Consider the following 144,179-nt stretch of genomic DNA (forward strand, 5'->3'; position numbering starts at 1 on the left):
GGAAGTCTGAGTGCAATTTCCTTTCTATGAGTGGAAATTGCACTCAAGGCTCTGGGAAAAGAAAAAAAAAAGAAAATCCCTTTATTTAATTCAGACAATCTATCATCCTTCAAAGCTGCTGCAGCTTGTGAATTTCTTAAACACAGTGTTAACTGACCCTAGCCCATTAGCTTGTTGAAGCTGCTATTATTCATTAGATGATAAAGGAGAACAAAAGTAATCAAATTACACTCAGTATACACAGCTAAAAAAGACATGAGTGACCCTGATGTTTGCTGATTTCTATCATCACATACTGTCTCTCGGCTGAGCGCCTAGACAGAAGGCAACACAAGAACATAGACTGTTTCACTCTTACTGCAAAAAGCCAGAACCTCTATGCAGTTCCCAAGCAGAGATGCATTACTTCACATTTCTGTTTGTTTGAATTCCAGGGTAGATGAAGACTCCTGAGTGGGATTCTGGGATTGTGTTTTGACTAGGATGTTCTCATTCATCTGTAGTGGAAGTGTGAGGCATTGAATGTACAAACCAGAGAGGGCTACATTAGTGAAAATTTCACCCAGGCAAATCAATCAGTGCTGAATATTCTCTGAGCCTACCTCACAGCCTTATGTGGAACAAAGCTGCAGTAAACTAATTCTAAGCTTTACTGTATGGGATCAACACATTTCTCTGCATGTGAAGAGAGGAGGAGTTGCTATATACCAAATATGATGACCATGATGCTAAACATAAATGGTTAATAATATAACATGTACATCATTCATATGAAAACACTATCCCAGTGCCCATATGCTGATTCTGATTAATAACAGACAGTTGATTTACAGACAAACTGATATAGCCACTGGAACCACAGAGATTTTTTTTGTTCCAGACAGAAAACCCCATTGACCTTCTTTACACCAAGGAAACAACACTGATTAAGGTACTTGTCTCTCTTCACATCCTTTGTCCTTTACAGCATATGGCAAACCCCGGAGTTCAAGGACACCACAGTTTCACACATAATGGGAGATTCATCACTGACACCAACATCAATCTCTCTCCCCCTAGAGCGGCAATGGGACCTCCACTTCACCACCACCCACTCTCGCTTCTCAGACTACTGTCTGCCTGTGAAAATGTGCTATACAGCCTGAAAGGAAATACGCAGCAATCATTAACTCCATAGAGCCCTTGTCATCTCAGATTAAATATTTCCTCACTTAACATTTGTTACCATCACTGCTTCCACTGGGGCTACTGTAGATCTATATCTGCATTATTATCAGGCAAAAAACACACAAAAATGCAACTTCTTTGGAAAAAAGCATTGTGTGTCGGGCTGGCTGTTTGTGTCTGAGATTAAATGGCTGGTGTGTCGGGCTGGTGTTTGTGTCTGAGATTAAATGGCCAGTATAGACAGCAGTGAGTCTACTGTTTTACAGAGACAACCAGATTTAGTGACAGAACTATCAAAAAGGACAAGCTTTAGATTTTTTTTTTTGGTACACCATATGAATCAATACTTCATAAGGGACAGTCGTGGGCTGGAGGTTAGGGATCTGGCCCTGTGACCGGAAGGTTGCCGGTTAGATCCCCAGGGCTGACAGTCCAAGACTGAGGTGTCCTTGAGCAAGACACCTAACCCCCAACTGCTCCCCGGGCGCCGTGGATAGGGCTGCCCACCACTCTGGGCAAGTGTGCTCACTGCCCCCTAGTGTGTGTGTATGGTGTTTCACTTCACGGATGGGAGGTGGAATTTCCCCAGTTGTGGGATCAAAAAAGTATCACGTACACATGATCATTTTTAAAAACATTTAGTAGGTTATGTGTATCAAGGAATCTTTTTTTTTATTTTTACCCTATTTTCTCCCCAATTGTAGTCCTTTCCAATTCCACCCGCTACTTAGGACTCCCCCAATCACACGATGCTGGGAGGGTGGGGCTAGCACAGGCTTCGTCTGAGACCTGCGAAACCGACCACCGCTTCTTTTCAAACTGCCGTTATGTCAGGAAAGCGCCAACCGCCAACAGACGCCTCTGCTGACTAGCATCGAGCTGAGTGATGGGAGGAAAAGGGGGGCCATCCCACCCACCTGGAGAGAGCGAGGCCAATTGTGCTGTCCTGGACTCCCGGCTATGGACGGCTGTAGCATCACCAGGGATTGAACTCACAGTCTCCTGATGATAGGGCCAACGCCTAGACCGTTGGGCCACTCGGGAGCCTTACAAGTATACAAGGCATCTTGTAATAGCAACAGTAACTTTCCACTAGTATTACTACACCAATGACTGCAACCCCACCACCCAACGCCATTGCATCTCTGTGGCATCAGTACAGTCTCACTACTGGTTGGTTGGGAAAATTAGTCATTAAATAATGCACGAGAACTGGTATTCTCGGATAAGCTCAGCATTCAGCTCATTGCTTTTTGTTCAGTGTTTTTGTTCTGAGACAACATGATAAAGTAATTTTAAATGCTGGAAGTTGCTTTGCCATGTCTTTTCACTTGCTGTGTCTCTGAAGGATATCATGCAGCAGATCCATATTTTTGTTACTTGTGTTGATATTTTTACCAATAGATGACCTGCTGCATTAACTTATTCAAAACTGAGGAATGCACAATGGTTTCAGCCTTGCTGCAGTAAGTTTAATGAAACTTTACATGTTGCAATTTAGCTCCAATATTCCCAGTGGTTATCTGTGCTCTGCTTGCAGATTTCAACTAGGTGAATATTGTCACCTGATCTTAATTTGATTGGCTAGTTAAATTCTTTAGTTTCATACACCTATATGTATATATATATATATATATATATATATATATATATATATATATATATAAATTGCATCACTGGTTGTTAGTAACCCTACTGTATGATAAATGTGCTCGGGGCACCTAAGCTATATCTAAGATAAACTAAATAAAGATAAAGACTTCTTCCACTTTTTGGCATGGCCTTCTCTCCACTCAGCGCTGACCCTCCCCCTAACCAATTAAGTCCAAATATCATCCCTAAACAGCAGAGCACAGAGCCGAGCATAATCTCGTCCATTTCTCCGACACCACCACAGCCTTGCATGTCAATGATGTCATCTACAATGGTGGTCCCTTTTGTGTTGAGATTAGAGGCTGTGGGATCTGCTGCTGATATAAATCTAATGTTGACTTAGATAGAAGACTTTCTTAAGCAGAAAGCTGTTCCACATAAGCATTTTGATGCTGTGTGCCTCAGGCTGGGTCCCTGAGAACACTTCCTTCCTGGAGGAACCTAATCAACATATTTGTTTGTTTGCCTCCAGTCATAACTACAAGCTGTGAGGGAAGAGCAAAACAATAGAGATGAGTCTCCAGCCATCCTGTCCAGTGTTCCATGAATTAGCCTGTTTGCAGTTCCAGGGATGTTAAAACAAGCGTTTTTGGAGGTGATCAAATAGTGGAGAAAATCAGTCCCTTTAGTCACTGTAAAATACATGAAAACTTTGATTTTACCATGTACAGTAGGGCTTGTTTAAATTCAGCTTGTAAAACAGACCCTCAGATGACTATGACATTCTGTTAAACAGAGTCGTCCAGACTTTTTCTTATCTTAATCAAACAAATTACAGCGCCAACAGCAACTCCCTTTATGTTTCCGTTATTTGTCGTAGGACTGTGTCCCACATCCAGGATGTTTGAAGAAGGAGAGACACACTTGGGTAAATACAGGCCTATCAGTATTCCATTTATTTGAAAGATCATGTGCACTGACGGTCCATCTGTTTATTAGAATAATACATTAAATGTAACATCAACAATAGGCTTGTGAGTGATGAGGCGTATGAGGACAGTTAGTAGGAGAGTGGGATGTGTAATGCTTGTTATTGCTCCCCCAGTCTCTATCTCTCTCCCTCTCACTCTCTCTCTGTCTCCTCTGTGTTCTTTCTGCTCTCTCCTTGTCTCCTTCACACCCTGTCTGTGGCCATCTGGGCCCTGGCAATGTCTGCTCACTCAAGGTGAAAGTAAACTACAGCCTGTTCTGTCAGAAACCACGTACCACCAAGACTGCTGCCTGCAATAGCATCACATTTGTTTTACAATGTCATTGTGGATATGGCGCACATAAGATTACGCATTTAGGCACTTAGGTGACCAAATGCAATGTGACATTTATGCAAAGCGCAAATTCTGCAAATTCATTCAAAATCACTGTAGGAATATAGGCAGCCTGTGTTGAGTAATTATCATCTGCAGGTACGGCTATGTAATGTCACGATATGCCTACAGATATTAGCCCTTGAGATATTGACCACACACAGACCGAAGTATACACACTCACACACATACAGGCACACACGCATACACACACACACTGCCTGAGACAGCCGTCCTGCAGAGGTGTTAATAGGCTGAGGGTGTTTTCTCTCAGGTGGCTGAGGAGAAAATAGGTTTTGGTCTTGGGGCCTGGTTGGTTCTTTAATTCTCCACCCTTAATGCTTGTTTAGTTTTGCTGTTCTGTGAATACTGGGGAAAACACACATGCTTAAACTTGTCGCCAGACAAAATTTGACAGATGAAAATTCAGCGAGCCTTGGCTTGAAGGGACCTTCGCTGGACTTAATCAGCATGCTTTGTTTTGCTTATATCTGATACTGTTTATACCACCCTTGCAGAAAAAACACATGACGTGATTTTTCATTTTAAATATATATATCTTTTGACATTACACATAGAATTTTCACAGCTTTTTCCACAAGTGGACTTTTTTACAGGTGATGTAATTCACATTTTTTCATACATCTTTTATTTTTGTACATACTGTCCAAAAGTTTCATTTGTTTAATTTCTAGTCAAAACGGACATTAAGTACAAGTTATTCATTTTCCAGTGTGATCAAAAAAGCAAACGTATATAATATATATTTAACAGTAAAATTACACAGAAAACAGCTCAATATAATATTAAATTAGAATCAGGTCAGTATTTAGTGTGACCAGGCTTTGCCTTTATAACAATTCCATTCTTCACGGGAGACGTGGTTTTTTTCTTATTCTTTTTTTTTTTAATGAAATCTGCAGGCATAAGTTCAGTCTTAGAAGTTGGTTGTATTTTCTGCCTCTCATCATCCAAATAATCTTAGTTTCAAATTTAGACTCATCAGTCCATAAATCCTCACTCCAGAACTGAGATGTCCAGTTTTGATCTTTTAGTGCCATTTTCTTCTTTGTGTCCATTTCCTTTTCTTAGTAACAGCTTCTTGACAGCTACACATCACGTTGAGTTGTCTTCTTACAGTGGAAGGAGGGACAGAAACACTTATGGATTTTTTTCAGATCTGAAGCAAGAGTGGAATTAAATTTTCTTCTCTCTCTCAAAGATGAAAGCTTTAAGTACTGTTTATCTGGCAGTGATTGCTTTGGTGGTCTATTATTTAGGATTTCCAGTTTCTGTACAGATTTTAATGAAAACTATTGTTTCCACTTATTTTCCACTTATTTTATGATCTTATACATAATCTCTTCAGAATTATCTCCTTTTCATTTTATATGCACATATGAGGTAGTGAAGATGAGTTTGTCTGAATGTCAGGGACTCTTTGGGAACTGCTTTGCTGGGAGGTCACACCTGTAACTGACTGGCTTTAAGACCAGAAGGATGGAAGAGAGTTCAAGTGGCAATAGTGCGGCACAAAAATAAGGGATGGACAAATTAAATACTGACAGATTTAATGTTATATTTAATGCTGGAGGTTAAATGTGTTTTATGATTCCTGTTACAGTAAAATGAATAACTTGTACTTAATGTCTGTTTTGACTGGAAATAAAATAAATGGTGGTCTCTGACACAGCACTATATACAATTGTCTTTCAACATATTAAATTATTTTCACATATATACTTTTATGCTGTTACATTAAAATGAACTTTACATAAAACTTACTGCCACAATAGTGACAGAGGAAACTAGTCACATAGGAAACTTTTTCTGTAAGAGTAGCTAAACTTTCTCAATTTCTACCTGAGACGAGTAGAGGAGACAGCTGTGTCTATGAAGGAAATTGAATGTTACAAAAAACTCAGAGCTCAGACAACCATCTCCACTGAGAGTGTACATTGCAGTACATTCCAAATACAGCGTTTCTCTGTGGAGAGAAACTATAGGCATGGATGTGTAGAGGGGCTGACAGGTTGCCTTCTGAGAGGAGCACGTCTACATTTAACCTTTGTTCTATATTGTGAATGCTGTCTCTGTCCAGGCATTTCAGAGAGTGACCTCTGTTTTTCACTCCTCATCGGGCCAAATACTGTCTTTTAGATACCAGATTGGTGCTTAGTTCTAAGTGTAAAACTGTGCTGTAGAAGCGAGAGTGGAGGTCAGTGTTAATGCAGTGTCAGTGTAATAATCCATGTGGCCTGCACTCAGTGCCCTCCTGTGTTGTATAACCCTTCTTGCTCAGTAGCGTTACACATGCAATTAGGTTGTTTGTTTTACATGTATTTATGGGTCCTGGAGGTCTGACAGACACAGGGTAGCCCTCGCTCCCCATTGAGGACCATCTGCCGCACAGCCAATTAATATTCAATAGGCCTTCTGCTAGAGCTTGCTTTGCCTTTACTTTCTTTACTGATGAGAAGGTGCAGGCTCAGAGTCTCATAGTGCAGGAGAGTTAGTCTGATATTGCAAACCCTCTATCAGTTCTACAGTATAAAGACTGCTGAGGAGAACATCTTCTGTCCAGCATGATTTGTACTAACATTAGGCTGATTTTCAGGCTCGATTTTCATCTAGTCCTCTTTAGGAGTGCATGTGGGGCTAGAGCTGTTATGTAATCTTTGGCCATTAACAGCAAAGAGGAACACAAACACAAGCATGTACTGGCCACTGTCGCACACTGATCTGAAGGTATTATACATGATAACTATTTATAAATAGCATGCAATATGAATATGCATTTTAGTTCAGCCCAAACGGTAAGTGATTAATAAGTGATTGACAACAGGTTATGTGGACTTAATATGATTACGTGAATCACTGGGTTAAAATGCACCAATATTAATAAAATAACCAACTGACCTCTGATCTATAGCACTGAACTATTAGGTCAAAGATAGAAAAAAGTAAAGAAAGACAGAAAACGAAACACTAAGCAATAACAAATGCTGGAACTCCTAAGGCAACAAGGTCTTTCTCAGAATATCTTTCTTATTAAATTAAACAGCACATTGCTTCAAAATTCAATACTATGTGGACAGTGAGATAAAAAATAAGAGACTTTTCTCCTTGAGATGGAAAAAAAGGCAAGTAAAAATGAACACCAGCCTCTGAGCTCCTTCTCGCTTGACTAACCTTGAATGAAACCTCAGATGAGAAGAGAAGCTATTTTCACTTACCTCCCCAACGAAAATGCCAATCTAACAGGCCTGTGATCTTCTCCACTCCGTTAGGCTGTTTTCACCTGCCACTGTTTTCAAGTGGAATTCACACAATAAAATACTGCCTAATTAGTATTTTCCTGTTACATTCCCACCTATGGCATACTGCAGTGCATGGGAAGCTACAGCCTTGGCTGGTGTCACATCCAGCATAGTGTCACTGCATTTAGCTACAACCCCAATTCCAATGAAGTTGGGACGTTGTGTAAAACATAAATAGAAACAGAATATGATGATTTGCAAATTCTTTTCAACCTATATTCAACTGAATACACTACAAAGACAAGATATTTAATGTTTAAACGGATGAACTTTATTGTTTTTTGCAAATATTCACTCATTTTGAATTTGATGCCTGCAACACGTTCCAAAGAAGTTGGGACAGGGGCAACAAAAGACTGGGAAAGTTGAGGAATGCTCAAAAAACACCTGTTTGGAACATTCCACAGGTGAACAGGTTAATTGGAAACAGGTGAGTGTCATGATTGTGTATAAAGGGAGCATCACTGAAAGACTCAGTCTTTCACAAGCAAGGACGGGGCGAGGTTCACCACTTTGTGAACAACTGCGTGAGCAAATAGTCCAACAGTTTAAGAACGATGTTTCTCAACGTGCAATTGCAAGGAATTTAGGGATTTCATCATCTACAGTCCGTAATATCAACAAAAGATTCAGAGAATCTGGAGAAATCTCTGCAAGTAAGCGGCAAGGCAGAAAACCAACACTGAATGCCTGTGACCTTCGATCCATCAGACGGCACTGCATTAAAAACCGACATCATTCTGTAACGGATATTCCCACATGGGCTCAGGAACACTTCAGAAAACCATTGTCAGTGAACACAGTTCGTCGCTCCATCTACAAGTGCAAGTTAAAACTCTGCCATGCAAAGCGAAAGTCAGATATCAACAACACCCAGAAACGCTGCCGACTTCTCTGGGCCCGAGCTCATCTGAGATGGACTGACGCAAAGTGTCCTGTGGTCTGACGAGTCCACATTTCAAATTGTTTTTGGAAATCATGGACGTTGTGTCCTCCGGGCCAAAGAGGAAAAGGACTGTCCGGATTGTTATCAGTGCAAAGTTCAAAAGCCAGCATCTCTGATGGTGTGGGGGTGTGTTAGTGCCCATGTCCTGGGTAACTTGCACATCTGTGAAGGCGCCATTAATGCTGAAAGGTACATACAGGTGACTTTGTAGTAAAAGAGTGTGGGTGCTAGACTGACCTGCCTGCAGTCCAGACCTGTCTCCCATTGAAAATGTGTAGGGCGACACCAGACAACGGAGACCCCGGATTGTTGAGCAACTGAAGTTGTACATCAAGCAAGAATGGGAAAGAATTCCACCTACAAAGCTTCAACAATTAGTGTCCTCAGTTCCCAAACACTTATTGAGTGTTGTTAAAAGGAAAGGTGATGTAACACAGTGGTAAACATGCCCATGTCCCAACTTATTTGGAATGTGTTGCAGGCATCAAATTCTTGTAAGTCGCTCTGGATAAGAGCGTCTGCTAAATGCTGTAAATGTAAATGTAAATGTAAATTCAAAATGAGTGAATATTTGGAAAAAACAATAAAGTTTATCCGGTTGAACATTACATATCTTTAAATGTCTTTGTAGTGTATTCAGTTGAATATAGGCTGAAAAGAAAGTTTGGCTTTCTTTTCTCTGATCTGTCCATGTTGTGCTGAGTAAATACAAAAACACTTGTCATGTCCAAAATGTTCCCCTAATCACAATACCCTACATCTGAAAATCTGGATAACTATATGAAACACTATTACAGGAAAGAGAATTTGTGATAGTAGTACAATCATTTCTGATACTAGGCTACATCATATGAGTTTGTTCATCACTGTATGACAGGAGATTCTGATGTATAAACACTATAAACATCCTTCCACCAGTTCATGATAACTGCTAAGTCTGACTGCACATATGAGAAGAGCTTACTGACATCTGTAACAAGTCTATAGAGAGGTCTGTGGAGACACTGACATTGTAGCTGTGCTCAGTAATCCTCAGAGAAGTTGCATGTGAATCTTCAAACCAAACGTATCCGCTTAGGGTATGTCGGTTGTATACTATTTATTGTGGAGCACTGTGAGATTGTTTGAGCACACTGGATCTTCAATACACTAGCTGCATTCCATTTTACAGGGTCCCTCATCAGTACTGTTATGTTCCCTACACACATGAGAAGAAGCGGTTGGTTAAGAGAAATGCATTCAGAACATCCTACAGCATCACAATCAAACATGCATCTTCAAGAGACCTGCAATGACTGAAGGGTAAACTTTCCTCAGCTTCCTGCAAAGTTGTAAACCCGCTGTTCACTACCCTATGTGCAGTCTGAAGATCCCTTCCAACAGAACTTTTTCCACTGCCTGCAGTTTGGAATCACCCTTGTAATGTCTGAATACAATTTGCAGGGAACTATAAAGGTGATTGGAATGCACCTTATGTTTTTGAACAGCACTACCAAAGGACGGAACCCCAAAATAGTGCGGAATATATTGAATAGGGCACAGTTTCAGACACAGCTACCATTTTCCTTATGCTTCGTTAGTTCAACTACTGAATTAAGGGTTACACTGATGCTAGTTTGTTTGCATTTATTAACATAACAGAACAAATAACATACTGAACTCTTTAGCTGTATTAGACTGAGCTTCTCACCAGTGATCCATTCAGAGAATTTGGCAATGGCCAGTGTGAAAGGTGTCAGCATAAAATCAGTTCTATCTGTCACTGTATAAAAGTGGCTTCCCTCATTGTTGGAGGTATTGTGCGAGTTCATTCAGGGGTAAGTGCTTAGTATTGTGTTGTGTAGTCATTTACAATAAAGTGTGACTGACATGATCATTTTCCTATTCACATACGTTCTTATTCAAAATGTAGTTTGATAGACAAACAAAAAATCTATGAAATTTTTTCTTGTAAGTTCATGTCATTTTCATGTTTACTTAATACAACAACTGCATTGAAAATCACGTGATAAACACAGAAGGAGAAGAGTTATAATTCTTTGTAGGTCTGAAAATGGCTCTTTATATGTATGCTGTATGCTATTGTATTCTCTGTTGCATCCATTAGTAGGATTATTACTACATAATCTCTGTGGTGGTGTCACAATTGGCTCCTCCATGTACTTTTTGTTTACTTTTGATCTTTCATGTGTATTTGTTTTGGTTCAGTCCAGCCCCCTTGTTGTCTGACTCCACCCCTGATTGTTACCACCTGTTTCCCACCTGCCCTTCATCTTGCCTCTGATATATAAGCCCTGTGTTTGCCCTGGTCTGTGTTGGTCTTTGTTTGTTGGATGTATGTATTGTATTCTCGTGTTCGCGTTGGCTCTATGATCCTGGACTGTCTCGACCCTGATTTTGGATTTGCCCACAATAAGAGTAGCTTACCTCACCATGTGCAGCCGCCTCATCGCTCCACGTTACAGGTGGAAAAAAAAAGTTGTAAATAGTTCTTTAAAGAACTAAAGTGCCAAAAAAGGCTGCTCTACTGGAGTCATAGAACCTTTTTTGGTGCTATATGTAATGCTTTTATTGTTTCATGTCAACTTCACAAACAACTCTTGTGCTAAATCTCCAACAGACATAAGCAAAAGAAAAACACACCTGTGCCTGACTGATAATGCCTAGAAATCACTCATTTTAAAATTTGTATCTGATCTCTACTTTAAAAATAAAAAGGTTTAGGCAGTTTGTCCTAGCTGAGTCCACCCCATCAGCGTAGACAAAGTGAAGCATAAATATCCCTGCTGGCAGCTGTTGTTGGTATCTGCTGTGGAGCAGTAGGCTATCTGATCTTTGTGTGAGATCAGTGACTCGAGTCTGTTCCACAGAAAAGAGCTGTCAGGGCTGCTTTTGTGTGAAATGGAGAGATGTTGCGAAAGCGATGATGTACACTGTGTATTTCCCACAGCCCAGTGCCTCAGTGTACTGCCTATTAACAGCCCTACTCCCTGATCTATCGCATCGTTTGTGCTGAGTCTCAGAAGACCCCTCCTCGTGGGCGTGACCTCTGACCTGTGCAGTGTCGGCCTCCCTCTGTCTGCTGCTGCATCCACGGCGTCTTGGAAAACCATCAGATGACAGATTTACTGGCCTGAGCATTAGCTCAACTCTGCAGAGGGTACAGTCTCATAGGGTTACACCCTCAGCCCGTTCACCTCCTCCTTAGATCCTGAGTAATTTACTGTAAGGGCACCTCAGTGAGCACAGCGCAGAATATATTGTTATTGTTCAAGGAGATATGAATCGGACAGCTGTCCAGGGCTAATTCATTGCTGCGAAGACACCCTAATGACTGTGTTTGATGATATATGACAAAGACAGATTGAAGTCCTGTTTTAAATACATCTGAGGAACTTGATTTTCTCTCCTGCTCCACGCAGGAGAGATCTGTGAAAGCCATTTTGCGGTACCTCTCAGATCGTGCTTCTCAGCCTGTCTTTGAAGATTATTAGAAGTGACAAAAAAAAAAAAAAAAAACATAATGCACGAAGTACAGAGCAATCATCAACAGTGAAACATACAGGAAATACATCTCTAGAAGGATTAAAACCTTTTCCTGTGAATCGTTTGACAGGTGTGATGTTAACATGATACGATCCGGTTTTAGCAATATGAGACAAAGCCTACATCACAATAGATGCCTAGGGTATTAACATACATTTTAAATGTTGTATGTCTTATTTTAGTAGTTCTTTTCCTCTTCATGATACACAACACACACTTGGGTTTGCTTCACTGGCACACATTTTTGGTTTCATTCAGCCAAATATCTTATCACAGTAGAGAATGCTTCTAAGTGAAGTTTAAGAATAATCATCCATTATGTCTTTAATACTTCTCTCTGGGCTAAGCCGTAAATAAAATGCATTGTGCCGAGGCTTGGATTTCAGAATTGACAGTTCCAATTAAAATTCATAGGAGTTGGATTTGCCAATCCAGTCTTTGAGGGAACAATGGGAAATTAATGTTTAATCCTATTAAGATAAGGCTGAGATTTTGGCCTGGTCTCTATCTGCCTCTCAACAGAGAGCCTGTCATAAATTGAATCTCCTCTGTGACAACCGCAGTCTCTGACTTCCCTCAAGTCATTATCAAACCAATGACCACACCACGCATGCAACAATGTTATGATAGACCACTTATCGGATTTCCAAAAGAAAATCATGTGTGAACTGAATCACTTCGACTAACACCAGTGATGGCATTAAAGAGTTTTGTCTGACAGTGATAAGTGAAAACAGAAATATGTTTACCTGACATGCCATCAATATTACAAGAAAACTGCATGTTAGATTTCAGCAGTTCTTCCATTTCCAGGAAGGTTAGGGTAAGTTGGGTTTCCCAGTGGCTGAGCAGGCAGGGACTTTTGGCCTTTTGTCCCACAACTGCCTTCCAATGTGAGAAACCATTAACACATGCAGGAAACATCTCATAGTGTTTTGCATTACTTCAGTGTGTTAAAATAATCAGTTTTACATTCACAAAACCTCAAAATGTGATATATTAAATCAGCAGCTGCTTAGTTTGCAAGCAAGTGCTCTTTTCTCATGAAGGTCTAAGACAAGATCTAACAATTCAATGGCAGTGCTGGAAAAAAAAAATTTTGGCAAAAAATACACATCTACCAATGATATGTCTCAGTGTTTGTGTGGAACGTTTGTGTGCTGTCACGACAATTAATGCAGTAGAAACACATCAGCAGAATCCTGAGGTAGCTTTTAACTTCCTTAGCTCCACATCTTTTTCTCATTGTTCTCATTGTTCAACATTCAACTCAATCAAATAGCTCGGCGCTGCTCCAATCTCTGCTCCTCCAAGCCTCCATCACAATCTGCTCCATGAAACACTGGTGCAATTATGACTGTTCTATAATAAAATACAAAATTACACAATTTATCTTCCTTTATTTTCCTTTATTTTATACTCTTAAACAGAGGCATGTGTGGATTGTAGATGTTAAAAATCAAGAATCTTCTCTGAGAATAAGTACTTGTTTTTACCAAGAGGTACCATGTTTTGCCATGAAATGACAGTGAAGACTTGGGAGCTGGAATGCTACCTTACTCGTCTTTGTTCAATAAACAGAAGTTTAGTCTTAGAAGTTTCAATAAAGTTTTCCTAGTATTGAGGCAGATTGTGTTGGACTGCCCTTTTTATTAGTTAAGAGAATTATTTACATAGGCCAACATACTATCATATCTATGCCAGAAGTGGCCCAGATCTGTTTTAGGACACAAGGCTGAATAAGCATGTTTTAATGTGTGCCACTTTTGGTTTACATGCAGTTTTGCCAGTGCAGACAGTGGGCCAGCAGTGCCATATGTTTGCTAGAAGTGGCCAACATCTGCATGGACTGTTATACTGCTCACATGGGCCACTTAATATATTGATAAATGAAGTAAGAACCAAGTTTTGTTTAAATTCAGGGATTGACAATGCATATTCTTAACAACTCGGCCAAAATATAGCAGGTTAAATAGGTTAAAACATAGAAAATAAGCTTAAAGTCATCCTCCATTAACATTCAGTGTTAGCCTTTGGATGAGTTGCTTTAAAATGCAATATAAAAAGTATAGATGTTCAAATGTTTGTGTTTTTGGTTAGATTAAGTAGTGTTAAACTCAGTGTGGGGAAAATAAATGTGTGGCACTATTAAGCTAACACAACACGGGAAATCACAGGTGCTTGTTGAAATTAACTTTATTGTTGCAGTTGTAATTTGGTCAACAGAAACTTCTTAAAAGGAGATGGTTTCTGTGCTGAGCACTTCTAAATCATATTTTCATTATTATATGACAAAAAACAAAAAGTTGAAATAAATGCAATATACAGTTATAGGTAACTGAACATTCATGTCCTCTTCCCTTAGAGAAGACACATGAATTTCATGTATGAAGAAACATATGAAAAATTGTGATTACATGTGCTGTTTCATGTCACATGATCACACATTATTCTCATGTGTTTACTTGTAACCACTTGTGGTTTTTGCACACTTCACATGTGAAATACATAACCTTTTTTGTAAGGATTAATTAGTCCATGGTTTCTTGGCAGTAATAGTAGAATCTAAATAAACTACACTTCTTGGGGTAAGAGCTGTTTATTGCATTTAGTGTCATTATGACCTACATTATTTTTTGAAAATGTGTGTATTTGATTACATTTCACATTGTTGCCATTTTATAAAAGCAATGAGCTGCTTGAGACAGCACATCACAGTAATGCACAGTCTCTCATGGCTGCTTTAATCAAACAATGTAAAGCCAGCCGTGTGTTTATACAGAGAGCGGTAGGACTCTTATCATCATCTGGTGGTTTCAGTGCTCCACTGCACCAGCCCAGGAACCAGCTGTGCTCCATTACAACAGCAGTAGCCTAGATAACATTCTTTAATGCTCTGTTTTACGGAAAGTAAAACATATGTAATGCAAGTCAAACATACACTGCGAAGAATATTATCCAATGCTATGTGCACTGCATTCCTTGATGTTTTCTATTTCTCTTGAGGGCAGAGGAAGAAGGAGAGAAGCTCAAAGCTTTTCTACATAGTGCCTTTTTCTTTACATTTCTGTTTACCCCAGTATAAATTTAAGGTCAAATTTGTGTGGCCTTTCTCGCCTGTCACACTTTGTCACTGGATAAATCTGCACCTTAAGTCAACCAGGAAAAGAAACTGACCTCGCTCTGTAGAATACATTAACAACTTGAGCAACTCGGCTAAATGCCACCGGGGCCAAAATCCACCATGGCTTGGCGTGACTTATTGAAATGTAGTCCAGCATGAAATACCACCCACAATGTGTTTCCCTCCATGCAGGACAGCTTCTGTTATTCTTGACTGAGAGCACTATATGACCACACTCCCGCATCGTGAAGAGGAATGCACAATCAAGGATGGTCGCTAATGGGAGCCTTTTAGCACGCAGGCCACGTCTCGTCTTGTGTGTTTGCCTCTTTTGCGTGTAAGCTCATTTAGTGTGTTGTTTACCCAGTCCTGGTCAGGCTATGCCAGGGCTCAGTCACAGAGCCTCTGAGGGGGGGAAAGTGGATTGTGAGCTAATGCCATGGGGGAAACGATCTGGATCTTGGTGTCGACCTGAATAGATTGAGGAATCCATCAGAGCAAATGGAGCCCGGGCTCCTTGGCCCTTGATGTGGGCGAATCTCAGCAGAACCCGGTTGACCTCCACCAGGGCAGTCCTTTCTGTTCATTCACAACATGGGCCTCTGTTGGCCATCAGTGCTGGGCCGACTCGCCACCACCAGTTGACTTCTACCCAATTAAACCAATTTGTGTCAGAGAACCATGGTGATCTGTCAGCATTCGGAATCAAAGCAGTGGGAGAGAACATCAGCTTGAGGAGAGTGCCCTGGAGCGTGTGAATGCCTAGGGAAAAGCAAGGCTTCCTGCTGCTGAATGTTCAAATTTGTCCAAAGAGCTGAAGTTTATATGGCATTTACAGTACAGGCATTATGCAACATGCCACCACAGTCCTGAATTTCATTAAGAAAATCTACTTTTATGTCTGAAAACACGACAAATTGTAAAATAATTATGAGTCATAAAATTAAGGAAGTTCGGTTCAGCATGTGTTTTTCATTCACTGTTTGCTTTCTTTATATCGGAGATGAATAAGACAGTGTGCAGGAAAAGGCATCAGCAAACACAACATAGGATTAATTCCTTTTTGTGTCATGTTCTTCAAGCCCCTCCTTTTTTCATATGATTTTCTCTCAAGGAAAGTCCTCTCACTTATCCAATCCCTGTCTGCCACGAACAGTACTGTACAAAAGGCTGAGATGACTCTTCATTTAATTTAATTTTATTTAATGTCCAGGCCATTAAGTGCAAGTCATTTATTTTAAGGAGATATTTCTGAGGAGATTAGATATTAGATATCCTCTTTTCATTTCAAGGAAAGGGAAAGAGAAGGGAAAATAAGTGAAAAAACAGGACTTTGCTAAATTGGAGTTCAAAACAAATAGTAAATAATGCAGAATTAGAAAATGCAACCAACTTCTAAGACTAAACTTTGGAGGTATGGAAAAATATCCCTGTAGATTTCTATGAAAAAATAGAATGGAAAGGAATGGAATAAAATGGACATATAAAATACTGACAAATGTGATACTACATTTAGTTGTTGAGGTTTCTGGACGCTTAAAATGAATAACTTGTATTATATGAGTATTTTGAACAGAAATGAAATAAATAAAGGATAGTCTCTGACTTCTGCCCAGTACTGAATGTCTATATGACATTAACCCCAACATGAATCCTTTCTCCAGTCATGGACTCCCTCTGAGCTGTGCGCAGTTGTCTCCTGTTTCTTAAAGCTAGCAGGCACAGGGACAAACAGCCAGGGCCCCAGCTAAGCTCTTTATTCTTAACCAGTTTGCCAGTGGAAAACATCAATAAAGAATGGTGCATAATCCCAGTTGTTTATATCTTAAGGGAAACAATCGTTTACAGTGCTACAGCATCACTTTGTCATGATGATAAAGCGCTCAGGTGCTGTGTAAATGCTGGGCTGTACAATGGCCTCTGCTGACTGATGAGAAAACCCGCAACTGTATTTTAAAAGGCCTGGGCTGATTCTGGGCTGCTAATGGAGGGAATACTTAGTCATCTGAATGGAGTAGAGGAGCAAATGGAATGGTAAAGGTGTGGAAGTCCTGTTCAGGTGGAGGCACTGTGAGTGGATATCAGTGGCGCATAGTGGGGAGATATATCAAACTGCCAGGTGATAAAGGGAGCGCAGCTAAGTAATTTTTCATAGTGACCCGTTGCTTAGAATTAAGAAACGGGGTAGATTATGGTGAAAAATGAATTGGTTTTGGTTGAGCTTTATCTGGAAAGAGGTCTTCAGGTTTGGCCTGGAATTTTATGAAAAATCTTACAGAGGAACATAGTGAAAGCTGGTTTTAGCATTTGGAGAGTGAATTCTTTATACTGTTAATGAATTAATAGATACTGTATTAGCTAAAGATATATTTGTTGGGTTCTCCCTTTCCCTTTGAGCATAAATACATTATACAACTGTATTATTTTACAGGTAAACCAACAAAAAATAGGTAAAAACAATTATGAAATAAAGAAAAAAGAAAGAAAGAATGTATTTGTTTATGATGTTATATACAATTCATATAATAACCAGCAGAAACAGTCCAATGTTGGTGCTGTTCTTGAGCAGAGCCATGAGTCACAATCAATGTGCAGTATTCTTAAAATGATGGCAACTGCATCTAAACAGAACATAGTGTGTCTAACAAAGAACTACTTTGAATTCAGCCATGTGTGCACAATTCATAGTGGGCATAAAGACCAATATAATAAAAGCCAAAATTTCGTAATTTAGTGCACTATATAAGGAGCAATGAGCCATTTGAGATTCAGCCTTAGAAATTTCTTAGGATCTTATAGATGTTTAATATTGCCCATGAATGGACTGATGTTATCAAGAAACTTGATCCATTACACGCCTTATATGAAATGACCATTGGAGTTACATGCTTTTGCCAAAAAACAAACTTTTGTGTTTTGTTTAATGTGGTAAAATGCCTGGATTTTGCTGAGTAATTATTCCTTAATCAAAATAACCCAACTGCGATAAGATATATATTATACCGGATACACAATAAAAAAAAAGGTTTATAAAAATGTATTAAAAATGAATTCAATTAAAATGAAAATATATGTTTATGTAAATAAACTCTTCATGTTAAGATGACACCATCAAATTCTGAGATATCATAAAGGCAAGTATTCTGTATGTCTCATGCTCACTTGTGGATTATAGTGTGCTATAACCACATGGCTGGAATCCAAATCCACAAGAAGAAACCGAGCAAATGCAGTACAACGGACAAGACCTTTCAACTTCAATTCAGATGAAAGAAGAAGGACAGATTCATTTCTAAACACGAATCTGAGAATGAAACACTGCACAATTTCTTTTTCTGTGTTCCATGCAGCATGACAGTCCAGTCAGACAATGTGGTAATATTTAATTCAAATTTGTAGAAACGCAGATATTTATTTTATGTGATATGTCAAGAAAATCAAAGCATGACATGTACTGAGAGCTGAGAGCTGAGTGAGATGTACACACAGGATCTTGTGACCGTTACTGGCAGCCCTTCTGAAAGTCCTGCTCCTGGCTTAATTATGCTGCATTGCTCAACTGTATCGCTGCTGAGGAAAATCCACTGCTGTTATTAACTAAATGATAGTTAATACTGGGTGTCTTATGAGGAACAGATTGCAGACCAGCAGTACAGACCTATGAAGATGTTTCCACAAGAAAAAAAAACAAGTCTCTCTCTCTCTCTCTTTATCCTTGTCAACCTTCTTTTGTTTGGGCTCTGCTGGGTTTTGTTTATGAAAGCGTTCTTCTGCTGTTCGTCCAGAACAATGGCCAGCCGCTCAGCTTATCAGAAACACCTGTCCTGGTTGAGGCCGCTGAATGAGTGCTCTGTTCAGTCTCTCCACTCACTCAGTCTCAGGTGCAGATCCTCCACCGCATTCTCCATTGTTCTGCCTGACACCAGGGTCAGGCCAGCACGAGCAGCATCTGGCTAAGGTTTTGTTTCCTAAGTGAGGAAGCTCCCATGATATGAATATGTAACATCAAAGCATCCTTGCATCCATAAGTAACATAAATCATATATACCCTTCTGATCTATATCTATAGGCAGAGGAAGCCATCCACCTGATGAGCATTCAGTTGAAACGTATTTGTCTACATGGAGCTTCATTTGAACAAACATGCTGAAAAGAACCTGCATGTAGACAAAGATTAATGAATGTTTGCCTTCATTTATGGAGAGTCTGAAACAGTCCAAACCACATAGTTTTATTATTATTTCCAAAATTGGCCAAAGTTGGCCAAATGAGTAATGTTTGCACAAATGTTTACCCTACCTTTGGCTGCCCTTGTTCAATTTTAAAAATCTTAAAAAAAAAAAAACTTTTCATCTACATGGAACCTAAAATGATAAAATGGTGTATTTTTATTTTGATATTTCTGCTTCATTATGCTATTATAATCTCTAGATCGGGCTGTCCAAAGTGAGACCTGTGAGGACGTTTGATTTGGCTCACCAGAAAGTTACCTTAACTCCACCTCAACATATGCATAAGTATATGAAAAAGTTCAAACACTCCTGTTAGGTTTATTAATTTTCTGAGTTAAAATACTAACAAACTAAAATTTGAGTTTTTTAATGAAAATTTTAGTGCACAATTCTATTTTAATGAATTTAACACATAATATATAAAAAATGTCCCATAACTTTTGCACAGGCCACATTTGTTTTCCCAATATGTCAAATTCAGCAAATAATCAGTAAATGTACATTAAAATATGAACCAAGTTGTCTTTGTGGGAAAACTTCACTTAAAAAAAAAACATGAATTGGGGTGCCCAAACTTTTGAATATGACTGTATATTCTTCTTTTTGTCCTGTATCTCCTGTTTCTGGGGGATTTATGATGAATCTTTTGAACAGGCACTCCAAGAGTACTCTCTCTTTCTGGCCATCATGTCAAATACATAGAAAATATATATCTAACTCATTAAAATCTTAGAAGTTTTAAATTCCAATTTTTATTTTTAAATTGTATATTTGAACTATTTTTGGTAAAAAATGTAGTGTAATGTTATAAAATAAACTTTTTAAAACATGATTTAAAACTTTTCTGCCATTTGAGGCTCCCTTGTCTGGATTCTATATACATTTGTAGATCTTCAAACCTGTAAAAACTTATCACAAAAAAAGAAACAGAAAAAACTTTGATTAACATGACTAATTAGTGTCACCAAAAAAACCCAAAAAAAAAACAAAAACAACTTTAACCATAAAATGCCCTCACTAAAAAATACATACATAAATAAATACATACAAAAAATAATTCTGTGAGCGGTATGTGATTACAAAAAGAATATCCAAGGAGATATACCGTACATACTGCTTAAAATTAGGGTTCACCAAATAATTCATTCATTTACTTGGCTATCTTTTCTTTTTCCAAAGTGACTTACCCACTCTGGAATCAATCTTTCAGCTGAAAGCAAAAGTTCCGAAGGTAAAATTTTGTCTACATCAGAATCAGGCCTGTCCAAATTGAAAAGACATCTGCGACTTCATGGCATAGAAAAGGAAGGAAAACATCTGTATGCTGAACTGTGCCAGAATTACATCTACATTGTCTTGCATTTACTGGCAGTCCAGCAATTAAACTGTATCCTTATGTCCAAGAGTGATTAGGGAATCAAATGCTAATGATTTTTACATGGATATGGTGCAAGTAATAAGTTGACAACCCCCCCACTCCCCCCCCCCCCCCCCCCCCTTATAAAGACTCTTCATTCATCAGCATTTTTTAAAAGGGAGATCTATCAGGAGTGGTACAGTGAACTAGATAAAGGCTGCTGAGCACAAAAACAGCCTTGTTTATTTCTGTTCATCTGATCAACCACTCTTTGGAATAAATGGGCAGCTCCAGCATGCAGGTGCAGAAGTGCTGGCTTTTTGGAGTGAATGGATGTGCTGCCCTCTCAGGTGCCACCTCTCTCTCTCATCTCACTGTGTGTGAGAGAGCAGAAATACATAGGAGCTCAGGCTGGAGACTAATCAGTCACACAACACCTCTGAGAAAGACTTACATCTTCTGGCCTTCAGAATGACACAGTAGACCCGGGTGGTCTTTAGATGTGAGGATGCTGGAGCTGTGTTTTGCTGGTAATAGCTTAAAGTGGGAAGTTAATGTATACTGCAGGATTCCTGCCGGAGAAATCAGAAACCTCTGTCGAAGTCACACTAAGCTGCAGGCTCATATTCCAAACGTAAACTTACATCGAGGGTGAATTGGCTGGGAATTTCCTGTGTCTTCCAAACTGAAAAACAGCACAACGACAAAGCGGCACGCTTGACCTTTATAAGATTAAGTACATAAACTCCAAACGCTGTTCTGAAAGGTAACATTGTTTGAAACATGGAGGGACAATCTGCGTATTTGATCGAGGCCTAAAACGTCCCGAGTCATAAAAGGTGCGCTTAAAACCCTGCAAACAAAATGGATTCCATACATGGAGTAGAAAGCTCAAGGCAATTCTCTCAAAGAGTGTGTCCAGTTTAACGATTGGTTACACTCTAAACTGAATTGACAAACAGAGGATATGATTACAGCGTCAATACCTGCTGTACAGACCATTTGACTTGTTTACATCTTGCGTGAGCGAAGCCTTAAAACAGTGGTTGCATTCCAGGCCTGTTTCACTGAAGCTCTAGCATTTTAAGAGGGCTCAGATGTGCTTTTGAGCAAAATTCGAGGCCCACACACTGAACCAATAATGCATTACAAATTAAAACCACTGCCAGATCAGATTGGATAGGCCTAACATTAAATTGGGATGGTTTAGGATTGCCTTTGTCTAAATATAAAGTCACGTTTGATGAAGTATGCAGTCCATGACTGATAGGAAGCTTAGGTTAGATTAGGCTGTGCGGCTGAAGCGTAATATTAAAAGATCTAGAAATATGTAAACTATAAATACTAACATGGCTCTGCAAACCATGATCCTATTTCAGTAATTCACAATGAGTGGCTCCATGTTATAGAAAAGCTTGTTTGGCAGGATGTTTACCAACATGTTTAAGCAATCATGGGCAGGCTTTGAATATGAGCACAGCAAAACACTGTTTTAGGCTTTCTGTGCTGTTCACTTCACTGAAAGGTGCAATCATCTGTGTATAACCAATGATGTAAAGATTGAGCCAATAATAACCAATAGCCACTCATTTCTTCATTTCTTGGAGATTTTAGATCTGTCTTCTACAATCTGTATCACCTTGTTTTAAAAACCAATCTACATTAATAGTGGTGCCAAAATGCATGCTTTGAACCATTTATGGTTCTTTAAAGAACCTTTCAATAGATAGTTTTTCAGAGAACCATTTGGCTATGTTCTGTAGCCTGTACTACCTTTTTTTAAATACCAATCTACACTAATAATGGTGGCAAAATGGATGGAAGGAAGAAAAGCAGCATGGCTCCCCTCCAACTGAAAGTAAGAATGGAGTCAAGGATATTTTAGCTGAGTGGACCAAGCTAACTCTTATGTCAACATTTTCCATAGGCTGAAGTGTTAGTGGACCATCACATAATTAGTACTGTAATAGCCATACCTCCTTTCAAAGGAAAATAGGCAGCATGCTCTGTTTGTTTGAAAGGATCTGCCAAAATAATCCCTAGATCATCCATGAGAACGAAATCTCTCACTTTAGATAAGTGTCTCTGTCGTGACTCATACAAACAGAATCTAAATGTTGCTGCTGTTTCTCCAGGCAAAAAGAAACAAACAATTTGTCTCTATTTCATTCACTGACCTCTTTGTTAGGTCCTACACTGTCATCACCATCATTGTTCATGTGCATTTTAACAGGTTAAACTACACAGGGGAGACGATGGACAGCACCAATTGTATTAGCACTGACTCAAAGTTTATCTGGGTCTATTACTAATGTTGTGAGATCTTACAGTGTTTGAGGACTCCTGAAAAATAGGTTAAAAGGAGCAATAAAATAACCTTATCCGGATCTGTCCATGATGGATCAGCATTGTTTTCTTTGCTTATGACATTAAAAGGAAACAGAGAGTCTTTATCGTTTCCCATTTGGAAATGAGCTGCGTCCTGTTTGAATGACACAACATGCTTGTAAAAGGCCTCCAGTCCATGCACACTGTCCCTATAAAGTTCCCTGTGATCTAAGCACTTCTAACAGTGTTTGACAATCACCGGCACTTGTAAGGAAGTCACTGCCAGAATGGAAAGAGCCAGTAATTGTAAATGTCAGGCAGAATTAAGAGGGGAATAAATAGCTTTACCTTGGTGCAGCAGATCAACAAAGCAAGAAGAGGGGAAAAACACCCACTCTTCCCACCGGGAGGCCTTTGTGCAGCACTGCAGTCTGAATGAGAAGACCCTGTTGTGACAGCTCCTAATTAGGGAAACATGTTCCATTTAATGAACAATAGCGCGATGAGTGATTGATGATTTGTGAATCAGTGTGTTATCAACATAAAATCTCTTGAACCCATTAACAAATGATTGTTGTTTCCCATTAATTGTAAAATTGTAAAAGTTGTTAAAAGTCTTTACTTTTTATTAATGGGTAAATGTTTTTTCCTACAGGGCTAGTTCATTCTGATCTTGGGCTAACTGTTAATGATGATGCTCCACTGGTATTTGTGTTTTACCCTTGAGTTAAAATGAATTGTTTATATATTATAACTTTGCTTTTATTATTTTGTTTTGGATCACTGCTTTAGATTTTTTTTAAAAAAGTATAAAAAGTTTCTAAATCTCTACAACTAACAGATTTCACCTATGAAAACTGGAGAGTTAAATGTACCCAGAATGTCAAACTGAGCTGAAGATGATTCCAGTGAAAGCTATAAAATATTGAGAATGAAGTTAAAATAAAAATACCATTCAGAATGCTGCATATTTGAAACACTGAAACATTATTATTCAATATCTTTTCTGTGTTTCCAAAAATCTTGAAATATAAAGAATTAAAAAAAAATTGTTAATACTTTCTAATAACTTTAACAAACAGCAAAGTAAAAGTTTTTAATTTAATAGTTCATTTATGATAGTTAACAGTTATGATTATATAATATAATATAAGTGCCACCACTCGAATTGTTAACCCCATATATATATATATATATATATATATATATATATATATATATATATATATATATATATGTGTGTGTGTGTGTGTTTAGAAAAGTATAACTTCTTAAAAATTATTAACTAAACAATAAGGAAAAGTTTACAGGTCACAGATATAGCAGATAGTAAATATGCTATTATAATTTATTTAATATAAATTATATAATTTAGAAAATATGATTAGCATATAAATACAATATTATTAACAAACTATATTTTATGATTAGGTTTCTGCAACTGAAAATAATTATTGCTTATTTGTATGCCATTAAATAAATGGAAGAGTACAACACGTGAAATAGTAACATTTATTAATGTATTAAATATGTTGTTGATTTTCTTAGCAAAAGTATGTTAGCACATGCTTTAGAGAGAAAACACTTAAATAGGGCATATTTCTGCAAATTGTAGTGGACAATTTCTATTTATTGGCTGAATTTACCATATATGGGGAAAATGAAATGTGATATACATAAATGCACTTTAACCTTTCCACAGGCCACAATTTTCTTTTTTTTCCCAGTATGTTGAATTCAGTACATAAACAGCCATGTTGACTTATTTTCCACTTAGAAAATCACCAAAATATGTCATTTGACTGGGGTGCCCAAACATTTGCATACAACTGTTTATGCAGCTATTACACAATAATTAAAAGTCATTAACAAACTATAACTGTGTTACTGAATAAAATAACAGCCTTTTTAAATATGACAAGTGATTCCAAAGTTTAAATGTTAATATAAGACTATGACACAGATGTCACTGGTTAGAATATGTTTGTTTGGGAAGAGCAAAGGAATTTGATTTGAAATCAGCCCAGAAGTGAGATTAGGGAAGTATAATTCCCAAGGAATTAGTGTTTTTGAGGTTGCGACTGGGTTCCATGGTGGAGGGGCGGAAAGGATTGGTCATGTCTGAACAGTATGGAAACATTCAGCACATAGAGGGAGGGGCAGGCCCAGCTAATGAGAGGAACTAAATTAGTACAAAAAAAACAACTGCATTCTTACAATTTTAAGATTTGTGGATTTGGAAGCCATCAAGATTGCAAAAGCAATAAAAAGCAAAAGCAGGCGTGTAGCCGAGGCTGCTAGAAGGGCTGTGTCTGTGGGCCTGAGGTCAGAGCAGTTGAAGCCTCATGTTGTTTTATAAGTGAGTTATGGCAGATTCCTTCTGCTTCCTCTCAGGCTGGTTAAAGATTGGGCTCTTGTGGGCTCCCCTCCCAGCACGCTGCTTCCAGGCGGCTCTGTGGCTTCTTTGTCTGCTGACCGGTGGAGCCCACAGGGAGCCCATCCACCCCATCCCCCTGGTGTCCAGATGTTGCCCTGTCTCTGCTTTGTCCCCTACATACCAGCTTGATCTATTCCAACAGTACCTACACTTCACTGTATCACTTAAAAAAAAAAACATTTCATCCTGCTTGTAAATGGAATATTATAAAAATGAAGTGTATACAATTCTTTACAAACCAAAAAGGGAAGAACTGAGAATAAAGGTCTACATATAAATCGTGTGAGCCATAAGATAATTGATAACATGCCTGTTAACTGCATGTCTGATAACATAGTGTCACTGATTTGTCAAAGAAAAAGCAAGAACTGAAGAACTGTGCTTCAGGGCATCTCACCCTGGGTCAGTGAGGAGGATCTGAGAGATCATAATAGCAACTGTAGTCAAAAACGAGAACACAGCAGGTGCCCAGTGCGTACCATAAAAGTCACAGGCAGAGTTGATGGCTGTTAGAAGTCTGTAAATCTTCAATATGGTTAATTTAAGGGCTTTTGATCTGTGACAGTGCTGCATGAAATATATGTCCAATATGAGATCAGAGAGGGTGCGTTCAGTATGAGGAGCCACCTTCAATGCACAGTAAAGCCAGCCTCTGTTGATTCCTTAGCTCTAAGGCCTGGCTGGAGTGAAGTGTCATAATCAGGAGCCTATGCCAAGAGACAAGACCAAGCTGTGAGTGTGGAGTCCATGCCGCTATATGATGAGTAGCCCTTCCAAATCACTGAGACTTCATCAGAGTGAAGAGGGAGGCACTGCAGACATACCCACACACCCAGCTGTTGTGTCCTGTTCTGGTTAGGTCTATGACTCAGAGAAATCCAGAACTGCAGTTAAGACAAACCCAACAACTGAATATTTGTCACACTTAAACAAACTTCCAATAAAGTATTGTCGTGATTCAGCTTTGGCTTTGATCACAATGAGTTACTGTCAGCAAGAGCATGACCAAACAGCGATGACGTAATGCACCCTACTACAGCCCTCCGAGCGCAGAATGTCTGGTTTCAGGCATGGAAATGGAAAACGACTGTTCTTTATCCATAGCAAATGTTTGGAAACTTGTTTGGAAACTAGTCATTGTACTTGAGTGGTTTCTACTTTTCCCACTTCACATGGCACAACATAATCTCCACATTAGCTGGCAACAACATCTCACAGGTACAAAACAGGACAGCATGAAATAAGTCCCAACTCAACATTTTAACACACTTTTCTTCTTCTTCTTCTTCTTCTTCTTCTTCTTCTTCTTCTTCTTCTTCTTCTTCTTCTTCTTTCGGCTGCTCCCTTTAGGGGTCGCCACAGCGGATCATCTGCCTCCATCTTGCCCTATCCACTGCCTCCTCTACTTTTACACCAACCATCTCAATGTCCACCTTCACTACATCCATAAACCTTCTCTGAGGTCTACCTCTTCTCCTTCTGCCTGGCAGCTCCATCTCCAACATTCTTTGCCCAATATATCCACTATTCCTCCTCAACACATGTCCAAACCATTTCAACCTGGCCTGTCTGGCTTTATCTCCAAACTGCTCCACCTTCACTGTCCCTCTGATCTGCTCATTTCTAACTTTGTCCATCCTTGTCACTCCCAATGAAAATCTCAGCATCTTCATGCCACCTCCAGCTCAGCCTCCTGCCTTTTAGACAGAGCCACAGTCTCCAAACCATACATCATAGCAGGACGCACTACTGTCCTGTAAACCTTCCCTTTCACTCTTGCTGCTATCCTTCTGTCACACATCAGCCCTGACACCCGTCTCCACCCACTCCATCCTGCCTGCACCCTTGCCTTGCCCACAGAATTTTTGAGAAGAATAGTTCAAACCAACATGGTAGATTGTCACACAAGATGACTGAATCAAGATTGTCTGTCTGTCTGTCTGTCTGTCTGTCTGTCTGTCTGTCTGTCTATCTATCTATCTATCTATCTATCTATCTATCTATCTATCTATCTATCTATCTATCTATCTATCTATCTATCTATCTATCATACTGTGCAAAAGTCACTTAAAAAATCTATAAATGTGTTTTTGCCTGTAAAAATATAAACTATCCCTGTCCAAAGAAAAATGTATCTCCATTTTTCCTTTTCTACATTATTTGAGCATGGCAGCTGCCCTTTACATTGTGTGAAAGGTTCATGATAAATGGATCAATACAAAATTTCTAAATTAGCTTGGAATAAAACCTCTGTACATTTCCTTACTTTGAAGAGCACTTTTGCCTTCTCCTTTAAAGTTACCATTTACCATACAGGCGATAACTGTTTTTGCTTTCAATTACTTTTAATTACTTTTTCAAAAAAGTTGTTGATATATTGTGAGCTAGTGCAGTTCCAGATTTCTCCTCAACTCCCCAGCTATCACACTGTTAAATTCCCTCAACAGCACACATGAATTAACATAATGAAGTATTGATTCGGCAAACCAGGCACTAGTTGATAACTACAAATAATATTGCGCTGCCACAAGGAGAGGTTTGAAAATAGTTAAACACATTGACCTACATAAAATCACTCCTCATTGTATTAATATTCTTTATACTATATTATTTACTGTAAAATTTGTTTTCTTGTCAGTTTTCAATACACATACGTGCTTACTTACCAAATAAACAGCTTTTGAATTCGAATTATTTTAAGTGCCTAAAACTTTTACACAGTAATGTATACAGATAGTCAGTCAGTCAGACAGAGAGACAGAGTAAAAGTCATTACCTGTCATTTATTTCATTTCCAGTCAAAGCAGTTATTGTGAATTATTTTTCAGCATCAAGCAGAAAAAGCCAAAACATATTTAATAGAAAAGTACACAACGGCCTTAACAACTAAATATAATTTCTTTCAGTATTTAGTGTGTTCATGCTTTGCCTTCATTGCCGCTTCCATTCTTTTCAGGAGACTTAGGCCTGTTTTTCAAAGAAATCTGCAGGAATATTTTTCCATACTTTTATGTCTAATCATTTTCTCAGTAAGAGCTTTTTGACAGCTACACATCATTTCAGACTCACAGTGCTGACTTGTCTTCTTGTCTTCTCACAGCGGAAGGGTGGACAGAAACAACCATGGATTTTTTCAGATCTGAGTCAAGAGCGGAGCTTGATTTTCTCCTCTCTCTCAAAGATGAAAGTTTTAAGAACTGTTTATCTGATGGGGACAGTTTTAGTGATATACCAGGTCTTGTCTTGGTCGTGTCTCAGAGTCTCATTTTTTCTACAGCTTCATCAAAAACTCACTTATTTTCTCTTCCTTATTCAAGTGGATTATGTCATATTTAATATCCTTAGAATTATCTCCTGAAAAAATAATAACTTGTATTTAATGGCTTTTGACTGTAAATTGAATAAATAAATGACTTAATGAATGATCTCTGACTTTGTTTGACAGCAAAAAGGTATCTGTAGACATTCTGAAAGTTTCATTCTCATCCTAAAGATGGAATATTAAATATTATGAAAGCCCTACAAAAGTGCAGCGTTAATTCTTCACAAATTCCTGCTATGAACTTCAGTGTCTTGAGACTTGTATGAAACAGAGATGGAGAGAAAAGATTGACTCTTTCTTCATCCGTGGAGGGAAAAACATCATAGTGGGGTATTTGTGATGATAATTTTCCTCTCTTGCATCCGACAGATCATTTGTTACAGAGACAGGAACAGAGGAGGTGTTTAATCCTGGGACCTGTTTCGCACTTGAAGTGACATTGAGTTTTCCCTTGGTTCGCACGAGATTGACGAGCCAGTTCAACCAGAGTTACTACAGAGACTCTGGCCTTTGCATACTCCTCAACTATAATCCATCCTGGGCTGCATGCATACACACCCACACACAAATTCAGTGTGTATGACAAACACTGCGACCGTGCTGGTTCAGTCTTTTGGGCCGTTCAGTCATACCTGTCATCAGTAGGAAGATTAAAATGCTTATTTTCACCTCTGTCACTGATCTCATTCATATACAGTGTATTAACTTTGAAAACGTTGCTGATTATTATGGTTGAACAACAGTCACAAATGGTACACAGGCTCTAGCAATAAACACTCTGACTCTTGTGCCTCTGCATCTCTAGGCACAAAAGCAGAGCCAAATAACAGCACTGAAATGATTAACACATGCCATCTCCAGCTTTATCGCCAACCCCTGACCCCTTCGAGGAAGTGGCTTGTGTGGATGTCATGCTCAGAGCTGAGGCTGCCAGATGAGGGCGGCTTATGGCTTTGCAAGGTGTTTGTCCTGCTTTGTGCTGCAGCTGCAAACAGCTGGAGACTTTTTAAAAGCCTGAAGAGAAGACCTGGTGTGTCTCTGTGTGTTTTCTGAAGGATACGCTGGAGTCTTTTTTGTCATCTGGGCATCTATTTGAGTGGTGTTTTAACACCGATTTTTAGAGCTGAACTTCAGATTTAGCCTCGGATTCACTTCTAGTACCTTAACCTCACTAAACTCAGTTTGCAATGTAACAGTAAAATGAAATTCTAGTTTTTGATGAAACAACATACCATCTGTATTGTCGAGCATGAAGGAATGAAGTAATGTGGTGTTATTATATTTGGGAACAAAACCTTTGGGGTATATCTTCATCTCATCCAGCAGTGGAGCTACCATAGTATAAAGTTTAGATCTGGCTGTTGTTTGATCCCTTCTTTCCTCTTTCATTTCATTGACATGCAACTTCATTCTCCAATTTATTTTTTGTGAATTCAGTGCACCAAAAGGATTTTTTTATACTGGTCCAGTGGCCATGGTTGGGGAAAAGGGGGTGGGGGGAGAAGCTCCCTTAAGAAAGTGCCCACTGTTAAGCATGTACTGGATAATGATGCATAAACCTACAGACAGTCACTTATAAACTAGAACAGCAGCCAGTTGTAGTTTTACAGCACAAAAAAGAAAAAAACAATCTTGTAAAGGGACATCCTGACCCCCTACCTGGCAAACCTTCCATCAATTTGTTAATCACACAGTAAAACAGTAAAATATTATATTTTAAAAGAAATTTTAGAACTCTTGATCAGTTCATAATGATTATACTTCATGTTGTTGTGACAAAAGACAAATAACAGTAAAATAAAAGCATTTGAAATATCAATATTGTTTATTGATTAGTTATTCTGATCATATTCATTGAATTGTTACATTATGTAAATTAAATAATGTACTATTATTATTATTATTATTACTCCAACAATAATAACTATTTAAACAATGCATATACTTAACATCTAATTGTTGAGCATACAGCAGATAAAACAAATCATGTGTGCATGTAAGTTACATTCACAGCTAATTTGTCTTGCTTCAAAACACAAACACCATCTTCAGCAAGACCGCTAAAACTCTTGCCTGACACTTGCTAATGTTCACTACAGCTAGCATGTTATGCTAATCTTAGTTGGTCAGTGAATCTCCAGCCAATAACTGTCATTATGATGAAAATCCACTTAATTAATATATAATGGACAATATGCCAAAGTTTTTTTTCCTTGTCTGGGGGGTGGGGGGTGGTGGTGCTTGGGCATCAGAAGGTCTGATTTTACATTTTAAGTTTGAAAGCAAACTTAAATTCACCTCTGTGTACACACAATATACTTGGTTTTCAGAGGTGAAAAAATGTTTGCTTTCAAACCTAAAATGTAAAATATATATATATATATATATACACCAAATTTGAAAATGACTGTTGTCCTTTACATTGTGTGTAAATTTCATGAAGAATGGACCAAAATAAGCGGCTTGGAAAGACGTCTGGTTCCATTGACTTACATTGAAAGTATATATATGAGGGGCCTGGGGGCCTTCTTCTTTACAAAATTACCCCGACAACCCTATTTTACCATTCTGTACTTCTTGGAATGCAGAAAGATTTAATGCACTCATTCACTCTTCACTTCCGATCTTGCACTTAATATTTGAGAAATGTGTTTTAAAAAAGTAAGATTTTGAACTGTATTTATTTATTTAACCGTATTTAGATCTAGCTGTTTGAGCTTCTTGTTTTTAAGGTATGCTTGCAGAGTTTCTGTTCACTTTGTATTGGTCTGGCTTTCACTGTTTGCATGTTTTTGATAAGAATGTCTATCAAACGCACAGATGCAAGTGGCTCATTCCATGTCAACTCATACAGGGCCTGTCCAGTTACAGAACAGATTTCCATGAAATGATTCAAGCAAAAATTTAAATTGAACTCATGCAACCATGCATACATTTATTTCTATTGACCATTCTATTCATATTTTCATATTTATGAAAATGAATAATTCCTTCAAATCTTTTCCCAAAGAAAAACAGTTATGTTTGGTTAATATATAAAAATACACTACAGATGTGTCATGATTCCTTTATATATATAAGTATTATATATATATAAGTATAAGTACTTATAAGTATATAAGTATTTGATTAACAATCAATATAATAACTAATAGTAATTATGTAAACAGAAAACATGAGATTTAAAAAATAATATTTATGCTCCAAAAAGGCTGAAACTGTTTTTGAGAAGAAATGCATTTAATGTATTTATGTAAATGTAGTAAAATATCATAGTAATTTAATTTCTTGTTAGTGGGACTAAAAGAAATCTATTATGCACAGAATCTCCTGGAGAGACACCTAAAATACATCATCTTGTTGGAGAAAATACCTTTAAAACTATCAGTGACACCAGCAGAACCTGACAGTAGCCAGCAGATGCAGCGTATTGCAGGAAAGCACATTCCCGCTGTGTTTGATGTGAAGTGGAGGCTAGTATTCATTTTGGAAAGCTCAGATGATGATGATGTTATTGGGATTATTTTAGGATCATCATGGACACAACATTTATTTTGATGGGCAGCAAAACAGGGAACTTTACTGAGAGCCGTTTGCCATTTGTTTATTTGTGCTTCTGTGTCTAATAAGCAAGTTTTATAAATGATCAGACTATGAAATAGTTATAGCACACCTCCAATAAATGAACCTTTTCTTGATGTAACTAGTTTCAAAATACTGTTATTGTCCTGGTATTTATACCAAATCACTATGTCAGCTCAGTTCAGCCATTCTGCAATTAAGCTCAATATTTGTGCAGTGATCTTGGAACCTGAGGGAACACATTTCAAAACAAAAATGACGTTTTTCATGGTTGTATGAAGTGGACTGAAGAACTGAAGTGCTTGAATTTTTTCACATGAATCTATGGCATGACTGGACAGAGCATATAGTTGATTTGCTGTGTAATGACCCAAATGTAAATGTAGTTTGTAACACAGTGTTTGTCTGACCAACAACAGTTTTATCACTACTGTCATACTTCACAGTTTATGCACAGGAGCTTCCCAGTAGGAGCCTCACGGTGCAGTTGCATGTCTTGGGGGCCACATACAAGGCAGCTCACCTCACAATGTGGCAAATGAAATTGGTGTAGCTCTCTCTGCCTTGCAACATCATCATACAGTACACTCCTGTGGCCTTGTTATGTGGGAGTGATATGGAGGGGAAGCCTGTGTACCTGTCGCCTTGCTTTACATCTCACTTCACAGAAGCTTTGTGGGAGCAGTGGGGGGCATTACATCACATGAAGAACAAATTGAGGAGCATCCCACACACTGTCTTTATTTCTACTCGACTGGGGGGGCGATGGCCTGATCTCCTCCACTCTTCCTGGACTTGTGAACTTCCCACACATCTGCCCCTGCACATCTGCTCGCTCTCGTGCTCTTTGGGTAGAGCAGCTTTCCCATCACTCTTTTCTCAGACAGCCAGGTTTGATGGCTCTGGAAACCTTAAAGATCAGTTGCATTAAAATCACACAATAACTCTTGCTTCTAACTATGTATGGGAGGATATGAAATGTTTTACTGAAAAGGGCTGTAACGTGACCTTTATCCACCATCTGTTATGCATGGAGGACGCAAAAGCACTGGAAAAATGGAGAACACATGTATGATGCAAAATTCTGTGAAACATAAACAATGCTAAAGGCTCCTTGCTTACAAGTAAGCGTATCATTCAAATGTAGAATGTCCAGCTGTGATTTGACCATTACAGGGATTTCTGACCGAGCTTACAACACAAATTACAAATTTGCATCTCAGACCGAGTTGGATTCACTGTCTATGTGATTTTCCAACTTGGCAGCAGAGCAATTGGGATATTCTACAGTAACTCAGCTACAGTCTGCTAGTCACCAAGCTGCAAAAGCTATTTCTGTGCAAGTTAAATAATCTCATATGCACTTTAAAGCACTGACCTTAACTGAATTAATTAAATCTCATAACAGGTGAGTTTTTGGAGTGTTACGTTCTAGATTTGTATCAAACTAAATTTCTATTTATTCATACACAAGATATTTGAAGATGAGGCTAAAAATCAAACAAATTTTTAAATTATTTTAGCCCTACATTTTCTCAAAACAGACTAACTGTATTTCTGTCTATATGCCAACTTACATAAGAAAATAATCTCTCATTATAACATTTAAAGAGTCATGTGCAATAGTTTGATAAAACAGGTTAAATAACATTGTGTTGATTTTCTAACTGAAAATGTTAACATATCCTCTACAGAGAACACACCGCTATGCATTTTAATGCTAAATTACTAATAATATCCTAATTTAATGCTCAATTACTAACAATTATTAGTAACTTAAAATGTGGCTGGTGCAAAGATTTTTATATTGTATTGTTTATTTTTAAACTAATAAATAAGTAGAATAGATAAATAAAATACGTAGAAATTGTGAACTTAATTTTTGAATATGACCAATGTGCTATGGATCATTCTGTGTTTTATAATAATCCAAGAGTTACACAAGAGAAATTTGACTAAAAAACACATCAAGTGGAAGACACTGGACTAAATGAACCTTTATAATGATTCAGAAGGCCTGTATCTGTTTTTGAGAGGTAATACAGTCATATGCAAAAATCTGAAAAGTTGGTCAAATGACAAATTAGGTGATTTTCTAAGTCAAAATAAATGATTAAATCCTGATGTTTTCTGCAAATTATAGCGCAGAACTGGTATTCATTTGTTAAGTATTTATTTAATGAGTATATTGAAAAAAATTAAAATATATAAAATGAGCTTTTTTTTTGCAAAGCCCACAACTTTATTTTATTTTTTAAATATGTTCAGCAGATAAATAGTAAATAATTGCATTAAATGTGTTCTCTGTAGAAGAAACATTTTCACATAGAAAATCAGCAAAATGTAATTTGATCAGGAGTGCCCAAACTTTTGTCCTGTTTCTCCTGTTGCTGAGTCTCTTGAAGAGGCAACCAACAACTACTCTATCTTGCTGACCGTCATATCACAGACACAGAAAATATACATCTAACTCATTAAAATCTTGTGAGTTTGCCTTTGAACATATGGCTTTTTTCCATAGAGTAGTCTAATTGGCTTCCCCCTGTGAAATTACAGACCATATAGATATAACAGATGCTTGACTCTGTAGGAGTTTTCACTTAGGCAAAAACACTGCGATATAACCCAGTTCCTTCTGTCCCTTTCAGACCATATTCTGAAAGAAGACTTTATTCAAGAACATCAACATCAGCACAACTGTAGTCCCACTTTGCCCTGAGGTCATGCCTCTGAGTCCCCTCACCTGGTAGAGGAAGCGACAGCGTTAGTCTGATCATGTTTTGCTCAGACAAGACTGAGTTTATCTATTATGTCTTGTCCTGAGGGATCACGTATGGATGTTCTTCACATGACGTTCAGCATTGAGAAGGAGAACACATGCTCTTTACAGTAGGTGAGCACCTGCTGATGCAACTCACTGCACAGGTCACGGGCCTGTACAGTAGTGTATACTGCACACAGAGGGAGACTTAAATAAAGCCACTGAGACGCAATCTTCTCGGCATTCCTTCTTTAGAAAATATTTTCAGACAGTTTATTATAAAAATATAAATGTTTCCACTACAAATCATTTTACATTAGTAGACAAGGCCATCTACATTTTCACACACACCCAGACCCACACACACACACACCGGTCTAAAGAAAGAGTACAGGAGGAGGAGGGGGAGGGGCAGTATTGCTCTTTAGAAGTTTCTTAAAGTAAAATACAAAACACTGATAATGTCATCACGTAACCATGTCATAACTTACTGTATGCTACAAACAAAAAACATTCAAATTGGCACGGTATACTGTTATCAAATAAATAGGTCATTACCATTGCTTTTTTTAATGTAAAAAACAAATATGATACAAAATAACATAAAATATAATACAAAGGAGTTTTTGCTCTTTTAAAGTTTGCACACATTTTTCTTTCATTCTTTTATACATACAAACATTTGTACAAAGGGATGGCCGGGTAATCAATAGTACCGCTAGGTTCACCATTGCTATTATTACAGGTCCTGTTTACATATGTACATGCTAATAGCTGAGAGAGCAGCAACATTTACAGGCAGATTGAGGAGGAACAGTGGAAGAGCTAACAAAGTTCCTTCATAAAGTGTTGAATTTCAGAGAAAGTCACTCTCTGCATGGGCAACTTTTTCAGTCTTTCATGATCTGCATAAGCCTTATCAAGATGCACTAATAAAAGGTTCAAATGCCAATGATGGTTATCTGAATATAATGACTACACATCTCCTACCCCGTCAGAGCATTTCTATTTCTGTTTGCAGCCAAAAACAAATCAATGAACAATGGCACAGAGACTTAGCCTGAAGTAGTCGGTTGCATGGTATTCACTTCTCTCTTTTGCTTCTCAACGACTGAACAAGGGCTATGCATCCTGAGCTTTTGCAATAATGATATAGTACTTGACATTGTCCTTAAAGCACTTCCCCTCACAGATCTCACTACCATTTGAAGATTTTTTTCTCAAAATAGACTCACTGCTGTAAATTATAGGATATGTTCTTCACCAAAGTCCTTCATTTTACCTGTCACATCTAACGCTTCCCATCCTCCTCTACAGTCAGAATGTTTTTCTGAATTACTCTCTCGCTGATCTAACTGGACATATGCAGGTGCTACCAACATGTCTGACCATGTTCCAAAATTAGTAAAGTAAAATATTATTCCACAATATGCTTTTAAAGTGATTTCTGAATGTTCAGAAATCGAGGACATACATTTTACAGTTGCATTGATTTTTCAAGTTGCTGATAAATTCACATGTTCACTTTTGGTTAATATATTTCCAGGGGTTCTCTCAACAGCACAAGAAAGCGTCTGCTTTACTTTTAAAGTGACATAAACATCTCATCAATGGAGCAAGTTCACAGTATACACGTTGACTCCGGATGTTTCAAGCGTGACTGTTTGAGATGCCCGTTCTCTTACAGATTAATAGTTAATCAAATACGCCGCCCGTTGTGTCTGATCCTCAGAAGCATTAGCAAATTGCTGGAACATCATTCTTGGCTTGTCTGGCAGTCTTGCTTTTATGGGCAACTGTAGTGTAGTTTACTGGAATCCGTTTCCCAATTTCTCTTGTTCTCTAGTGAAATCTGGAAATTAAAGGGGGCTCTCATGTATTGGCAGGCTGTTTGTCTCCTGCTAGCCCAGACACACCCAATCCAACATGACCACAGATAGACCAATGATTCGTGAGGATGGAAGAGGCCTTGAGCTTGAGTTCATTTCTCTCCGAAAGGGCAGCCTTCCAACAACGAGAGCTACTGCTATTGCAATGTTTTTTTGTTTTTTTTTTACTAAAGGCATCTCACCTCTCTCCTGTCATACATTAAGAGCTTTCAGTTGTATCCGCTTGGCCTGGCTCCTGACGGCTCCATCTTGCTCTTCACACACATACTCATGGCATGTGGAGATCTGACAGGAGCCTGGACTCCAACCCATAGCACAGGTTCAGCAGGCCCCGGAGCCACACCCACTCTCATCCTTCTTTTCTACATAAGGCAACACATCAATAGCGTGGGAGGCAACACTCTCTGCCTGAGCACCATTAATAAGCGCTGGAAAGACTCTTCTCTTCTGCTATGCACTGATTTCTTTTCACTTGTAGTTTCTACTTTTCTCTAATACAGAATTCCTGTCTGTTAAAGCCAAAAGCAGCAACAGTCACATCTGTGTACATATCTCTTTCTTTCTTGTCCCTCCCTTTTTATTCCTTTATTTATCTATGTTTTGTTTTTTTGTTTTTTTGTTTTTTACACAGGAACTGGGCCATTCTTCGTGTGCGTTTCAAGTGCTTTGATGCTGCTCACAATCTTCTTCTGAGGTCCGACAATTGTTACACCAACTTTCTTGAAGTCCCTGGGAGACGAAGGAGAGGGAGAGAAAGTGTATGAGTGCTGCAGTAGTCACTGAATGACATATGATGACAGTAATGACAAGCCCTTAGCACTGCTCCGCCTCCACCCTGGTCCACTAAACCTCCCCTGTCAATCACAGAGGATGGAGTATCCCAGAAGGATACAGTACTGCCACTGCCGACCAGTCAGCTGAGCAGTAGTCATGTCCATGGACAACATGGACAACAAAATTCTGCATTCATGGATTCTTGGGTTGATAAAACATGTGAGTTACTGCTCCATAGATTCAGAAGCACAACATAAGACACAGAGTTCCTCTTCCATGATTTAAGGGGAGCAGCACCTAATAGATTGACCAGACAGTTTTTTAATTGTCTTAATTTAATTAGTTCCATGCAGCAAGTGATGCAAGCTTGAATTATTTACAGCCACATTTCAGAATCTATAACCATATGTTGTACGTTACTCACCCCATGCACATAAACTAATGTTAGACTCACTGTGTCATTGTGTTTTCTTGATAAACACTTTAAAGCAATGCAGCATAATCAAAATTAGTACAGTCTTGCAAAAACATATGCTTCAATTTCATGTGGAATGGTGCAAAGAATGTCACATTTTGAGGCCTTGTGAAATTGCACATTATCAAAGCATATTAGTACAAGCGGATCTAGGTTAGAACTGTTCATATATGCTCAGTTAGACAGATCTTTTAGCACGTGCAGTCAGCATGTTGTAGGGCCTTTAAAATAAACGTCAATGCAAGCAGAGAGTCAGCACACAGTGAACCATGATCGAAACCCACCATCCAGTCTTTAAGGCCTAAAGGGTCGTAATTCCCATGGACGGCTCCCACTCAGGACAAGTGGCTGCAGGCCTGACCTCAGCCAGGCAGATTCTACGGACAAAGCAAACCTTTAGAGTGACCGCCACACTGACTGGCCTGGATGCATTTGATGCTCTTCACAAGCAGCTGCACATATATCACTTATAACAGCATCTAGTAGAAACAATCTAGAAAAAAGTTCTTCAAGTAAAACACTGGAAAACTGTGAACAATGAACAAAGTCAGTGCCATATTGTGCAAGACTACCACCAATAACACCGAGTCGTACTGCAAGGGAAAACGCTATCTATAGTTCAAATTAGGATGATAAGCTACACTGTTTCTAGATTGCAAAAAGCTGAAACAACAGTGACTGCAGTTACTCATTATTCATGCTAAACACCAATTTCTCAGTTAAAGGACATCTTAATTAGTTGTTTGGACAGAAAACAGCACAGAGGGTGCAGTGACACGCGCAAACATTCATTAATCTGTTCCTACAGTAGACAGAGGTGATACTTTACAATAAGGACAAAGTACAATAATGTCAAAAGATTATGGTAATTACTTAGTAAAAGTGCGGTCCACAATTAATCAGACAATAACAGAGTTGTTAGTTTGGCCCTGTATTGCAGCACATGGGATTTGAAAAGAAGCAATGACTATCAGTGTAGGAATTACAGCCCTTTTTATAAAGGATAACATTTGCATACATCCATATTTGGTGAGTGATGTCATCAATATTGCCCCTTTCCTATAACAGGATGCTATAACAGGATGCTTAGCTGTTTCTTGCTGATGTATGATTATTTCATAAAAAGGGAGCTAACAAAAGGTCCAACAAAAGAGTTGACTCTATATGTGGCTTCTGGAGCGTGTTACTGCTGTCTCTCAACATGAAGACCTAAGAAGCATCAATGCCAAAAGGCAGGCCATCATGAGGTTGAAGAATCAAAATAAACCAATCACAGACATTCAAACATTAGGTTTGTCAAAATCAGCTGTTTTATACATTGTTAAGAAGCAAAAAAACACATTGGTGAGTTTAACAATAGCAAACAATTTGGTAGACCACAGCAGTGGATGACTGAACGCTTTCAATCATGAAGCAAAACTACTGAACAGATAAAGAACATTCTCCAGGTTGTAGGCATAGATGTGTCAAGGACTAACATAAACAGAAAAATGCATGAGCATAAACTCACAGCATTCAGAGCATGATGCAAACCACTGGTAAGCCACAAGGCTTACCTGCCAAGAAAGGCCACAGAAAGGTTATAGCTTACTAAAAAGTATATGGAAAAAGCCCGCAGAGTTCTGAGAAGCTTCTGGACAGATGAGTTGAAGAATAAGCTAAACCAGAGTGATAAAAAAATATATAAAGAAAAAAACAATAGCTCATGATATCACTAAATGGTACAGGTACAAATACCTTCAAAATTTTTCAGCTATTCTGTAAATAAGGTCATTTCAAATCCAAAGTGCTGGTCAAAAGATAAAAAAATACACATGTATACACACACACACACACACACACACACACACACACACACACACACACAAATATATATATGTAGCTACATACTACTGTAGCTACATGCTACTGTCCAGTTACATATGGAGTACATAGTACTGCAAACATGCATGTTTTAATTTACAGTTCTTTTAATTTAGTTATTTGAATTTCTTAAAATGTATTAATTGAATAAACCTATCAGAGACTAATGATTCAACAGAACAGCAGTCAAATTTTACAACCAGTCTTTCTGAACAACTATGGTGTAAGTGCACTACACTGATTTTCTTCTAGGCCAAACTCAGTGTGACAGGAGTCTGATTTATTGAAGATTTTTTTCACTTCATTCCCCAATTTGTCAAAAAAATCTCTGTTACTGTGAGAAGTCTGAAATAGTGACCTCAAAACTAGCCAACACTTACACACATACACCCATGAATGAAACAACAGTTATATTCCAGATAAACTGTTTGTACTGTAATAGCCTGTTGAAGGAAAGGTTTGGTATTTTTGACATAAACATGAACTGTTTTGTTCCCACAACAATGGCATGCTGCTCATCAACCCTGACAGTTCATTTGTTGAATAAGGCTTTTGAATAAGGTTTTTCCACAACAACTTTCCTTCCCAGGACCTAGGAAGGTTACTATGGAGGTAAATGGTACATATGCACAGTAAGTATCCATACTGACAGGGTGTCAGTTTAAAAGAATTCTCTGTCTTTTTGAGGAGTACTTGGAGGGACAACAAGCATTTAAAAAGATATGAGGAAGTATTGGTAAAACCCCTCAAAACAGTATATGTAAGAACAGTATTGTGCCAATAATTGTGAGTAGTGTGTCAAAATCCTACTCAATTAAGAGTGGAGGTACAGAGCCAAAAAAGGTGCTTGAGCGAATTAAAAATGGGTACATTTTCATTTAAAAGAAAAGACGTTTTGCTTGTGTGTGATGTGACACATTACCACAGTTTATTTTACACTGTGAATGTAATAAGGAATAAAAACAATAATAAAGTTCATGGCAACCCAACTGATTGGCATGATGACATTTTCTCATGGAGATATACTTTGTACTTTTACCTAGAAAGATTTAAACAATTAGATTAAACAATGAAAAAAATAATAATGTACAGTACAGTAACTAAGTAGTTACTTAAGTATTTCCCACCCCTGTATGTAAACAATCTAAAGACATAAAACAAATGAGAGATTTACATTTTTAAAATACATTTTTAGCCTGGTGTATATATACCAATATACACATACATACTTGCATAATATTAACCTGCCTATACACAGACTTCTGGTGAACAAATGAAATGACAATAACACCAGAGAACTCCTGTTTGACATAGTAAAATGCACCTACATGAAATTTGTTCTGTGTGCCCTACAGTATTGTTTACGTCTATATAAACAGAGAACAGTACTATCTCAGTCTGCTACTGTCATGGCTGGATGCAGCTTGACAGTTTCTGAACAAATGTAAACTTATATTCAGAGCATATTTCAGATAATTAACAATTTGATATTGCTAGTCTTTCACAGAAACAAGAAGTGACTGAAGTGTAAATTATATTTCATGCATTTGCTTTCTCACAGTGGTAGTTTGTGACAAAAAAAAAGTTTTGCTTTGGTAGCGTTTAAAGAGGTTATTTAAAGGGAAGAGCAGCATAAACAATAAAAGAAATTTCTGCAGGGTTAGCCACTGTAAACCTTCTCATGACACGTGCTGTAGAAAATCAATCTCAGTCAGAGTTGACAGCATGCCATTAACTCTGAAAAACTCCCAAAGCAGCCATGTACAAACCACATCCTCAAAAATTCCAGAGTTCTTCAATTTCCAGGGTTTATAAAATATACTTTTGGTCTGCAATATAATGACCCTAGATTATGAGTGGAGGCTGCCAGAGGTGACTAATGAACAGTACTGTTTAGATATTTTGTTACACAACACTAAGTAAAGTGCTACACAGAAGTCAATCAGACGTTAATCCAGCCTTTTAGTAATTTCAAAGATCAGTCTCTGTTTTCTCTCAGATATCTCTCCTACTGAGTAGCTCAGTCCACTTGCCATATAAGGTTAAGCCATGAGGAGACAACCTGCATCTTAAGCTACTCAATCTGGGTCATGGGTAAGGGAGAGCATTTCTCTTGCTATTTGCATGCAATTATTTACCCAGACATCTGAACCAAACACACACATAAAACCCTCTCAGGGCTGGCATTCCGCTGTTTAGCTGCTTGATCCAGAGGGTACCGTGCAGTACAACAAAACCACCACTCCAGAACCTCGGCTTTGATCATGTTGATTATGAATGTCACGTTATTTACACTGTCAAATACCTTATCAATTGAGTGGAAAAAGTGTCCCTGCAGATGTTACGCAGGCTAGGAGAAGATTGCTGGCCAGATACTAAGCACCCTTTCCCACAGACCTAGATCAAGCAGCGCAGAGTTTATTATTCAGAAATTGAGAGCTAAACTGAGAGATCTGGCTGATGGAACTCAACACTTGCTCACAAGTAGAGCTGATTTTTTGCTTAAAGGTGCTTCTCCAGATATGTTAAACTGCAAACAGAAGTACGTGTAACTAAAGCACAGTCATCACTGATTAATATAAAAAAATAGTAACCATGCTTAAAAGATTAGCCAAAGCCGGGCTCAGTATTTAATGGAAGCAGATTTGTAAATAGGTTCCTTATTGTGTTGAGTGTTTTTGGGTGGTCACAGCATTCAGTGTACACATAAAAAGAGACCACTCTTGCATTTCTTGTCTGACTTGCTTTAAGATTGCTGAAAGTTTACCTTTATGTGACAGTCTTGTGAAACAGGCAAACAGTCTCTGAGTCTGGTCTGTCACTGAAAACAACTGCTGCTGCAGTTGCTGGAGCTACAAAACATCTCTAACGTCTGCTTTTTAACCCTCTTCCACTCAAGTCATAACAAAAGCACTGTAGCTGTAGATGCCAAATACATAATTATTTGTTTAGCCATCCAAACACTACAGTGTTTTTCTTTAACACTGAATCAATTTCACAATGTTTATCTATGGACAGTGTATACCGCATGAGAAGGTGGACTTACTCTGCAGAGGTTTTGGGCAGTGTGTCACATGAGCTATAGCTGACCCCGCTGAAGGCCTCCTTACAGGGCAATGTCCTCACGCTCTCCAGCCAGTCTCCCATAGTGCTGAACGACGCCACATCTGTGCTGTTCCGGTCCACGAGTAAGTTGACCGGCCTAAAAGAGACAGACAACAAGTTCTCTTACTGGTTCTCCAAATCTTGAATAATGCAGATCAAGTAAGTCAGCACACATGCTCCTAACCTATCCACTGTAGCATAGACCACCAGATAATACATTTCATCATAGCGCTCCAGTAGACGCTGCACTAGTTTACTCTGAGGTCAGGTTACCATCCTGAAGAAGATGTCAAAGGGTCTGCAATTCACATCAGGCCTGAACAACGTGACTATTGAGCAAACAACCTCATAAAAGTGCATGCAGCACAGAGCAAACACATGGGGCCAAAAAATCTAACTGCTATACTGGCTTAATGGGTCTCCATAAGGAAATACCTGTGGAGAAGAGCGGCTGTTCTCCTCCATCCATGTTATGGAAAACATTCCCTGGTGAAATCCAATACATATTGGAATGTTTATTTTAATGTATAGCCAACTCTGTTTCTCTGCTTGTTTCCAATGTTTAGGTGTAGATCTGAAGTACATTTATGAGAAAAACGTTGAATAGGTCAATAAATTAATGTGATCCTATAGACACGATAAATGACAGCACACAAAAAGTACCCAACCTACAGAGCCCCTTTGGTGACATCCTGTATGAATAAAAATAATGCTTAGTAAAGTTGTGGCCACAACTTAATCATCTCATTCCCACGCCTTACTAAGTCGTGACCAGGCATTATTTTTATTTATACAGGATGTCACCCACGGGGCTCCGTACCTAACTACACGTACAACTATGAAACATTTAATGGTTTATTGGCATGTTAATGATTTCTTTTATAACCAAATTACATTTAAATATGTTGTAAATTCTGCAATCTTATGCCTCAGTTGAGAAATATTCCAGCTAAATGAAACATTTCATCCAAACAGATTTGCCTGCTCATTCTGGCTATAAATATTAAATCTGCTCAGATCTTTTATTGAATGAAAAGTTATAATAGATTGCAGCACCGTTCATCCCCAAACACTGCTGTCAATATTCAATTATTCAGTGTTCTAGTGACTTTTGTCTAAGTGTGTGTGACCAACAACATTATGAGCTTTTTATTAAATTAAATTTTTTGGTCTGTGAAAATATGTCAATGCAAAATGTAGTTTTCTCAGACAAAGCTCTGTATTAGACGAGTTCAAATCAGGTCTCAGTGGCTCCAAAGGAACAATGATGGGTGCGCTCACAATTCAGCCAATGTTATAAATACCAAGGTTGATGCCGAGCTAAGGAAAAACAGCATCTGCAATGTACAGCCCAGGGACAAGAACACCTGATCAAATCCAGGGGAATAGAGTGTAGGAAATGAGATTATAGTCCCTCTGGAGATGGCTAATAATAGCAACACAAATAAACAAATTATAATACCAGGAAGTACACCCTCCAGTCACATGTTTCAATGGCAAATTTCAGACAATTATTTGATGGCAGAAAAGTCTATGCAGTGCCGGCTGATCACAGAGGTCAAATATACCAAGACTGTCAAAGGAAATAGATGTTCAAGCAAACAAAGCAGAGGATGGAGATCATACGTCAAAGACCGTCCCTAGAAAATAAGTGGCATTCAATCTAAGACTTCCCCTAAAGCAGAACTCTGAAGCCTTAAATGAATAGCTGAGGAAGAGATGTGTAGCTAATTTGTATTGCAGTGTGCAGTTTGGAGATCTCTGCAGGATTTTTCAAGTAACATCTCCACTGTTTTAAAGTGAGCTGCTTAAAGCAGAGTCTTATGGTAGACATCAGGTTATCAAAAGACAACAGCACACAGAGCTTGTAGGCTCACTAGCAGAGGATTTGTGTGCTGAACAGATGATCTCATTTTTTTTTATCTCCGTAGGCTAAAACTGGAACAGAACAAGTTTCCAAACCATGATCCACTGAGGGCATTGATCTGAACGCATCACTCCAAGCTATGCCCTTAATCTACAGAGAATACAAGTAAACTATGGATGACCTCAGTCTTTTTGTTTTTTGTTTTGATGCAGAGGTTTATTTTCAGACTTGCGCTAAATTCTCCCCAAAACACATAAGGCACTGAGGGAAGGTTGAACATGAAAAGAAACATCTTTGTTGTTGGGAATGTAAGTGATAGCCTAAACCCCTGTGTCTCAAAAACTGCTGGCTCCTCCACTCAGAGAGTTCTCTCTGCACGACTGCAGCTCACACGTGGGAGAGGAAGAGGGGTAAACACTCGCCCCTCTGTGTGTTCTCTTGCTTTCTCTCTCTCCCCACTGGTGTAGTGACCTCTAAATAACTGAGGCTGCATAGTATCTTGTTTTTAAAGCTCTCAGGGGAGAGCATAGGGGAGGGGAGGACTTTGCCCCTCTTCTTGATGGGAGAGACATCTGGGCAGTTTCATCATGGACATGAATACACCACTGGCTGTAAAGGGGAGCAGGGTGCCTGCGCCATCTTTAAGCTGGGGAGTGCCCACATTTCATCTCCTGCCGTTTGTACAGCACTGGGTATCACTCTCGTCCCTCCAGCTGAGGGTCAGCCTACAGGGCCTGGGGTCTGGAGCTAGAGCTACCTGCACTGCTGCTCTGTTAGCACATACAGCATGTAGATAAATGAGGTGCATGGGACCAGGCGCAGCTGCAGCTGTAGTCCAGCAATGTCGGCACCTCAGAGCGTGTCTCGCTCATAGAGCAATAAATCACCTGGACCTGCTGCTCTCTGGCCAGCCGTGTTAAAAGCCAATCAGAAAAATTACAGGCAAACTCCCTGGGAACTATTTGCACTTTCTTAAGAAATCATTAGTCACTGTTATGCACTTAGACATCTTCATAATAAAATAGCTCACTGTTACGTTGCATACAACAATACCACATAGGAAATGTTGGCTATCCACTGATCTCAGCCCTGCAGTATTACACCAGATAAATAAAAATGGCCATAAACAGACAGGAAGTATAAACACGAATGTCATCATTGCTTGAGGACAAGTATGATTCAAACAGAATAATTCAAACAACAATATAGATTGCATCCTGGAGACTGAAGGCACAGGAAGCCAGTGCCTGTTTATTGCCCACTCTCTGTCTGTCTGAAGAAAATTACTGCAAACTAGCTCCAAAAGCAAACAGGTCTCGTCCAGGAAAAATAATCTCCAGAAAATACTGATGTTGTATGTACAAAAGATAGTGTGGCACAATGACCAGTGACCAGATGGAAAAGATGGAAATGTGTATATGAATCAGAAGTATGTATGTAAGTCGGGACCGTATCCTTCAGTTAAGGTTCATGTGAAAGCTCTGCACTGATGAGCAGGATGTGACACAGAGCAGAACAAGAGTGGGTGGTGGTTTGTAAAGAGAACAATGTTCAGTGGTGAGCTGTTCCCTCTGGATGCAGTGGGTGGATGAACCATCCATTACCTGGAGGCGGTGTTGGCTGTGATCTTCAGACTGCTAGGGTTACGGATAAGCTTGTCCAGGATGCTGACAATCTGCTCAAACTTGGGGCGGTTGTTTCGGTCCTTTTGCCAGCAGTCCAGCATTAGCTGGTACAGGGCTGCAGGGCAGTCCATGGGTGGGGGAAGACGGTAGCCTTCGTCCACTGCCTTGATCACCTGATGCACAGAAGAGACATTGTAAAGGTCACTACAAAGCTGAGGTCTAGATTTCAAATGCCAAGTTTATGATGTAGCGAAGTGCAATTTTATTGAACTATTTTGTCAATTTCCTGTCTTAGCCTTTTTTCTAGCTCTTGGGGACAAAGTTCTCCCTGGCTTGCAGGCAAACTGAGCGAAGCTGGATGAAAGCAAAGCAGATTTGCTTTCTTCTTAGCGACGATATGAAATCTCTTGAGAGCACCAGAACTAGCAATGTCTAGCAATGTTGTCCTTTCTTTTGAACCATTGATCATCAAAGCTGCAGTAATTGAGTCAAAATAAACTCATGTGGCCCCATTTCTGCAGAGTGAAGTCATTAAGCTATAACAGTGAGGTCACTGCTTTGAGTAAGGGCAGCAATACAGCCACAGACTACAGAGAATAAACAGTTTCATAAGTGATAAGTGATTCCTTAAATTTAATACCAGAACCTTTAAGCTCTGACTGTTCATCAGCAAGACCACTTTGTTTGGCTTAATATGCTCTCCCTCCTCTCTGTCTCTGCATGCCTGAAAGCATTCAGGTGACAATCTCTGTTGAGCCAACCGTCAGTAACAGGTTTCGTTTTGCCACCTGTCCCCTCAACGCCTCGCTTCCTCTCCCAGCAGGAAGTTCATTAGTTTGCCAAGCTGACACTGCTCTACTCACATCCTGATTGGACATCTCCCAATAAGGCCTCTCTCCATAGGACATGACCTCCCAAAGTACAATGCCATAGCTCCACACGTCGCTAGCTGAGGTGAATTTGCGGTAGGCAATGGCCTCTGGTGCCGTCCACCTAATTGGGATCTTGCCACCCTGGGGAAGACAAGTGCAAGAACAGGCTCTCGTTAGCTCTTGAATTCTTTCATGTTTTGAGTGGCTTTGAATGAAGAACATGCAAAATATCATGTGGTTAAATGAATTTAAGGTTAGCATAATATACAGACATGCTAATACTGTGCAAAAGCCAGGAATACTCATTGCAAATTACAGTGCTAAATCTGGGTAATCTGCATGTAGTCACACATTCCAAACAGGCCACATGTAGTGTGTCACAGCATTCACTGAGGCAGGGAGGAATGTCAAAGTGTTATGCATGTAATGAATAAAATTATGGTGTTGATGTAATCTCTGCAGAGGTAGCATTAGCATTTGTTAGCGTTTATACAGGACCAAGCTGCGGAGTATCAGAGCCTGTGCAAGTGTGGCTGAGACACAAGACTGGAGCTGCGCAGATCGTGGTGCAGGCTCTTAACTCTGGCTGGGCTTCTTTCATCTGCAGAGTGGCCTCCCTGAGGAGCTGCGCTGTATTTACCCAGCTCAGCCTGAGCTCACAGGCAGGCTGCTGAAGTTACTCTGGGCTCAGCCCTCATGGCTACAGTGAGGGTGGAAAGAAAGAGTGCCGGGGGGAGCCAAAGCCAACCGGCTATCCAGCCAAATCACACAACTCCTGCTCTGCTTTCTCCAAACACACAGACCTCAAAAAAATAAACCCACTTGCATGCAGGTTTCCCCAGTGAGTGAACATAAACTGTCCCAGCTCTCTAAGAACCAAAATTACCAGTAATAAATGTACAATTTGACATGCCCACCATCTACTGTCCTCTGGGTTTAATAGAGGGAGAAGGTGGAAGTAGCCACCATCCTCATAGATTTGGAGCTGTTGTAGCCAAGCAATAAGACAACACATCAGGGAAGAGAATGCTGGGGCTCTCACCATTACTCTAAAACCATATATTTTAAGTGGAAGCTGGAATGCTGATAGCTATAAGCAAATGGTGGGGAACATCTTTGGTTTCCTCTGAGTAAAAATGCAATGAACTCCCTCTCCTCAACATATGCTGTATATCAGCAAGGTGTGGGGTAAATCCTGTGCTCTAAATTAGGCAGTCAAGCAATGGATGTATGTTCACCTTATCGGCCTCAGAATTTATTTATATGGTGGCTATCTGGTCTGCAGCAGTGAGGCTTCTTATGCGTACGAGAGTGACATATATGGTCATTAATTTGCGGAGTTATTCACAGAGAGGCTGGCTGAGGGGAGATAGTGAGGTGAAAGCTACTTCAGTCTCATAGCAACTAACCCCTAGAAAAGGGCTAGGAGAGCAGTTGGATTTAGCTGTTTTTATGATCATCTATTCACTTGTAAACAAACAACCCTAGACTGCTATGTTAAGGGACTGGCTTGTTGCTGTGCTGAGCTTGCTGTAAATCTTTAATGAATGACAGGTTTAGGAATTTTTCAGTTTTTCAGTTGGAGCATGTGTTGATGTAAGCTATCACTCACTCTTGTTGTGTAGGCAGCCTCGGGGTCATCCTCAAGCACTCTGGACAGTCCAAAGTCAGAGACTTTGCACACCAGGTTGCTGTTGACCAAGATGTTGCGGGCAGCCAGGTCTCTGTGCACGTAGCCCATGTCTGAGAGGTATTTCATACCTGATGCTATACCACGCAGCATGCCCACCAGCTGAATCACCGTGAACTGAGCATCATGTTTCTGACAGAGAGAGAGCGAGAGCAAGAGAGAAAGACAGATTTGTTTTCAAGGAAAGGAGAGCGTGAGACACAGCAAGAGAGTGAGGGGAAAATATAGAGTGAGTGAGGGAGGGAGGGAGAGATGGAGGGTGAGAGAGAGAAAGAAACAGGGAAACAATCAAACAAGGTGTTTCATATCTATGTACTATAAAGCTACTCTAGGAAAAATATTGGAAAACTGATGAGTTCATACATCAAAACATGTCTGAGCATTCCAACGACATTGTACAGAGCTTATTGTGGCTGACGTCTCAGTTGCCCGAACAGGCAGAGAGCTGAGAAAACTCACCACAGAGCGGAAAAAACTGGAATCAGATATGATCCATTCAAGAGCTGCTAGCAAGTTGTTACAATTTGAAAATACAAAAAAGACACGTACACAAAAACAGATCAACGGCTGCATATCTGAACTGTTTTCTTTCCTTTTTTCTGAGGCTCACTGGCAGCCTGCTGCTGTTTACATTGGCATGTGTGAAAAGGGCTTTTATATGCGGAGAGGTGTGCTCAGGACTCGGAGAGGAAGCTCTTCAGGAGGAGAGGAGAGACAGACCGGATGAGTGAGATAGCATTGATTTGTCAGCAAGCTCGGGAGAAAGAGCCTTCCTTACTAAAAACAGGCGGGCTGTACTCTCAACAGACGGCCGGTGTGAGAGCTGCTCCTTTTCTCTTCCGTCTCTTTCTGTTTCTACTTCTCTGCTGCCTTCTGTATTTATCCCTCTCTTTCTTTGCGAATAAGAGAAAGCAGGGAGCTATGTTTATGTACTGCATACAAAATAAGTTTAGATGAAAATAAATCCTAGACCACCTGGAACTGACTGGAGCTCGGAGAGGTTCAAAGGCTTGCTAATAATAGTGACATGAGCAGTGGCGAGGAAACGCATTCAGGGGAGGATGACAGTTTTCTTTGATAGAGTGCAGGCCACGCTGAAATGCGCAGGAAATTGCTCCAGAACACTGCAACTGTTCTCTCTTTTTTTGGAAGTGAGATGCTGTGCAGGCGCATATGGAATATAGTTCAGATCGGCCCTGCTAAATCCAGCCTGTCTCTGATCATGATGTTTTAATGCTATGCTAATTTCAATCATACAGAGCCTGTATTTAACTGCAATTGCAGTGCGTAACTCCAGTGCTCTCCCTTCCCTTGTCCAGATGCAGAAGTTTTTCATCACAACTCTGCTGTACTCTGCGAAATGGACAAGATGAAGTATACAGTAAATCCTAATTTGTTTTACTGCTGCACTACGTGTGATGTACTCTGAGTATGAGTAGGAAAAAAGTCGCAACATGTGCATTAAATTTAAATGTGATCATCTTGTTCTACAAATAGCAGATTGTCTGGCATGGCCCTGGTGGTGGTAAATGGTTGAAAACTGACAGAAAGGCTGGTAAATTCATATGTCAGGTGTAGCATTGCCAAGGCCGGATTGCGGCAGCCAAAGGTTAAGCTGACCCATTTAATGAGCTCATTAGTGCGTTTATCAGCACTTTTCAGATGGGCTGTCCCCCTGCATGGCACACGTGCTACACGGCCTGTTGTTTGCTTGTTTGTTTTCGCAGTGCTTATGTAGCCATAATGAGAAGTCATTTGAAGGACAGAGCATGCCCAGTCTGTTTAACTGGCATGGCTGGGCAGGCAGGCAGAAGGCCAGTCCCCCCACACTGTTACAGCCTGTACATTTGCAAATCTGTGCCCTCTGTTTCTTTTCTCTAATAGGAGCCTTTGCTTTCTGTGAGTGAATCAGGCCAGTGCACAGATAAGCTTGAGTAAACCAGTGACACCTAAAAGCTTCTGAAACACAGGTAACGTCAGGATCTTTTTTAAAGAAGACAGACTCTTTTTCTATGGAAAAAAGATACAAATTAAGACACACTGATTATTTTACATAGTAACTGTCTCCAAATCACTTCTCTAAACAGCAAATAGATACAGAGGCAAAGCATCAGACAGCAATTTGTGACTATTTGTGCAAGTGAAAGTGAGACGTTTTAAGCAACAGAGAGAATTTGGAGCTAGCTGTGATGAGCAGGTACACTGCAGGGATGTGGGGAAGAAGTGGAGGGGAGAGAGAGAGAGAGTGTGTAGGAGAGGGAGACGGGTATTTAAATCAGTTTAAGATGAGACCTCTGTGCCGTTCCTGTGATCATACATAATGGAGGCTCATTAACTGCTCTCAGCATGTCATACTTACTCGCAGGAAGCTGTCCAAAGATCCATTCTCCATGTACTCTGTCACTATCATCACTGGCTTACCTGGGGAGAAAGAGAGCATTAGATAGCAATGATTTGAGAAAACCAAGGCATTTTCTGAAGCTTTTGTGGTGTGTTGACTGGAGCTGGAGCTGAGCAGTGTTTGCTAATTTGAACACTAATGAGCCATTTTGTGACATTTGAAGAAAAAATGACATACAGTTGGATAAGTTGATTGTGACTTATTTCAAGATACATGCCATAGTCATTATGCTGTAACTTTTCAAAGGTATTTCTATAATGACAATGTTTTAGTTGAGATGAGATTTAGTGCTTTCAATGTGGCTGCAGATGGGTATTATAAAAAAAGGTCCAGGTTTAACAACAAGTTTTTTACAGGTTGGAGGAGTGAATGCGTCAGATTGGAACTGCAAACTGGGCCAGCCCTGGAGCTTTCAACATGTTTGAGCCCCCATGACAATAGCAGGGTTCGCAGTACTTGGGCGCACTTCACATGACACCTCTGACACAGTGGGGTCAGTCGTCGTAACCGTGACTTACTGTGGCCCTGGTTTCAAGAGCACTTCCTGCAGGATGAAAAGAGCCTTTGGCTGAATTTAGAGGGCCCTCAAGGTCAGCTGTCACTGTCTGACAGCTTTATTCCCTCTCTCCACTGGTCATAAATTACTGCTTTTATCATCTGCACCTTATTTCAGTGCCTGTTGAAGGTTCACATACAAAAAACGAGCCTTTGACCCATTAAACTTCGCCTAGGAGATTATCTTATCACCATCATACTAGATTTAAAAGAAAACATTTATAACACCAGCGCTGTATATCGTTGCAGTCCTAATAAACCCAAATCTCCAAAATGGCAACTTTACAGGAAAAGGCAAAAACCTTCTTCTCTTTTAATGTGAATGTAGCAAGATCTTATTTAATCAAAGCTACACTATGTACATTTTGGAAATTTGGAGACCTCACTGATGGAAATGTGCAATTGCAGATGAGCCTGATGTTTATGAGTGAGTACAGATGTGTCTTCTGAGCATGTAAGTGAATGATCTACTATGCGATCATATCTTAATTAGCATAATGTTGATTTTGCATTTGAGGCCTAAACATTGAATCAGAGCTTCTTTTAGGCCTGTGTATGTGAAGTTAAAATGTAAAGATGTATGAACTCCAGTAAAAACTCCAACAAAATCTGACCAGATGTCTCTGACTTTTTAAATGATTATTTCAGGCCTTACAGAGTGACTTGCAGCAGTGCACACACACAATATTTGAGTGTTTTCTTGTCTCTTGGCTCAGTAATACTACTTCTTTCAATTTTAACAAAAAAAGCTTACATATTTCAGCTTCAAGTAATTTTTGTACCATTTCTGAAAGTCTTTTCATCATGATATGTTCACACAATATACAGAGCAGCTGCTATGTTCAAAGAAAAATTTAAATAGAAAAAAAAACACAGATACATGGTTTTGATATGACCGAGACGATTTCCACATTCAACATAATAAATGGTGGTGCCATCACTGCGGGATGCCGGGCACTTTCTGACCACATATGCACACATTCAGAACAGACCAAACACACCCAGACATTCAAAATGGAATCCAGATTACAAGGAGGTTATTTTTGATATCAGAAACATTCGTCCCCTCTGGGAAACAAAAAGACACAACTGAAGTGTGAAGGTCAGTTCTATCTTTTTGCTGCTCGCAGCGGTACCTTGAGACAAAAAACAATGGCTGGCTTTGATCCAACATGTTAAGCAAATGGGCATAATGCAGTAACTGCAGTAAGAGACTGAGCTACTGAAAGACAAAAGGTGATTAAAGTCAGAAATTGGCAGTTTTTGTCCCAGCATGAAAAGATTCAAAACTCCCTTATAATGCACAAAATGTTGAGAATTTGAAGTTACAAAACATAAAATATATGGAAATTAGTTGGCAAAACAGCCTGTTTTTCATTAGTTTTTGCCAAAAAATCAACAAATTTACATACTATATCCAGCCTACCACAGTTTAGCTCTGCTCACTTACAATGAGGTTATAAGGAGTGTTTCAGTTTGGACTGTTTTTTAATTGAATGACACAGGCACAACTGGCACAATATAAGGCACCTAATTATAACACAGGTCATTTACATTTATCAGTTTTAAAGGCACAGTAACAAAAGCAGCCTGTTTATTTCTAAGGGAGGATGGAGAATGGTAATGTGAAAATGAATTATGACTGTTTTGATACTTAAAGCCACACAAACATCTTAAGCAGATTTCAGGGAAAACACAAGAAAAATGCAGGAATTGCCCAGAACAGAACTCAATATGCTTGGCTGACAGATGGTCTTATTTCCTCTCTTACTTCCAAACATGTGCATGTAGCAATGTGAACGGCACACATCTGGCCACAGAAGACCTGAGCAGGAGCTGACAGCACAGCACAGTGATAAACGGTGTTTATAAAATACACACAATCACCACGAGCAAAGTGGACCAACACGGTCTGCTTAATGAAAGATGTTGAGTCATACGCAGCTTGCTATCTCAGTGGGAGCTGTTTAGACCCCATGGTTTACTCCACAGAGCAGACGATCAGTCCAACCTGTTACATGTCAAGATAGGTCTGCCCACCTCTTTCTCCAAACACGAGGGCCTTTTTTACTGCAAACAGTCAGAGACACTATTAAACATAAAACATCTTCCATTTCACTGAACTGTGATGGAGAGGTCCTTTTATTTAATCTGACAGCTCTTGTGGTTTCTGATGATAATAATAATAATAACTCTCTTGCTGTAAATGTTTGATTCTGAAACCCAGCTCATAATCAGTATTGCAGCCTCGGTGTCCCTGTGAAGCACCAATTGCAGCTCCACAAATATTTTGCCAAATGCAGGGCCAAAAGCAGCAGGTTAAATGGGGTGTGAAAGTCTCTGGATTATTAAGAATTAACAGGGCCGAGTTAATAAATCACATCACGTCACAGGCTACAGGAGACGCATGCCAGCCTCTCCTACACACACTGCCAAAACCCGGCACACCAGAGCTGCTTTCAATCACACACATGTGCTGAATGTACAGCCCGTCCCACTCTCTCCCTCCCTCTCTCTCATACATACACACACAGACAGACACTCAGTCTCAACATCAGTAACAACTGACAGTCATTTACAGTGAGCTTTCTTATTATTTACAAACCTAATAAGTGTAGACTATTGTAAGATTTATTAGACAAACATAATCCTCATTTTATGAGGAATTATATACTTGAAAGGAAATTTTTGCATTCCTTTCTGGGCAGCGTTCAAGGCAAAATGAATCAAAAAACTTGGCCAAGAGTTTGAAGAGATTTTTTTTTCTGTTGGACTTCGCCATGCAAGTAGTCTAATCTGGAAAATCTGAATTTTATGACAACTACTATGCAATACTGTAAGTAACAACAATAAAATAAAAAAAAAAACAATGACTGGTTTTAATCTATTATGTTCATATTTAAATATGCATGCTATAACTGCAGTGAGAGAGTGTGCTAATGAAAGACAAGAAGAGATTAAAGGAGAAATTGGCATTTTGCCCCAGTATTCAAGTCAAGTTTTCTGAGGAGTTATAGATGTAAAATGAACTTTTTTTTCTTTTTCATTCCTTTCTGAGAACTGTGTGAAATAACACGAATAAAAAAAGAGGTTGAAGTTTTTTTCCTCCCTTATTAGACTTTGCCATGTAATTAGCAATAATTCTTTTCGAGATTCACTTCAAAACACAAAATGTGGCCTGTGCAAAAGTGATGGCACATTTTCTATTTTATTTAAAAATTTATTTACAGTCTCTTTTTTTCCCTAACATGTTTAACAACAGAAATTGTGCACTAACATAAAAAATACCATATTTTGTTCTTTGTAGTGGATGTGCTAATTTCACCAAGAAATTTTTGCATACAAATGTACACACACACACACACACACACACACACACACACACACACACACACACACACACACACAAAAGTTGCATGATCATTACTGCAATGGTTAATAAATGTTTGTTATAAAATGGATTATGACTGTCTAATTTTTTAAGTCATTTGGACTTTGCTTATTGCAGTAGTTTTATTATCTTGAGTGTAAGCTATTTTTTGACTGCCTCCATTCCTACCTGATGTGCAAAATGCTGGATTCAGTTATTACTTCAGTTAAAAGTGGGCAGGGCTATTTAACAAGCAGAAGCGAAGTCAAGGGTACAATGAAGTTTAATTGAAGCCCAGAGTTCAAAGCAATTATTTCTATATTCCACCTGACCACAATACTCACTCCATTAGAAGAAAAAGCCTAATCTGAAAAACTATCCCATTAAAGGGCCTCCTGAGAGGGATTGTGGTGTGGATTAGAGACAGAGGCTTTGATCATGCCAAATAATGGAGATTGATCTGCCGAGATTTACGACACCAGGTGAATTCTGTCTCTTTGGAAACTGGCCCAAGATTACAAGAAACAGGTCAATAAAACAGTGGCTTTCCCAAGGAGGGAATTTGCCAACTTCATGACATTTACTAATCTATAACTGGAAACAGCTAATATTTAATACAAGACACTTGCACTTAATGTGCAGCTCGAAACCAAAACTCAAAAAGTTAAAGATGATAAATGATTCCTACACGTGGATTAAACACACCATTCTGCACCAGAGAGTCATTATAAGTTATCCTTCCAGGCTTAGTGAAAGTAAAACATTCATCTCACTCCCTTTAGAATAAGAATGAAGAATGGCATGAGGAAAAATTATAATAGTTTAAACATGCACAGTGTAGCTGAAATGTATGGAAACACACTCACTGCGAGTGACCACGCCTTCAAGTCTGATAATGTTGGGGTGGTCAAATTGTCCCATGATGCTGGCCTCACTCAGGAAGTCCCGCCTCTGTTTCTCTGTGTATCCGGCTTTGAGTGTCTTAATTGCCACACAGATCTCTTTCTTAGAGGGCAGTTTCAGACGGCCACTGCACACCTCCCCAAATTCACCTGCAAACATGCAATTGTGGAAAAAAATTGTCTTAAAATTATTTTTCATTTCGATAAATATTTATATCATAAGTGAACCACAATTCATCTATCTCTGTTAACTTGGAGATTGGGGTATTTTTGAAAGCACTGCGGGACAGAAAAAGGCATTAGCATCTTACTGTTCATGTACAATGATGAAGAAATTATGTATTCCAGTGTCTTTAATTTGATTTCTGAGGCATACTGCTATGCAGATGGGATTTTCATAAGCTGCAAGGCCACTTCAAAGCCCTCTGTAGGAAGCCAGATACCTCTAAAGAGCCCTGGATAGACTTTAGGGTAAAGATGATGTCATTACACAGCCATCCAGTCAAGAATCCTGTTCTGCTTACGTAATTTAATGCACAATTATTTCCCATGCAGGTTTGGAGAAAAGGGTGAAGTCCTGGGGTGATATCTGGAAAAACCTAACTGGAAAATTTACAAGCTGTCTAAACAGCCGCCCCAATAGACTTGGCCTGTGTACAGACAATACCAACCATCCTGAAGTTTTAGCTTTGCCTAATCCTCTGCAGAAGTCAGGCTGATAAGCGATGCAGATAAATCAAGTTCCACCATCTTCCATTCACAACAGCTACAGTAAACGTTTAAAGATTATTTTATTACTAGTAACCTGCAAATAAATCTTTTTTACTTTCAAATTGTTACATTTTTACATTTACATGTACAGTATAGCATCAAAAACTGTTACGAGGTAGAGAGCACTTATCTGTAAGTCATAAAGCCTGATGTTTGTGTAATGGCTTTACAGCGGCATCTTAAGAGCAAACCTATAGAGCATTGTCCCATTGTTTGCCAGGTTCTCTTGCATTGGTCTGTGCAGCTATAAATCATGAGGCATTATCTTGATGTGCGCTCTACTGTTTAAGACATCAGGAACGTGGAGTGCCTGGGAGAGAACGAGCTACAGGGGGTGAAAAATAATATCCCAGCTGGAGGTATGCTCCGCTTACCCATACTCCCCTGCTTCGGCAGCAGGCACTCTATTAAAGGCAGTGAGGCAGTGAGGATGAGCACTGGGAGCGATGCTCTCCCCATCTCACCACTCACAATCAGAAGCACACACTTCCAGCTGAGGTGCTAAATGATTCTCATTTACATCGCCTGCCACATCTGTTACAAATGCATCCTGTCCTCTTGCAGGTAACAGTGTATTATAGCTCCAGAGATTGAGGGATGACTCTGCATACCTGCACCCACTACTTTGTCGATGGCGATGCAGGATGCATCAAGTTCTTTAGCGAATTCGTGCACCGCCTGACTTGGGTCTTCATAAGTGTGTGGATCCACATAGGACCTGATACCAGGCAGCCGCACTGAAATGAGAAATTGTTTATTATCGAAGCTGTTATAAAGATAACTGGGGAGCTAGGTTTTTATCGCTGGTTACATTGTCTAATAGAATATGTAGATTTTCTGTACCAACTGATATTTAAAACTTAATTACAAACACTCATTCTGAAATTGGAATGCAAATAAAAACAGAAAAAATCAGCTATTTATAAACCATTTCTACCAGTATTTAAATGAAAACAGGACAAGATATTTTAATGTTTTACATGACCAGCTTCTTTGTTATTTGTAAATATATATGCTCATTCTGAAAGTGATTCCAGCAGCACATTCCTTAAAATTTTGAACACTGGCAAGCTAAAACTAGAAATAATGTGCAATGTTAAAACACAGAATCTTGACTTCTTTTGGATAGAATGATACGTGGAAACGTGTCTTATGGTAACTGAAGACCTGTATATCAGAATGTTAGAAAAAAAAAATCTGCTTTCAAAACTGGATCATTTGCATCTTCAACCCCTAAATAAATATTAAGTGTTGTTAAAGGAGAGATGATGTAACATGGTAGTAAACATACTCCTGTTACAATTTTTTTGGAATGTGATGCTGGCAAAATTTTGTATTTAATTTAATTTAAAGCACATATTTACATATCATGTTTTTGTATATGTTCTCAATTTTAATTTAATTTTCATGTTTAAATGTAATGTAGGACTAATCAATGCTTATTGTTTTCATTAGTATTTTGCATATTTTTCCAATGGTTAGTACATGGTGATTAACCATAATGTAAGAAAAAAATCACTCAAGTTAAAGTTTCAGAAAAAGTTGAATCCTAGAACTTTATAGACATGTATCTTAACAGTGTCCATTGCCAAAAATTAGAGTCTCTTTTCGTCTGGATGTTTGGATTTGCTGTACCCGCAAAACCTGCCAATCAGAATGTTGAATAGTAATAATTAATGTCAAAGACATTTGTGTGAGCCTTTTGCTACTCTACATTATGTTGGGGCAACATGTAATGACTTGAGTAGACAAACAGTCAGAGCCAGGCAGACTGACTGGTTTTGCTTTGCTATGAGGCAGAACAGTATTTTGGAGTCTTATAATAAGCCAGAGATTTATGCACTCTTTCACAGTGCAGTCTGCCAAGATCAGCCCTCCGCATGATTTGACAACTCTAGCTACTCACAGTGCCCGTTACGCTAAGTAAAGCGAGGCAAGAAAAATAATACAGCTTCTGCCAAGCGAATCATCCAGAAACTATAGTATATATATACGTGCACATCTTCATCCAAAAGATCCGAGGGTGTAGGGTGTGTGTGTGTGTGTGGGGGGGGGGGGGGGGGGGGGGGGGGGGGGGGGGGGGGGGGGGGGGGGTTGGGGGGAGGGTCGAGGGACACATATAATGAGGAAGTGACAGCTTCAAGATGGCCACACTTAAGCCCTGTGAAGTTGTTGTCTGAGTGACAGACAGACCTGCCAATCACAATGTAGAGAACCACTGTGAGGAGGATGATGGCCACAGCAGAGGAGATAGCAATCAGCACCACCTGACTGTTCTCGCTGGAGATTGAAAAGGCTGAAAGAGAGAGAACGAGATGAATTAGATTGGATCAGATTCACTGAACAATTAAAATGTATCTACTAAAATGTTCTTTGACCATTTTTAAAAGCACAGTTTTAAAAAAAGAACAAGACTTTCTTCACAGGGAACAAATATGCATGTGTGCTCACATTATGAACTCAGTGTAGTATGAAAGTTTTTTCTTCATTGCTGATCAGTGCCAGGTTAAGTAACACTCAATTTAAATACTAAATCTAGGGCAACAAGTAGAACACATTTGCTCAGAACACATTTGTCACCACCCTTTATCCCTCTATTCATCCATTTCTGACAAATACCATCAATTTTATATAATTATCACATCATATTTACTCCAAGAAACCTTATTTTGGTTGAAATGACTTTTGACAAACCACTAGACTTGAAACTAAAGAGAAGGAAAGATCTGGCGACTGAGAATCCAGGAACCCAATTTAGAGCTTTTTTCCTGCTCAGATTAACAGATGAATAATGGGAGCCATCATCTCAGGAGGACTACGCCATCATTTTACATTTCACATTTGCTATGCATATGGAGGTCTACAGAGGCATGACCAGCTCAGTAACCTGCGGAGAAGAAAGCGATTGCCGCCTGCACTGTATCATTCCATTCCATGACTGTGCATTGATTTCCATAAATGTTTCATTAGGAAGAAGGGCATGGGGAAAAAATGGTTCTGCTCTGAAAACAGATATATACAGTATATCGAATGTACACGCTACTCTATGTGCTTAATGCTATAATCATGACGGGACCTTCCTGCCATCATTGTGACACGGCCTGAGAGGCAGCCAAGATTTATAGTGTGACTGAATATACATAAACTGGTTTGTGTATTTAAATACAATGATCTACAGGGCTATTTAGGTCAGGATTAGTTTTTTATGAGGAGGCAGAATGCCGTTTATCACAGGACGTCTCTAATGTTTAGGAACCAATTCAAACAGCACAAGAAATCTTGGTGGGAAAACACCTATTTTGCTAAATTAAGTGAATTAAGTGAAAGCGTTATCTTTAGCTTGGAAATGAACAGACACAGTTAACAACCACTGTCTAAAATCAAATTTTTTCCTGTAAATTTTCATATTTAATGTTCAGACTCATAAACTTAAAGTAGGACAGTACAAACTGACTTGATTTTATTCACAGAAATTACTTCTTTCAGTGCCTCAATACTTAAACTCTACTTCCACAGGGACATGATAGTGTTTTTATATCGCTCACAAGGGATTAATATAACCTGGGTAAAATAATCTATTGTATGTTTTATAGAAGATAAAAGGTGGTGGAATTTTTACTAGCATAGGAGCGTGTAGTTGAAAGAAAAAAAAAGACATAGTATTTGGATGGAACTAAAATCACTGAGGAACGCAATATTACTCCATATTTAAAATTAATCCTGTCCAAACAGTAGTTAAGACAGTTACAAACACAGCACTAGATAAAAGGCAATTTTGAGAAAAGCAACTGCATTCAACACAAAGAACATAAAAATGTGACATGCTGTCAGTACGCGTGTTGGAAACGTACAAAGGCATCATTTACTGTATACAGACAGAGCCCATGCATCACTTCAAACATCAACACCTTGAAAAAAGGATCAAAGTATTTCTGCATGACTAAGAATCTTCAATTCTAACAATTACTATAGACTACTACAGGATACTACACATAAATTATGGATAAGATTACAAGAACTTTATACAGAGAGAAAAGATTATACATTTTTACAGCACTTTTTGTTTAGTGTATGATTTTTTTTAAGGGTGAGAAAAAAGGAAAATAACCATAATGTTAGATTTTGCATATCTTCATAAATTTTAAAGGTCGTCTTATAAACCTTTAAAGTGTCATCTCTTTTTGAGTGAAGTGAGCAGATATGCAAACAGATATGCAAACACCACAATGTTCAAAGAACTAGAATTTCAATTAAAAAAATGTTTTCTTGATAAATGATCAAAATGAGTTCAGTATGCTAGTTATGTGTAGTTTTAAAGTTTAAAAAACATCAGTAGGAAACTAGGAAGTCTTTTAAAAATGAAGAAATTGTAGATGGCCAGAATGAAGAACAAAGGTGTGATCCTAAAATGACTGAGAAAGCGGTACAACATCAAGAAAGAGGTTACAATAAAATTTATCTTCAAGATAACTTGACCAAAATGATCATAAACAGATAACAGGTAATGATGCACTCAGCCCACAATTTAGTTTAATTCATGATCCTGGATCCATAAATCGGTAATCTCACAGTAATTTGACAGACAATTATAATGTCATTGCACAACCTACTAAGGGCAATACAGCTGGTTGGCAGGAGTACTGATGGAGTGAGGCGCTGTTTGGTGCTAAACTGCTGCAAATGTTAGTGTTTAAACAATCCAGCTGCATTAGACATCATAATTAGCATGATTAATAGAACGTCCATTTACCTCTGAAATGCAGCTTCTCAGTTTTACATTGCAATATCACGTCACAATTATTACCTATAATAATTACAGTATATAATAACAATTCTTGCAATATTGAACAAAACTGCATTTGGTGGCTAGTTTTTAGTATTAAACTCTGATCCATAGCAAGCTCAGCATGCCTGTGCCTTTTGTTGCATAGCCCATAAAGTTACTTTCAAGGCCCGCACACCAATCAAAAAAGGATAAAATAGTATTAAAAGAGCTCTTTAACAGGGAGAAACAAACTCAAAATATTTTAACCCTTTTAATTAGTATGTGTCTTTTTCTAAACTAAATCTAATATTTAAAATCTAATATTTATATAACAAGAGCTTCCAATGGGAGCGTAACACGTAATCCCCACTGTAAGGAAAAATAAAGTATGTGTAATGCATCTTCAATAAGAAAAAAAAATGTCCTAACTTTGTACCTGTGAATTCTGACTGATTCATAAACAGAGTCATATTCATGGTAAATATTAACACTGCGCTGAGAGAAGGAGCTGTTTAGCGCTTACAATCTGGGCTGGTCTCAAACTCGAACTTGCGGCTGCTGCTGCCGTAGCCTGCTGCAGTACGTGCTCTAATCTGCAGCAGGTAGCTGGTGTCAGGTTTCAGTCCATTCAGAGTGACATTGGTGCCCTTGGATCTCAGGATGGTGTAGCTGGTCTCTTGTTCCTGCTTCAGAAAACAGGAGAGAGAGCAGAAGAGAGCAAAACAGAGAGATGTTAACATCACAGAGATACCTATGCAGACACTTGAGATGAGCAAATTTAGTCCTAATGAGAGCAGAGCACCTGTCCAAAGAGTACTTGTATGGGTGGTGGGGGCCACTCAGCATCACACTGGGTCAGTCCCCCTGGGTTGCAAAAAAATGTGTTCTCATAATCAGGCACGTCCCAGACTGCTGGGGACAGTGCCAACTCAGCTTGATTAATTGCCACCTTTATTTTTTATGGCTTTTCTAAAGATCTCTGCAGTACAATGATCCTCTCTACTGTGCTTAAAAAAAAAAAAAAAAACTACAGCGGATTTATGGGGCGTCTTTGCTTTCAACCCATTGTTTCCAGATGTGTCTCTGATGGGGTAAAGAGGAGAGCAGCAAAATGAACAGGGTGTGAGCATTAAGCCATTGACTGTAGGGATTTCAGCAAAGAAGGATTTCCTGCTAACAACAGCATCACTCAAACTTCATCCTAGTTGTGCTCATCGTCTATCAGCCTTAGGTTGAGGAAGTGTCAGACTTGGATTCAATCGAAAAGTCCTTTGCATCTTGTGACATCTCTGACATTCTAAAACTACCGCACTCAGCCATACTATTGTAATTATATGACCCCATGCTGGAGTAATTAGCAGCAAATAAGATTTCTGAAAATCCTTTTGAAGATTTTGCAAGCACTATTGAGTTTCACATCCAGACAAAACATACTAACTGATAAGTGCTGATACACCATAACTGGCAAGTGTTACCAGATGAGAAAAACTGTCTACAATTACATGCAGTGATTTGATTTTGCATATAATAATATAACAAATAACAAATAATACATATCAACTAAAGAAATCATCAATGTACTGAAATGAATATACATTCTTAACAAGTGGCATAGTATAAATATGTATATTTCTTTTGTTCAAATGCATCTATACAGTAGCAAAACTGACTAAAAAGGATTACTTTGGAACTTGCACTGCAGGAATTCTCATACAAAAGCATGCACATGCAGTATTACTTAGGCCGCAGACTAAACCAAACATCATGACCCAGGATTTGTCTAGATCCCCACTCCTTCCTCTTAACAAAGAGAAGAGGCCATTTCAAACCACCCGACTTTACACTAAAAACAGTGCAGAAAAAGCTCTCCAAACCAGCAAATGGACTGCATCAGGTTTTATGGTTCAACGAACACTTTAAAATAAATTCACTCTTGATGTCTGGCAAGACGAAACCAATACCCTCCATCGTATTGTATGTGTCTTCGTTTAAGTCATAAATCTTTTCACAGGTTGTCAGTGTTCACTGCTCACGACACCATGCGATCCCCTGGAAATCACACACAGGTGTGTCTAAACTTTTTTCCCCTGTTAGAAGTATTCTTACCATATGTCTCAGTTCTACATCAGCCACCTTCAGACTCTGGGCTTTGACAAGGCATGGGATTGTTACTTTTCGACATGTATGCTATTGGTGGAATTTAATATGCTTGTCATGTTCAGCTCTGACAATCTAAATACTGCAATCTGGGGTTACTGCTTTAGTCTCCACTAAAAAAGAATTTGAGTAAATATAAAGTGCATTTCAACAAGCATTCCTTCCATTTAAGCTTTAGGAGAAATAAACATTCCCAAATTAGAGAAAATGTCATTGTTTCTTTTACTGTTCTAGATTAATCTGATAAAACAGAAAAATAATCACAAACATGTATTCCCACCATCCCTGCTTTCATTAAGAGCGCTAAAAAGGCTTTGCTCCTATTTGGTCTAATTGTGCAGGGATTTTAATGGAAAAGATTCTATGTTTAGAGAAACACAAACTGCAAGTCATCTGACATTAAAAACATTTCATGGCATTTTACATATGATATATACAAAAAGAGCAATTCAGTCCCTCCCTGTCTAGAAGTGACATATAGAGATTTGTCTTCCACGAAGCAGCTAGGCCATCCTTTTTTTTCTTTTTCTCTCTTTTTTTAAGCCTTCCTTTAAGGGAGCATTGCGTGACAGTTCTTCACAGGAGCTGCATTATTTCAGAGATCATGCATGTTTAATGACTTTTAGAAAGTCATTTAGCACCGTTTGTTTGATTTTATGGTATACAATGGTATATATGGTATACAGTGTGAACATTATGTTGTTTTGAAGTAGAACTGTTGATGCCATTCCTTCTTCCAAAAGGCACTTAGTGAATCAGGAGGTCTTTTATGAGGTTAATGTTTTGGAGTCTTGGTGTTCCTGTGGTCAGCATGAGTCAGTGTATCCTGTGAACAGATTTGGGGGCCTCCTTTCTCTCTCAGTGGGTGTGTTTGTGTATTTTCTTGTGGGAGTGGGGGGCACTCTGTTATCCTCTGCCAGCCTGGATCAAGGGGCACTATAGGTCATACAAGGAGTATCACTGGCTTTTCCACATGGCAGACCTGGTTGTGTAGGATTTGGGAAACTCCAGCCATGCGTGCTGAAGCAATGTCTGACAAGGACGTATAATTAACAGGAATCAATGGGGAGTAGATTTGATTGTGAAAAGAGGACCCTGTGCCATCCAGGGTCAAAAGAGACACGGCAGATGTCAGAGGCCCCAGAGCGTACCTGTGCCAGGCAGTGAACCTAGCCCAAGAGAAGCAGCCATTGCTTGCAAATAAGGAGATTATGGCCAACCTACAGCATTTCACAGGCTGAAATTTGGAGCCTGACTGATCACACTGAAAGACGTTTTACAAAAGCCTTCTGTAGCAAGGACAGGGGTCAAACACTTTGTTGCCTTTCCTTTCTGCCAACAAATTGAACAGTGGGATTAGTATATTTGAAATCAAAATTGCTGTAGCCACTCAAGATGCCAGCTACAAAAATGTATACAGCTTTCTGGACCATTTTTGTAGCTACTCAACAGAAAAAAGGTGTGTAAAATTCCACAACCTAAATGATAAAATATATCAGTCTTTGTAATGGTGCATCTTTCTGAATAAAATTGTTTCTGCTGGGCAATTTTACTGTCAAATGCTACAAATGTTGTTCATTCAATTATTTTCTCATAATTCCAGTGAACATTTGTTGAATATATAAGCACAGAGTACCCTGGATATATGCAGGTCAATACTGTTAAACCATAACCAGTCTGCATAGACTATGCAGGTCAAAACCAACAGTTGATAAATAAGTGTTTGTAAAAATGACAGTTTGGAGATGATAAAGCCTCTCTGCAGGTCTGCAATTTCATATTACATTTTATATGTGTGTGAATGTGTGTGGTCATTCACTCAAACCATTCACCCACCAGACTATGGAATGTTTGTTTCTGTGGAGAGAATTCTGGCCGATTGCCATCAGAGACTAGGGTTTTCTTTCACACCCTCAGATCCCCTGCCAGCATGGGAGAGGAGACTCCCACAATGTCCGAGCCCACTCAAGTGCCAAACCCGGAGCCTAGCTCATTTTAGCCAGCCCGGCTTGAGGGAGACATTACCCACTTCATGTAGGGGTAAAAGACACCACAGTGCCTGACAGCATGAAAGGGCTCCACTGAAAACACTAAGCAATAGAAGCTCTCATGTCAGCCCAAAAGAGCAGTGCTGGTGTGGGGCAACAATGCTCACCCTGCTAATCAACATATTAAGTGAATCAGGCCTGAATCCCTGTATGCTTCATTAATCATATGGCAGCTGTAAGAGACCTGGAGAGGGGCTGCCTGAACTAGGTCACTCAGGAGAGCAGGTCTTATGATTAAATATTTTTTAAAGATAAGCAGGCCTGGGCTTTCAGCACACTGGCTTAATAGGCAGGTGGTGTTTAGATCACTATTTTTCACTCTAAAAAATAAAAGTCTCTGAATTATGTGGAGGTTCTTCCAACTTTAAAAAACATTCTTCATACTCACATGTCTCACTTGCAAAATGTTACTTTAAAGAACCATCTATGGAAAGGTTCTTTAAGGAACCAAAAGCAGTTATTCAGTGGCTAAATAATCCCTTTGGCACACTTATTTTTTGAGTTTGCTCCTGACACAGAAGGATGATTTAGCCCAAATCATGAATTGATTTGACTCTTCCACTGTGTGGTGAAAAGACCCTCAAATAAGCTGATCAACCAGTAAGAGAGAAATTTAAAATCTGTTCCAGTCAAAACAGCCACAGCTGACAGAATCATACATAATGTTATTAAACTAAGCCTCTGTCTTTTAGAAGCTTTGAACTAATGACCTAAAACATGCCCCCAGTCATGTCTATCTGCAATTTCGATTAAGCTCACTAATAAAGCCATAGCGAGGGATGAAGACCCAGTTTAAATGTTAATAGTGTTGAATGTCCTGAGCAAGTACATCTTTAACTGCCCCCACCTTCTCATAGTACTTGACCTCATAGTCCAGGATGATACCATTGGGTCTTTCTGGCTCCAGCCAGGATAGTGAGATGCTGTTTCGGGATGTTCTGTCCTTCCTGATGACCGTGACCGGGGATGGAGCTGCAGAGAGAGACAAAATGAAAAGGGAGAGAGAGAGGGGGAGAGTGGGCGAGAGAGCGAAAAAGAGGATTAGCTTCTTCCACTCTGCCTGTGACTGCATTACATGCACATAGAGCTGAAGTTCACAGGAAGTTCAACGGACATTTTGATTCAACTATTTGCATCCTGTGAATTAGTTCCTGTTGACCTAATTACGTTTGTTCTCCACTGGGGGCCTGTATCAAAGTTGGGAAAACTGAGGATATAAAGGCACAATGATGCGGTCGTCTATAATTTGTTTTATCAGTCAATAGCTAAGATGGCTTTGTCACACAAAAAAAGGCTACTGCCTGTGCAAGTGCAGACTGCAAGCAAAAAGACTCCATCTTTAAGGGCAACGTGCTTCAAACATCAGTCTCTCATACGTCTCTCGGCTCTGGCATTTCACATGTTCTCAATCTGTGATCATAATTCAAGTCAGAGTTCTGCGCCTCCCTCCTCCTGCCTGGCGTGCTTTCTTTTTTCAATTTTACAGCTCTATAATTGCAAGGCAGCATGGAGGCCATGAAGGCATCTGACTGGCCCGTGTTTTAATTTTATTAGACCACAGGAAAAAACATGTTGTTCTTTGAAATGTTCGAGCTTTTCTTGATTGTGATTATACCGTTTTGAATGTCTCTTACCCCCTTGGAAACTTTAGGCCTGTTAATGAATCCAGATGGAAACAGTCTGTTCCTGGTTGCACTCCTACACAGCATTCTGATAAGGTATTATTGAAGTTTTATAGTGACCACAGTTTATAGTAGGTAAGATTTATGGTGTATAGACTATGGGCTACTTGACACTGTATATCCTTCTCAGCTTTCTGCTTTATGCGCATGACACACACACAAGCATAAAGCACCACATACAGTCCAGTCCAGGAATGAATGTGCAACATTCCGCTAAAAATGTGCAAAAAAGGTAAGCCTATGGAAGCAATTGAAAGAATATTCGGTTACAAAATTACAGAGAGGAGGCTACCTCACCAACTTTCAACTAGAAGCCACAACCTGTTGTGGATTAAAACCAGATTACAAATCACTGGCATTTACAGGTGTGGCTAACAGTATTGCTCCACTTCTTTGTTGCGAGAGAGCTCCAGATATAAACAATTTTAAATGATCTTGATGAAATGCAGGCAAAGCAATGACAATCTGCAGATCACTTGTTCACCAAAAGTCCTTGAGAATTGGCCTGAGGGAAACAGACTCTCACTACGGATGCATCTGAAACTTCTTGCATGGACCCTCCCTTTCTTTCCCTAGCTCCTCTTATACTGGATAACCCCCCCCCCCCCCCCCCCCCCCACACACACACACACCCCCAAAGCGATAGGGAGAGGATCTGGCAGCCAGACAAATATTTTATTTGCAAAAATCCTCATCTTTCCACCTAATGGTCTAGTTAACCTTATCTTCCCATTCTGCAACATCCAGCGAGACTAAATAAATGTAAGAAGGACATCACACTCAGTTCTAACTCTCCTATTGTTATCAGCTTTGTTGAAAATCTACATCCTGTCCTGGCAGAAACAAGCAGGAGTCCGTGGTTTGTCTGACGACACCCTGTCAAAATGGCGGAACACAAACATTTTAAAGCTGTTGCGAGCAAGATGAGAGCACTGTCCTAACATACAGGGCAGCTTGTGTGTGTTGTCTCCCTGGGGCTGTGCTGCACATGCTAGCTGTGTTTAGAGTGGGCTGTGCTGACATCCTTTTGAGCTCCTCGTAAATGCACTCTCTGACAGCGACTGCAGCTGTGGGGCGAGAGAGCCGGGTTTGCTGTTCACACATCTATCTCCTACTTCCATTTGCATTTTATAGGATGATAAAGGTAGCTAGATTACTTGTCCAAGGTTGAAAGAGTGGAGCTGTGGTGAAAAGGGGTTGTGATCTTAATTGTTTCGGGCTCTCTGAAAGAGCCCAAAGATGAAATGGAATACTCATTTAGATCCACTGTTTACGTTGCGAGAAGAGAAGCCAAAAGAAAAGAGACTTTTAGCCAAGCACTGTCTCTGCACTCCACAGCAATTGCAACTGCAATGGAATGAAATGGAAAACAGCTTTATAGTGTGACAGATATAGTGTGTGCACACACATAGTAAGAGCGGGCAGGCACCCAAGTTGGTATGTGTGTAGAGAAACAAATATGTGATTCAAAATAACTGCATAGATGTTGTACCATGCTTCCTTGGACGTTCACAGAATATCTGCCAAACAGCAAAAACAACCTCACATCTCCAAAATGATCATTTTACAGGAGAAGAAAATAACCTACTTTACTTTTAATGTAAGTCAAGGGAACGACATATATATATATATATATATATATATATATATATATATATATATATATATATATATATATATATATATATATAATTATAAATATATATTTATATAAATATTTCTATAAATATATATATATATATATAATTGTGATAAATTTATCCAATAGAAATGCTCCAAATTTGCTATATATATATATATAATATATGATTATATGATTATATTTTTACCTACTCCTCCTGTAAACTTTTTTTTGGAGATAAATGTTTTTGCACAGCGATGATCACTTACTCTTGGACAAACTGACTGAGTCGCTATTAAATATTTAGGAACTTCACTAATTTAGGGCAAATTAGGATAATCAAAAAAATTAAGGGAGAAGTATATTTTCTGTCTATCCTGTTGAAGTCATCAAACATTTTTCAAACCATCGGTGTTTGGCAATCACTTCTTTAATAGATCACAGCTGTGACAACACAAAGAAAGCTCAAACCACACAAAAGTATAACCAGAATAAACTGAATCTTGAGGCCAGATGTATATTACAAAATCCAAAAGAGCAATACTTAATCATGCATGGTGCAATGCTTGTTCAGAAACTTCCAATTTATGTGGAAAATAAAGCTACACTAAACCAATAATAAGTATTCAGTTTTTTTTTCATTTCATAATTGTGAAACCACATGCTGCAAACCTTTCTCTTATTATTTTTAAAAACACATCAGTATCTATGGAACAGGAGCAGATACTGCATAGATAAAAGCACATCTCCAGCCTCTGCTCCATAACAGTAAGGATTTTATGAGTTTTAGAGCAAAGTTAACTGCTCCCTTTGGTAAGAAGTGTGCAAAACTATCAATCCTTAGCCTTTGATCTACAGTAGTCCTCTGCCTACTATTTTATGACACCAAACTCCGGAGCCTATAAGCTCAGCTCTAAAGCTTGTGCTAAATCACCCACCAGGTCCTGCACCTATAACTTTAAAGACAGAGCAGAACTGACAGAAGAGACAGAAGCCTGGGCCCCACAAGGCCTGAGAACACAACCGCTCATCTTCCCAGAGGAAACTCTAGTGGAATGGAAGGCAGATGGTGCTCCATTCGGCCTGTATAGTAACCTGAGGAGTCATGACCTTCAGTCTGCCAGACTGGACTCTAGCACCTGCAGACAGATATATGCCCAGACAGCTCTGATAGCACATGACTCATCAGAAGGGGAGGATCAAAAATAGGCTTGCTGAGATATTAAATGGCTCTTTTCTTCTCTCCAAATGGAATTTTGAGCTTTGTTGCACATCGTTGGCAAGAAATTGAATTGTCTTCATGAATATGTTGCTACCAATCCTGCAGAGATATGGAGACATGACACTGATGCTCAGTGAAGAATATTGCAGGGTTTCTTGTGTGGGGACATGCTTTTAAAAAAGTGTTCCTATCACTATTTGTTAGCACTATGGTACAGGGTTATTTATTAAGCAGTAGGTTCTGATTCACTGGCTTTTCTGGAAGAGCTAAAGTAGTAAAGACAGGCTCACCTGCTTGGTTGGTTGTTATAGTCACAGCAGCATATTGGCGCAGTGCAGGGGCCAGAGAGGAAACTCCATTCTGTGCCTCAATCTCAAATGTGTAGTTGGTGTGTGCCAGCAGGTCTGCCACAGTCACAGTAGTGTTGGTAAGGCCCATAGCATGGGGCAGGAAGCGCACAGCCCCTCTGCATGGTGCACACTGTTTGGAGCCAGTTAAACACCGCTTACACACTACGTTAAACATAATGTCCTTTCTGCCGCCCGTGTCTGCTGGCCAGCTCCAGTCCAGGATCACCGACGTCTCATTAATGACCGAGATCACGTTCCGGGGGGCAGAGGGAGGACCTGATAAGAAAAGGAAGTGACAAAAACACATGGACTTACAGATTTATAGCTGTCCTGAGTTTATGAGTTTTTCATCAGGATATGCAATTTTGTAGTAGGAACCTTTGCCTTCATGCTATATTACGGATATGGAATTCAGAAGTATCTTTTTTCTTTTAAAACCCTTGGCAGGAGTTAATAAAGCTTCATTATTACTTTAGATTTGGTAAGAATCTCTCTCTTTGGACTGCTAGGTTAGCTTTAAAGAATGTTGCCATAAAAAGGAAGTGGGAATAAGGTGCATCCACCAGGCTTTCACTTGATTGCAAAAGCAGGCTGAGCATTCAAATGAGTGACATGAGTCTTTCCCTATGGTGACAAGGATAATTTGGAGTTTATTCTCCAAATATTTCTAATGAGCAATTTTTATGTTCCCATCATTGAATTCTAGACATTTGGGTGCCTGGAGAAAAAAGTACCTGTGCTAAGGGTCAAGAGGGGATTGTTTGATTTGATGTGAAGAATTTACACCTACAGCCTGGAGCACTGCTGGATCTTCTTACTTTTGACTCTCCCTAAGAAGTCAAACTCAGAATAAGGAGATGATTTAATGATGCATTAAAAAAACAGCACATAACGCAAAGGAGTGGAATGACTCAATCCGTATCTACATTCTTAGTCGCTTTTGCCTTGATTTTGACACAGCACTAAATCAGCACTTAAGATGGGTCAAATACAGGATGTACCACACTAACTACTTAATAATTACTTGCATCATTAAATATGAGCTTCCTTTGCAGTTTTCTTAGGAAATAAAACAAAACACATGACTCAACATATTTTTAAATAAAGCCGATTTATATTTTACATTGCAGCAGTGTGAATACATTTGAGCATTCCTCTGCAGATGAACAGGAATAATAAAACGTGAAGTCATTTTCAATTTCGGAAGGACAAGCAAGACACAAATGGGATTCAGTCCACAGAAGCAAGGCCATAAACCATCCTGTCTTCTTGCAAGTGAGGGGGAAAAATGTGGAAATGTGTTGAGGGTTAACATCTTTGCCAGAGCACAGCATCCTTTGATCCAGACTTATAATAGAAATCACAGTGTGCCAGTTAACGTTAACAGACTGGCTGGCCTGCCAGCAGGAGGATGTGAGGTGTGTTGGAGTAAGCCATCCATTACACACACACAGCCCTTCTGACAAGCAGCTCAGCTTGCTGCTCATGGATGTGTGAATACAGCGTTCAGGACCACAACAGCCTAAAATTACCACTGCCACCTCAAAGCCGGAACCACAACACAGTTTGGACCCACGACTTTGAGAGTGTGACATATGAGTCCTGTTTGCATCCTGTTATTGATAAATGTTCCAGATACGTAACATATTCATTCCAGTCTACTCTAGACATTTTTCTCACATAGAAGATTTATGCTATTGAATATACAAGCTTTATGGGGTCATAAAAAGGAGACAGGCAGAAATAAACAGGTCTATTTATACATACTAAAAGCAGGCATAAATAAGTGTGCCTTTGAAACGTCTGACAAGTGAGTGAACGCAGGACAGTGCTTTACATAATCCAACATAAACATGTAAATATTCGTCAGTTAATTTATGAAATAACCTAAACTTGTGCTGTGTACATCATGAACTGTGGACCCAAATTATACAAAACAGTTCAAACACAAATGGAAAGTTAAAATGAAAAGAATTTTGGATGACCTTCAGAATTAAAACAGATAAAATCATAGAAAGCTTTGCTTTAATTGCAGCACGACTCTCAAAGCCAAGCTAAAAGCTAATCTGTTCTAGCCAGAGTAGCATCCATGCATCTTGGGAGATTCTATCTAGATAAATGTGTCAGCTTGAGGGCTATGACAGCATGACGCATTGAAATTAAACTCACATATCAGGCTATTCCAGTGTTTTCACCATATTCCTTCAACCTTTCTCCTAAGCAGTATAAAAGACACGACACTGCTTATCAAAGACTGAAACAGGAACTGGCTGTAAGAGCTTGGGTGGAAACAATGACAGAACAGCTTTTGACAGAGCAAATAAATGTGACACATAAGTGAATAGCATGACCTAATATTCTGACCACTTTGGATGTCACGTAAGACACACTTTATTAAACTTAGCCTCAGAATTCAACATGCGCAGTGGTTTTACGTGATCTGAATCAGCACTGATAGCGAGACCATGATTTATGGATAATGTGTTTTGGAATGCTTGGCAGTGGTTGTGTGCATCTGTGTACCATCTGCATCCCTGTCTATAAAAGAGAATGGGTTAGCTCACTACATGGTGCAGCCCAAGGAGATCCACTGGGTTATAATGGTTAAAAAATAAACAAACAAAGCCGATTCTCACAGGGGCTGCTTGGACTGAGTTGTGGGGGATCAGAAGCTTTGTTAGATTGAGCCAACACAAATTCATCAATCCCAGAACAAACATCATAAACCACAGCACTTAAGAGACTAGCTTTAGGACTGCTGTGCAGCATGCTTACACTGATGTGAACAGTTTAACAGTCTACACAAGACATGAGATTCTGAACGACATTGATGATTTTGCTATGATTTAGCAAAGGCCTCACCTCACAGGAAAGGCAGGCTGAGGAAAAGTTTCTGTATTTGTCTTAACCTGACGGGACCTGAGTGCTCACGTCTGGTTCGGTTGGGTTCACAGTCACAACAATTTTTATCCTGCATTTTGTTTTTCTTCTTACCTTAGCTTTTACTACTACAGTATAATTTCATTCTTTAATATAGCACACTGGATTCAACCACTCAACACCCATGTCCACAAAGCCTACACTCATGAGAAAATGAGACATAAACAGCAAATTAATTTAGGAATGCTTGGCAAAAATGAATTTTATGTTACATGTTCTATGTACAGAAATATAACCTTTAAGATTAAATAGATGAAGGTAAACATTTAACTATATTAGTGCCACAGTGTGTGAACAGCGCAGTATGTAAAGACAAAAAAAGCATTATATTTGTTGAATAAACTAAAAAAATAAAAAAATGTTGAATAAAGAATTTAAATTTCATTTTGCACAGCTTATTATTTTATTCTAACATTGCTTTATATTGTTTACTATTTATTTATCTCAGTTGTTATTGTCATGACCTTGTAAGTGTGCTATCCTGCACTTCTGCACTCTGAGTGATGGTTGGGCTGGTTTGGATCAATATTGAGAAGAAGTCTTATACTTGTGTTAGCTTTGTATTCAAAATATGGTGATGTGGTTCAAGTCAGTTTGAGTTTGGATAAAAAACTGTCAGGCTTGTGTCGGGTTTGGACTTGAAACTTAAAGTCCAATAGGGCTCAACCAAAAAATTCTCTGGCTTGAAACTCTATACTTTTTTCATTACCACACAGCATGAGAACAGTTTGTTCAGACTAAAAATGTTTGGCATGTTGTTCAAAAGCATTGCTTGGTGAATTAATTTGTTAAAGTGTGATTTAGATGTAATTCTGGAAAGCTGATTTTATAGCCTATTATTTTATAATGTTTTATATTTTATTTATGCATGATCTGATGACAGCTTTTATTGTCACTACAGAGTAACCAGCGCTATCCTGTCAGGCTTTATCTGATATGTTGGGTATTGTTTCGGTCAGCCTCGGAAAGAAGTTTGTTGTACTATGGTCAGAATCAAATTTTTGTCAGGTTCTGAAAATGTGATGCTGTGTGGTGTGTCGGGCTGGGACAGAAAATAATTTCCTGCCTGATGAAAGCTCTGGGCTGCGGCTGCAGCTGCGTGATAAAGGTACAGTGAAGAATACGTACGGGTGCAGGCCATCGAAACGGGGTCTCCTTCTGATCGGAAGTAGTTCTTCTCACAGCTGCAGTGCACGGCGCCCTCCTGGTGTGTGTAGCTGTGCGGGGGACACTTGGAACACTTCACATTCCCAGAGGAGGCCTTATAGAAGCCAGGACGGCAGGCTGTGGAGACAAACAGAAGCGGAAGACAAATTAGGATGCTGGGAGCCTTTAGCCAACAGAGCCATCCATTACCCCATTACCACGCTGCCACCTTTAATGGACTGAATCATTTCACATGACCATATGCATCAGCGGACACACTGCAAAGACTTTTAATCATCTTAACCCACCAATACACCCAAAATACAGAGATTGTCTGTGTGTGAATGTCCAAGTTGGACGTGTGAGAAGAATTGTGAAGTGGGAGTTTACTCCTTTTAGATGGAGGGGGTGGGGGAAGTGGGTGCCAAGCCGAAGCTCAGCGATAAAACACATTTAAAAATGAGTCGCTACTCTCTCCCTTTAGCGACATGTCCAGGGGATGTTGCATGAATTATGCAAATATACCTCTTAAAATGGAAAAAAGCTCTCTTTAAATATCTCTGGTATTAAATTGTACTCAGCAGCTCATCCGCTCCTATTCATGAGAATCCCATTCCATTACCCATAATGAAGGGGGAAAAAATCACGACGAGCCAGCTAATTACAGGGGCTCACACAAATCTGTATTCCACTACTCTCTTTTTCACAGGTTCAATACTTGTCACTTGATACAGCTGGTGACTCAAAGCTTTCAAGTCAGCAAAAAAAAGAATTTTCTATAACCAATTCAATTGTGCTTCAACGTCAGACATGCGTGGGCTTTAAGCTCCTCTCTGCCTTTTACTCCACTAGAGCAATGGTAGCAGATTCTAGCTGTCTGAGAATGCAGTATTAGAGACCATCTGAACAAATAACGTGCAGCCCTCCTGAGCCTGCCTGACTGTCACCAGCAGAGGTGTGATGGTTATTACACGCTGTCCCGCACTCACAGCTCTTCACTTGCCACCTACTATTGGGCATCTGAAGTGCTGTTGTCTCTTCGGAGCGGCCATGCTGTGTTCTGTGTGAGCAGGGCAGAGGAGCAGGAGGCCGAGTGTGAGATTTGAGAAATCAGGTTTACATTAACCCACTGCTCCTTAGAGGCTCCCCCAGCCACCGTAGAAAACCAGCCTGACAAAAAATCAGCACCGCCTATTAGCCTGAGTTATGGGAAATCGAATGTGACGCAGGGTTTCCTCTGCAAATTGGCAAATGCACAGTCCCAAATGAGATAAACATGCAGCGCAGCATAGCCAGAAGACACCTCACTGCAGGACTGTGGGTTTCTTAAAACAGCAAACAGAAACACGATTGTGAATTTATTTAGTGCTTATCCTTGCCTGTTTACCGAGAGTCGTCTCATGAGGTGTTCATTATTTTAGTATCCTTGAGTATTTACATATGAAACGAAAATGAAACGAAATACACTGATCTAGAAGCAAATAAATAACAAAGAGTACTAAACAAAGAGCCATTTAGTGTACACTTGAGGAACTGGTCATTAGGGTTGGCTAAACATTTCTGACACTAGGAATGTCAAGGTCCAATCTGGAGGACTGGGATCTGAGAAGATCTTGTGATATTTTTATAAAATTATAGAATTTCATACAATTTTCTAATAAAATTGGAAATATCTTTGAGACCTGTCATGAGTACTTTGAATGTCTAAATGAATATATACAGGGTATAAAAAGTATTGAGATAGGACACTTTAAAATTGTTGTTTAACATTAGTAGCGCAAAACATATCAGTTCAGAGTGTATATCACTCGCACAGATCACAAATGAAGTCATTTTACTGCAGCTTTTAAAATGGTAGCCAATATGATCAGATCATTCAACTAACCTGGAACATAAAACACACTTTAAATTGACTTTAGCAGTACCAGCACATTAAAAACAAACAAATAAATAAATAAAAAGAGAATGAATCATACATTTTTGTGCCCTATGCTTATTCAATTATTAACTGTAAGACTTTATTTGGTAACTACAATGAAACAAAATACTGAAGGTAGTTTTGAGGGTGAACATAAGGGTAGACCCACACACAGACCATTGTTAAGTCAATGAATTAATAATTAAGACAATCAATTTATAAATAGCATGTGAAATTAATTTGGTAGTGCTGCTTCTTCAACAGAAAGCTGTTATGTGAGATGTTTGATTTGCTGGATATACAGTTTAGATATAATATTTATTTAGTTAAACTACAGAATTGAGCTTTAAGTCAGCTCAATAAATCATGTGGCTTAGTCTGGTTGCAGGTTAATTTCTCAAGTGCAGCAGACATGCTAATGGGAAGCTCTTCATTATAGCTTAATGATAGTTTTGCTGATCTTGACATTAACAGTGGCCTGTGTGAAGATTTTAATGGCACCTAGAGCAGCAGCCTCAGTCTCATGCCAAGATGTATTCATTCTCCAGATATTTGTAGCATTTCAAAGGTTGAAAAAGGTATTAGCAAACATTAGCTAGCTAGCACAGTGACATTTTCATAAAAGGCAACTGTAAAGTTAACCACTTTCTCTTGATTACTAAGAATAATTGACAGATGATAACCAACCCTACTGGTCATGGAAAGTTCTTCGCCTCAATCATGCCTGTGCTTGTTCTGGACAGCTTTTTAATGAAAGTCTGAGACGCAGTCGTTCCTGGTGACATCTCCCTCTCATCTCTCACAGCCTTTATATTTACTGTATGATAGGCTATGAATGACATTAACCAGCGGCCTGCCTCTACTTCCTCTACATCTCACATACAGCTCAGCTGTTCCGGGGGTTCTTGTCTAAGTGTATGGTGTGTGTGATGATATATAAGCGAGTGTGTCTCTAACAGGTCATGTCAGGCAGGAAGTGCCTCACCTCTCCTGGCAATGTGTACATGCGTTATTGAGTATGCTTCTGTGTGTGTGTGTGTGTGTGTGTGTGTGTGTGTGTGTGTGTGTGTGAGTGTGTGTGTGAGAGAGAGAGAGAGAGAGAGAGAGAGAGAGAGAGAGAGAGAGAGAGAGAGAGAGAGAGAGAGACTGGGTGCCGTTATTGATTGCACGTGTGCCGTGAGGAGACACTGGAGCTGACTCTCAGACTAACAGGCAGGGGGAGGGAGCAAGGTGGCTGTGCAGAGCCACAGAGGTGATTTCTCATCCAGGCCTTTCTCAGCACACTCTACACAGACACTCAGTCTTCATACGGACCCGCAGACACTCCCAGGAGCCGTGCTTAATCAGGATATGACAGATGATCTTATTATTTTGTCAATCTTCTCTTTGTTTTTTTTTCCCAAAATGTTTGATGGTGGTGCGCTGAAGGACCACCAGGACTCTGAGGAGTGAACAATACAGTGCACAGTATTTTGTAAAACATACTGTACAGACTGTGTTACAGATTATATTGCCAGTTTCTTGTGTGTGGTCACGTTTACACATAGTAGGCTATGCACTGACTGTCAAAGGTTTGGGACATACTTTTTTTATTATTATTAATCAACTCTTATTTTCTTTATAAGGACCAATATCTTAATTTTTTCTGTGTAGCATATACAATTATTTTTATATGAGCATTTCCCAACGCCTCTTTATCCCTTACAATTAAACAGGCTGTTTTTGTTACTGGGAATTAAAATATTGGTATATGTAAATGAGCTCTGTTCTGATTGGCTGCTCAGTATTGTGCCTCATTCAAAAGGCAATCCAGGCTGAAATGCTCCTTATGACCTGTGGCATGAATAAGTGGAGCTAAATTGCTGTAGAGTGAACACACAGTTATATATAAATGATGTTTTTTGTGACATCACAAAAACATTTAATTCAAAACAAGGCATTTTTGCAGCTTAGTTCAAATTAATTGCATGGACATATTGCACACACTACAATAAAAACTCTTATTTCAAAAAAGCTACAAAAATGTGATTTTCCATTTATATGGAACTTTTAACACATGTGAAGTCAAAAGCTGGGCCTAATCAGTTTATTTTAAGAGAAAAAAAATACATGACACTGTGTTACTCCCTTAGAAAGAATGCAATACCTGACATATTTTACACTTATCCCTGTATTATGATGTCAGAACTTCAAGTGTTTTCAGTTATTTAAACCATTTTTAGGCCAAATATTTTCAGTACTCTTTTTAGAACAGTTTAGAAAACTGTCAATGTATTACTTATGCATCTATGTATAAATTAATAAATCAAAAAGTAACAGTGAAAGTCTTTGATCTAAATTTTACTTAGACAATTGCAAGAGACAGGGAGGTGTCTCCAAACTTTTGACAGTCCCTGCACACTTTGGCTGTATGTCGGCCCATATTGATTGTTTTTCGACTGAGTGGCCAAGTAAGATTTTCATTACACTGCATGTGTACCTGTATAGGTTTCATAGATCGAATAAACCTAAAAACCATGGAATAAAAGCAGAGATGCTCCACTGATATCAGCAACTGCTGATGTGACAGAGACAACCTCCAGCAGACTCCAACCACTCAACAGCTCCAACTCAATCAATACGAGTATGGTACGGACATGGCAGAAGGTGCTGGCTGGTTTAGTTTACTGTAACGTTCTTTCAGTAGCTCGCAATGAGTGAGAGGCTGCAGGGAACAAATGCATTCATTCAGCAGCTCCTGTTCAGACTAATTGCCTGTGAAACTGAATCCCACTGTCTGTCTCAGAAGAGGGCCTGCTGTAGACACTCTTCCTCTGGGGACTAGAGAACAAAGGCCAGGTCACAATCCCACTCCAAGTGCTGCTTGCAAAGTGCACATGTCTGCCATATAATACGCAAGGTCCATTCAAAAAAGACTTTTTCCTGCAAAAAGGTTTCAGGTCTACAAGGCACAAAATGAGAAATTGCCATTAGTTTGACAAATCAATATGTCCCAGTCATAAAGTACCTTAATCTATATTTGAAGTATCTACTGATTGTCTGTACAGATTTTTTTTTGTCTTTGGAAAGACAAAAGCACATAAATTAAAGTACTGCTTATTTCTGCAATGTAAAACTGGTTTTTAGAGGTTATTTATAAAAAGTAGCTCAAAGTGAAGGTCGTTGCTACACTCTGCGCTGTACCCGACTGTGCTATACTGTAATGGGAAAAGCCTCAAACCCAATTAAAGCACACAAATGGGTTTCATCTCCTGTCTTAATCACATCACAACCAGCACTGACACCTCCAGAGCTCTCTGCTCGCATGCCCTTTGACCCTGATCAATGCCCGCCTGCCGCTGCCGCCGAGAATGTAGATTTAGTCTTTTGAGCACATTTGACTTGCACATCAAATTTGCTCTGCGCCTTTGCGCTTCGACATTTTTTGAACTGAGTTCCACTGGGAGTTTTGGACTAAATCACAAAGTTCCATGGTTCTTGAGAAAATGAGTAGACAGTCTTGTAAACATGCCAATAAGCCAAGAGAGACTCTGAATGGTAAACAAACTAAGAAGTATACACACAAACAACCACACAAACAGAGAAAAACACTCGCTAGGACTCGCAATCACAGTCACGAACTCGTGTGCACCTACGGACAGACACATAAATCATACATCCAAATGTTTGGCCTTGCATTCATGTGAGCTATCTCGCACTCAGAGGTCCATTTGTAACCGCGGGCACTTAGGAGAGCCCAGCTGTAGCACAGAGAGAGAGAGAGCTGAAATGTGATCAGAGCGCCTCAGTGAGCCTCTGTTTGTCCTGGAGCCTGTACAATGGCGCTCTCAGAGGAGAATGAGGCTACCTCACCCTGAATCAATACGCTCTGTCTTGTAAACAACTCCAATGACACCCCTACACCACCAGAACACCCCCAACCCACTTTTTTGGGGATGGAAAACCTATAAGCACCAAGACTGAAAATCTAAAAAGACTAAGAATGCCTAAATCATATTGTCCATTATACGCCTGTTTGGATTCATTCTTGCTAAATTTTTTTTAAAACTCTGACAGAGTCTAATAATACTCCTAACATGACCTGACACTAATAGTAGTGCAAAGAAATCAAACACTCAAGTGTGTTCAAGAGCAAGACTGGAGTTCTCCATCAGCTCGCTCTCTCTCTCATGGTGAAAGGAGAGGTCAGCAAGGTTTCGCTCCACTGCAGCCCTGCCAGCAGTAAACAGAGCGAGTAGTCCAGAGTGTTCACTAAACAAATGATTTCCTGGTTCCAGAGACTGGCTCTCTACTCTTCTGTTCCACAAGGTCAGAGGGACTTTCACCCCTCCTCTCCTCTCTCGTCCTCTCTTCTCCTCTCCCTCCACCTCTCCCTCCCCAGCGCTGAGTAAAATTAGATTTGATCAGGCGTCCTGCAGGAGAGCCATTCCTCAGTGTTAAGAACAGCAGGCAGAGCCATGAATGGCCAACTCCACAGCAGTCCATGCGCCGTAGATGAATATTAGCATTGTAAAGTGCGCTGTGCTTCAGGAACTGTTTACAGCTCTGAACATGTGTTTCCTCCCCACATTTCTCCTACATGCTACAATGCCACTACTGTGCCCACACCTTCCTGAGCCGCTCATCAGACGCCTTTCTCATTCAAATCAGGCCCCGGATCGGATTGCTTAATTACGCCATCCGGAACGCACGGTGCCAATTTTCCCAAAGTGAAGCTGCAAATGTGAAGAGGCTCTTTGAGGCCCTTTTGAAATGAATGAGCCTCCACTCCAGTGCCATTACCTTGTAGTTACCAGCACAAACACCAATCTGGGGCCTGAAGAGGCTGATATGAATTAGCGGTGCAGAAAGCGCCTGCTCGGCAGCTCCCTCATTCATCGGCTGGCACGCTAACACAGTGCATGTGTAATATGTTTTTGGGTGTTTAGTTCTGATTAGTTTTGGCTGTGGTGAATGCACTGCAGCAAGGGCAACAATAAACATTCTGATCCCATCAGTGGGACGCAAAGCGCTCGTGCTGGCTCCAAATGGTTGCTATTGGAGCTAAATCTCTGCTCTATGATATCTTACAAATGCCACCAATTACTAATGAAGAGCTAAGCTGCCATTTTGCTAAGAACATGTAACAGTGATGCTGTTTTAATACAATTATCACACATCAAAAGGGCTATATTCCTTGAAGTATTTGCCTTTGAAGATCTTTATAATTAATTAGAGGCCTCTGTGGTCTGTCCCACTACATAAATCTGCCAAAGTGAGTCGTAATATTGTGCCTGTGCAGTAATTAAAATGCAGTAATGACATAAATGCTGGGACGTTATAACAGGTCAGTCAGACACATGGCCTTAGACAATGTAAAAGGCATATTTCATCATTAGAGACTCAGCAAGAGAAGATTCCAAAGCAGTGCTGACATATGTAGATCAGGAGGAAAGCTCTGTCACTTTTTCACCTCATTAAAAGCAAGATTCCCTTCAATTCAAGAGTACACTCAGGTCACAGTGGACAACAGCATTCCTAAGCTATGCAAATGCTTTGCTTCGCTAATGGGGATATCCTCTCTCTCTCTCTTTTTCTTTCTCTCTCCTACTCTACTTCTCCTTCTCTGTTGTGACATCTCTGTTAGGCAGCAATTCTCATTTACACACTGTCTCAGCAGCCACTGGCCATGCCGCAGGACAGACACACACATGCAGACGGACACACACTGATGCACACAGACACACTGGCAGCTCTAGGCAACTTCAGCATGCCCCTAAATGTGATGCAATGATTGCAGCTACATTTAAATAAAACCAACAAGTGCTGCAGTTTGTTAGATGCAGGTTTGTTAGATGCTTAAACTCATACACATCAGCCTCCTGTGTGGCCGCAGGTGACGGGTGGGTGCAGATTCTGGTGCTGGGTGGGGGGTCTGCTCAGTTTTACAGTGTTGCAGCTATGCAGTATATCCACTAGAGAAATGGCCTGGTAGGCTTAAAGTGCACAAAGTGCTTGAATGTTTGGTAATGGGCCAGCACAGCACACAGTTACCAAGGCTTAGCTTGCCTTTCGGTGCCATTGTCAGCAGTTAAGGTCAAGAGTGTGTGCTCTGTGTGTCCAGAGCTTAGCCGTGTGCTCACAGCTGGCTGTGTGTGTATGGACTATAAACTAGCTGGGGGAGCAGCTGGGGGCTTGGCTGGCAACTGTGCTTGGCAACACATATGTGCATTCTGGGACCATCCAAACAGCACCCATACCCAAAGAATCACACAGACACACACGCGCACACACACACGGCAATGGACATACACAAATATGTATTGGTAAACTGATATATTTCTGACAGACAATAAAACTGAATTCTTATTATCAGTCCAATAATAGAATTACAGATGATAATTGCAACCTTTAATGTAGTGTCCTAGAAATTTTAGCTCCTGTACACTGTAATGCACTTACATGAATAGCATAATAGATGCATTCGCATTCAGAGTCTTGTTTTCTCTTAAGGTTTCTTCCTCTAGCTCTCAGAGACTTTTCCTTTGCCACCATCACTCCCGGCTTGATTACTAGAGGCCTAGACCCAGATATCTATAGAGCTGCTTTATGGCCATGGTGTTGTAAAAGACACTATGAAAATAAATGTTAAACTGAATTACATTAAAATGAATCAACAGTTGATCCTATCCTACACTCATGCACTATGTATATAGGTTGTAATGTGAAAACAATCACAGGATGACCACAACAAGGTGTTAATTACCTATTGTTATTGTTATCAGCCTGGAAATTACACATCGTTCCTTCAGTAACTGTGACAAAAGAGCTAAAAAGGGATGCTGCATCTCTTTTCTGCATCGTTTTCCCCCAAGCTGCCGGATGTGACTGGGTCAATCAGTAATTTTAGGACACCATTTCACTGAAATCCCCCTGACATGTCTCAATAAGCCACCATGATGCCTACAGCAAATTGAGCAGATGGGGGGAGGAGAGGGGGGTTAAAGAAAGACAGAATGTAGCTTTGAAACAACTAAGCCTATTAGCATAATTTTCAAAGCCTCTTGGAATGTGATTCCCCCTGCCTGGGCCGGTTCTTCTCCTTGGCTCTATTGTACAGCATGTACAGCTCTCAGACAGAAGGGAGCACAATAGGAGCCCTGCATTGGCCACCACCAAATCCCCTATTGTGGCAGGTTTATAGCCGCCCCTTTCTGTGCCGAGCAGGTCCCTCCATTCCTCCAGAGGTGCTGGACCACACGGAATTCGCTGCCACTGATAAATCTCTCCTGCAGACAAAGGGAGAGTGGGGTCAGCCAAGGGTTCAGGGATTGTGCTGGTCACTTTTAATGTACGCCGACTGTCAGCCATGGCAATGACTGATAACAGAGGTATTATTTTCACAGAGGAGCGGTACCCAAACACCAGCCATAAAACTTTCCATTCGAATCCAAATGACCTGCTTCTAGCTATTGTGGTGCTTCCATACCGAGTCCAACCACGATAACCAGGCCCGGCACAGTCGTGTGGGGGAGGGATCTATCAGCCTGTGAATTAATGTCTATCGCTCTATTGTGTCCCAATGTGAGAACAATGGCTGCCAACAGCAATGGGAGGTGCTCCATATGTCCATTACCACAATGATGATGGGACATAAAAATTCAGCCAGCGAATTTTCTATCTGCTCCGTCTCGATTATCCATCCTCCAGATCTCTCTCCAGGGTGACACAAAAGGAAAAAGAAGGGATGATGAAAAACGGCTGAAAATGCAAAAGGGCAGAAGTAATTATTCAAATTCCTTATGCCTCACTCAGCTCCACGCATTGTATAACTGGATATATGCATGTGAGATGAGTGTCTGTGTACACATGTACGTATGTGTGTGCATCTGTGTGTGTGTGTGTGTGAGGGCAGCCGAGGAAGGAACACCATGAACAAAGGCTTGCCTGAATGACAGTGATAGTGAGTTGCAAGTGTCCTCCTTTCAGGAGTGCTGAAATAGGTCATCTAGAACACTCCACAGCAACAACACTGAGCCCTTACTGAGGATGGCCCACTTCCCCCTATCACCAGCACCTCTCCTGCCATCTATTCACACTTCACAATAATATCATCACTGCTGTGCACGCACACACACACACACACACACACACACACACACACACACACACACTCATATCATCACTGCCAGATCAAAACCTCCTTACTTAAATTTTTTACAGTATTTGAAAACAACAGTGACCAGTGAAGAATGCATAAATAAAAACAGACCAAAAAAGGTAGAGATGTCAACTGATTAAAACAATCAATTTGGTGTAGTTAATCGTAATTAGGTGCGTTGGTCTTATTTGCTGAAATTTGTCCCAAAGGAGATTTTTTTCCATTCAGACATAGTGCATTTGGTCGTAACTATATACGTGGACAAAAAGAAGCTTCATTAGAATGCATTTATTTATTAATTTATTTATTATTTTCATCATGTGAACCTGATGAACTTAAACATGAAAATCACCTGAAGGCAGGGCGAACATGAAAAAGGTGAATGCAGTTTTCAAATTCCATCACTGACCTCTACTGAGGGAAACAGTGGCTGCATGTTCCAAGCCCTACGTGACTGTAGTGCTCACACTCTCATACTGCTATATTACATCTTGTATCAAATGGAAAGTTTAACCTTACTGTTGCTTTTGTTAGTTTGCTGCTTTGATTTATCCATAGTTCTCCCATGAGCAATGTCCTCCAGTTAGCAATGTCCTCCAATGCTAACACTACTGATTTTGCCAGCATCAGCGATATATTTTGCTCATTAGATCTGACGTCCTTCAGTGATAATCAACATCACCATTGCAGCAGCTGGAAATAAATAACTGTGGTTTTATCAGGAAAGTCATCAATGCAACTTGCCATTTGAAAGGTGTATTTAAATGACAGGTCTATAGTTTCACAAGCACAGCAACAGCATGCAGACAGCTGGGCTTCAGGCTGGAACTATGGATTTGAAATGAAAATGAAACGAAAATATTTTTCATTTTTGCTTTTTCACACCATCACTTCAGGGTCTTCTGAGAAAATTAGATGCAAAGCTATTTATCTGGGCAGAAAACATTTATTTGTTCAAAAAAATTCTAACACTCAAACATACAAATGAACCAGCTTAACCAATTCCACGGCTCTCCTTGCTTAGCAATCCTGTATTATATCAAATCAGTTGCTGCTGATGGAATTTAATAAATCCATGCAAAGGCTGGAGCACACCAAGAAGTCAGGAAGCAAACTTGTCTTCTTCTAACTATTCTGTTAAAGAAGATATTCAAAAGCACATTTTGCAAGGAAATATAACTACATACTTTATTTTTTTATTTTTATTTTTTAAAAAGATTTATGGTATATTACAGTAAAAGTCATTAAGTCCTTGTATTGTATACACAAATAATATATGCACAAGTAATATATACAAAAATACACTGATGAAATAAGCAAAAAATATAGTTTTATTTATTGGCAAACACACACATTGGAAAGATAAAGAGGTTTATATCTTTATCTACAATTTTCCTTGGCTGCCTAGGACTTTTGCACAGCACTTTACACATATACTCATTCAAATACAACAGCAAACAGGTGCATGCAAACACATAGTGGCTGATGCTTGTGTATGCTACATTTTTCCCTGTTAATAATGAATGCTATTTAGACCTGATGGGGTATAAATAAAATCACACATTTTGACTTTGATTAATCCATGCTCTTATGGTGAGCGATGTGAAATGAAATTTCCATGACTTATTTACACAGCTGAATCCCTACTCGGGTAATGTGTGCTCAGTAACTTTATCAAGGGAACTAAACTAATGTTCCACAAGGGGATACAAAGCAGCGCTGAAGAACCTGCAGAATTTCTAGAATCTAATTTTCAAACCACGACTTTTCATTGCAACCATATGGCACGTCCCAGCGGTTAACCTGCCCCTGCCTTCTCACCTGAAGCGGTTCCGCTTCAGACCAGCAGGTATTCAAATCTAATCTCACACTACAGATGTGAGAGAAACGAATGATAACGTTCTACCAGCTTCTTGATTTATTCACAAAAAGGACCAGTCACAAATGTATGTAGGTGGAAGAAGCCCTGAGTCTGATGCGGTATTTGAGGAAACACTGAGGTCTTTTACATGCCACGTATTTATTGTACACACGCTGATATTGTGTGCATGTGGCTCTGACAGTTCATAGCTGGGCCCTAATGAAGATGTAAACATGTAAGCCTGGAGAGAAGAATGCAAGGCTTTTGCTTGCTTGCGTATAAAATATCCCAGGAAAAGATCAGCTTGGTCAGCAATCGGCTGCTCAGAGTAGGGTCAGGGAGTGGGAATGACGCCCTCATCGTTACAGAGGCAACTAAGACGGGGCTGCTATTTAGATTCCTTAGGCAGGTGCCTTTGCGCTAGCTTGGGCAGAGGGGGGCTGCAAATCAATCTCTAACGTCAGGCCACTCGGCAGGGTGTCCACACATTTGTTGAGGCTGGCCCAGCCGGCCGGCCCCCATTCGTCTCTGTGCAGGGAAGAGGGGGCCACTCCAGGGGCCGTGCCGGGCAGGCAGAGTACAGAGGAGCACAGTGCTATAAATCAGAGGCCCTGAGCATGGAGCTGCAGCATAGGGCTGTCAGGAGCAAGGAAGACACGCCACCGCAGGTGATCCCCAGACACCAAGGCAGGACAGCAGTGCACTTCAACAGTCTCTTCTTACCTAGCCACTGACAGCTGCCTTGCTCATCCCTCCTCCTCTCTCACACACAAATATCCATACACATCAATTATAAACTCATACACGCACTCACACATACACGCCTTGCTCCTGTTTGTTAACATTGCCTTACATAAAATGCCCTCCTGTGGAGTTTCTGAGCTTCAAATATTTTCTGATGACACAGCAGTGAGGCTGAATTTATGAGACAAAGAATAAAACTTTTATGAAAAACACAAGCGCCGCACAGTAAGGCTACGTCCTCAGGATATGGCCCGGATGAAATGAGAACAGAGCTGGCTTTTTACTTCCTTCTCTTTTAGATGAAAACTCTGGCTCTTAAATTCAGCTGTGTACCATGAGAGCTTCTAGAATATAACAAAGCTCCTCTGGGTCCTCCTTAGATATCCTGAGTAAAGGAAGAGAGGGAATGCCTGAGGAGGGCTGACATTTTACACAAAAGCCTCTCGTCGCTCCTGTCCTCTTACAAGGAATGTGGCAATTATCAGAGCGTTTGCAACAGTCAAGGGGGCAATTACCTCAGGGGAAGGTCAGCAGCAGCGTTCCACTCCAGTGGCTCACCACGGGATCGATTGCTCACCTGGGCCACTGATCCACATGGCCTCACCTGAAGCTGTCCTCTCTGACACATCAGCACCCCTAATATGCACCTACTGTACTGCTGAACCTCTACCACAGCCTTACAGGCCTGTAATGATATGTCTAGCTTGGGGACCTTATAACGCAACATAATTTCAGATTTGGATAGATTTTGTCACTGGGTGAACAATACCCAAAATTCAACTTAAACATAAACAGAATGTGACAATACAGAGTTTAACGTTTTGGAGGAGCATTTTCACACAATCCCCTCTAACTTCCAATACATCAACATCACTTTCTCACAAATTGCGCTTTTGTTTCTAATTGGCCACAATTTCAATTGAATTTCACTAAAAGCACTATGGATGTTAAGGGATGAACATTTCCTATCATGATTTCCGTGACCAAAATGATCACAATGGTCAGTCTTCTTGTGGTATTGTTACATTACACTTAAATGTGGTAACACTTTATAATACCTTTGTTTAATAAACCAATAAGCTGTGAACAAATAATTAGTTAATCAGCATTTGAAAATAGAAATGTTGATAAATAACAGTTCATGTGCATTCATATTTAGAAACACCACAGTGGGTACCCTTCTCACTAATAATTAATGCATTTTACAACATCAGTACATGTTTACAAATCATCACAGTGAATTTCTTACTTTTCTAATAGTGACATAAGCTTTACATTTTGTCCAGTATATATTTATGATGACAAAATATCTGGTAACACTTTATTTGGAGTGGTCCTTTGTAGATGATTAATAAACTCTTTTTTTTATCAGATTATCAATAACACATCATTAACATATCAGTGAAACAGCAGTAGTGAAGCATCTGAATACACTGAAGTAAACATCTTGTAGATGTTCTGTTGATATATATATATGAAAAGGCCAAAAGAGTTTATATCTTAACTCCTAATTCTCAAATTTAGAAACTATTGATTGCCTTGTCAACTGTTTTATGGTTATTTCATGATCTTCTGTTAACCCCACTTGATCTCTGCTCATACTTCAACCCTTCTATCATGCAGTTAGTACTGGAGATCCGTGAGAATACCTCACAAGCTACACGCTGAATTACTGTAACTGACTTGCTCATCTCCCAGATTTAATCTCAGAGATGAAGCCTGCTTTGACTCAAATTCTTTTGTACCCTATTCTTTCTCTCTGTGGCTGTGTCCTCAAGGCTGCAGGCTCTTACAGAAGTGCTCATGCAGCAGAACTTATCTTCACACGCACACACCACAGAATCAGCGGCAGTAAGTTTGCAGACCTTGGCAGAGCTTTGCGTCGGGCGCAAAATAATGACCAATTCCATATTCTAATCGTTGCTCTGGCCTGCGTGCCTGCGCCTGCGCTTACTGTGCCCCTGAGCAGAACAAACTCATTAAAGCTCACCTTGCACATTGCCTCACGGAAATCATTGAAATTCCAGCTCAATAATACCTCCCAACCACTTTAACGAATGCACAAACTGTGTTTCAGATTTAACCAGCACACACATCACCTGCGCATATCACACCAACACAAAAGTGATCAATAAGCACCTCTGTCTGTCTGCCCAACATCATTTCACAATCGGAGAAGAAGGCATGTAGCCTGTGTATAAGAGTTTCCACTGTACCCCAAAAAGAGCAGAGATTCCATAGAAAGTGATTCCTAATGGCGACTTATCGGTGGATCAGCCTTTGTCCCTGGCCAACAGAGGCTCACTATTAGTTACACTGATGGATCTCTTAAGACATCAGAGGGGAGATTAGAGCACTCTTGACTGTGAAAAACAATCCCTGCAGTGGGCCTCTCTTCCCCAGCCTGATCGATGCACACTCCAACAGGGCTTGTCAGGACTGGGCCGCTTTGATTGGCTGGCACTGAGGAACAGACAGTAGACAAGTTGACAGCGGCCCTCTCCCTTACTCCCCCCATTGATCTTATGAAGGCCCCACTCTTACACACACTGACTGCCCCGCGCAAATGTGTGGCCGCCACGGCACGGCAAGCTCACAGCATGACACGTACATGTCAACACATGCTCACGTACTCTAGTACACACACATTCTCACTTTCAACCAAGCGGTAAAAATCACACACAAAAAGCACACATGTTCTTACAGTCACATGCAGGTCGGAGAGTTTTGCAGTAAAAAAAAAAAAAGAAAAATTTAAAAGAACAGCTTTTTGTGGGGAAGGAATGCTTATGAAGGTGACTGGATACAGCGCTCAGAGGCTGCTATCTATGCAGAAAGAAATCCGTATATGAAATTCATTTACACAGATGGCTTTAAAACAGCACCATTCTAAGGGTTCGCTGAGTAAAATATTGCTGCACTTATGTGGCAATCCGTAATATCTCATTAATCACAGACACCCGCCCTCTCCTCTGTGACAAAGACTGGGCACACACTCAGGAATGAACTATCAGGGGCCTCTCTAATCGAGGTTGGGCTCCATTAAAGCCAGCTTTGTTTGTGCTGAACTAAAACCAACCACTAGAGAAGCTGACAGAACTCACTCAGATCAGAACTGCACAGCTGCCCATGACTGCTTTTCTTCAGCTGACTGACTGACAGCTGAGGAAAACCTTTATGAACCACCACATATTCAGTGAGACGGGTACAGTTCTCTTCTATGTAAAGATGTAAGGTGAACTGATTTACTTAAACATAGATATCTCGTTAACATGCTGCCAAAAAAAAAAATTACAACAAAATGTAGCTGGCGTTGTAAAATTCAATAAAAAAAACTAAATGGAAAACTGTCTCCTAAAAGTATTTAGACACCTTAACCATTGATAATCTTTAACAATATTCTTTAAGTTAAGGAAATGTCAACGTCTGGGGTTGATTTTTTGACAGTGCTGTTGGTGGGCTTGTGTCCACTGATGGGATAATAAGATCATGAAGTGTACAAACGCATTTCGGATGTAATCATAAGAAACTGCACGTATGACAACAATCTGAAACACATCCGCCACCTTTTTAAAGAATACACAGCAAGAAGAAAATAACAGTCTGTGAATAAATGTTTAAAATACATGCACTTTACCAAACCAGTCTCACACACGCACACACACACACACACACACACACACAAACACACTCTGAAAGCACAAATCAGTGCATGTTCTATCACACATAGATTATTTTTCCTGTTGCTAGACAAGCTGATAAATCTTGGTGTCAATGTGGTGTGGAACACTATTAAATATTAGTGCACAAACTAAACACAAGTCAGTTTTATTTAATAGCTTTGTAGTTCCTAAGCTTTGGAGGAAAGTCCTGAAATACATAACTTAGGAAAGAGGGGGATATTCATAGGAATAATTCTTGAAAATATATGTAAGGCATCGTCCCAAAATCTGCCTATGAATAGCATGACATTCACTAATGCATTGATGTAGGGTTCCGAATGCTATCTATACACTTAAATAACACATTTCTCCCACACTTGAGCTGTTGGTCATTCATCATCCTGTGCAGGGAGGATCAGGACGGAGGGGGAATCTGCTAAACGTTCTAGGTGGAACCTGTAACATTGCTGCTCTTTCCTCTGCCTGACAGGACATGACATGCCGCTGATAGGAGGGATTGGTGGAGAGTTAAGGCTGAGGACAATGCGATTACAGTGGGGTTTCCAGCAGATGAATGTGCTGAATGTGGTGAGGAAATCACAGGGCTACAGGAATGTCCCCCTACTGGGTGCACACATGGTATTTCACTCTGCTCCTCCATAGCCCCTCTGGAGCTGCAGACTGGACAATGAACCCAGCGAAGCCCATGACCGCTCTTATTGGTGCAGGATCGCAAAGCCGTGTCAGGGAGCACTGGGCCTTGTAACTCCGCCTGGTGAACCAGTGTGCCATGCAGGTATTTGGCTTCCACATGTTCCCCTCAATGAGAAAACAATGTAGTCTCACATCAGTCTTTTTTTTACTAAATGATGCTCATGCTGCATGTGAATAATGAACATGTATTTAAACAGGTTTTACAGCACCATAAATAGAGCCTAGAGTAGATTCAGTGACCCAGTGCGTCAAATGCCGTGAGAGCAGGCGATGATGATAAATGCCATCTATTTATTACCATGGATCTCACTTAGTAAAAATGTTGGCTTTGGATGAACTCCCCTCTGCTCTGCTGATGTATTTCTGGACCTGCTCTGGTATTGATTTATCCTAAATACTGGCTAAACAGCAGCAATCATAATTAGCCCAATTAAAATGATGAGTAATAAGGGTGCCAATTCTTCATACACCTGGAGACAATTTTCTGATGCTTCATACAATATAGTGCAATAATTACCATTGATCCTCGGCATGCAATTCCCATTTGCACATTGTTCTTTAAACTGCATCTGTAATTCATGCTGAACAAACAATTGTACAGGATTAGTACTCCTTCAGAATCTGAGGTTGTGAGTAGACAGTCTATATCTCTCTGAATTACGTTATAGATTCATTGTTAAACACTTAGCCCACACCCACACTTACTATCACTTCCACAGACGATCATGTCATAATCAGAACATTATCATATTTTAATTTCTTAATTATCAAAAAATGGTGTACATTTAAAGCACATTTCAAACAAAGTAAAGCTTTCCAAGAGCAATCAGAGGGTCTGAAACTGCATGTTTAATGTATGATTTGGTGATTAACACTTTTTTTTTTACCCACAATCATATGCAACATGATCCGATATCTCTGTTCAACAGACATTTGCATGGTAATGACATGCAAATGACACTGAGAAGCAACCTTTCCCTACCTATTTAAATGTTAATCAATCTATTAATTGGTTTGTCCTCATTAAGCATGGCAAGTTGTCAATGCCAAGCTCCACAGTTATAACTATCACTCGATTACTCTTCATACAATTGTAGAACTTTCTGTGCAATTTTGCAGCTATACATAGAGTAAAAAATGTTCTCACTATTTTCAATGCTGTGTTACCTTGATTCCCAATCACTCAACTGCGTGCAGTGCCATCCAAAAGTGAAGCACACAGGCTCACATAATTAGTGACAAAAACATCCATACACTGAGTAATTAAACGTGTCCATTACTTGGTTCACCAACATTTATATCCGTAATGTGGGCTGGTTTCAGCTGTGTAAACGGAGAGAGTCTTTTTTTAGGGGGAAATTAAGTGCATCTGATGTCACTGCTTTACAGCTGTGCTCTGGGAGCAAGTCTTTTCTTTGGCATTCTAATCTCTGAACATAACAATAAATGTGCACGGTATTTAAGCATTAATTGTGTGTAGCAAAGTCTCAGAGAGTGGCCCTTGGCAGAGGACTGACATTCCTGTGGCACGCTCCGAGAATGAGGAGAGGGTGATGATGGACAAATAATTACACGTTTGAGCTCGTCAATTCTATCTAGCACATTTTTCAGGACTACACGCAGACCTATCTTGTCAATCAAAACAGAAAAAACACATGATGACCCAAATTCCTCTGCAATAAGGATCAATTACCTTCCTTTAATAAAGCTGGCTTTGTGTAAGTATAGGGTGCACAGGCAGCGTACAGTCCACTTGCACCTAATACTTAACCAAAACAGCAGCAGGAATCCAAGAATCGTAGACGTAGAGCAGCCTCTCTACAAACCCAATTACTGGATTCTCTGCGGATTCAGCTCCAATCTGTTTGACAAATACTTCAATAGTGGATTGGTAGTGCAAAAAAATGCAGAGAAATTAATCAGAAAAACAGAGTAAAAAAATTTTCTCCACTCAATTTCACATGATGAGTATATTAATCTCAGGGATAGTCCGCTGGCATTTCAAGTCCCTATGGTCCTCTGCCCTGGCCATATGTGTTTAAAGACACATCTCTCACACGGTGGCTTCCTGAAAGGTCACTGCTCATCTCAAAGGCATCCCACAACCTTTAAAGGTCTCCTCTTTTGTCCCCTCTTTAAGTGGCAGACACATCAAAGAGCTCCTGTTTGGAGCTTCTTGCCACAGCTAGATTACAAGTTCTGATCTGCTGGCTGAATTAAAGCACAATGATGCCTCGGGGTCTGGGCTTCACAGCACTGCCTGATAGCATCGCCACAGAACATCTTCCACCAGAAAAAAAGCTTGCTCTGTTGAGTCTCGGCTCAGTTTCAGGGCTCCTGGCTTTCATCATTCTAAGCCCCAGAGTGCAGCGTTTTCCGGGTAGCCATTGTAGCCTCCATGCACTGCTGCCCTGGAAGATCCACTGTTATGCTTGGCATTCAAGGTGGAGAGCCTGCTAAAAGGTTGGAGAGCTGTGCAAGTGCACTGGAGCCTGAAATGCTTTAATAAGCTGAAGGTGCAGAAATTGCGGTCTCTCTGGAGCGAAGCATGAACTCACAAAGCTGATCTACACTACAATGTAAAAGAATGGTACGGATCTTTTTGATCTCTCTGCCCGCAGCAGCAAGTTCTTGGCTTTGTCTGGTTTCGCCTCCCCTGAGTTCAACACCTGTTGCTTGTTACCTGTAATTAGTCTATCCATACAAATACTTCCTGGATTCTGCTGTGTATTTGTAAAGTGTTGCAATTACTGCTGTTTGCAATTCTAAGCCATCCAAACTCTGTATTTCCTCCCGATTATGTGTCATCATGTTGTGTCTCACTTTTAGAACTTTTACAGAGCCTGTACAAATTAGTTCTGAATACAGCCTGAAAAAACTCCATCCAGGTCTGTCCTGACCAGACCAAAGGCACCAGGTTTTTAATCCAAACCAGACTGTTTCCCAACAAATGTGTACCCAACCTAAACTCGACCACCACAAACTGGTGACCAAATGATTCCTAATGATAATGGCTTAATTACTATAGTGACAATGTTAAGCTACACAGCAACAATGACATTCATGAAATCATCAGTAAACAAAACAAAAAATTTACATCGTATTTATCAGCTGTCCAAAACATTTAATTACAAAAGAAAGAGGGTGCACACCCTATATATTTATTACTGGATTTAATCTTTTTCCTATTTGTGTAGTTTTATGAACCATTACCATTTTTCAACCTCTCTTCATCCCTTAGATATAAACAGCCTGTTTATGTAACTGTTCTTTTAACTTCTAAAGCTAAACTTCTTGAGTAGGTGAATGTATGTAATTGTGACATCACAAAACAAATGGGCTGCTTTCCTTATAATGCTTGTATGAACTGGGGTGGGAACTGTAAAAGCTTATATATATATATTTTTTTATATTAACAAAGTAAGACATTTTTTAAAGATTTCCCAAGATATCGCCCCTTTAAGTCAATCCCTCCAAAAATGTTAGGCTATCTAACACTTTGTTCTCATACTGGCCGCCGTTGTACCTAACTAAATCATGATTAAAGTAATAGAAGTAAGAGATAAAATAATTTACACTCTTAAATATTAAGATGCCAAAAAAGCTTAATTGGAGCAATACAATAGAAAAACACATTTGGTTTCCCATAGAATCTTTAAATAGATGGTTCTTTCAAAAAACACTTTTGTAAATGAGTTGTGCATATGTGAAGAGCCTAAAGAACCTCTGCATAATGTAAAGGTACTACGCAAAGGTTTCTCGTAGAACCATGGGGAGCCAAAATCCTTTATTTTAAAGAACATGGGAGGAAATTCTACAGCAGGGCTGAACGCAAGCTAAAACCCATTAGTAGTGGGAGATGAGCTTAGAGAAGCCCGAAGATGAAATTGGAACCTGACCTAAGCCCACCAAATATTTGAGAAATGATGTCCAAAACCAAAACGAATAACTGGGTCCTGTTGGGTTCGGATAAATATTTCAAGCTCTGCAGTCGCTCTCTCACTCCAGCTGAAAGGGACAGAGCAGAAAGGCTTTCTGGGCCTGATCTCCTGCATTCCTTGTGACAGAGGAGTTTTTCCTCTGCTGACTGCTGTGGCTGTCCTAAAAGATCCGAAAGAGACAGATATTTGACATGTCATGAAACTGACCATTCTGTCCTTAACCTGGACAGGATACTGTGATTAGACCCATTCACTGTGCATCCTGCATATGACCTCTCACTCAGTTCAAAATGTTGAAATGAGCAACTGTGCATGTCACTGAAATCTTATTCAGTGTTAACAGCTTAACAATGGATGTTATTGTTTATATCTAAATAAACAAGAACTAAGGAATTTCCTGAATGTCACACAGCTGTGTGTGGAAAATGACTCAGCCAAATACTGAACACGTTATTCAGTTTGTATGCGTTATTCAGTGACATTAACCTGTAATTTCATGTAAAATGTAACCTACAAACTGTAGACTTGAATTTGCAAGAAAGAATTTTCTTTGAATTTTAGATAACATATTTATCATCAAAGCTAGAATACTGTGTGACATTGGACAACAGTGTTATTATCTGATCTAGATCATTAAGTTTTGCTCATTATAATAATAAAAGCCTTATCTGCAGTGCTGTGCAAAACTCAGAGACCCTTAATTTAGTTCATTTCCAGTCAAAACATTCACAGAATATGTTGTTTTCAGTGTTAAGAAAAAAGCAGAAAATATACATTTTACAGAAAGCTACACCAAAACTTCAACAATGAATAATAATATCACTTCTAATGTATTTAGTGTGTTCACTTTTTGCCTTTACTATAGTTTTGGGAGAAATCTCCAGGAATTTCCACACCTCCAAATTTCCATCTTAAAAGATGATTGCATTTTCTGCTTCCACTGTGCTAAATATAAAACATAACTTTACCAAAAGTTTGCAATAGATTTTACAGGAATATAGCAAAAAAATGATAAAATTATTATTAAAAGACAGCAAAATGTAGCAAAACATAAAGGACATAAAAAAGAGGTGAGTAAAATAATATTATAATTAGTTCGTTTATTAATAATTTACTTTTTCTATTTACATTATTTACCGTCAAAGTAAGAAGCACATTCTCACAGTCATCTAATGAAAGGAATAGCCTTGTGGTGGGTGTGTAAGTATTTGGAGAATCTCTCTGTTGTTTGGAGCATTCTAGCTCACAGTTGTTGGTAAGAGCACAGCCTGCCCACTTAATCACATGGACACTGGGAGCTATCCCAGGGGGCTTAGCAAGGAGCAGATATAGAAGAAGTACATGTGGGAGCCCATGGGATGCAACCACACAAAAAACACTGTGCACTCATTTACAAAAGAATAAACAAACACTTGCAAAACAATAGCTTAATGCTATTAAGCACTTTTCTCACACAGCACACAGTATAACTGATGAAGGCATTGTGATTACTTTGCAAGATAATATACTAACAATAATTCATTTTAAAATATTAGCATCTAGTTTGTGTTGTGTAGATACAGATACCATAGGTACAGCATTTGAATCATTGGTGTATAATGAATGGAGGCTCAAATTAAAGGTTAATGAGAGACGGATAGAAAGCAGGGTTAATGCAATAGCTACAGCATTAGCATCATTCACCCACCTCTGATTTACAACAGTGTCCTGCCTAAGTAGACAATGTTTTCTACAGCGCTGTAGAAACAAATCACAGCAGAGAGCCTGCAATCCTACCACCTACCACCTTGATGAAGATAAAACACTTGAAACAAACAAAACAACCAGAGCACCGACTTCAAAGTGCAAGGTCAAGGACTCCAGCTTGGTCAGCGTGTGTCCTACAGCAGGGCCAGGGGAATCCAGGCAGTCTAAATGACAGAGTGGATGGTCTAAGAGAGGAAGGTCTAACATACAAATACCAGCCTGGCCTCATATTGTTTTAAAATAGCTTCCCTCACTAGGAGAGGTGTCAAGTTAGGGTTATGATAGTGGAAGAATTTAGAGAACAAAGTGCTCGGATTTGCTCTCTATTTGAAGGAATACATTTCATAATATGCTTAGAAAGAACGGCTTCATTGCATCTTTTGGCAACAGACATTCATTTAACCTTCTCCAAACATGTGAGAGCAATAGAGGAGCATACCAGCCTAAGTGGAGTTAATTAACAACACTCTTGTCAGAACTGAAATATGATTTCAGCAAAAAAACATACATGCAGTGCCGAAAGAGACCACCATTGTGTTTGCCCTGGTGAATGGTCCACTTCCCTCTGTGCAGAGCAAGTGAGGGGGGGCTGGTTCGGTCTGCAGCGGGCCTGCAACACTGCCTGTCAGAGAGGCCTTGTCCTGCTGTCAGACTAGCACTGCGCTCATCGATCACAGTCACACCCCCCTCCAGCCTCACGTCCCATCCACCACTGGGGGTCCATCCCAAATAAACAGCCCTATCCAGTGCCTGCATCTGCAGCCTAGGGCTTGCATTCCTGGGCCTGTGGTTACCATCTTTGAAGTGAAAAACGCCAGGCCCGCTTCAGAAAGTGCACACCCTCCCAACATCTCCAAAACCTCTCCGGAGCTGCAGAAGGTGAGGCGATAAAGGAACAGTTGGAAAAGCAAACACGCTTTTGACGATGTGAATAGACTCTGGTTCAGAGAGCCTGGGGACAGTGCTGGGACCCAAAGCAGAGGCCCAGACACTCCGCCCATCACACCTATTGTGCTGTTTGGTTCTGTTCTCCATAATTAATTCCTAGGTCAGGATTTGAGAAAGGCGCCTTCAATAAAAAAATGCAGTGTTTGTGAACTCACACTGTTATTTAGACTACGCCTTTCCCACAAGATTCCCCCATAGCTGATTGTGTGGAGACTGTATTATTGCTGTGGGGGGTTTCTCAGATTTAATTAGTTTTTGTTATATAAAGTGGAATGATGAGATTTTCAAAAGTCAAATATCTCCTTGGGTGTTTACTGTGAAGCATCATGGAAATGTACAAATGCAGAAGCCCACAAAGACTACAGAAAATAAATAACTCACTGCTGAATTGATTTATTTGCGAGGATTAAATTGAACTTTTCACACCATAACAAGTCTCTTTCCGTTTTGGAACTGGGTTACATGGGAAATGCTATTGACCTAAATAAACAAAATTCAGCATTTCTTTCATTTTACCCCTGACTTGTTACTATCTATGGAAATCAAATTCATAGCAGAATCAGAGAAATACTATTGCCTTGACCATTTTGGATTTCTAAGCCTTATAGCTCTTAAGTTGTGAGTCCATCCTGAAATAATCTCGCTTCAATTTGCCCATGGAAAATGTCAAGCCTTAGTCTTTATGGAGGAAAATGCTTGGGGGCGGTGGAAAAGCAGCTAGAAAAATACTCGAGGAGTGAGTGTCCCCTAACTTTAAATTGATAGAAAAACCAAATGCAATGAGTCAGAGGTACAATAATGGCTTCCATCTGGGACCTAACCCCAGTTTATGAAGGATAATTCCAGCATAAAAGGCCCAAAGCAAACCTGGCAATGGCTGCACTGAAGAACAAAGTCACAAGCCTGATGTATGAGTAGGTAGTGTGTCCTGCAAAGGTGTCAAACAATTACCATCCGAAGTAGAGACACAAATAACCTGCCCTGCAGTCCAAGGCCATAAGTCAAAGCCTGACTAATACAGCCACGGCCAATGGGGGCAGAAAAAGCCTGAGGAGGCAGAGTGACTGTGAAGTGAGTAAACCCTAAAACTGAGCCTCTGCTCTCTCCAGCACACACGCTCTCACGCACTCTCATCTCCTCCTTGACTATAGCTAAATGCCAGCCAACTCAACATTCACGGGTCAGGAGAGATTGGATCAGCTCTGAGTTCATACAACAAAGCAATACACCAACACAGCATTCCTAAGCTAGCCAGCTCAGCAAACAAACTGAAATCGCAAAAAACATACTCTTGTGGCAACCCTTTTTTCCTTAACTGTGCTTCTTTAGCGGGTCAGTGTAAATGATAGCGCTTTGTAAAAGTTCTGGCCTCTCATTCCAAAAGGGGAGGAGATCAAGGACATAATCCTGAGAGCTGTCACTGAAGAATATGCACAATATAAACAAGCTTTGGAGGCAGTGGCTCTTTATCACAGGGCCAGGAAGCTATGCTTATTCCAATTCTGGTATGGCACTCACTACTACACACATATAATCTTTCAGTCACAAGCATAACTTCCGAAGATGATTTACTAGGGGGATGCAACTAAGTGTTATGGCAACCAACAAAGTCTGCACAGAAAACAAACCAGTACTTAGAAAGTCAGTAAAGCCAACCTCCTGCGTTTAACATGTAACATGTGTTCTTACAGTTTCCAGTCAAACACACTCAAACTCTGCTTTCTATCTAATCGCTCAATCTATGTGTTAATCGAAAACATACAGCAAGGTAAGATTTAGCTGATTTGTAGCTGCTCTGTTTGTATGAAAGACCCCTGGTTAGGAAGTGACAGTAACCAGTGCATTTCCTAATAAAGCTAAGTGAATATTTGTCCCTCTATTTTGAGCAAAAGCAGGCCTGGTCAGAAGCCCCGTTTGGTCTTCTCATTATTGCAAATAGCCCCAGCAGAGTCCTGGATGAGGATGAAACCTGAAAGCACTGGAAGCCCAACAAGTACAACATCTCACACTCCGTTTTTCATTCCATGTGGGAGCAATTTGGTCATTCCAAGGCTTTGCCATTGTTTAGGAGTAATGATGTGGACCGTCAGCAGTGGGGTGACATGTGGTGATGTCTTGACAACATACATGAGCGCTGTAAGTTTGTCTGAGAGGGAACTGAGGGAAAAACATTTTCCCTCAAAGAGGGTGGAGAGTGATAGAAAACACGTGGCATGTGATTGACACCTAGGCACGCAAAAGACAGCCTTTGATCCTCCAGCCAGGACCATCAGCCACTGGGGCCGAGCAACGCCACTCCAACCACCTAACAGAGCATCAGCAGAGACACAGAGATGGAAAAAACGACAGGCACTCTGGCCTCTTCCTACTCCAAGGACATTCTCCACTGTGGATACTTGGCCTTATTTTACTGTGGGTATCACTACTGTCACCAACGGTCACACTTTACAATTGCCATCTATTACTGAGAAAAAAAGGAGAATATGTCTGAATGAATATCAATCAAAATCAAAGGTCATGTGCAGAGAGGATGGAGGGCAAGCTTTTTATGGCAGACCCAGAGTTTTATTTTGCTTTGATGCATCATTAATTGTGTCCACTGTGCTGAGCATAAAACTAGTCAAACTGAGTGCCTGGGGAGCTCAGGATTTAACAATCAGCGTGTGAGAATTAATGAGCTCCTCTAATATGAACCAAACCAAGGCAAGCAAACACGGCCTCCTCCTGAACTTGCTCTGGGCATTGTAAAACTCACCGTTATTATCACCGAAAACCACCAGTTCCCAAAGTGCAACGCTCATGGAGAAATTCATTAAGATGTCTCCATGAAGTAACTCGTTTTACTTGTCCAGAAAGGGGAGCTAACTTCTAAAGTACAACTGCTTCTGCTGAATATAGACATTTTGATGTGTGTAGTCACTTCAGCGTGACTTCAATGCAAAAAGTACAACTTCTCATCTTTTAGATGAAAGCAAACAATGGAGGTAAACCAGGGCTGGAGGCCTGAGACAGAGCATCCCACAAACAAGATCTGTGCTCAAATCTCCTTGAAAAGTAAGAATAGTGTCAGCCTGCATTACACACAGTCCTCCAGCCCAGCGTCTTTCATCCAGCAAGGCTTTAAGAGCTTGTTAAAATAACCCATTGCACTTTCTTCAGCTGCATTAATAAGATCTGATAACTAATCAGGGATAGCAAGCGTGGGGATTGTATATCCCGGTAAATCCAGGAGGAATGTAAACCACTGCGGCTCCCAAAGGAGCCCTGTGGCAGCTGCGAACATGGGAAGCCCTGCGAGCACACACATCCGGATCATATACTTCTTTTATTTGCTGTTTTAAGATCAAATTATTGTTAAAAGAATTTCACACAGATTTCAATCAGTTCATGCGCTCTGTTTCATTATGATAACAGGTCATACATACATCACCCAGTGACTTACTCAGTGTGTAGCAGTGCACTGGAAACAGAGCCAAAGTGAGACGAACGAGGGCTTTACGTTCACACCGAGGTGAATAATTTTCACATTCACGTATTGCTAATGCTGTTACAGCAGAATTCCCTACTGGTAGACAATGAACAGAAAAGCCAGTTAAGACTCAGCTCCTCGAGGTCCTTTCCTCTACTGATCAAAGTAACCTTCAATTTTGTCAACGTAAATCAGGACACATCACCCCCCCTCCCACTTTGATAATAGTACATTATAAAGTTAAACCATATCAGATATCACAAGGGCTTAGTACATGTCAGTACACACATAGCATCCTTATAATATTTGGGGAAAACACTTCTTCAGTGCTGTGTTAAAGCTGTCCTTATGACTCAATGTGTTGAAATGGAGGTCCACACACCTCGACATATCAGATAGAGCGACACTCAGGCTCCCTGCAGTAATCAATCCGTTAACACAGCAGGCCTGCAGAGTGATCTCTGCGTTAGGCCCTTCCCCTACAAATGTGGCTACGAGGATGGAGGTGCAGCTGTCACGCTCTGGTAATACAAGCCCTTATTAGTGTCCATTAGCTTGCGCCGAAACTAATAAGAGATTGTCAAATACATCCAAACATTCAAACAAACTACACACAAATAGTAGACCATAGTCAATGATGATTTTAATGGAAAGATAAGGGAGCATTGCTACAAAGTCATGAACACTGATCTGAAGGGCTCCAGTTACTGAATCACTGTGAAATAATTATTATAATTTACAATGAATAATTCATTCTATTGTCCACTTTTTTTTACACTGGCACATTCACTCACTCATTTGGTGATTCATTCACTCTTTCACTCACCCTCGTTGTCTTGTCATTGTCACATCAAAGTAACACAATGGATCACTTGTCAGGCGTCTGGTTCTACACACCACAAATGGGTGCTGGGCTTGATAAATTGTTTGGAGCAGTCACCTTCAGAGGCATGAGCCCCGTGCCAAACCACAGGCTAGAATACTGGCCAGCAAAAATGCATGACCACGCACAACTATTTGAAATGTATGGTCAGGGCTCAGACATCAGCATTTGTATTTAGTTTCACTGGAAGAGTCATTTTGGCTGCTTCTACAGCTCATTCCAGTCATGGCGTAAAATGAGAAAGGGAAAAAAAATGAAAGTGTTTTGTATGATTTGAATTTGATGAATTAGAGATTATGAGAAATGGTCTTTACTAAAACATATCAAAAGCAATTTCAAAAATGTTTCTGTCAACAAAAAATAATTATAAACATATTAAAAGCATTTACAAATAATATTATACCATATTATATAATAAAATTACTATAAATTAAAATAAAACTATTGTTTAAAAACTTAAAGCAATATTAAGCATAATGTTGAATTATATAAAGGTAAAAATATTATCATTATAATTATTCTTATTCTTATTATTTACATTTGTGAACTTTTTACTAGACTAACCATAGTTAGTTATTACTTATTACATTGTTAGTAACTAGATAGATAGATAGATAGATAGATATATAGATAGATAGATAGATAGATAGATAGATAGATAGATAGATAGATAGATAGATAGATACTTTATTGATCCCGAACAAAATTTAGCAACTTTAGTAACGAATATTATACAGCACCAATGCTTTTTCAAAGTATTTGAAAATTTCAACTTTACATAAATACATAAATACAATACAAATATTACAATATACAGAAAATTACTGGAAAACGTCCCTTCAGATTCTGTAACAACCAATGATGTTTATGTAAAGTTATAGTATATAGAGGTCAATGAGTTTAAAATATCTAAACTCTACAGTTCATGGTTCATGGCCCTTCTGTGACCCAACTCCCACCGACCAATTACATGCGCAATAATGGTAAAAGTTAAAGCAATGTGCTGCTCAAGTACCACATTGCACTAATGAGAAAACCACTTCTCCCTCCAGTTTTACAACATCCATCTACAGAGCAACACTATACAGACTGGCAATGCGAAATGGGAGCCAAAACTCTCATCATTTTCTCATCACATATGGGAGTTAGAGCATTTCAGATAGGCTCTTGATCAAAACATGCTCATAGCCCCTTCAGCAGCTGTTCCGCATATACTATTCCATATCTCTATTTCCAAGGCAGGCTCACACATGTACACACACTCTTCAAATTGAATGGCTTCCAATCATCGATACTCACAAATCCATGAGCACTGCGAAGTACAAAACAACATAGCAAAAATCCCAAACATCTTAGGGCCCTGTTAGAGTGGAGAGGAGGCACACAGAGCATTTCATGAGCTGTGGTGATTTCTCTTGGGAGACGGCTTAACTCAAATAATACCACAGACAGGGCTGAGTCCCTGGCAAGCCAGCTGCCAGCCAATTTATTATCAGTCCTCTCAACCACAGCTCCTTTCACAATTATACATGCCAGCCAAAATATATGGCTTAGTCTGAAACGGCACTGCCTATAATGAACTTATCCATCCAAACTTTAACATTCGCACTTAAACTGACATTCTAAATCTCAAATGAAATAGAAAACACAATCCATATACTTCTGTTTTAAAGCCCTGAATCAAAAAGTGTAAAGGAACACAAAACATTAACATTCTTAATATCTATATCACATTTACAAAATCCACATAAGAGCATATAGTTAACTTTGGAAAATACACAGAAAGCACGAACACGTACACACAAAGACCCCCCTCCCAACCTCACTGTCCTGAATGCCAAACACACATCCATTCCGTGTGTCTCCTGACGAGGTGATACAGAGGAGTGTTTCATGAGTTTAACTGCTTCAAGCTGCTCTTTGTGGATGCCTGCACCACAGATCTATTCCCTCCTCTGCTGGACAGAGCACTCTCTCCCAAGCACACACCCGCCATAGCTGACAGATCAGAAGTGTGTCTGTATCGCTGTGAGAAAAAAGCCTTTTGCTCATCAAGCAGAGGACAAATTCAGTTCTCCCAGGAGTTTAGAAACATTTACATCCTCAGCTAAACAACCAACCTCAGTTTGGCATTGCAGACAATGAATAAATGAGTAGAATAAACAAATGAATGGAACTCCAACAATAGATTCTTGCTGTCCCATTTACAGCTTTGTCCACAGGATTGGCGCTAGTACATTACGCTGATGAAAGGGGGAAAATGGGCCGTGAAATGAAAGGCACTGCAAGGGGAAAAGAGAGTGAGAGAAGAAGAGAGAGAGACTATACCTTGACAGGTGACTCCCCGGTCCTCGTAACCAATATTACACAGACATTTCCCAATAGGTACCAGCCATTCTCCCTCTGTGCTACAGTACATTTTAGGCGGGTCCTCTTCCTTGGAGTTGTTGACGCACGAGCCCCTCACTTCTACTAATGACTGTGTGTCCATGGGCACAGTGTCGGGGAACATGGCCAGGTTCCTCACTGTGAAAGGGCATTTCTTAAAGTACACGCGTACTGAAACCAGGGCCACACAGGCCCCCACGTCCTGGAAGGCCAAGTAAAAGCCTTTCTTAGTGACAGGACCCACCTCCCGCACTTCTGTGTTCAGTTTAAGGATGCGATCCCCCAGGTCCATCTGTGTAAAACTCTCATCAGCTGCGATTGTGTCTATTTTCGAGAACTGGTGCTCGCGAAACTTACTGCCCTGGTCCTCGTCTGTCTCCAGGTAGTGCAAATTGAAGGTCTCTTTGCAGGTCCCCAACACCAGGGGGATACTGTTGCAGTCTCTCAGCGTGAACTTGAGCTCCACATAGATTTTCTGGGCAGAATTGCGAGGGATCCAGTTGGTCCTCAGCCAGTTATTCTGGCTGTACTCCATGACATTGCACACCTGGAAGGTCCGAATAGGTGTGTAGTGCTCATCCACTCCACTGATCTCCTCCCACTGGGAAAAAAGAAAAGGGAACATTCATGACCATCCTGAATGACCCATCAATGAGGCTAATGACCACTAGCCCATACAAATGCAAACTTCAGCACAAATAAGTCGACTGTAAATCACCTGAGAGGTAGGATCATTTATTTTCCAAACACAGTGACATTAAGAATAATAAATGGCTTGACATGAATATTTTCCTACTTTCGTATAATTAATGTGTAACATCTTGAATAGGCGCTACCACTCAGAGTAGCCCCTGCTGCAAAGGCAGTGTAAATCTGAATCGCTTCATCATGCAAGAGTGTTTTGTCATATATGGTGTCCAAAGTCACACCACAGCCAGAATCATGAGGCCTTCAGGTTTAACATACACAAAGCAGAATAAATGATGAACTGAGAAACTGTATTTCCTATTACAATAATAGAACACTGTCTGGCTCTCCTTCAGGCTGAAGTTTATAAAAGCCCTTGGCGAAGTCAAGCACGTCCTCTTTAGCGGCCATGAGCTGTTCATTACCAGGCAGAACAAGTGTGCCCTCAGACTGAAGAATTGCCTATTTGTGTTTCATCTGCTGCAGCGGTTAATGAAACACCCAAGAAAGAGTTTGAAGACAGTTTTATTTCCACATGTGCTTGGTCAAAACAGCTTAGAAGAGCTCTTGAGATTTTTATGCACAATTTTTCATCATGATCACCACACTGCAAGCTTTGCCAAAAGTGGTCACAGACAGTGATGAGATACAGAAATGCAGACGAGAATCATTAAAGTGATCATATTCTACTTTTGACTTTCAGAAAGGTTCATTTTTAAGAAAAGCTCACATAAAATGTTCTGAAATTGTGCGAAGTCCAAATCAGGTGAAAATACAACATTAAAGAACAAATGGAATTAAAAAAATAATAATAACTTCATAGGAGGACTATGCCTGAAGCACCTCACCCTTCTAATATCCTAGAAATTTTTCCTATAAACAAACAATCCTGTGTTTGCCATAATTAAGTTTTCACACCCCACCAACCCATCTCTTCCCTGTCTCTCATTCCTCTCTCAGTTCTATCGCTGTTCCATCAAAGGGGGCCTCTGGTCATCTAGCTTAAGCAGAAGCAGCCCAGAGCTACAGGTCAACTTCTCAGAGTTCTTTCACTTCAGTTCTTTCGCTACTGTCATATTTTTATTTTTCAGATATTGAAGGCATGGTCCAAACTAGCAAAGTAAGGATTTCTGCTTGCAGAGAATGTCTTTGTTGTAAATTATTGTTGCTGTTAATTTTTTATCATTTTCTGTGTAGTATACATATACACAAAACCTCATAGCATTTACATGCATGTTTTAAATAACTGCCTTAGCAATAACAGGTGATACAACTTTATTAAGGAGAACTCTGAACTGGCAGCAGTTTCCAAACTTGCTTCCACTAATTATATTCGGTTAATGGCAAGTGTCCTTTCTTTTTAGGCAATCCAGTTGGGATTCTAGATGGGGGGGCTGAAGTCTTCATTTGAAATAGCAGCTAGAGTTATTCTGGCTGACAGGCTTGTATGGTATAGGGCAGTTACTTTAAAATGGAGATCCAAATGAGGTGTTAAGACCACAGATGAATGAAAACTGTTCTTGGTATCATGTGTTTATGAATTTCCAAGTGGACAACTATTTTGCAAAGTGGAATACATCATTGGAAAGTTCAGGTGGTGATTTGTCTAAGTTACTCTCATTGCATGAGGTATTTTTTGAACTGCCAACCTGCGTTCACCAGCATAGTTGATGCCCCAAATGAAATCCAGGTGCTGGGGCTGCAGTACATTATCATATTGCAGAGAATGACTGTGCTTAGACCACGGCTGCCAAAGCAAATGAAATGTCATTTAAGATGCGTAGATCACACACTTGAGAATAGCGTATTACATGAACTGTCTGTTGCCATGTATGACATCATCATGGCAGATGAGGCCCATCTACTATAGCACCCATAACAGCAGAGTGCTGAGTTAGGCAGAGTTCTAAGTCTTCTGCCTGGATATTTCTTTTACCTGCTCCTCAGAGAGTGCTGATAAACTCTCAGAGCATCAAGCTACAACTGGACAGCATGTCTATATCGCTCTATCCCACAGCAGGAGACATCATCTCTCTGCTTTGCAACTTAACACTCGACAGACAGACTAAAGAAGACTGAAGGTTTCTCCAAATATCACTTTACAACAGTAATCTCCCTCCAGCAAGGAGAGCAACAGGGAAACGTGGAAATCAGCAGTTGGTACATTTGGCAGGGCTATGGCCAAACTCCCCCTATGTGTACGCTCACAGTGAAGACAGGCCAACTGGTAAATACTTTCGACTAATAGATTCCCTGGCACTAGTGGACAAAGTGGAGAAGAGCTTATGTTTCAGAGATATGTAATAAAATTATAATCCTCCTCTTTCTCATATTACAGTGGAATTGCATTAGTTAGAGAAGATTGACATTTACGGCTGCTTTCTCCTGGTATCACATGCACATTTTCTGTATACACACATAGGACAAAATTCTCTCCATCAAATCCTGTTCTCTTCATTGTAATGCACGTGAGGACAAAATTAGAGCCCCCTTTGCTTCCAAAATCTCCAGTACATGCTTGAGTGCTGACGTGCCACTGAGGACACTTAAAAATAAAAAAGGTAGATGTACCTAATATAGATCTATTCATACAGGAGAAATAAACTTTGATATACAATACAGGACAGATGCAATATTCACTTTCAACCAACAAAAGTGAACTCAGTACTAGTCAGTATTAGTCAACTTAGAAGACATAAAAAATGAATGCTAGAAATGTATTATTTAATTACATCAGTAATTCTTTCTCTTATAGTTCCTAAGTTGTATGTATTAGTATAAACTGCAAAACAACTAGATAATTATTTAAGGTAACGAGATGGTAAGCTCCAAGAACATTGAATTAATTTACACTGAACTGCCAAATAGGTGTTTTGTATTAAATGTGTAAATGGGTAAGACTGGTAGCTAAATAACATAAACATGTGCAAGAGATTCTAGATAAAGCCAATAAACTACATAGCGAAATGTGAAATAACTGAAAAATTATTTGGAGTGACAGGGGAGCACAAACAAACTCAAATAAACTTCACCGTGGGGTCACATGTTTAATCAAGGAAGTACATCAGAAAATTCTTCAAGTACTAGCTTTATTGGGAAAAGGGGTAGTACAAAGACACCTAAAAACAGAGGATCTTGTATCTGTCTATGAAATGAACTGCAAAAGAAGGCAATAGGGCTTAAAGGTGGGACATTATAGCAAAAAGTAATGCAAATAAATATTCAAAAGAGATATTTTACTAGATGCTTAATCAGCTTAATATCTAGACGCTTTGAAGTGATTCTATTTTAGTTACACTGTCTTGGTACTTAAATTATTTTATCCAAAAAAATTACACAGCACTTTGGAGTGTGTACCTCACACTTACCCAGTTAACTGCTTAACTTTTTAGGCATTTCAGGTTAATTTAGTTAAAATGTGTTGTAACTTGTCATCATGTAATACAAAAAAAGATCTAATACTTTGCAGGGTCTATTACAGACTTACAGACTTAATCTAAATACCATTAGATTTTAAACGATTGTTGTTATAGAATCAATTAGATACATTTAAAAATGTCTGCTATTATGTATGTATGTAAACTGAAATATGGATTTTTTTTTCTTTCAGAAGAAAAAAAGCTAGGATTATCATAACTTATGCTTAAGCCTATCATTCCCAAGCTTGGAAACCATAAAACTGGCTACACTGCTTTTCCAGCTAAAATTTCCTGCGCTAGTCTATCGTGACAACTGCAACCTTTCAGTCAATGCCTTTTCATCACTGCTTTATGACTGTGGAACCATAACATGCTGTGCACTGCCCATTTACCCCACTTCAGCCATATGATGTGCTAATCCCCGTTTATACAGCGGCTTTTCTTTGCACTTTGTACAGCTGGACACCTTTCTATTTTCCTTTCAGAGCACAAAAAATTCTCTTATGAGCACTGAGATTGAATATTCCGTTGACACGATTGTCTTTCTGGAACTGAAGCACAATTATGAAGTAAGTTCTGAAATGCAATATGAGAATTGCAGTTCACTGCCTATTTTGTCTCACTGGATTAGGCAGCAGCACAGCAGACGGGACATTCTTGAATGGCCGGGTCTTCGGCTTCCAGCAGATTATAGAGTTACTCATTATTTCAAGCTTTCTATAAAATGGAAAGGGGATAGTGTTTTCTCTGTAAACAGAAACTTCTGTGGAGCCATGCCTCTTGGTTTTGAAACAAAGTAGAATCTAATTTGCAAAGATTAGCTGGGAGTTTGCGGTGTTGTTCTTTTACCAAAAAGTCTGCTTATGCACATAGCCAAAAATATTTGATCCATTTACATTTTCTTGGGTCTCAAAAGATTTCTTGTTTATTGTCCAAAATGTCCAGCACTGTATGTCAAAAATTCCATCATTTATTCAACAAATTTAAGTGGAAATTAAAACAGAGCTGACGTCATGCCACTGAAGCTTTAAATGGCTCTTTCCTCTCACAGAGGTGATCCAGCATTAGGATGCCCGATGCACAGTGATGAGGCGTTCCAAATCCCTAATCTACAATAGATAATCAAGCTCTAATCTACATCCTTTCACTTCCCAGCACAGACGATTTCCACTAGGCCAGAGGACAGCCTCACACGCAGTTAGGCACGGCCTATGGCAGTGCGCTGGGTAATCATGGCGCAAACACAGAGTAATCCGGATGCCGGGAGTAATGAATCCCAGGCCGAGGCCTGATGCAATTTGGAGGGGCCATAATAAACAGTGCTGTATGTTTAAAGAGCTGTCTGCGCCGAGCCGATTTATATTTACTGTCCTTATCGGAGAAGGCGGCCACGCAGGGAGCGTCCGATGGGTTTAGCTCTTAATTTGCTTTAACCACCCCGATTTGTGCTTACACCGGCAGAAGGGAGGAGGCCCATCCATCAGCGTCAGCGCTGTGCCGGCACATTATTTGAAATCATTTTTGAGGGCATAGCTCTCAGGGCAAAATGCTTATCGCTCCAAAGTAGGTAAAAGTCATGAGTAATTACAGATAATTCACCTTGAGGACTTGATCTTCTGCATACTCTTTCACCAGTCTTCACAAAGGGACACACAAAATAAATCACAATTCTTTGACATTCACCACTACAGTCTATCACTCACCTCTTATTCACCTTTATGACTCTTGTGAAGAATAAATTAAAAACAAGCACTTTACATAAAAACTACATCATCTTAAACAGGAATGATCTTTTTTTCTGCACACTAAATGTACATTCCATATTTTACAGCGCCAACAATAAAAACAGCAAGAGGAAACCAGATCTGGCAGCTATATGGAGCAAATTACTGGATTACCTTAAGCAACTGCCAACAAGTAATTTTAACACTTAATAAAGTTTTAAGAATAACTTGGTTTGAGTAGCCCATGAGGCCAATTCATAGTAAAACAAATAAACATGGTCATTACTGGACGCTGTGACCTCTGGGCTTTGACAACAGAAATAAATTAGTCTGGAGACTTTTTCTATGCCTTACAGGCTAGTCTTTTGTGGCTTTGTGCTGTTTTGTTATGTTTGGTTGTACTATATGCTATTTTTGCAGAGCATATTAATTTTTATTTCTGGGCATTAATGTTGTAGATAAGGCTATTCTAAACACCCTTAGTGTTTTTTTTTCCTCCAAAGTTTACACAGAATCATTTTTATGTTTCATTTCCCCGCAATTAAAGAGTATAAATACAGAACTGTGGAAAAGCAGAGGCTAACCTTCACTTATTCAATTTCCAGTCAAAATGGCCTTTAAGTACAAGTTTTCCTTTTTTCAGGAGATATTTTGAGGAGATAAAACATGAGATAACCCACTTGCATAAGGAAGGAGAAAGTCAAAGAAAAATAAATGGAAAAAATGGGAGTTTCCAAAACTGGAGTTCAAAACTTATGTGACAATTAACAACCGTGCCAGACCTGGTGGACCACCAAAACTGTCCCGATCAGATGAACAGCATTAAACTTTCATCTTTGAGAGAGAGAGAGAATCACACACTTGCATTAAATCTGAAAAACTTCTTTCCACTGTGAGACAGCTCAACCCTATGAGTCTGAAATTACGTGCAGCTGTCAAGAAGCCGTTACTGAGAAAAGAAGAAAAAAATGAAGAGCTGAAAATCAAACAAGGATGCTGCTGGTGTTCTCAGAACAATGGACTGACCTCCCCAGAGTTCAGACCTCAACATCTCTGAATGTGTTTTGGGATTACTTGGACTGTGAGAAGCAGAACATACAACCAACTTCTAAGACTGAACTTTGGAGGTGTGGAAAAATATCCATCCATGAAAGAAAGTCTCCCAAAAAGAATGGAAACTGTAACAAAAACAACAGATGGACCCACTAAATACTGAAAAATCTGATATTATTTGTTTTGATATTTAGTTGTTGAAATGTCTGTGTGATTTTATATTAATATAATAAAATATGTTTTCTGCTTTATTTTTTATGAGGCTGAAAATGAATAATTACACAGTATTGTGTATAATGAAATAATAAATGAGGACAAAAAAAATATTTAAAAGTCTTAATTGCACTGAATTGCACTACTATATATCTTGATTCTGGTCTCCTGAACTGAGCAGCACAAGTACGGGTTAACACTGATATACTTACCCCATGTGATGGATATGATATCCACCCCAGCTCCCCTTGGCTTGCTTTGGAATCCAACAGGTTAACTGCAGGAAAAAAAGAAAGAAAGAAAAAAAGACAAATGAGCGTCTATCCCTTGTTAGCCTCAATTACCCTCCCACCCGTTCCCCAGGAGACATGTCCATTCGGACCAGCAGAGTATTTATTCAGCTGCACTACTCTCATGGCACGATCAAATTAAACAAATAGTGGAAGCCTCCCCTCTCAGTAGATCAGACTCATCCTCCAAATGGCTAAGGCTGGTGCAGCCGCTGGGGTAACTGAGAAAGGTTCCCCACATCGGGAGGCCATTTCAGCCCAATCCCTGTCCTGCTGATGCTATGAGGAAGCCAGTGGGTGGTGGTGTCTCACATGTTGATATCTTCCCCATCATTTCTTTGTGTGTTGTTACGCTGATAGGCATCTTCAACAAGGCAAGGAGAACACAAATGGCTTCTATTATCTGACAAGCATCATCGGAATGAAATCCAATATTTCTGACGTGTTTGTAAGCTGTGAAAAGATTATAACACCAATTCCCCTGACACACTGCATGCCTACCTATTTCTCTCTGCATTCAGGTTTTGCATGTGGAGGTTACAAAAACAAATATAGTTTTACCATTTTCTTTAGATTTTTTAGTTAAGGAAATGCTTGGAAATAAACAAAAAAGAGAGCACTACATTACCAGATCCTACTTGGTAGTTCAAGCCTTCAAAGTTTTTCCATTTTTATTTTTTACATGATTTGAATATGGAAATTGCCCTTTATATTGTGTAAATTTCACCAATAGAAATGGTCCAGTTTAAACATAATTGGGAATATGAGAAGTCTAAAATATGTATATGTCTACACCACGTCTGCCAGAATCATTCCACTGAAAGAAAATGCTCTATAAGCTAAAAAAAAAAAAAAAAAACACTAAATCAGGCAGAATATGGTTAAGACTTGTCGACTGATATGCTGGCTAAAAACGTCAGAACCCAGTCTCATACTGTAATATGAATTTCATGAACTTGGCAACAATCACTAAACTTTAGGCTAAAGCTAGGACTAACACACCGAGTAAACAGTCCATCTTCCATTATAAGTGTGCATATCACTGCTGTCGGAAACAAAACTTTATATCTCCAAAATGACTTTATAGGAGAAAGAAGAACACACTTTACTTTAAATGTAAGTGAATGGAACCAGACTTTTTTACAAGTCATTCTGTGCCATTTATTTTCGTCCATTCATCACAAAATTAACACACTGTGTATAGAGAAACAAGCATTTTCAATTTATGTCAAAAAGTGAAAAACTATATAGATATGAGGTTTTGTGCTCACAGTGCGCTGACAATGTACTGTCTGTTTTGACTTATGACTTTATTGTTGTCATGGCATTAGAGTAATTAATGTCCAGTTGAAAACAATAAAATCCATCACGTCACTGACAGAGTGGAAAATAATCAAACCACATTAAATATTAAACAATCTTTTAAAAACGTTGTCTGTTTATATTTGAACACAGGCTAATGTATTTAAATAAATTCAGCTGAACTCAAAATAGGCCTAAAAATGATCTTACTCAAAATGACTTCTCTGCTCAACAATTCATTTTGAGTTCATTTGACAATGACAATGTGATTTAACATAAACAGAAAGACGAAATAACATCTACCGCTTTCACAACATTTCTTAATTACTTACCGCACTGAAAGCTAAGAAAGTGAGCAAAGCTAATTCTCAGAAAGTAGATACATCCTCATCCATTCCACAAACCAAAAAGCAAAGGGGGGAGAAAAAAGCAATTCTGGAAGCAATATTGAGTCCTCAAAGTGGAGGGTGAATCTAGGACAAAATGGCTGTCTCCTTGTGGATGTATAAATCATGAGCACTATAGTGCACTATAGGAGAGAGGAGGTGAGTGTCTACAAAGAAACCCTCATTCTACCATCCTGACAAGCTCTTTGACATCTCTCTGTCTCTTGCTCTTCTCAGTTCCACTGCTGTTTGATTGAGCGAAGCTCTTGCAGGCACAAAGAGAACAAAGACTGCCGTCGATGTACAATAAACGCATAATCACAGCTGACATGTGGGGCACTCAGCATGGCGCCCATGGCTGGGATTAATCACTATGCCGCTCACTCTCACCGACGCGCTGGCCAGTAAACATTCGGCCCGGACAAACCACAAACACAGAGAAAGTGGACAATGACACGGACGCTGTGCCACTGCTGTTCAGTAAAATATACTTTATGGGAACACGCTTATTTACTTATTACAAAAATTCTGACGGAAGATACAAAAATGTGACATTTGGAGTTGCTGTAGGCCTGTAACTTTCAAACGCAAGAAATCGCTCCAGCTCGGCCCACATAAAATGACAAAGAGCGGTGCCGCTCTGTCCTGGCACGCTACGTGTATCTAAAGTTAAAGGGAGAGGGAGAGCCCATTATCAGATTCATGTACAAAAGTCTGAAATTGGGGCCGCACCTGAGAGACAGCCAAACAGCTGGCTGTTCGCATACAGTAGACCAATTCCTATTAACTGAAATAAAGATATCTGCTTATGTCAGATAATGGCAGCTCACATCCAGCTCCATTGGTTCCAATTTAAATTTCTCAATGAGCCGAGCCAACGTCTCGAATTGAGCCGACCAGGGGAATTTGAGAAGAGAAAATTAGATGGCTATGTTCGTGAAGCAAATTCTCCAGCTGTAGGAGCAGGAAATCACAGCCAAAGAAACCACCCACCCTTCCACCCACCTACGCCAGCCACCTAGCAACGTGGCTACATCAGGCAGTCCCACTCAGCCCAATACCATCCTGCCAGCGTACAGTAACTCGGCTTATTAATAGCAGTCCCTCTGCCTGTCCATGGGAACAAACAACACAGGGCAAAACAGGTAAATCAATACAGGAGAGAGACAGCAATCCAGGATCACAACCACAGGCTGCCCATGGGCAGCCGTCGTCCTGATAAATCATCCCTGCACCAGTAACTATAGTTTTCCTTTCATCAGCATAAGGCACCTTTATCGAACACGTCAGCAGCAGCGAGAAGACAATGTTTTCATTTACTACAGATCCAGAGACAGCCCACAATACAATGGAAACTCCACCGTCTCAGAGCTCAACAGTATATTAACAGTGCTTAACATGCACTTGCAAAGCCACATTGCTAAACTAATTATGATCAGAATGAGCTTGGCGAGAGAACCATATGGCTCTCAAAGGACAAGCAAGACTGTTTCGCAGCTTTCCATGACCTTCACCTTTCTCAGGTAGCTAATTAAATCGGTTATTAAATTAAAACAGGAATCAGAAGACGCAGGTGGAGTAACAGCTCAGATGCGTAGTCCAAGGGGATGGGGCATGCTGAGGCCTGGCTTTATTAAAATGTGATTGGTGGAGTTGGGGACTGTTTTCAAAGGATTTCAGAAGAGAGGAGCAGAGGACGACTCAGTGTGCATGTGCGTCCCAAAGAGCTTCCCCTGATTCCCTACTTCAGCCCAGGCCGGACCCCACCCCTTTCAGTTGGTCAGTTCTAGAACATGCTGTTCACTGGAGAATCTCCAAACTTCACATCAAATTCCCAACGTCTAACACCAACAGCCTCTCCAAGATAAATAAATGGATGTTATCTCGTGATTGATGGTGCTTGTAAAAGCTGAAATACATATAGGAAATGTTGTGTGTTCTTTTCAAAGGCCATGTTTTATTAAGCAGCAGTTTGGTAACATGACATCAAAAACAACAGCACTTAAAAATCATATATTTTGTTGTTTTATCACAGACATCAAAGGATCCAAGTTAACATAAATGCAATACGCGTAAATACAATTGACTAAGCTTCATATCTCTGAAAAATAGATAACGATGAACGGTAAAAGATAACAGCAGCTTACACATGGCAACAAATACGCAATCATCCCAGGTTCTACCTACAGTGGCCTGGTGGTAATGAAGTATTAAACTCTGAAGTATGAATAATTCAGCTGTGTCTCAGTGTGTCTGCTGTCCCAGCCACTGCACGGCTTTTTTTCCCCTCGCTGAGCTCCCTACACCAAGCACCCAGCAGCCTCTCTCCACACACGTCTAACCGGCCCGAGCAAGTTGCAGGCCCCGATTGCACTATTTTTACCATGAGCACATGTGTAAGCAGATTTTCGGCACCTCTGAAAGGTACCATCGCTCACGAAACACCGGCCTTCCCAGTGGGGGCCTAATGCACCTCCACACCCCGCCACAGCCAAAGTGACACACACTCTAAAAATACGGAGGCCAACGTCAGGCCTGACTGTCAGGGCTGTGCATCACTGTTTGTAACAAGCAAAAACCAAACCTGTGTTCTTTTGTGTCTATGTGACTTGTGGAAATTAAGCTTGATTATAGAGCAAATTCCTAGAATTAGAGGCTTCGGTGTAGTTTCTGAAAACAAACAATATTTACCTTCGCATTGTAGCATGCAGAGTGAACTAAATATTGTCTTAGATAAACTGACCCGAGTATATGCTCAAATATGCAAGAGAAAACAACAATTGAAACTTTAGTCCCGCAGGTTTGCCCAAGTTGGGCTTGACTTACACAAGCCCTGCTAAATGGCAGAAAAATTAATTTGCTTCTTTAAACAGAAGTATGTTTCACTAGGCAGTCTGCCCAGATTAAAGAAAAGATAGGAAAACGAGTCCCTGCTTTTTTTTCTTCTTCACATGTGTTGTTTATTAGGAAGGAAAATATCAATCTGGCATGAGACCTACCCATTGTCCTGCAACCAATTATGAACATTTGCCAGCATTTATACAATAAACTTCAAACGTGGGCCAATAAAGATCTTTGTTTTCAACCAATTAAGCTGAAAATGTCATTCATTTGCCACGTAGAGCCCAGTGCTGAGAAGACGCAGATATGAGGAAAGTGGGAATGACTAAATGAAAGGCTGAGGATGTAATAATCCCGCCGCAAAGCTGAAAAATGGAGAGAAGGGCTTTGCGCGTCAGCCGAGCGCGAGCAGGCCTGCAGTCAGCTGCTTCTACAAAACAGATCAGGCCATAATTATCACGGCACTTTCAGAGAAACAAAAACAAAACGAACTCCGTTATCTGCGTTATTTGAATCTAGACTATAAGCGCTGGTCAGACGTCTTATTTTAAATTGTCGTGCGAGTTTAAACTAACGAGCGACGGAGGAAGCTTTGGTAAAAATATCAATTCAATCAGGTTCAATATTCCTGTCCGATATGATAAACATATTCCGTTTGTTATGAGGAGGAGTTTGATGTATTTTACGCTAATTGTTTTTCTAATATCATCTCGTCTCACACTTTAGCTAGCCGTGTGCCTGTGAGAGGAGGCCTACGCTTCTCTGATCGGGACTAAAATAAAGCCGAGCTCTCTCTGGCTTTTACTGCCGCACTGAAAAAAGAAAAGGAAAACTCTTCTTGCGCTGCCCAGCTTCCTAAAGCTCACGGCCTCCTATAAATCTGCGACTTTCATCTGCGCGCTTAATCGACGCTGATTAACGCCGCGCTCGGGGTGCGTAAACTTTTACAGCTTCCACTTTTTATCTCGCTTTTTAACTTATAATGGGCCGCTTCGGTCACACTGAGGTTCAGACACGTTCACTGACATATAAAAAGCAATACACCAGTCACACACACCCCACACACACTCACACACACACACACACACACACACACACACTCACACACACACACTCACACAGGCCACCTCAGCCCCACACAGGCCGAGAATACCGGTTTACCGCCGCACGGAGAAAAAGCTGAACACCTTACAGAGAGATCACCACTGATATTCAGCGGAGAAGACACTTTAAAGTCTGTTCTAGTGTTTAGGTCTCACTTGCCTGTAGACTCTTCAAGATCTAAGCTGTGATATAGAAAAATGAATAAATAAGCACACAAAGTAGATCAGGGGTCTAACACCAGTAAATGCGCTCAGAGAAAAACAGGACGAGCCTTAAAGCTAAATAAAAGAAACGTCGGACCCAAAACTGAAACTAACAAAATAAAAAATGAAGAACTTTGTTGATCAAGGTGAGCAAGTTGTTGTTCACCCTGAACTGCGCCCTGAACCCTAAACGCAGCCAGTAAAGATCCTCAGACTCACATAAAGAGTTCGTGACTTTTACTGAAGAGGTGAGAAAGGCCACTTTACTCTCAATGAGATTAAAGCAGGCGTGCGGCTCTATACTGACCCTCACTGGCCAGACCAGCCCTAAACCTGCAGAACCTGGAGTTCTGTCTCAAAACTCACTCAGTTTCGCAGGTGGAACTGAAATTTAGTCCAACATGCCCTACAGAGTGGAGGATGAGAGAAAAGTCAGGCTAAATGGGACAGTGGACCAGCCTGGCTAATAGGCGGAGGCCAAGTGAGCTAGGCCCTGAAGAGGAAAAGAAAAGAAAAGAAAAGAAAAGAAAAGAAAAGAAAAGAAAAGAAAAGACAAGAAAAGAAAAGACAAGAAACGGACTCTTTTGAAGTTGTGTTGCAGGACAGAGCGTCTAATGTAAAGTGTCTTTAAGGCCGTGTAGCTGAGTCTGGAGGCTCAGAGTCTGTACTTACAGCAAAACAGCCAAAACTTCTCAAAAGACGAACTTCAGCTCTAGCACGTAATAAAACGTAAGTGATCTAAATTTAGAAACGAATAAACGGAAATCAGGCGTTTATTAGAGAGTAAAACTTTGTAGGAGCAGATTTGCTTCGTGAAGACTTCATACACTGAAATAAAGCAGCACAGGCTCTGCAAAAACTTCACTCCATAGCTGTTTATTCGTTTAGTTAATATTGTCCCAGTTCACAAATATAAATTCTGCCTAGTCTAATTAATTAGACCGAGTCTAAACACTGAACGACACCGAGGAATACTGAACACAAATTTCCATTAGCTGCAGACAATTACAGTGATAAAAACATTATTACAAACCCCTTTGTGCCTGCACTCCTTTGCTTTTTTATTTATATATATTTCTGTTGGAGCCTATATTTATGCTCATTCGGCTCCATCTGAGTGATAAACAGTACTTCAGTGCTAACGCTGTCTGTTTTAATACAGGCAGCGACGCTGTAGTTAAATGTTTATAAGGGTGTTTTACTAACTCTCTAAACTGAGCCTTCACTTTTAAACTGAATTTCTGTGAACAGCAGCTTTAGTGGTGCGATGAGATCCGCGGACACGCAGACAACTTTCACAATCAGCCTTCGGTCTTTTATCCATCACACACACACACACACACACACACACACACACGCGAACGCCTGCATAGTATAACGCAGTTTAACATATCACACAGTCGTGTCGTGGACTTTGCCTCAGTCCTGTGAGTATAATAGTGAGTATAATATTCAGACCGCTCTGGTTGTGAAACTCCCATAAACGGCGCTGCGGTAAACAGACATAAACAGCGCGAGCGGAGGCTGTGGGATATACAACATTAAGTAGACTAATATTTATTGATCACTATCTGAGTTTGGCATTTACGCGTGTGAAGCAGTAATACCGACTTTATTAAAAGCTAAATAAAGTTAGTGGACAGACAGACAGACGGGCGAAGCTCTCGGACGGGTCTGCCTCAGCGGAGCGAGATAAACTGAGCTTTTCCAATAAACTGCGCCTCCGCCGCGTCACGCAGTCAGTCTGAGAGCTTAACACGGTAAACAGAACACGCTTTCACTGAAATATAAAGTCTTAACTGAGAGGAAACGGAGAAATAACAGCGCTGGCCGATCGGTAGGCGGACGGCGTGGAATATCGGTTATTAAACGCGCGAGACAGCAGCCTCGTGGAGACAAGTGTCGCATAAAAATCCCTCAGTCAAGATTCACTGAAGAAATCAGGTGGAGATAAACGACAGACTGAGTGCATAACGTAAAAATGGTCCTCGGTGGCTGCGGCGTCTTCACGAGGCTTTGTTTTGATTCATAAAAGTTAATAGACCGTCTCTCGCTAAAATGACTCGTTATCGATATTCGATAATCGATAATCAGTACCTAATACTGCCATTAAAGCATTCAAACCCAAAACAGCTCATTATGAATTTCACCTCACATACTTAAAGCAAACCTCGCACTTTCTGAGTCCACAGCCCAGCAGTCGTTCCTGACTGAGGCTCACAAACACACTAACACCACAGAACTGCTGGAGATGTTTGCAGCCAAAACGCTCCTCATGGCCGGGTCTGCCCGCGCGACCTCAGAGCTAAAGCAGCAGCCCTGTTCACTCAGAGAGCGGCGAGAGCGGCGCCGAGTCCGCGACCCATAACCTGAGGTGAAGCGCACCCTAAGATTCCCCTCACGGCTCTCCTCCCAAACGCCTCCTTACCTTCATTGGACGGATAAAGGCTGAAGTCGGCGCGGGAAATGAGCGACAAGAGGAAAAGGAAAAGTATTAGGGCGCTGCAGTCCATGATGGCAGTTCAGAGGGCAACGCGAGGCACATAACTCCATGAAGCATGCCACTGATGTGAGCGCTTCGATCCCGACACAAGTTACCATTCTCGGCTCAGAGGCTGATGTCAAGTTTGACACCGGAGACGAGGAGGAGTCTGAGCGCGCTCGTGCCGGGGGCTTCTCCTTTTTCCGCTGGGTCCTACCGCCCTCAGCGCGCAGCCTCAGAGCCCCGGCAAGTTCAGCAGAGGTCCAGAGATCTACAGGGAGTGAGCAGAGGAGCTCCTGCTGAGGTAAAGTTACTGAACGTCCACCATCAACCCTTTAACTTACTTTAAAAGATGCAAACTATGATTTTATCCCGTAGGAGAGGTTGTAGGACATGTACATTACACTGGTCAAAGTTATGGTTCTTCAAGGCATCTTTAACAACGAAAACAGGTTCTATATAGAACCACTAACACTCCAAGGACCCTTTGCATCATGAAAGGGCTCTTAAGATTGATGGAGAATGTGCTGTTGAAGGTTCTATACAGCACCAAAAAGGGTTCTTCTATTGTTAAGATGTCAAGCTTGGTTCAATAAAAGAACCCCTTTTGGTGCTATATAGAACCTTTTTTAAAAGGTTCCATATAGAATCATCTACAGCATATTCTCCCTCAATCTGAAGAACTTTTTCAAAATGTAAAGAACCCTTTGAGTGCTCAAGGGTCTACATAGAACCAATTTATTCACTAAAGAACCTGCAAAGAACCATCATTTTTAAGTGCATCTATGTCCTAAAGTTTATAGATCTCATCCAAGGTTTCTTCTGAAATACAGCTATAACAGCCTCCACTCTTCTTGGATGGCTTTACACTAGATGTTGGAACTTTGTGGTGAGGATTTTATTGCGTTCAGCCACAGGAGCATTAGTGATGTCTGATACTGATGGATGATTTAGTTCTGGATCACAAACTCCAATTCATCCCAAAGGTATTGGGTGGAGCTCAATCACTACATAAAGTACAGTTGCGCTGCTCCACAGCCCAAGGCTGGGGGTGTTGTACCTCTAGTTGATGCTTGGCATTGAGCCTGGCATTGTGCAGTTGCTCCAGAGCATCCCATTCCCCGGTGATGCTTTTATCTCTAGTTCATACAAGCTGTAAGTGCCCAATTAAATGCCTGTGTCGGCAATAGGTGCATGAATAAGAATGAGTGTCTGAATAATTTGGACATATAGCGTATCACAGTAGTAAGCCCACATATTCTCCAAGTTCTCTGAATAAGAAAACTCCTGCCAGTGACCACAAGCTGAAATATTCATATTCATCTACTTTTTTTTGGACTGGACAAAACTTCCAGAGCACCAGACTCTTAGGATGACTCCACTAACACTCTCTTTGCCATGCAGAGACAGGATGGCTGTGAAGTCATTTGCATATTTCATACAATTCTAAGCAGCTGCTGGGTGGAGTGTACGCTGTAGCTATAGCCTGGGAGAGGGAGCTCCGATAAATCTACTTTAACAGCTAGTTGGGGACATGTAGAGAGAGGTATTGCTTTGTAAACAGCGCCATCATGAAAAATTTCAACAGAGCAGTGCATTACCGCAGATTAGTTGTGAGTCTTCATTTAACTGAAGGGCTGTATTTCTGACTACTAAATAGCATTGTAAACGCACTGAATTCTACCTTTTCTAACAATCGCATTGTAACAAGAGTGTGTATTTTCAATGTACACACATGTACACCCACACACACCCACACACACACACACACCCACACACCCACACACAGCAAGGAAAATGCACTCACTCCTTGTAGCGTGGCTACCACCTATGTGTTTTTTTCTCTTTTCATCTCATCACTCTTTGTAAAAACAAGGACAAGGCTGTCAAATTTCTTTTCTTAGAAAAAAAAAGGGGGGGGGGGTGACGACTTTTCAAAGTGTTGCATACGTTTTACCATGTCTTGTGGTCACCACATACTGGACAGTCATGAGCTTGATTATTTGTGATAATGGGTTCAAAAGCTGCCAGGAAGAAAATCTGGTTGGAATCCAGTGACTGAACGACTTCCCATCCTGGGCAGTAAGGTTTCAGAGCAAGAATCATGTCGGCAAACCTGGGCAGGAGCCCAGACAGCCCGAGGGGACATACCAACACCAGACTGAGTTCTCCACGAGCACAGAATCAGCTGGTGTCATTTCGCATCACATTTCTCCTCCAAAAGTGCTAGCGTCATGGAGCATGAGCCCAAATTTAACAATCTGTTCAACAAGTAAACATGCCTGGAGCGTGATTTAGTGAGGAAAAGCTAAACAAAGAGGCAAACCATCAGAAGGAGCAGTTAAAAGAAGGGAAACTGCATTTGGTTCTCTCAATGGCACTGAGGTTTCGTCTGGAGGCACACATTCCCTCAGACTGCCATGTGTGGTTCTTATTATAGCGTGTGAAAGTTAGATGGAATTATTTTTTGTTGATCCCATTATAGTCAAGTAATGAGATTCTAACAAGCAGTGCAAAATTTGGATATACTCATGATTCAATGCATGGCTGATTAATGGGCCACATAAGGCTATTATAATTGTTATTAATTTCTAAAACTGCATTATAGCACTAATTCTCTTGCTTTAAGTTGCCTCTGTTTTCTTTAAGCAATATTTGAGCTTGGCTTAAAGCTTTGTAACTTTTAGTAACAAAGTAACACAGTGAGACACCAAGGCATGCTGCTGTATAACTGCTAGGAAGACCTCTTTTCCATCTCGTGCTTCAGTGGATTCACAGTTTTGTAGTCCCACATTGTGCTGAGGATGCCAGCGTTGTCTGGATGCCATCCTTCCACCATCTGCTCTTGGAGTATGCCAATCAGAATTTGGAATGGCACCTCTCTCTTGCCAGCCAATGTAACAGTTGCATTGCAGTTATTCTGTTGTAAATTTTGCCATGGGCCACACCCATCTCTTCATTAATAGAGGACTGTTTTCTTCATTATTGAGCTCATCCATTATTCCACATCATGGATCATTATTGCCACACAACAGGGACCCTACTACTCAAGATGCATTACTGATGAGTTTATAGGGTGAGCATACACTGGGCATATCTATTTTGTTGTAGCTAATCTAAATGCAGAAAATGAGAGCAATTAATTACTACAAACTATTACCTCAATGTCATTTTGAATCAATGAATCCTGGGGAACGGTGATTCGTTTAATTTCTTTTATTTAGTTATACTTTACAAATTACACCACAGAATCTCAGAGGTTACAGAGCCCATGAAGACAGTCTGATTACATTTGACATTTCCACATTATATACTGTCGTTGGCTAGTGGGCCAGTGGTTCTCCAGCTATTGTATAAATTGACAAATTACAAATGGCTGGGCACACAGTCTTCAACAAAACTGAAGTGCAAGAATTGGGGTCATTGTATTGTTTGAATATGTTAAACTGTATGTGAGTTAACTGTATCTGAGATGGTTGCCACCAACGTTCTGCTACCAAAACCGGGACACATTCTTTTTTTTGAAATACAAAGTAATTTGATGTTTCATTTTTCTACACCATTTCAACATGGCAGTCGTGCTTCATAACTTGTGAAAGTGTCATGGGTTATTAGAAATGCTCCAAAACAACTTTTCACATTACCTTACTTTCAGAAGCTAAGGATATTGTTGCCATCTCCTGAAAATGTACTATTATGGAAATACATGTTTTTTCTTTGGACAACACCACATAATAAATCTCGCAATTAAATATTTGGACTTGCATCTTCAAAAATAAAGCTGCCAAAAAGGGTTCTTTGAAGTGAAGCCAGAGAATAATCACCTTTAGTTCTTTAAAGAAGTTTTCAATGGATGGTTCTTTAAAGAAGAACCTTCCTAAAGTTTAAAGAACCTTGTACAAGTTCTATCCAGATTCAAGTTTTTCATACAACCTTTAAGAGTGTAAGAAAGTATCAACAACACATTGTTTATACTTGTCTAAATTTTTAAGAAGCTGACAGAGCAAAATTCAACCTGGCAACACTGAGCTCTCGTTATTTATATTTCATATTACATAGTACCAAATAAATGCTCACATCATGGTCATTTCACAGCCTAAAAAGACTGCCTTCAAAAGGTATCCTAAGAGATTAGTGAAACCAGCCATGATGAAGTACAGACCTCATCTCATACAGCACACATCACACGACCACTCTGTAAAAGCACCTTGCCTAATAGCATGCTATTGGACCGTAGTATATTAAGCCTCTGTTCGCTGAACACATCTGTGTTCTCTAGATTGTAAAGCCAGGGGGTGCTTACATAAGCCTGATACTATGGAAGTCTACCGTAAATTTGCTATAGTTATTAAATTGTGAGAGAAGCCTGAGTCATAGCCCCTTGTCTGGACAGCTTCTGCTCAAAGTCAGAGAATTATGCCTTACCTATTCATTAATCATGGCCTTTAATTATAGGTAACTGACTTACCATCACACCACTACAGTGACACAGGCCAAACACTGAGATGGGAGGAAAAGTGATACAAACCAGTCTTCCAGGCTTCAATTATACATTACAGCATCACTGCGATTACTCTTTTGACAATTAGCTTTGTTAAGCTACATTCCAAACCCAATGAGTCTACAGTGCAGACTTTGGAGGATGTCAGGTGAATAGAAATGTCCATTCTCTTTGACTCTATAATATGTATTTTCATTTCAAATGAAGGAGCCTGACGCCAAACCACTTTGGAGGCAAATTATTAAGAAAAAAAGAGACCTCTCGGAAGCAATTAGCTGTGTCTACTCCTCATTTACAGCTGAGTGTAATTGCTCCCTTAATTAGACTTACAACTCCACCACAGAGCACTCTGCAAGACTCATCTGGTGTTCATGACTGGAGGTTAGTACACTTTTAAAGTCTAAATGGTACAGATCTGCATCTAATGATGTACTGTAAATGCAAAAGGGTATAAAGAATGACAGCGCACACACATATACACACACACACACACACACACGCGCGCATGCACACACACAAGACTATACAAGTTATTCATTTTCAAGGGTCATAAAAATACAGGAAACATACTTTTAAGAAGAAATACATAGAAACCTCCAACACTAAATATAATATTTAATTTATCAGTCTTTAAATCTCTTTACTTTTGTGTGCTCTACTGCCACTTCAACTCTTCCATCCTTCCAATCTAAAAACAAACATTACAGCCGTTTCCATCCAAAGGAGATTTTGACATTATGTTACCCTTAAAGCAGACACTAACATTCACACAAGCAGCCACCCAAACTCACCTTAACTGCCTTGTAAATTTCCTTCTCATGTGCTATAAAACGGCTAAGGGTGATATTGCTGAGGAGATTATAAATAAGATGAGCAGTCAGAGAAAAATAAATGAAAAAAGAAGGGTTTCCAAAACTGGAGTTCATAAAATGTATAGAGATGAAATGGGATTCCCAACAACTGTGCAAGACCCAGAAGACAACCACAGCTGTCATCATCAGATAAAGTTTTCATCTCAGAGAGGAGAAAAATCAAGCTCCACTATTGCTTCATATGAAAAAAAAGTGTTTCTGTCCATGCTGAAAAATAATCTTTTTTTTTTTCAAGCTACAATAAAGTGAACACATCAGGACATTTTCTACTAAACATATGGTTTCTGCTTTTTTCTAACAGTAAAAAAAAGAGTTTGACCATGTTTACTGTAAATAAATAAATACAGGGTCTTTGACTTCTTTGACACAGTACTGTACATGCAGAACTGCTCAGTCAAATATCACAAAGCTTATTTGTCAATGTTAATGAAACTAACAGTAAATGCAGATGTTTAAACGTGTGCTGGTTGTAGCCACATTACAATAGCTAAAAGAAATCTTCACCAGAATGCTCGTCTGTCCTCTGAAATACTTTACAACCTGCAAGAACCATTTAGTGAACATATCAGTGTTTTCAGTAAAAATAGCTTTCCCTCCCACTTAATCGACCAAAGCGATTTGCCATGTGAACAATCGTTTGGGCTCAATTGAAAATAATCTTATCAACTAATAAGAAGCTGACAGACGAGGTCCGTGATTATAGGCTGTCTAGTTGATGGCATTTACATTTATCAAGGCTGCCTCGTGGGCGAGTGCAACATTGCGCTGAAGCACTGCTTGAGCTCAGGAGACACCCAAAACTTGCACTGCTGACAGCAAAGCTCAGCGCTTTTGCTTTTTTCCCCCCCACTGTTCCCTGAGAAGCCCCGGAGTTTTCTCTAAATATAGCTGGGCATGCTCTACTCAGTCAGAGGCCAAGGGGAGAGGAGCCCTTGAAAACCTACAAAGCAGAGTTAATTACAACAGAGCAGCATCTGCATATTCAAGGAGACCTCTGTTAAAGATGTGGGTTTCAGGGGGTAATTAACTGAATACAGCATAATTACAGCTGTCTTGCGCTGTTCCCTCGGCCGGGGCAGGCTGTGCGGGAGGTGTCTTGCAATGACAGCCCTCTCTCCCCTTTCAGTGACGGGGTTCGTTAACGAGGAAAGCCACCTCAGCTCTGCCCCAATTCCCCCCAACCCCACCCAGCACCATCACAACACTCCAGGCCAACTGGCCAACAAAAGAGAGTTCACAAATTCTTCCAGTCCTTTGGGGCTGTTTATTTAAAGTTTGATTGCTGGGAGGCAAGGAGCTGTTCTGTTCAATCTTTGGTATAAGGTTTAAATTTCACTAGAACACTGCTGTTTGTAATGGGATGCACTGAATGACAGCCAGCTCTGGTTTAAATCAATGTGAACTGCATCATGACATACATGACATATTTTTAGCCCCAAGGTTTTGAGACATGTCAGCGGCAAAGTGCCAGACCTCAAATGCTTTGAAAAGACAATGATTGCATGTAACCCTGGAAAACACATGCTACTTAGCTCACACTCCTCGGTTCTGCAGACCAAGGAATGTAGCAGCAAGCTCAGACTGCTGTCACTAATAATCATGCATTGTTTCATGTTTGTTTGTGGATGTGTTTGGGAATCTGGGTCTCAGGGCATTGTGGATTTGACTCTCTGCAGAGCACGGCCCTGTTGTTGGACAAACATTAGAACCTCTCTCTGGCCAGTCAACGGCTCTGCTTTTCGACAGGGAGGAGATTACCAGTATTTATCTTCATTACCATATTAGCTTACTGCCCCCTCGTCATAGCCCATGAGAGGTTACTGCTCTGATAGCCTGCAAATACAACACCGTACGCAGACAGAAAGCCCTAGAGCTCCAGAGCTTCACCTTGACTTCTGTTCTGATTGAGAGGTGAAGCATAGAAAGAGCACAACTTGAAAATGAACCTCTGTAAACTCCTCTTCTCTTAAAGGGTTTATTATTCATTAACTACTGTGATTTAGTTAGTAATTATTTACACAGATGTAGGAAACTACTTATATAAAAGTAACGAGAAGTAAGTAACGAGAGTGAGTCTAGACCTGCTAATGAGTCAGGTTGCTTAGAAAGGACACAAAAATGTTACTGTTTATACTGAATCATGCATGTCAAATAAATTAGAAATATGCAACATTTTCAAAGGCAAGACGCATTCTAAATCAGAATCAGTGTTCAAATCCAGACCTTGAATTCAGTTTCCATTCGTGGATTTCATAATGACCGCTAGGTACAACACTAGATGGCCAATTAGTTACATTAACCATTCAATTAACCATCAATCATAAAAACCCAGGACTGGAAACTGGATTCAAGGTCCCACTTTTAAGACCTATGTTTTAAAGATTATGGTGACCCAATACAACAGACAGTCACAGACAAATATCAACTTAACAGCCACATCAAAGCCCTTCTCCCATGTACATAGTATCAGGCTTAGAATTCAGCATGGAAATGTTTTACACCAGGGTGGAGATGCTGCAAATATTACCCATACAACCTGTAGTCTGGATCACAGCCAACATCCTAGATATTGTGCAACTTTATAGTGGAATTGAGTAGAATAAAGTTCAGTTGTGATGGGCCTTATGCATTTTGGAAAGGTCTTATATACTGATTAAGTTAAAATAGAACATTTTGTCCATAATGAGCTATTATATATAAGAAAAAAGGGTAGAAGTTCATGAAAAGAACACCTCTCCAACTGTTAAGCATGGGGGTGGATCAATCACAATTTGGTCTTGAGTTGCAGCCAGTGGCATGGGGAACATTTCACAGGTAGAGGGAAGAATGGATTAAATTAAATACCAGCAAATTCTGGAAGTAAATATCACACCGTCTGTATAAAACCTGAAGATGAAAATAGGATGACTTCTACAACAGGATAATGGTCTTAAACATACCTCAAAATCCACAATGGACTACCTCAAGAGGCACAAGCTGAAGGTTTTACCTTATTCTTCATAGTCCCAGGACCTAAATATCATCCAAACTGCGTGAACAGACCCTAAAAAAGCAAGCAAGAAAGCTCAGGAACCTCCCCAAAGTAGAAGCCTTATGCAAGGAAGAATGGGTGAAAATCACCCAAACAAGAAGTGAAAGACACTTGGCTAGCTCCTAAAAAAAAACTTTTACTATTTATTTTAAAAACGTTTACTATTTTTTTGTGTTAAAAATGGCAAAAGAAGAAATAAAAAATTTAAACTTGCTAATATATTGGGAAATTTTTAACATTATGCCTTTTGGAAATCAGGTTACCTTTTACTTGCTTAGCTATTCACAGTAACATTGTCACGATTGGCCCCTCCCAATTCGGTCCATGTGCGTTTGGCCCATGTGTATTTGTTTTGGTTTTTAGTCCAGTCCCCTCGTTTCAAGACTCCACCCCTGATTGTCTCCACCTGTGTTTCCACCTGTCCCTCGTTTACCCTTATGTATTTAAAGCCTGTGTTTTCTGGTGACTGGTCTTTGTCTGCATTGTTGTTTTATTTGTATTGTTTGTTATCTGCTGTGTTGGATGTTCTGTTTGTTCTGTTCTGCTTGTTCTGTTGAATTCTGGTGTCTGTCCCCCGATCTCTCCATATTGGCTACTTGAACCTGGATTGTTACGATGATGACCCTGGATTTGTCCTTAATATATCTCGCTTATCTCAGCATGCGCGTCCACCTCCTTGCTCCCCGTGACAAACATTTTGACCAGGAGTGCCCAAACATTTCCATGTCACTGTATCATATAACATTTTATACCTTGACAACAAGATTTTGCATTATGTCACTTCTCCTGAAGCTTGCAAAGACATTTTACAGTACATTACAATTAAGATAAGCTAATTCTTTTCAGATCAGTATAAAGTTTTAAATCATAGCATGGTGTAGTTTGTTTATGAGCAGGCAGGTTTGTTCAGAACGCACTATGCACACTGGAGCCAAGTTTCTTTGGCACTGACAACATAATGTGTTATGGAGACTACAGATTTATAATGCATTATATTAAAAATTCATAATGTATTATAAACATGGCTATATACATTTTATACATATTTATAGCCACATTTAAAACCAAACACAATTATGACCTTACAACTATGGTTGTGTTGTAACATGCTATGAGTTTATTTATAGATTCTAACAGACATTGTTTCTTGTATTGGTCGCTTTAGGGAATTATTTTTTGCACCTTTATTTTTTAAAAGTGTATATGTTACATTTGGGCTACATTTCTATGGACACAGTACTTTATTGTACTACTCAAATTGTTTTTGCTATGCTACTTCTACACAATTCAGTTTTGAAATAACAATACCTTTCCTTGAGTTTGGGTTGAGTATGAGTTTAGGCTACACCACCCAAAGCTGTTTAAGATTAAACATATGCACACAAAGCCACAAACTCACAACTCATTCAGAGAACAGTGGTGAGCATTGTTTATACCAGTTTATAGCACAATTTTCCTCACTCTTACCAGTACAATCAAGAAACTGGAATTCTCCAACCACTCTAAAGCCACACATGGCGTTTCTGCCAGTGGAGCATAATTAAAAGTGGCCATGTAAAAGGAGTCACTGCAGGAGGATGTGCGTGACTGGTGTTCCCGTCCTGTGCCGGAATGGGATGTGCACAAGGCAAATGACGCATGCATAATGGTAGTAGGCCAGTCAAAATGGATGAAGTGAGAGCTGGGGTGCGTCAGCATGTCCACCAGTGGATGACATAGGCCTTCCTTGTGCCAAACCATTCCGCCAGTTTTCAGAGAGACCAGACTCATGTTATTGTATGTAGCACACGCTGCTATACACACCAGTAGCTTTTTCTGTTAACAGTCATTTGGTTGTTTATTCACAATGACTAATAAAACACAAGATTTCACAAGAATTTCAGAAGACAGCAGCTTGGGGGGGTTGGGGCATTTTAAAAATCTTTTGCATACATACACTAATTTCAAATTTGAGGCCTGCAACACATTTCCACTCCCTGGGCAGGGCTGTCCACTGCTCCGGGCAAGTGTGATCACTGCCCCCTAGTGTGTATGTTCACTAGTGTGCATATATGTGGGTGTTTTACTGCATGGGTGGGTTCAATGTGGAGGTCTAATTCCTTCCATTCCATTAGGCTGATGGTTCTGAAATTTGAATTCGTATTTCAGCCACACCCACTGCCAATAGTTGGATAAAATGAAGCATTTAACTATGCAATCTTGATAGACAGACACTGGCAGTAGAATTAGCCATACTGATGAGCCTTCTAATTATTCTAATTATGAGACACACTCAAACTGTAAAATTTCTGTCCTTGTAAATATGCTCCAACTGTAAGTGCTATTATTGTGAAATGGAAGCACCTAGGATCAACAACTTAGCCATGAAGTGGTAGACCAAACAAGCTCTGTGCCCTATGCTCTGTTAAATAACTCATTACAGAATTCCAAACTGCAACATCAGCAAAAGAACTGTGCACCAGGAGCTTCACATGGCCAAGCAGCTATACACAAGCCCATGATCAAAATGCACAATACCAAATGAGGGAGGAAAGTGGAATAAAGCATCCCACTGTGGACTCTGTTGCAGTAGAAACACATTCTATGGAGTGATGAATCATATTTCACTGGTAGTCTGATGCATGAATCTGTGTTTGGTGACTTGGTGTGGACAAACTTCTGAGGTTGACCTCAACCTCATTCAACACCTTTGAGATGAGCTAAAATGGACAGTGCAAGGCAGGTCCTCTCGTCCAACATCAGTGTCTGAGCTTACAAATGCTCTTCTAAATGAATGGGCAAAAATTCCCACAGACACTCTCCAAAATCTTGTAGAAACTTCTCAGCTGAGAATGAAAGCTGTTATAGCTGCAAAAACTCCATATTAATGCCTATGGATTTAGAATAGGATCTCATAAAAGCTCCTGTGTAGGTGTACCAATACTGTCCATATGGATGTATATACAATTATCCTACTTTTTTTCGGAATTAGGCTTATATAACAATAAAATGGTGATTGGAAATAACTACTTTATGATAATTATGCATCGTTAAATGTAAAAAGTCATTAAATCTACAAGATCTTTAAATAAAGCAATTGGATTTGGCCACAATTGTGGCTGCTTTTGAAACCTGGCTGTGGCACTAACCCAGCAACAGTTTTCATTTCACCTCATATAGCTTCTCCCGTCTGTTAATACACCTCCGTCTGTTAAGACACTATTGGTTTAACGTGTCAGTAAATGAGTCGGTATTGGGGGCATCACTGAAAATAACAAATATCCAGGGGCTTGAAACAGGAGGCAGGAACTAGTGAACCAAGTCTCAACATTAAAACGGCACAGGTAAACACTGAATGCGAGATTTATGAATGAGCACAGACATGCAGCAAGTGTGTCTTGATGCAACTGCAATATGCCCTTTTAAATGTGCCTGAAATTAACATTCAATTTACTAAGCCTGCAATTACTACAAAATGCAGACTGGACCACATACTAACCATGCACACTGGTGAGAAGCAGGGATTAAAGGCACAGTGAAATGACAGAGCTGCCAGCAAACTGAAGACAAAAGAAAAGTTCAGCAACAAAGAGACAGCAGTGCTAATGAAAGTTTTTATCCACCAAAATCTAGTACAAGGGTGTAATTCTACTCCAGCTATCACTTTAAAAATAAAAATAAAAAAGTTAAATAACAGACTGTTTATGCATGTTGTGCCTGCACCAAGGCACATTTGTGCATGTGTCCTCTCACACACATTTGTCTGAACCTGGAAGTTGAAATATTGTTATTTCGATGGTAAATATTATTTTAGTAAGTATTTAAGGGCTGCTGCCACTTATACAAAAAACTGTCTACCGCTAGTTTTGCTCAAGCTTTAGTAAACTGAGTCGAATATTCCAATATCTCCATCACTTCAGTCCTCCTCACGTTTTGCACAATCCCTCCTCAAAATGAATGTTTTCTTGCTTGTGAATGCTTTTCCCACGTATTAACGTTCCAGATTAAAAACTTCTTTTCACAATAAAGTGATTCTTTTTTCTGATTATTTTATCTTGGTTTGGAGCACACAAGCTGATACCAAAAATGTGCTGATATTAGTGCAGTAGCAGAATCGGTAGCACATGCTCACTGTGCTCAGCATAAATGTCATCAACCCCCACTTTACACCTGAACACATAAGACTGCAAGACCAAGCTTGCAACTGCCTGAAACATCCACAAAACATTCCAAAGTCAGTAAAGCATATGAAATATTTTTTGAGGCTCTTAAAGAGAAAGTAGGAGGCAAGAGATCGTTGTTTTAACTCTTTATGGTGTGAATTATGATACAGATGAAAAAAGAAATGTTATATTTCTTATTAAAAATGAACAGATTAACCAAAACTAAATGTATGCATAAATAAATAAAAACAAAATAGAATAAAGAAATAATCATAATAATGGTAAATAAAGAGATTTCAGGGTTTTTTTTTTTGTTGTTCATTTTGTTGCAACAATCCACCACCACATTGCTTAATGACATTAATCATCCAGACATCCATTAAACAAACCGTATATGCATGAATATGACAATAATTATATTGATTAATATAGCAATTTGGAGCACTAAAAAGCATGTTAACTTACTTACATTGTCTACAGTGAAGTTCCAGTGTCACATGTTGCTGCCAATTTCACCATTATGCATAAAATCCAGACCATCTACAATGGTTTCCTTTTGGAAAACACAAAGCTATCAGTTCCAAAGGAATAGAAAAAAGGGACTTTTATATTGCAGCAGGCTAAAAATGAACAGAAACAACATGGCAACACAATGCATTTTCAGAAATTTGCAAATATTGTGCATGTTGTATTTATGACTCTAAACACATTGCTAGTTTGTTACAAACAAAAGAATGTTAATGTTTCAGGGACAATCTTTGAGGGTGGGTCACGCCCCTGCGCAAAACTCTGGGCTCAGTGGAGGGCTTTACTTAGTCCTGGTAATGCTAAAGCAATGCTAAATGTCCAAAACTTAGTTACAAATGTATAGACCTTTCTGGGTATACTTACAAGCAATGGGATTTATTATAAAAGGTGTCCTTTAGGTCTAGTTGACCAATTCAATATCGCAAGTATTTTGCGTTGTATCTGCGTGCACAAGAGCACTTATGCCATCACACCTGGCACTGGAACCAATATTCAATACTGCTGTAAACCTACGCCTCTAGAGGAGAAGAAAATACAGTTAGACACAAAGACAAGTGTCCACTTTCATATCTGTCAGCTGGGCGGAAAGCAGCAGTGGAGAGCAGCGTTTGCGCTGAATGGAGGAAGAGAGCTCAGAGGGATTTCAACTGGTGTCCATCTGTGATGGCACTCCTCCACCTCTCCTCAACCCCGCTAATGAGAAATATAGAGTGCCAGGCCACACACTCCACATCACTCCACACAGCTGTCCCCCTCAGTCCCCTAACTCCCTACTTTGTCAACCAGGGATGCGCACCACCCTGAGAATTTAAAGCCCTACATATCACACAAGCATATTTCTCATCAGATTGTGTATTGGAATGCAAGGCCACAGTTTACTCCCTTCATTTTTGTTTGTCTTGTCTTGTTTACCGCGCAGAAGCAGGCGCAGCTTGCGAGGGCCACGACCCCACAGTCACCATGAAAACAGATGCAAAACAGGTATGATGAGTTTGATTACTGCAGACCAGACATAGCCTCTCAGCATTAATCAACAAACACAGCACAGTACAAAGGCCTTCTCTCATACACATATGGAACATGTTAGAAACTTAGAATAACGTCCTGTTCCCCATAAGTATTTACATTTACAGCATGTTTATGGGTATAAATATTCATGTAATGTGAAAAAGTACCAAAAAAGCATGCAGCATAAGTGTAAAATATCTCATCTGAGACACAAGCTTGCTTGCTTTTTCTGTCTTTGTATTTCCTTTTTTCCCTTCTCTATACATCATTCGCACAGCCGGTCTGTATGAACATTTTGTGAAGAATGATCCAATAGAAATGCTCCACATTTACTTGGAATAAGATCTTGTTGGATTAAATTAGATTTTGCCTTCTCTTGTAAAATTTCCATTTTAAAGATAAACTTATATTTCATTTTTTTTTTGGACAACAACAATATGCAGCAGTGTTCAGAAGTCAGAGACCACCTTCTATTTATTCAGTTTCCAGTCAAAGCAGATATTAAGTTGTCCATACAGAAGGTAATCCACATATTAAGGAAGGGGAAAATCAAATGAAAATGAATAATAACAGTTTCCAAAACTAGCTTTTTAAAACCAGTACAGAAAACAGGACTCTTAACCGCTGTGCAAGACTTGGTAGACCATCAGATAATCAGCACTTACTTTCATCTTTGAGAGGTGAAATCCAAGCTCCACTCTTGCATCAGGCTTGAAAAAGTCCACAGGTGTTTCTGTCCATCCTTCCACTGTCAGAACTCAACACTGAGTCTGAAAGGATGTGTAGCTGTCAAGAAGCTGTTACTGACAACAGGAAATGACAAGAAGTGTTCTCAAAATGATTGACTGACCAACCCAGAGCCCATACCTCAGCATCAACTGGTTGGTGAGAACAGCAGATTAGTCATTGTTTGAATGATGAGAAGCAGAAAATGCAATCAGCTTCTGAGACTGAACTTCCCCTCCAATTTCCTTGATAAACTGATAGCAAGTACAGCAAAGAAGAGAAGCTGTAATACGGGTGAATGGCGCACACACTAAATACTGATAGAGTTGCTATTATATTACGTTGTTGAGGCTTCTGCATAATTTTCAGTTTAATATATGTTTTCTACTTTTTTCCTGATGCTGAAAAATAAATTGTCCTCAATGGTCATTTTCACAGATAATTAAATAGAGTAATTAGGTACAGGGTGGTCTCTAAGTAGTACAGCGCTGCACATGCATATTTTCTTTCCTGGATAGCATGTTGCTTAGCAGTGAACAAGACAGAGGCCTGAGTTATGTGTTTCAGTGCATAATAAGCCTTTTATTGCACTCTAAGCTTTAGGGAGCAGGCGCTGCAGAGGCTGCAGAAAAGCCTCTTTTTTCAAAGGGCTCAACACAGACAGGAGACAAGCAGGGCTGCCAGGGGCATTTTATCACAAACCTCCCACTATATAGCTTTGATGTCCCCAGCAAATCTCTGACATAACTCAAAACAGGCCATGGGAGTCCAGGCCAGACCCATCTGTGACAGGCCAGGTCCGACTGTCAAAGTCGTGTGCGTCTAACAATGTCTCTGTGGCCTTGTTAGTCATTCAAAAGTCCAGTCACTAAACCATGACTGATTGCTTATCACACACCTCTCAGAAAATTAACTGTGTGTGAGTCTGCCACAAATCATGTACCACCCTGCACTCATAAGTCTTCAGTGATGGTGGTAAGTGTTTGATAAAGTACCATGACAGTATCTCAAGGCATCAGCATAGCTCAGAGAATCTTGCTTTGGAAGACAGTGGGAAAACCAATGAGAAACTTACATTAAATGAAAAAGAATTCAGTTAATATTTCTTCTGGATTACATTTGACACATTTGATGCCTGTACCATCAATACATCAATACATAATATACTATTCATATATTAAAGTTAAAAGAATTATAGGCAAATTAGATTACACAGCATATATTTTACCTAAGATGTAGTCGATTTTGGTGGGCAAATTTGCTTCTTTAGTTTAGCGCTGGAGCTGCAAGGCTACCAAAACCTCTCTCATCCTGCTCACACCAGATCCAGGTCTTTGTTGGGGTGGCACTGACTTGTCAATGTGGAAACTTCAAAAATGAACCAAACTTCACCATGTAGCGCCCATGTGTCAAACACAAGTGCCGCCACATAATCCTATCCTGCCCGCAGAAGTAGTTTAACTTTCTATTAATGTTTGCCCATTTCACGTGCTGCACTACAGTCCCCAGCATGCACTCAAATGTAATATGCTCCAACTCTCCTACTCCAACAACAAACTGTGGGACGGTGCCTTACACACCTCAATTCTACACAAATCTGTGCAATTCCTCACCGATCATATCACCAAAATGTATTTCAGCTGCAGTTCAACCAATATAAATAATGTTAGCTCAGCAGCCAAGAAACTGAGCTCAAGTCTCAGTGAACTTGTAGCAAAGAAAGGATTCCAGGTGTTTAGTTCAAGCAAACAGGTAGGTTACTGTTGAAGTTTTTGCATAATTTGAATAAGCAACAGCCAGTTTGGGATATAGCACACCATTAATTAAAAATGAAATGAAAACATTTTTTCTCTGGCCCACAGATTTGAGATTTTTTTAAAATGGCCCTTTAACTGGTTGAGTTTGACACCCCTGATATAGCAGGTATGTGGGGAGTAGGAAGGGATTTAGAACCAGTTCAAGTGCAAATGCTAAAAAAATAAGTGGAGATTTATTTATTTATTTATTTATTTATTTATTTATTTATTGTGAGAACACGCTGTAGCCAAGCACAGTTTACATTAACATTGCATAGCTGTTAAGCTACCTGCCATAATGTTAATCCAGAATAAGAAAGAGCAACATGAGTAGTGTAGGTAACAGCAGTTTAATATAGAAGTTATACATAGTTTGTATCTTGTCATATTACAGCACATTCTGTTTTAATTAAATTATCCAATACATTAAAATGGAAAAAAAGCATATCATTTGCATTTTTATGATATCACTGTGAATGTCACATATATATGCTCCTTAAAATTTCACAACTCCCAACATTTAACATCCACATAGCTACAATGCCATCCACAAATATTAGCGCCCTGGTAATCATGAGCGAAATAAGCTTTAAAAATATTCTTAATTAAAACATATAAAGAATCTAACCTTTACTTAATAAAAAAAGAAAAAAAAATCTCGTCATGAAAAAAATATATTTTTTTCTTAAATTTGTGTGCCACAATTATTGACATATAGAAATTCTTAAGAGTTCAATCTAACCAAAGTACAGTGCCCTCCATAATTATTGGCACCCCTGGTTAAGATGTGTTCTTTAGCTTCTAATAAATTGAGGGTTTTTTTAAATAATATAGGACCACGATGGAAAAAAGAGCAAAATCCAACCTTTATCTCAAGTGCATTTATTCAGTAGGGAAAAAATCCCACATTAAGAAATAATTGTTTAACATCAAATAATGTGTGCCACAATTATTAGCACCCCTGATGTTAATACTTTGTACAACCCCCCTTTGCCAACAAAACAGCACCTAATCTTCTCCTATAATGTTTCACAAGATGGGAGAACACAGAAAGAGGTATCTTCGACCATTCCTCTTTGCACAATCTCTCTAAATCATCCAGCGACCTGGGTCCTCTCCTCTGCACTCTCCTCTTCAGCTCACCCCACAGGTTTTCAATGGGGTTAAGGTCTGGGGACTGAGATGGCCATGGGAGGAGCTTGATTCTGTGTGTGGTCAACCATTTCTGTGTAGATCTTGCCATATGGTTAGGGTCATTATCTTGCTGAAAGACCCAGTGAAGACCCATCTTCAGCTTTCGGGCAGAAGCCACCAGATTTTGTTTTAAAATGTCCTGGTATTTCAAAGCATTCATGATGCCATGCACCCTAACAAGGTTCCCTGGGCCTTTGGAAGAAAAGCAGGCCCACAGCATCACTGATCCTCCCCCGTATTTCACAGTGGGCATGAGGTGCTTTTCTGCATACTCAGCTCTTGTGTTACGCCAGACCCACTTACAGCATTTGTTGCCAAAAAGCTCTATCTTTGTTTCATCTGACCAAAGCACACGGTCCCAGTTGAAGTCCCAGTACTGCTTAGCAAACTCCAAACGTTTACGTTTATGATTGTGAGTGAGAAAAGGTTTTTTCCGTGCATGCCTCCCAAACAGCTTGTTGGCGTGTAGATAGCGTCTGATGGTTGTTTTGGAGACTTCGTGACCCCAAGATGCTACCATTTGTTGCAGTTCCGTAACAGTGAGCTTTGGAGAACTTTTTATTTCTCTTATCATCCTCCTCACTGTGCGTGGTGGCAAAATAAACTTGCGTCCTCGTCCAGACTTGTTTACCACTGTTCCAGTTGTTTTAAACTTCTTAATAATTCCTCTGACAGTAGATACGGACAGGTGTAGGTGAGTGGCTATTTTCTTGTAGCCATTGCCTGACCTGTGAAGGTCAACACACATCTGCCTTACTTGAATGCTATGTTCCTTTGTCTTTCCCATGTTGAAGAGAAATGGCCTCTGTGTCACGTCATAATTATACCCCAGGGAAACAGGAAGTTGTGAATTGCTAATTAAATGTTCCTACATACTTTGATTAACTTCGTAAACTACTGTAGAAGTGACAGAAATTCTTTAATTACATTTATTTCCTAAGAATTGTTAGGGGTGCCAATAATTGTGGAACAGGTGATTTTATGAAGAAAAATTATTTCTTAGTCAGGGATTTTATTTTCCCCCTAAAACTCTACTTGAGTTAAAGGTTACATTTTTCTACAATTTTCAGTGTGACAGTATGTTTCCACAATAAAAACTGAATTTATTTTAAGGCTTTTGACACATCTTAACCAGGGGTGCCAATAATTATGGAGGGCACTGTATATGTTCATCCATATTTTATGTTTTTAAGTTTACCTGAGTGTTTAGGAACACTTAAATGCTCAGCCATGACTTCCTGATTCACTGGGGAATATATATATCCCCAGTATATATGAGACCAAACACACGTCAAATGCCCTCAATCATCCATTGTTAGGAGAAAGACCAGATACAACATCAGTGATGTGCAACAAGAGGCTGTTGAGCTGCACAAATCAGGAAATGGCTACAAGAAAACAGCTAAATGCCCATTTGACAGGAGTTGACAATGCCCATTTCCTTCACCACAGCAATAAATATGACGCTTAAAGCAACTGGAGAATCTGCCAGGAAGAGGATTTATGTCAATACTGTCAAGTGGATAAAGAATCTCCAATCACAGATCACATATGAGGAGTTGCAGAATTAGTGATGTCGTGAGATCACAACGTCTCACAAACTACAATCAAACACCACCTGTATAACCACAAGTTGTTTGTGGGGGTTGCCAGAAGAAAGCCTCTGCTGTCAAGGACCAACAAACTCACAAACAAGCTCCTACAATTTGCCAAACATTACTGGAAGTTTCAGTGAAACTGTGTTCCATAATCAGATAAAAGCAAAACAGAGCTTTCTGGCAACAAACAGCAGAGGTGAGTTTGGCGTGGACACAAAGAAAGCCATACAGAAAAGTAGCCCATCCCATGTGAAGTATGGTGGCAGGATGATGTGAGGCTGTTTTTCTTCCAAAGACCCCAGACAAAGTAATCAAATACATTATATCACAGAATCCATCAAGTACCAGTAGAAATAAAATCAAAACCTGATTGCCCCAGCCCTGAAGCTTAATCAGTGATCCAAAGCATGCCTCAAAATCGAGTCACTGATCACAGAATTAAGGTTTTACTATGGTTACTCTAGTCCCATGGAAAACCTGATGAACTGGAAAGGAGAGCCCACAGTGTGGACCACTGAATTTAAGGGATGTGGAGAGGTTTTGTATGAAGGAAAGGTCTCAGGTCCTTTGTGTTCTCCACTCTCATTATGTGTTATAGAAGACCCAGAGCTGTTATCTTTGCAAAGAGAGGCTGAGCAAAGTATTAAACAAAGTGAAATTGTAATAATTGTAGCACACACCGATGTGAGAAAAATGTTTATTTCCTGATAAGACTGACAGTTTTTTTTAGATTTTTGTTAGCATATTGAATGAAAGGTCAAAAGCACCAGCAATAAAGAATGTTTTTACAGCCTGTTTTGCTTATGTTTACTAGAAATGCCAATATTTGTGGAGGGCACAGTAAAATGCTGGGGGTAACCATTTTAGACAACACAAGCTGCCGAATCCTGACTCCCCTCGGTGTGTACACATCCCACAGGCACAATCCATTCATGATTTCTGTAGTTTCCTTTCTTCAATAAATAATCAGAATTATTTAAATATATGTAAATGTATGAATATATTTACAGATAAATGTTTATAAATAGAAAAAAACACAACATCGGATGTAGTCTAACATCTATTTTCATGCGTGCTGTGTGCATGAACAGGGGAGCCAGAATTCAGCAAAACACCTGTTAGCTAAAACGGCAATGAGAGGATTTTCTAGTGTTTGTTAGCAATGTATCTTCAATGCTAAACAAAAGAAGGAAAGTTTGTACACCCAACACGTCTTAGCTAATCCATTACATCAAAGGTAAACAGAAAAATTGTAAATTAGATTGATTTATTTTTTGCATAAGTAAGTTGAAGAAATCAGAAAACAATGTAATGTTCTAAGAATTCTAAGAATTTACGAAGTTTCAACATCTCAACAGACAAAAACACACCAGGAGAATGCATCAGTCATATGTAACAAGCTAAATGATAAATTGGAGCTGAAGTCAGACTCACTGGAGGGAGAGGAGATCTGCTTAGCCAGGTTGTTAGCCTGGGTCATTAGTGAACTGGCCTACATGTTTTCACTTGCCAGTGAACTGCAGGAGGTCAATTGCTTCCAAATTACTCACCATTGCTGGGAAAACATCGAACAGATAATTAGTACACTCTCTCAGTCTGGGCGATTAACTGTGTTCTTAGAAACAGTTAAATGACTGGGCTACCAATACTGCAATTAGTCCAATATGTGCACCGAACGGGAGATGCCTTCAAGGCAATCGCGGGACACACTGTTACACTGCAGTGGCACCAGCTAAACGTGGCTCTCGCTAACACTAATTCTGCTGTCCATCTCACTTTGAGGTTGAGAATGAGAAATTCTAAAATTAATCCTATCATCTTGACCTAGACAAGAAGGAGACTGCAGGCCTTTTTGGACAGAACATCAAGGAGAAATTATATGTTTGATACTTGAACATTACTAGATTACTAGTTTATGAATCATATAAAGTGGATTACTGGAGTCATGAAGATATGGATTAACAGATAAAACTATTATTAAAGCATAAGATGATCTTAATCTTTCCACCCAACCTAATAGGGTTAAATACTAGTTGAAGCTAAGAATCTATGCTCTCTGATCTCAGGTCTTTCTATTTTAGATCCAGGCTTCTATTATTAATGCAACATGACCGAAGATAATTAACTTTAACATTTCAGGAGAGCACATATTTCACAGCCCACTCCCAGACAGCATGGGGTTGGCCCAGCCACTTTGAGACCTCCGTCCTGTGCAAGGCACTGAATTTGCCAATAAGACTGGAGGAACATTTGTTTTTCATTAAGTTTTAAATGTGTGCTTAAAGCTGCCATGCCTTCCCTTTCAATGCATTTAAATGAATCCAGTTCAAATACGCGTAATCCACAGAACCACATAATAGCGCTGAGCAGCCTTGACTATTGTTTTTGGGGGCCATGATTTGTGTAGGGCTCTGTGAACTGCACAGCAATCCATGAGATTTTCTGGAGATCCTGCTAAGGTCATCTATGCTTATGTGTGTGGAAACATGTGCAAATCTTAAACGCTGGCTTGTATTCACCCTGCGGTAATTCCCTCACATCACTTGGCGTTACTGTTTGCAGTTCAGTGTTTGAGGACTTATACTGAATCATGCTGATAAGATTTTTTTATTTATCTATAAACATGTGATATAGGATTTTTTTGGCATCGTTTTTCATACAGTACCTCGAGGGCAGCATATACTCCAGCTAAACCGAAAGCTAATCTCAACTGAACAGACACAGAGGAGACTGAGGAGCATCCAAAGAGCAAAATTAAAAAAGATGAGCAAGAGATAGAGAGGCAGAGATATGAGCATTGAAAACAGAGGACAGAAGGATAAGGGGAGACAACCATTGAATATATATGTTAGCTGGGGTCATAGCACATGTCACAAAGAATTATCAGCACTGCCTTGTTTAACCATAATGTCAGACTCATTCCCAATTTAAATTGATCATTTCATTTAGAGGGCAGAGTTCACTCCCTCCCAGTGAATTATTTAACTCTTTACTGTGACCTTTCCTGGAGCGATCTGTTAATGACAGAGGGAAAAGACATAGTGGGATGAGATTTTAGCACTGAAGGAGAACGAGAAGAAATGGACAGCGTGAGAGAGAGAGAGAGAGACACACAGAGATAGAGATACAGAGAGAGAGAGAGAGAGAGAGAGAGAGAGAGAGATCACAAATGAACAAGAAGAGATACAGTGGAAATGGAAAGACAAGCTCACAATGAAGCACACTGCTGAAATGGAGAGATATATTTGTAATCCAACAGTGAGAGTGCTCTTAGCCATGGGGGCTAACAGTGCTATTAGAAGAGCAACTCTCTGGAGGCTAATATGAACAAGTATGGCTGTTACTGGCTACCCATCATCCAGCTGAGGAGGTTGGAGGTAAAGCAGGTTATGTCTACAGTCTTAAAAATTAAGGTGCAAAAATGGGTTCATGGAGCAATTCCACAGAAGAAGCCCTACTTGATTTAAAAAAAGAACCTTTCTGTGAATGGTTCTTT

The 144,179-nt window shown here is 39.8% G+C and overlaps 1 protein-coding gene across 1 annotated transcript; it reads right to left on the reverse strand.

Annotated features, from left to right (window-relative positions):
• Positions 1–35,313: 35,313 nt before the first annotated feature.
• On the reverse strand, positions 35,314–121,429 carry epha3 (eph receptor A3). Its single transcript, XM_017710816.2, is given in 18 exon segments — positions 35,314–37,697; positions 43,127–43,282; positions 46,657–46,850; positions 47,541–47,690; positions 49,162–49,371; positions 51,599–51,660; positions 56,432–56,617; positions 57,850–57,975; positions 58,816–58,843; positions 58,846–58,882; positions 59,432–59,534; positions 62,527–62,686; positions 67,056–67,180; positions 71,024–71,359; positions 75,152–75,307; positions 105,524–106,184; positions 112,892–112,956; positions 121,234–121,429. Coding segments are annotated over 18 exon segments (2,946 nt in total). The 5' UTR covers positions 121,319–121,429; the 3' UTR covers positions 35,314–37,591.
• Between the last annotated feature and the right edge of the window lie 22,750 nt (positions 121,430–144,179).

The sequence above is a fragment of the Pygocentrus nattereri genome, chromosome 6, assembly GCF_015220715.1.
Source record: "Pygocentrus nattereri isolate fPygNat1 chromosome 6, fPygNat1.pri, whole genome shotgun sequence".
Lineage (NCBI taxonomy): Eukaryota > Metazoa > Chordata > Actinopteri > Characiformes > Serrasalmidae > Pygocentrus > Pygocentrus nattereri.